General features: G+C 47.9%; 1 protein-coding gene across 1 annotated transcript; it reads left to right on the forward strand.

Moving 5' to 3' along the window:
* Nucleotides 1-19,337: 19,337 nt before the first annotated feature.
* Nucleotides 19,338-96,974, forward strand: GABRA3 (gamma-aminobutyric acid type A receptor subunit alpha3; the record flags this gene model as incomplete). Its single annotated transcript, XM_042807206.1, has 10 exons — nucleotides 19,338-19,537; nucleotides 28,943-29,071; nucleotides 33,451-33,572; nucleotides 58,614-58,681; nucleotides 62,513-62,733; nucleotides 72,015-72,097; nucleotides 75,763-75,906; nucleotides 77,696-77,848; nucleotides 80,458-80,669; nucleotides 88,412-96,974. Coding segments are annotated over 10 exons (1,662 nt in total), but the record flags the coding sequence as incomplete, so codon positions are not given.
* Between the last annotated feature and the right edge of the window lie 25,832 nt (nucleotides 96,975-122,806).

Here is a 122,806-nt window from a genome sequence, read left to right on the forward strand (position 1 = left end):
TAATTCTCTACCCCCTCCTGATGATTTATGAGGTGCAGAGACTGCCTGTGTCCATGGTTCTTGCTTACGGCAGCACTCTGCAGCATCTCAAACTTTCTGCCTCTAACCCAGGCCTGGAGAGGGGCTTCCATGGCTCTTGCTGCTCAGACTGGTGCGTGGAGCTCCCCTGAACCCCAGGCTGGCTGACCTTGATCCCAACCCTGCCTAGTGGGGAGGTTTAATAGCAGCAAAGGGAATGCTGAGAGTACCGAGGCAGGAATTGGGAGGGGATGTTGCTCTGTGACAGAGCAGCTGCTCAACAGCAAGGCTGAGGTACAAAGCCTTGACCACAACTCATCTAGGGCTGGGGTCTGAGCTGATGAGGCACCTGGATGAGACGGCGTTTGCTGCTATCAGGGGCTGCCTATGGATCTTACTGTGTGCCCCGGAGCTGTAACACATGCCAAGGCTCAGAGACCAGAGGGGCTTGGGTTGTGCTCACAGGCTGGATCTGATGTCCCAGGTTCACACTGAGGGCTGGGCTGGCCGAGCTTTTGTAAGTGATTGCCCCCTCAGCAGGTCTTCCTATTGCCTGAGGCGGGGGTGACACAGCACATGTGGGTGACATCTCACCAGCCACAAAGTGCTGAACTGATGCTGCATCATCTGCAGAATTAGTGCCGCTCTCCCTTCTGTAACACGTTCCTGGCAAGGTCACTACTGCAAAGTACCAAGAGTGATCTTCCCTGCCTCTGTCTTGTCCAGGCAATGTTTAATAGACTATAAAACAGGAATAAAGGTACCCATGGAGCTGAACTTGCCAATTTAAAAATCCAGCTAAACTTGTACAAATATGTGTGAACATTACTAGAGGAAGGCACTGTATGCACGAACTCCTAATATGAGTTAAGGCAACTGCATGGGTGACAGGGAAACAACTTTCTTTGGTTTATTCCACTATGAGGGTAGCATTTGTCCCTACAATGAAGACAGATGGCACTTATGGTGCATGTGCCCAAGGCAGATCAGAAACTGGTGCTCTGTCCCATCTGAACAGCTATTGCTGTTGCTGGAGCAATTATTAAGGACGCACTTTTTGCTGTAAAGGGGAAGAACAGGGCAGGTGATCTGTATTTTGTTTGTCTGATTGGATATGCATGATCTAAAAAAAGTAACTATCCATTTCTCTAAGGATACCTGATGAGCTTTAAAAATACAATTACAAGAATAATCAGGTCAGACTTCAAACAAATGCAGGGAAGCAGATCTGTTGAAGAAACAGGTACCCTGTTAGGTCACACTTTGTCTGAACAGTTCTTAAAAGCTAATGTTCCTCTTTTTGAGATCAAAACAAGGTTTTTCAACCTGCTTGCCCACAAGCTGTGAGTAGCAGAGAGTTCTAATGGGAAAGAAAAGCAAACCCCATTATTTTATGGGGCCTCTGCAGTTTACAGCAGTGTGTGGCAGGTGCAGGCTTTCAGAGAGGGTCTGTGCCTCTACTGCAGCTGGTGGGTGCAAAAACAGGGTTAAGACCACAGCGGGTTGGTAGTGGGACTACCCTGAGGGTACATGCTGATGTGTCTTCATGGGGCCTGCTGCCTGCTTGGCCGGGAGGGTTTGAAAGAGAGGCATGAGCCTGTTGCAGTGAGCCCACGTTATGTCTGCAGTAGTATAAACTAGCAAATGCTTAGTGCTCAGTTGCTGCCTGGGTGTGGTTGAGATCTGCAGGGATGAAGCTTGTTTGTGCTGAAGTTCTTTTTTCCAGCAGAGCCAGGGCTAGAGGTGCTGCCAACTGTCTGGAGGGTGTTAACACAGGTGTGGGGCAACTGAATTTCCCTATCCCTCAAACAAAGTGAGTGACTTCTCAGATGTTCAACTGGGACAGTTCTGTAAGCAGGGAACTTCTGCAGATCTGCAGCTGCTGGGTAGGGGTTTAGCCCCCTGGCTTTGCTGCTTACCTTGCTGGGTAGGTTTATAGGCTGGGGTCTGTATGGGGCAGTAGAGCTTGTAGCTCAAACCGTAACTCTACTGAAAAGCAATAACCTGAAGAAGGAACTATCCCTAGCTCAGTTTGTTAAAAAGGCCATATACACAAAAATACCATCCTAAAGTCACTTCACCTGCAGAGGGACACATTCATGCATCACTGGGATGCAAACTTCAGTTTAAAATGGAAATTCATCTGGGAAAGCAGGGGTCTCCTGTGGACATGCCCACTTACCAGAAATGCACCAGTTGACCTGAGTGGCTGTGGCACATATCTGCAGGTGACACTTAATGCTTTACTGCTTTCCTTAGCATGTGAGCCAAGCAAAGATACTCTGGGAACAGCGTGCTAAGGGCTGCTCGAAGTGCTGAGTAAAAGGGGGTGGGGGGGAAGAAGTGTCTCTGAGAAGACACGACTGTGTCCATCTAACTACAGAGCTTGGATTTTGCTGGAGTCCAGATAGTGGCTCTTGAATCAGCCTCTTTCCTTAGGAACCAGGTGCTAGTGTCATGCAGAAATTCCCAGGGAGTTCCCTGCCTGTTGTCTGATCACTTCTCCGCAGGAACAAATATGCGTAAACAAAACAAGCTGTATCCTTGTACGCCTAGATCACTGCTAGTTCTGCTCTGCAATGCTCATCTGGCAATCTGCTGTCACCCGTGGAGGTGCAGAGGTTTCTAACAGACGCTTTGGTCTGAAAAAAAAAAAAAAAAAAAAAAAAAAAGAGTGTTTTGCTGCGTGACTGAGGCGCGGCTGCAAGCTCTTGCAGGCTGGGCGGGGAGGGAGGGCGGAGGTCTGCCTGCGGGGGCCGTTCTTGTTTAACGGGGGGTTGGGGGGGGGGTGGGGTGTTGTACCTGCCTGGGTGGGCGCCCCGAGAGCCCCCCCCCCCGGCCCGGCCCGGCCCTGCCGCGGCGGCGGCGCTTCCCCCCGCGGCTGGCAGAGGGCGGCAGAGGCCGCGGAACCGGCGGCGGAGCCCGAGCGGGCCGGGCCGGGCCGGAGCGGAGCGGAGCCCCCCCCGGGCTCGGAGACGCTTTTTTTTCCCGGGCAAGGATGGCGGGAACTGCCCAGAGCCGCCGAGACGGGCAACGGCTGTTGCGGTTATCCCGGCCCGGTTGGTTGAGCTCCTCCGCTGGACCCACCCGGTGTCCCTCCAGGCTCCCCCCCGGGCAGCCCTGCAGGCAGGTGCTGGTGCTGCCAGCAGTACCTCTTGCCCTGCTCTCTGTGCCTGCCGAGGGGGCCTGGGCTACCTGCAGCGGGCCTTCTGCTGGCAGGTGGGCACGGAAAGCAGCAGGGGCTCAGCTGGAGCAAATACATTTGTGTCCCGTGTTAGGAGTCAGCCTCACAGCAGTGTCATTCCCCAGCAGAACTGCGGCCTGGCGGGCCCTTCAAGCGTCTCTGTTGCTGCCATGGCTCCTGACACAACTGCAATTTAGACAGGTTCCCTTGCACTACAAGGAATTTCCCCCTCCAGCCTTGTCTGGGAATTGGGAGGGGAGCTGGTTTTGGCAAAACAAACTTCCCAGATCCCGGTCAGCCTGTGCAGTGACGTCCGGGAGGTGTGCTGCTTTCTTGCGGGCAGCCCTGCAGCTTGCTGGCCACAGGCTGTGCTGGGACCGAGGCACAGCCTGAGAAAATAAAGAGGAAGTGCAGAAGGCAGGTAAGCAGGGAGGAAAACTCGATGCTGCAGTAAAGAGAAGCTCTTGGAAACCTGGTGCAAACCCTTGGGCTCCCCTTGGTGTGCTGCTCCCTCACCATAAGCTGGGTAGGGCCCTGGGACGCTGCCTCTTGGCTCCAGGGCAGCACAGAGAGGCTGGCCCACGCTTGGCTCTGGATGGAGATTTTTCTCCCCAGAGTAGTTCACTCCAGCCTCTCATTGATTTCTATTTGAGTCAGACACTTCTTAAAAGCCCCAGAGGGAGCTTGCACAGCATCTGTATCTCTGCAGTTTCCAGAGCAAGCATCCTGCCAAGTATCTTGGTGTGTCAATAGCTGAGGGAATCCTTCAGTAACCTCCTTTTTATGGATGCCTCTTTCCAGGTCTCCTGAAACAGGGTATTCTGGTGCTAGTCATTTCCAAAGGACAACAGTCCCTTTTGGAAAGAGGTCCTGGTCTGCATAGCCCAGTGCCACCCCAGATGTGGTTTTCCTTCCCTCAGCATTTTAGGAAAATGTGCAGCTGTTCTCCTGCAGGTTATAATCTCCCAGTATCTGAGTAACTTTCACAGGTGTTTAATCCCACTGTAAAACATCTCTTGTGCATTGTGGTGGTGTTCCTTGGTCCTGTCTTCAGGGCCAGGACCAAGTCTGGGTCTGTTCCTTGCAGTGCAGCAATCAATGCACCATACTGCCTGGCTCTGAGCTTTGTCTGTGCAGGGGTAAAGGCAGCTGGTTAGCATTTCACTTTACCATCACAGCACAGGGCTTTGTTTTGCCAGCTGGTTGATATTATCAGCCCAGGTTAAAAAAAGTACCTTTAGCAGCAAGTACTAAACACTTACACTTTTTTTTTTTTTTTAATGAATGTCTTAGCACAAGAGGTGAAGGTAGTTCAAATGGGTGGTTCCTTGGTGAGAAATATGGTCTTCTTTCTTTGAATTTTCTTACTCATTTTTGCCTGACAAAGCTTTTTTGTTCTGGTTTAATTTTTTATTTTCTAGTGGGAAGACTTATCAGGCCTTTCCACCTTCCTCAAAGTAATGGAAACCCCTCATTGCTTTTCTAGTTGGTAAAATAGGAGTGAAGAAAGGGACTAAGGTGGTAGTTACTTGCTTAAATATTCTGACATATTTGTCACTCAGGTGAAGATAGACGGATAAAAAGGAGAAAAGAACTGAAAGAGATTCTTCTGTTTCCTTTGAAAGATTCTTCTTACTGCTGTTCTGGCTGGTAGAGAGCTTAAAGTGGAAATATAAGACCTTGAAGAAAAATACAATTTTTCAAAAGTTTTATTTTACCTTTTTAAAATCAAAGTTGTTGTTTTTTCAAAAAAGTAGAAAATATCTTAAAATTTCAAAACTGCCAGCATCACATCCTTGTAACTCTGGTTCTTACTAGTAGGGCAGTGCCGAAGCCTGGTGCAGTGGATGTGCAGTGAGGTCTGGTTCTTGGCAGCAGCCCCTCGACACCTTTGCATCTTTGCACTGTGTCTCTTCCTTCCAACTGCCCTCTATCTCCTTCAGAGGGATTTGGAGCACCCTCACCCGCTGGCCTTGCCTGCATGCCCCAAAAGCAACAGGCGACCTGACCACGTGCTTCAGTGCCACGGAGGACCTTTGGAGAGGGGGTCAAGCCAAAATGAAAACTATCCCAAAAAGATCATCTAATCTTTGGTGTGGAAACTCAGTGTGTGGAGGGGGTCAGTTGTACCTTCCCTCATGCCAGACAGGAAAGAGGCCTCAGAAAATCCTATTTCTAAATGTGTTCACCAGTATCCTGAGTGCAAGCTTGAGTTCCCCCATGCTAATGGATAGCAGGAGAGACTGAGGCAAAGAGCTTTTGCTGGACACAGCTGTAGGTTGTGCTGCCCTTTTATAAATGTGAATGAGGACAATGTGTTGGTTTCCATGGGATGAACTTTATATGGGAGACAAAATACTGGAAAAGAAAGTGGAGTCATGGGCAAGATCCTCTGAAGCTGGGACATAATGTCAAAGAGCTTTGGCTTGCATCAAGCCAAACCACCTGACAAATGATTGGTATGGAAAGCAGTCTGACTCTGCCTGCAGGAGGCTCAGATGGGAAAGACTAAATTCAGTGAAGAAACCAAGAGCTGCAAGTGGACCAGTCTGTTGCAGTGGCTCAGGGCTCCCAAGGACAGAACTGCCATGTGCAGAGCGGAGGCCAACCAGACACCTACATAGGTGACCGCGTGTCTGTCTTACAGACACTTCCAATTAAAAACATCACATGGAAGGCAGTAAAGTAAATCCACATGAATCCTTTCTTGGTCAACAGCAGTTTGCCATCAGCAGCTGTTCCAGATGTATTTGCTGTGGGCTGGAGGCCAAGGACAGCTGGTTGCTGATCTGTGAGCTTCAAGCCACAGCAGCAAAATGCAAGCCAGGCAAAGGCATTAGACAGCTGAAAATTGCTCCCCAGAGTCTGTGGTGAGACCTCATGGGTGTTGCAATTGTAGAGTGGGTTAGCAGCACTTTCTGAGTGTGCTTTGCATGGCTTTTGGGATGCCTGGAGTCACTCTGATAGCCCTGCTTTCACATGTGTGCCTTCCCACCAAAATATACAACCCTTTCTACTTGACCACTTTTCCTTTCCCCTGACCTATATGTTCTACAAAGCTTTTCTTTTATAGCTATGTTTTTTAGAGTAAATAAAGTGCTGGCTCTTTGATTAGCCTTTTCAAGAAGTCATGCTTCCTTGTAAGCAGCTAAGGTTTTTTGGAAACCTGATATTGTCTACCTTGATTTCACTAGTCTTTTTGGCCCAAATTTTTCTTTTTTTTTTTTTTTTTTTTTTCTTTTCCTAGCTTCGTTGTTAATTTTCTGCTCTTTACCAAGCTTCTCTGTACTATGTATGCTGATGTTACTGAAATGTTCAGGCAGTGAAGCCTGATGTTCAGGAGTTGAGAGAGGAAAATTGAATCTGCCTTCTTTTACCTTACCCCACCCCATGCTGTGCATGTGCATCAATACAGCCCAATTACCTGACCCCCATGGATCTTCTCTGAAGCACCTCTGCCTCACTGAGCGCACAGGATACCCAGTGCTTGCATTCAATGTGGCTCTTAGGTTTCTTTTCTCTTGTCTATTGTAGGATCTGCTGCTTTGCTGCACGTTAGTACTCATCACTATTGTATCAGACTACTTCACCCATGGTAATGAATTTCACAGCACCACTACTGGAAGACAGGTTATTTTTATCCTCTCTTTAAATTTGTGAGAATTGATATGCAGAGCTTAAAGCAGAAAAGCAATGAATGCTTTTGGCTGTCAAGCTGAAGATATTTAGGGTCATGATTTTGGAATACTTAACCCCAGAGGGCTCTCTGCAGTGCAGCTGCTGCTGAGTAAAAGTAGTGGGTGCCTGGCACATCTGTAAGGCAGACCCAGGAGATCTCATATACCTCTGGAAACCAAAGTAAGTGGTTCCCTATGAAACTTATGTTTGAGTGGTTCTGTTGGCACTCTGTAGGAGGCAGAGGCAGCACCTGCTCCCACAGTGTGCCCTCACAAAATGAGCATCCTCTATCTTTCTGCAGCTTTGTGGCTATCTGCTATTTGTCCCTCATTATCTGCAACAGTTCTGTGTAAACAGGAACTGCTGCTACTTCATTGTGCTAATTCAGTCTGGGGTAGATGCATCTGGCTGGCTGAAAGAGCTGGAGGTCCTGTAGAGAAGTAATAGAAGAGCAGCAAATTATGGTAGTTTAATTATATAATCCTATTTGTATGTAAGGGCATCAGGGTTACTCTGAATTCTGGCACTCCTGATTTGAGTGCTTGACTACAACCTTGTGGGTATTGCTTCTGGAAAGGTTTCACAGACTGTTGGCAGCAGACACTTGTGGCCATAGCAGTGTTTATGGTCTTTGGTCCCCTCTCCACATGCTTTGGCAGCTGTTTATGGTCCAGGATCCTGTCTTCAGCTCAGCATTTGACCAATGTGGCTTTGGATCAGTTGTTGCTACCTCCCCAGCCAGTTCCGACATCCCTGACTTCAGAGGTAGACCTGTCAGCCACTAAACTCCCTCTTGTCCCTTTTAAACTGGAATTCCTACTGTGCAGGTTCAGTATGTGCTTATGCCCTTGCTTTTTGAAGGGCGTTCAGAAAGGTTGACTGGGGGCTGAGTGGAGTCCACCTCTCTGTAGCAGTATGGGAAAATACTTGTTTCTTTGTCCTTTGCATTTCTGCTTCTATTAATACTGATGTTGGTCAACACTGTCTGGGATGATAAGCAAGGCAAATATGGACTTCAAGCAATGCCATGTGATCATTTTCCTTGTGGATATATGCTTGGGTTGGCTCAGCAACACAGCTATAGAGCATGTCTGTGAGCAAGAAATGGGAGAGGAATTCAAGAGAAAAGGAAGCTAGCAATTCCTGCTGGAATATGTGACTAATTGCTGTGCTTTGAATTCAGGGGATTTAAGAAATGCCCAGGACAGGGGCTGATTAATTAGTGGTGATGTCATTCTGTTAGCAATTCCAGGGCAGGCCAGATGAAACATCACCTTTAGAAGTAGATATAATCTTCAACAAAGTAATCTGCACTAAAGAAGTTTACAAGGTATAGAAACTTTAAGACAGTCATAGCAAATCTGGAAATGCTGGCACTGTCAGGGCAGGGAAAGGGAATTTGCCCTTTTGTTTTGCAACTTGATAGAGGAGTGTGTGTCTGTGCCTCTGAGGGTAGTGACTTGGGCTCTCTGAGTATATGTCTGTCCTGGAGAGGTTGCAGCTTCATCAGTTATCCTGCTGCTCATCAAAACCTTTTCTGCAGCATGCCATTCCCTGGCTTCCTTGGTATCTGAAGACTGCTTCACTAAAAGCTTTTTGTAGGTTTTGAACTTCTCAAAGAAACCCACACAAAAAAACCCCAAAGCCCCACAGTTTCATCCCTAGGAAGGGGTGAAGTTTTGCACACATCTGGTGTTGGTCTGTGTGTAAGGCTGCGACACTGTGCTTTATTGACATGCCCTGCAGCAAGAGACTTGAATTTGGATGAATATTTGCAGGTTTCCAAAACAGCCCTTTGCTAAAAGTGGGCAAAGTTTCCTGGGGACAAAGCTTCCATCATTCCCTCCTAATAGTGCTGAAGTGAAAAACTGGAGGACTTGTTTTCCTACAGTGTTGTGCCAAAGCCCTTTCTTCCTGGGGCTGCTTTGGTTTTGTGGAAAAAGGCAGAGGTAAGCAAGGGACTTTCTGGGGCTATTGGGTCGAGGTAAGGTTGAACCTCTTCCTCTCCTTCCCCTCCTCCCCCCCCACCTTTAGTGTCTTTTCCTTTGCTGATGGGTTCTGCTTTCTTCTCGCCTGACTTTTTTTTCTTCCTCTTTATATGCTTTTTTCAATTTTATTGTCAGCTTCTCTGTTTCAGATCCTCTTCAAACTTAATTAATGTGCTGCTTATTCCCTCTTCCAGATCAGTAATTATTATATTTAATAAGACCAGATCTAGAACTGATCTGTGCATTACCTCCTGCTCTCAATACTTTTCAGTTTGCCATGATGTTACAGCTTACAGTACTGCAACAGAATATCAGTCCATGCAAAAAGGTCCCTACCAATCTGGTCAGAATGGCTTTCCTTTCAAGTAAAGAACAAAAATATATCAGCCCTAGGAAAAGAGACCTCTGTTTGTGCTGTTAAACAGAAGGTGGAAAGCGAAGCTGCTGTAGTGGTACTTTTCCTGCCGCAGCTCCTGGCACCTTGGATGGCTCCAGATCTGCAATCCACAGAGCAAGGTCTGCTCTGCTGCTCCTGGCAAAATGTGTGAGCCTGCTCCCTCTGTGAAAGCTGATTGTGGGCTCCTGGAATTTAGCAAAGCTCTTTCTTTCTGCCTTTCTAATTATCAACTCTGCATCTGCAAATTGTCAGGTTTTCATCAAAACCTTGGTGGTTTGTACGTGGAGAAATTTCCACTTATGAAAGAAATAATGTCCTATTGAAAACCTCTGGCTGGGGACCTTTAAGATTTGCTCCAGAATATGTGCCCTACTAAACACCACCTCCACAGCCTCCCTCCAGACAAGGGAAACTATCTGGGGATTGCATATCTAATGCCTAATGCTTCCCACTGATCACTTACCCTTTTGTATAAGAAATGTAACAAAGTAGCCTGATTAACTGGGATTGAAGGAATTAAGCCTGTGTTTGTGGAGATAACAATCAATGAGGTCTCTTTTAACACACTTGTTACTATGGGCTTCCTTTGATTGGCATATAAGCAGCTACACACCATAAATTACCTTGATGGATTCCCCTGTGCAACTGAATTTAAAAGAGATGAGACAGACGGTTATTTTAGTTAATATTTCAGTGTGTGATTTGCCAGGTGCTGTGCAGCTTCTGTCTTGACTCATAACCTCTGTTCTTTCACTTCTTAAGTCCTGTCCATGGAAATATCACTGCAGCTGTCCTTAAATCTGCCTCTGGGCTTTTCTGTAGCTCCCATATTCCTTGACCCAAGAGTCTCTTCTGCCTGGACCATTCCTTAAACAGTATATGCTCATGATACCTTGAGGAGGGAGCAAATGCTGCGAGACTGAGGCAGTTTAATTACTGACACAAACTCTTAGCAGGATCTAGAAGGTTCTCCCAGGTAACCAGCTGTGGCTGCTGGCATAGATCCTGGAGAGAATTAGCTAAAGAAGTGTTCCTGGGTGCATGTGGGTCCACAGCAGAAATTTTGGTGCTACCCCACTGCAGCCCATTAGCAGCGAAATGAGAGGCTGCCTTCCTCAGATTATAAAGCACTTGAGAATGTCATTTACTTAGGCAGATTTCCCAGCTGACTAGCATTCTTATTCCACTACTTACAAATTGAGAGGGTGGCATGTGCAGTGGCTCCCAGACAGGAGGAGCTCTCCTCCCTAATGGTAGGCTTGGCTGGACTGGGAAAAGCAGAATGGATCCTGCTAATTATTATCTTCTCTCCTCCTATCAGTTGGAACAAAGTAAAGCTTGCTCTGGTAAATCCTGTGAAGTTTGACTAAAGCACCCAAGTCCAGACCTGCAAGTGAAGTGTGTCAGCACTGGGGGTAACGCAGAGCCAGGACCCTGGCTCAGACTGGCTGCTGCTTTGGAGTCACCTGAACAGCCCAAGACCTGGGACTAGGGAGGCATATGAAGGAAATAGCTAACCTGAATCTTTGCTGAGTGTTTGACCAAGCCATTGTAGGACCATCTTGTTCTGGCTGTTTTCAGCTGGTGTGGGGGGGAGAAGACTTAAGAAAACTTGCTGTTTCGAATTTCCGAGTATTGAAGGCTGGTGTGCTTTGGGATGTGGGGCTGAGTGGAAGCAGTGATGCTCATCACAGCCCAACCAGCCTCAGAGCTTCCCTCCATGCAGGGCTGTTCTGGGTCATGTAACTTGGCCTGTGATGAGCATTGCTGCTTTGGGGACAGTTACAGAATCTCTTTTCTCATCTTGAGTGTCCTTTGAGTCCCTGGGCCTGTGTTTTCCTATTTGGCTGAGACTGACTGCCTTTCCAGAGGCTCCATGTCCCATTGCCAGACAGCTGATAGCAGCAGCAGAACATCTGTCTGTCTCTCTGCCCTGTGGCTCTTCCTCTGGTGCATAGCTGCTTTGCTCTGCCGTGTGCCTTCCTGTCATCTAATGCACAACTCCTCTTGCTGCTTGTCTCTGATCTGTTTACTCTAAAAAAAACCCTCCTGAAGCAGACAGGCCCTGGGAGAGCATTGACTATCAGTGGTACATTTGTAGGCACAACTATAGCTGGATTCTCCAAAGCACTGTGCCAGGAAGAAGTCCCAGCTGCCTGCCCCAGGACCTGTAGCCTAACGTCCGTCTGCCTCAGTGTTGGCCCAGTTCTGGCAGGCAACTGGTGTAGTAGTTTTCAATGCATGTGCCTGAAGGTGTTTCTGAGAGTGGGGTTCACCATCAATCCTAATGAAGTTAGGGATGGACAGGACCTGAATTGATGGATAAGCCAGTCCTCCAGGATGCTTCCACCCCTGGCACCAGCTGTGCAGATGGTATAGGCATGAGAAGATGTGAGTGACAGGGAGACAGCCTTTGGGCTTTGAACTGCCCCTTTTTTTGTGCTTCACCACATGCCAAGCAGGACAAGGCTAACACATGAACCATTCCTGAGCAGTTCCTCCTTTCATTAACTACTGAGCTTCTGGCTCAACCTCAGCTTCTCATGCAGACGCTTCCAGGAGTCAGCAGTTGGAATTTCCTGTCTCCTGCAGCCACCACTCACCTTAATATCATGAAGGCTCATATTACCTGGGTATCTCCTGTTTTGTTTGAGCTCATTAGAGCTGATGAGATCCACTCAGTGTTAGGCAGTCCCTCAGCTTCCTGTGATCCCTTGTAAAGTTTACCAAATATGGCAAGATATTAATCCTTTCAGGGACCATAGCACAGGCAATGGGGTGACATTTAGCACTCTTGTTGGAGTAGCAGGTTCAGCTGAAGTCTTTAGGAAACTTCTGCTCTCCAGCTGACAGGCTCTTATCTACAATCATATTGTGTGGCTAACTATCCTGCTTGATGGAGAGGATCCTGAAATAGCTGTTTCAGTGAAAGTACAGTCTCCAGATGTGGTAGGTTTCTGAGTGCACCAGAGCTCATACTTCCCTCAGGATTTATTCTCCTAATGGCCTTTGCACCTGAAGCTCAGCAACATCTTTGTGCCAGGAGGCTCACTATTGTTTGGTGTGCAGCTGTAAACTAAGCTCAGTTTATCAAGCTATGATGACATGAGGGTCTCCTTTGAGTTGACAGAGAAAGCTGAGGAAGGTATTTGGAAAGGAGGGAAGACCTGAAATAACATATTCCATGTAATACGAACATACGGCATTTTTCAAACACTTCAGCTACTGTTGTCAACTCCTGCAATTTTTGGTGTGAACCTCCTCCTATTTGGCCCTGTTTCAAGTTTCAGGTTTTGACTTCATGCTACTCTCCACTTACTCTTGAAACAAAAAATGAGTTCACAGCTTTGTGGGTGCAGAGACAAACTCAGAAGGACCCTGGATCAGAAAAGCAAGCAAGCAAGGCTCTTAAAGCCAGCCTTCCTAAGCAGTTGATTTAGATGAGCGTTAGGTACCTAAATTGCTTAAGCATATTTGGACTTGACAGGCATGCGCAATGTTAGAAATAGAAATGCTGAGGCACCTAAAACCTTATGACTCCACAGGGGGATTTTTGAACCAATGCTGCTATTGTAACTGCAGAAGAGAAAACTAAGAGTATGTGAACAGGTCTTTCTCTCCAGGTTTATTTTTGCTCTTGCCAAGGGACTGCAGGACAAATACAGTCTCAGGCCCATTAGCTTTTATGAATTTGTTCCACTGCCAGCATATAGTTCTTGAAATTCAAGACAGCTATCCCTGCTAAAAGAGCTCTGGTACTTCTCCATGTACTTGGACCTGGCTTCTGAAGATTTAGATGGACATGTTTTGTCATAGAAATAAGGCTCCAGTTCTTTGCTTTACCAGGATCTGCTGAGACACAGACCTCAAGCTCTGCAGTGTCCTGCAAGAAGGGGTTTTTAGCTCTTTGAGTTTTGTGGGTACACATGCTGAACATTTATGTAAAATGAAGATATATACCTATCCCAATGCCCACTTCTGGATTTCCTTCGGCTATGGGTAAAACACCAGATATACTGGAGCCCTTATCTAAAGCAGCAGGATTATGTAATCTTGTATAGAAACATCGTGTTGTGCCTCAGGCATCCCTTGGGATTATATATGTAGATCAGTACCTCTCAGGGAATGTGGAAAGGTGAGGAAAAATTATAATATTTTCCATTAGTGCACATTAAACCTGTCTGTTATGTCATGTATTGTGTCTGTGACCTCGGGTTAGCCATTTGATGACTCTGCCTTAGCCCATCACCTTCCTCTTCCCACAAGCACAGCCCTGCAACACCTCCAACAGCTGCTAAAGATGATGCTTCCTTTCTCATTTACTTTGCCTGGCTTCGATAGACTAAACTTCTGGTGGTGGTAGCCACCTTTGCATTTGTGTTGCCAAAATTTAGCCCCAACATTATCAGGTGCTTGAAGTGGCAAACTGCATAACATGTGGGATACAAAGAAAAAATTCTCTCCATTTTCTATGTCTAAGGTCTAGAGGTAGAGAGTTTCAGCAGCAAGAACACATCTTTTCTGTGTGAGAGGGTGAAAAGAGCAGCATGTCCCACAGGCCCTTTCCCAGTGCCCCAGGGAACAAGTGTGGAGGAAAGTCTTCTCTTGTGGGGACCCGCAGATTCTTATCAGTCACCTACTTTTAACTTGCCAGCACATGTGCAGTGGGTTTACTGGTAAGGTGGTGCCCAAAGGACAGTCTTGATGAAAGAACACTTTGAAAGGGAGCCTTTTCTTTGAACTGTGCTTGGGAAAGGGTTGCCTTTGAACTGTTTCTGGATAGCATTGCATTTTAAGTGGCTCTTTGTTGCCTCTTGGCAGGCTTTGAGGGCTTTACCATGGACAAGGAACAGAGGGGGCTGCCTTACCATGGAGGAAGGAAATGCTGCCTTTCTGTCCCAGCCCAGTGCTATGCCTGTTTTCTGGGGGCTGGCCCAGGGCTCTGCTCCCTGCCCAGAGAATGAAGAGCACCAGCTCATTGCTGGTTTGTATGGGTGGCTCCAGTTTGCCGGCAAACTGGGAAAACCACCAGCTTTTTGATACTGTTTCTTCGGATGACTATTAGGCTTTGATTGAGGGGTGAAAATGTGGTGCCACAGAGGGACACAGAGCTCTGCCATGCCTGCTGCCTTGCATGGGACAGCCCCCCCAGGCGGGCTGGGATGGTGACATAAAGGCTCCCAGCAGCATGCAGGATGAGCGGTGACCCCTGTCTCTGACCGGGGATGCAGGCTGGTGGCTGATTTATGGCCGAGGTGAGATAGGGGTCTCTCTGAGTTAAGCTGTAGGCGAGTTGCCATGGAGATGGGCTAATAAAACACCAGGCAGCAGCCGGCTCTGATGCTGCTATGGTTGCAAGGAGCAGGCAGGTGGGGAGAAGGGGCAGCTGGCCCAGTGGGGATGGAGAGTGAGAATGGGGCAGCGCCAGAAAGGCAGAGCAGGAGTTGGTTCTGTAGTGCTGTTGAGATGGTCCTGGGTGCTTTGAGAGAGGAAGGGGTGGTGGGAGAAGAGAGCTTCTTTCTCCCAGCTCTTTGAGAGGAGGTTGTTAGCATGGTGGTTCTTGGCAGTGAGTGGGACCAGCAACTTTCAGGGAAGGGGTTAGACCCCTATGCAGCCAGAGTATCTTTTGTTCTGGCCTCCTGCCTGCATCAACCAACCACCTGTCTGCTTAGTGACTTCAAGCTGGCTGCTTTCCCCACAGCATGAGAGGGCCTCAGTGCGGATGTCAGCTTGCAGAGGCCACTTCACACAGGACTGGTGCAAAGGACTCTGCTGTGCTCAGGGTTAGCTAATGTGTGGGGAAAACAGGACCTGCTCCATGCTGAAGAGGATGCCTGTGCACAAGGGGTCAGGACCTTTCTAACTGCAGTGCCCTCCCTGTGCTGATGAATCTTCAGCTTCGGAGCATGTCTGCAACACCCAGTGTCCCTGGGGAGCTGTGTGTTACCGGGACATGTCTCCCTCAGCACACCACCCTCCTGACTTTCAGCACTGAGGAAGGTCACCTGCTGCCTGGCTCGGTCCTTCATCCCAGCCATTGCAACATAGCTGCAGCCAGCTCCCTTGGATGCTGAGTGTGGGTGTTGGGTGGGATGAATGGCCATGTCATGGACTTGCCTCCAAAGATGTGAGTGTATTGGAGCTGTGCTGCACATCCCTAACCTCTTGCGCCAGCCTGTACCTTCATAATGGACTCTTCTGCTTTGCTATAGTAGGGGTTAAGTCTGCAGTCTCATTCACTTCAATGACACTGTAGCTTGGATCTAAAACTAGGCATACTTTTATTCTGGATAGGTGAGTAGGGTGACTGGAGGGAAAGGCTTAGCTAATTATTAGCAAGATACCCCCAGGCTGCTGTACTTCCATTTTGAGAGATTACTCTTTACTAGTATGGCAACACCAATATTTTAACCCTGATCACCTTAAGAAGGGTTTTGCCTCAAAGCCATCAGCTCCCGGAGTGTACCAGAGTCCAGGTAAGTGTTCCAGCAGGTAAAGGGGAGGGGGGGGGAAGGGAAGTTATATATTTTAAGAAGGAAATAAAAAGCCTTATGATGGAGTGATGCATTAAAAGATAATTACTTACAGATTTCACAAGATGTTTTTATGCCTTCTAAATTGATGGATGTATCCACAGAGACTGATGCTCTTAGTGGAGGGTTGCCTTTCCTTCTGAACAAAGCAGAGATCAAGACAATTCCAACTAGCTAATGCCAGCTATTGATAGCACTACACCTACCGCCCAAAGAAAAGGGTGTCTAAAGCTGGACTTCTTGAGCTAGCTACCACCTTCTTCCCTGGCCAAAGCCTCTCCCCCCTTCCCCTGACAGCATCCCCTGTTGTTCAAAACCATCCTGTGTTACTGCTGAATAGCCCTTGTGTCTTTAACTCGGTCATCATGCACTGTCCAGATGGTAGGAGTACTCTCCTCCCTTTTGGGTCAGTTGGCTTTCAGCACTGGCTGGGATGAAGGAGGACTTCCACTGTCTCCATCATTAACAGGACCTCCCCTGATGTCCCTGCAGGGCTAGCTGGCGGGGTGAGCCAGCCAGCCCTCACTGTTGCAGCCAAACCATAAGGGGCACAGATCATGAAAAGCTTTAGAGTCTGTTTGGTGCAGCCTCTATAATCCAGGAGGGATTTGACTGGTGGAGATTTTGATTGTTGCTGTGGTGCACAGGTGCCTGCTCTGCCAAAGATTTTCATGAGCTGATGTGGTGTGGATCAGCACATCTGGAGGGGTGGAAAGAGTTGCAATGTGCATGTCCACTGACCTCATTTAGGGGTACTTTTTAGGTGCTGTGTATCCTGCTCTGCTCTTAGCAACTCACTGTTCATGTGGCTACACCCTTGTAATTCCTTACCTTGTGCTTTCTTTTCTCTCTGACCCCAATTATGGCCACTTCCCCCAACTTTATAAGGAGAACTTGGCATGTGGTGTGGCTACAAAGGGAGAGATTTAATACAATTTTTAGATTCTAAGAACAACTTTTCCAACAAAGGGCATCATACCCAAGACTGTTTCAGGCTGCTGGCAGTGTCAGAGGAGACTTCTGAGTGGAGGAGTCAGTCTTTTTAGAAGACACCTCAGAGTGGAGTGAGATATGTTGCTCCTGGGGAAGTCTGTATGGCTGTTGCTCGTGGATGAACAGGCCTCAAGAGAACCATGGTTTCCATTGCCTGTGACTATTGTTAGCACTACTTAAATCTGTAAATCTTGGAATGTTCTTCAATATGAGCCATTTAAAATCCTGAGTCATTTCTGTCTCTGGATATGCTTGTCTCACTGATTCCGTTTCGTGCCTGTTTTCATATCCAAGGCAGTTCATGCCAGTAGCTGAGTCAGTTTGGAAAGGATGAAGAACAGTATTAGGGCCTCTTCTGCTCTAGGTCTCCAGGCAACCAATGTTCTTGAGGTACCCAGGTCTTGTGTCTGGTCCCACCTCTGGGTATGGTCATCTCGGTGATATTCTCCAACGGAACGTCACCCTGGGGCTTTTATCCAAGTGAATGGCTGTGCCTTGGGACTCCCTCTGAGCTCTTCACTGTTCCCTTGCCAATACTCTTGTGTTCACAAGCATATAAATTGGGAACAGAAGATGTGCCTTGGAGGGAACTTCAACATAAGCAGAAATTCAGTGTGAATAAGTATGGCCAAGTGTTGCTCACAGAGCTCTTCCTTAGCTGACAATGCTTTGAGTAGGAGGTTGGGCTAGATGATGTCCTGAAACCTATTCTGATGTGAATTTTCCTATGGTCTTATGATTTGCCCCAGTTGTGGAGACCAGCAAAAAAGCTCCTCTGCTGGCAAGCACACACAGCTGTCTTCCTGAGTGATGCTTTAGATTATGGCAGGAGGAATTCAATGCAGAAACAGACTTTTAAAAATGGGAACAGCCCCACACCATGTACGAGTTGCTGTCATTCATGTATGAGCAGACTAAGGACAATTAAAATGTTAGCTGTCCACACAATATCTCAAAAATAAGGTCCTTGCAGCTCAGGCAAAGTATCTTTCAGAGACCAGAAAATAACAACTTGAAGACGTGTTTGCTGATGCTTTAAACTTGTCCTGTGAGTATTTAATCTCCATCACCTGGGGCTGGATGTGGTATTGAGGGCTGAAGAACCTTGATTACATGAGGTTTGTGGTAGCCACAAAGTTCCTGTAAGAGCCAAGTGTTGCAGTAACACTAAGGACTCTTCCTCCTTTGGTCTAAGATAGGTCAGATTTAATTGTGGGGGCACTGTGTGACTAAGCTCAGTTTTTGCTCAAGATGTTGCTCTTCAGATCATGTGAGGCTCATCTGGTCTGGCCTATGGCCCCAATCCAGCAGAGAACAGTAGAACTCTACTGGCATGTGAACCACTGCCAACAGATGTAAGTCTGGATACCTGGATTAGTAAAGATCATGATCAGATCATAGGGAGATGAAAATTTGCTTTGAAAGAGAGCCTATGTTCTCTTTCTACTGTCCAGAAAAAGGTCATGATGAATGTTCCTATCTCACCAAAGTCAGGATGGCTGTGGTCTACAGGGATAAGGCAGAACAGTGATTGCCTCTAACTTTTTCCTAGAATGAAGAACTGGGTCATTTTCTGGTATCAAAATGCAGAGAACTGACAGTTAAACTGAATTTAATCACTCCTGCATCGAGGGGCCTTCCCCTGAAGTATGTTTGCATGTTATTTTAAGTATTCAAAACAAAGAGTATTTTAGAGGAATTGTGGGGTGGTCAGTAATGCCTGCAGTTATGATTCTTCATCTCATCCCGCATTCTCAATGATGGAGGAATGGTTATGTACCTTGGAGTCATAGCTGCAGCTGAGTTTTGCAGTGCGTGTTTAACAAGGAGAGCTCTGCAGGGACAATATATTTTGAGTGCGCCTTACTGTCAGCTTTTGCCTTCCCAGCTTCACTGTCGTGTGTCTCCGCAAAACCTCCGAAGCCCAGCCAGCTCTGTCCAGCGCATTTCGCGTCGCCCTTCCTCTGGGATTCCCGCACTGCCACGCTGAATCTGTCCTTGTTTTCACTGCCTACTTCTTGCTGCGTTTTAACCTCTCTTCCTCCTCCTCCCCCCCCCTTCCCCGCATTTGTTTTCCTCCGCATGCCGTTTTACTGAGATATAAACCTCAGCAATTCCAAGTTGCGAGGCCAAACTTCCCTGCCCCGCGGGCAGACCCGGGATTCGGCCCGGCCTTGCAGCGAGGAGCCAAGTTGGCAGGAGCTGAGGCGCAGTGCACTCCGTGGGGTGCTGGCCACCCCCTCGCAGAGCACCAGCGCCTTGGGGAGCTCCCCCCTTCAACAGGTAGACGTTGGGAGCAGCCAGCCTTGCTCTGCTCATCCTCCTGCGCGGAAAGGAGGGCGGGGGGGCTGCCGCGGTGCCGGGGTTTGGCAGAAGGCCCCGGGGCATCGCCCGGGGCGGTGGCCCCAACCCGGGAGCCAGGGGGAGCGGCAGCGACCCGTCCCCCCCGTCCGCGCTGCGGGGAGGGCAGCTCCGCACAAAGCGGGTGGGTAAACCCTCCTCCGGGGCGCGGGGAGGAGGAGGAAGGCGGGGGGATGCTGCTTCCCCTCCCTCTCTCCCTCCCCCCTCCCTCCCTCCCGCCCTCCCTCGCCGCGGCCGGAGGAGCGCGCAGGCGGCGGCTGGCAGCCCGGGCCGGGCGGCACGGCGGGCTCGGGGGCGCGCAGCCCCGCGGAGCGCTGCGGAGCGGGTCCGGTCCCGTCCCGTCCCCCCCCCACGCCCCCCCCTCGCGGGGGCAGCCGGCGCGGCGGTGAGTGCGTGCGGGGCGCGGCGGTGGATCGCGTCCCTGCTCCCCCGGGGCTCCCCACTCCGCTCCGCGCCCCGCCGGGGGCTGGGGCTGGGGGTGGGGGTGGGGGGGAGGCGCGGGGAGCAGTGCAGACCCCCCGGCCGGGGATGGGGCTCCCGGGTGCTGCGCCGCCCCCCGGCTATTGTCTACGGGCCGGTGAACAATAGGGGGAGCAGCGGCCCCGCGGGGAAAGGGGGGGGGCTCTGCTTTGCTCGCATCCTCCGGGCAGGGGGGCTCGGGAGGGCGGCCGCGGGGTCGGAGCATCTTCACTCCCGCAGAAACTCCGGAGCGTGTTGCTCCAGAATAAAGCGGACGCCCGAGCCGTGCCGGGGGTTCCCCCTCGCTGAGGACCCCCCGGGGCTCCAGCTCCCCCCGCCTGTCACTGCCGGCTGGAGAGTGGGGAGAGGTGTGAGTGGCTTCGATGGAAAAACGTCTGGACGAGGACAGTACTGAGCCCCGTTCCTAGAGCCGGCCAGTGAATGCAGGGAGAATGGTGTAGTCAGGCAAAGTCAAATTTCCCCCTGAATTCTGCAGCCAGGCCTAATGGGCACTGATACTGTGTCGGGGTGAGGAGGAAAAGGGGGAGTTTTGGGGGCTGCAGTCTCTTAGGTTAGTATGGGAGGAAAAGGAAAAGAGCTCCAGATCTTTCCTCCTCCCCCCAGAGTTACTAGGACTGAGATATGGATCATTAAAAAGGAGTAGCGTAATGCAATTAAGCATTAGACAGTCCCCACTGCAACACTTATCCATTGTTCCTCGCTCTGCCTTCTGCCAGAACAATTCTCGTCTGGACAAGAGAAGTATAATTGAACAAATAGTTCATTTCCCTGGCCAATTGCATCTGTAGTCTCTCCCCTGAATCTTCTGCTGACTGGCTGCAAACACAGCAGCATCTTCTGAGAGAAATGGGGAACTGGGACCCTCTGGTGAAGACTCCCGCTGTCGTGGGCTAGCTAGCAAGAGCATTTCTGAGTGTCTGCTCACCCGAGTTGTTCTGACAGCAGCAGCAGAGCGGGTTTGCTCCCTCATTTCTTGGTCCTCTTAGCTTCCATGTGCGGAGTGTGAAGAAGAAAAATAACAGGTGGTGAGGCAGGTCCAGCCTACAACTAGAAGATGCTATGTGTGGTTCAGGCAAGTCCTCTCCTGTAGTCTGTCTCTTAACTTTCTCTTAACCCTGGTGGATAAAGGATTTCAGGTGGGTTTGAGGTGATGCTGCCTTGGTGGAGTTTGTCAGCCTGCCCTTCAGCCTGTGCCCATGGTGGCTGGGTGCCCTGCAGCGCAGACGCACACACATGCACAGAGGCAGGAGAGCATGAGCCCAACACTCTTGTTCTTTTCTGAGAGCTGTGAGCAGCTGGAAGGGTTGTGGCTACACCTGGGCCCCTTGGTACAGGCTTGGCTGGAAGCTGCGTCCTTTCCCCTGGAACCTCCTCCCGGTTCGCAGCACGCAGCCGAGCTCGGTGCCTGGGGATGCACAGATGCATTGTCTGCACTGCTGTGAGACATGCTCAGCACTGGGAGGCTGCTGCTTTTCCTCAATTCTGGAGCTTCTTACAACAAGTCTGCATCATGCAGCTTTCCTCCTTCTGTTCTTTCTCCTTCCCTCTTTGTCTGTAGACTGCTGCCTGTCTCACTTCACTCTTAGCTTTCCCTTTGTCTTTTCCTGCTTAATCCATTCTTTCACCTCAGTTTCTTTTCTCTAAGTAGACCTTGTCCTCTTCAGCCTGCTTCTCTCAACATTGGAGAAGCAGCCCAACCCCTCATCTCAGTAGGAGTATTCCTGCCAACTGTTTACAAAAAGTAGCACAATACCCAGGCTGAACACTGACATAATTACATACTCAGCCAGCGAGTGTAGTAAATAATCCTGCCTTTCAAGCTTTTGCCCAGTGGTGAGTCTTTTGCCATCTCCTTTGCCCATGGGCTAAGTGTATTATACTTGGCTTGCATTTACTTATATTCTGGAAACACTAAGTCAGCGCAGTCAGTGCACAGACATACAGTATCAAAGTGGATGTACGCTGATGTCTTGCGCCAGATACACTTACTGTGCCTGTACGCGTTGTGTGTCTGAATGTGCATCATAGGGCTCTGCTCCTAGGTTCAGGCTTTGACAGTCATGCTTGGCAAGTGCAAGGGCTGTCATGGAAGGAACAATTGGATATTGTTCCATAGGTGAAGGAAAGATGGCTGTGGGGTGAAGGTCAAGAGTGCCAGCAAAAAGTGCAGAGCTTGGCTAGCCGTGTTTGCATTGGTTAGGGTGCTAGCCAGTTTTCCAAGGATTTGTATGTACATATGATTGCAGACTGTGAGTACTGTCAGCACGGTTGTAGTTCCAGTTGTGCTTGTGAGCCTGAGTCTGCAGTTGCTTTGATTGTGAGTCAGTCTGTCTGCAGTTGCAGTAGCTGTGAATCAGTGTCTGCCTGTAATTATGTGGGTGAATCAGTGTTGGCTTGTTGCACTTTGAGTGCAAACGGTTTCCCATAGTGGTTGTGGGTGTGAATCACTCTACAGTCCCTCTGGATGTGTTTTTGAGTAGAGAGATGCAATACTGGGATTAATTTTGTTTTGATGAGGAAAAACTGTCAAGCGGTTTCTTGTTTTGAAAAATTAAAGCTGGGTTGGGAGTTGGGCACAGAGCTTGTTTCTCCGTTACAAACATTCTACAGAAGAAACCCGCTTTAAGGCTTGCTCCCAAGATTTCCATGTTGATCTTAACCTTTAATTTCTTTGTCTTGTGCCTCTGGTTCTGAGTGTCCACTTCTGCTGGCATCTCTTGCAGAACTGTAGACAACACCTTTGGTAACCATCACGTGTGCCTCATACCTTATGTGCGTGGCAGATTCATGGGAAGGTTGTTTATGGCTTGTGCAGTGTGTGTGTTTGTGGGGACAAGCCAATGTGTGCCTCTCAGGTAGGTAAGCACAAAAATTTTAATGCTTGTGAGTCAAAGACTGTGTGGTTCCTCTGCCATGTTCCTCATGCTGTGAGCCGGTGCTGTTTCTCTAAGTAGATGGTAAACAGCAAGTTTGATTCAGGTAGGTGGAGGTACTGCTGCCTGTTTCTTGTTCTCCAGTTTCTATAAAATGCTGTAGTAGCTTCTGGCCTTCAGCACCATCTAAACAAAAGCAGCACTAAACTGAGAAGCAAGTCGGAGAAATCTGGGCTATTGCAGAAGATGGAAGCAGAGCATTCCTTTCAGTCCGAGTTAACAAACTGAGCCTTTCCCTGCGCTGGCTGGTGCAGGTAGAGTGCAATGCTGGCAGGGCTGGACTGCTTCCAGTACGCGCTGGCTTGGGTGTCTCTGCCTGCCTTGTGCAGTGTATGCATGCATCCCAGTTAGCTCCGTTCAGAACAAAGGGATGCGAACAACCAGTAGGACAAGGGTCTCGTGGAACACCATGGTATCTTATTCCACCATTTCCAGGCTTCCAGATGAACCGTGTCTGCTAATTGCTGCCCTTGTCCTCAAATCAAAATGTAATTTTATTCCAAGAGACCCTCCTTTTTAGCTAAAGTGGTTGAGAACTGAAGCAAAACCTCCCCAACAGGGACACAGGACAGCATGTGCATCACCTGCATGTATTGCTGCTGCTGCTGCTGCCCTGAGCACTTGCTGGCTCCCTGTCTCTGCAGACAGAGCTTGGAGCTTTACCTGAAGAAGTGCTAGAAAAGGCATAGCAGTGATCACCACAAGGCTGGTGTGATCACCACGAGGCTGGTGTGCTCACAGAGGACTGGGGATGGTTGAGCAGAGAACAGCCTGTGCAGTTTGGATGATTTTGGAATCCTTGAGAGGTGTTGGAGGACCTCTCCTGATGCCTGGGACCTGTTTTGCAGAGACTCCAGTGCAAGGAGGAAGGTCTTTCAGGAGCTTCTTGTGCTGTGCAAGTGCACCTGACTGCAGGATAAATATGCAGGTGTTGTGAGGTCACCTATAGTGATGTGCTTGGCTGTGCTACTGTGCAGGTGTGGTGGATGTGCTTGGCACCCACCGGGTCTACATCACCCTCTTCTCCCCGCATGGAAGTGTTTGTATCTGGGCTTTTGGACTTAAGGCTGCCTTGACTTCCCAGTCTGTTTTCCAGCTGGCTTCCCAGCACCAGCTCCTCATTGCACACTCCTCCCTGAGATACCTGATGTGGCAAAGATGAGGAGCAGCTGCAGGTCCTGGGGGCTGTGGGCTGAGTGGGAGCTGTAGGTGCTCAGCACCCCTTCTGCTGATGCCACTGGTGTAGGTGCATGGTGTGTGGGCGTGCTGACCTAATGACACTGCAGTCACACAGTATCTCTGGGTGCAGTGATGGGGCAAATATGTCCTTCAGGCTGCTTCATTAATGTCTCCTGCATGATGAGACTACGGCTAAGAGAATCAGACTGTTCCCTTGGCTGTGCATGCTCCAAGGAGGCAGTAATTTGGGAGAGATGCTGATATGACTATCACAAATGTATCCAGGTGGGTTTATGGGTCTCTTCTGTCTTTCCTTTCTGATGCTTGCAGTCTTCCCCTCTCTGGACTGTTCTCTCAGATTTATTTTTTTGCAAGCTTTACCTTTCCATCTCCACCTCCGGAGCTCTATCTGTCTTTCCTTTGTCAGCAGTAAGCCTGTGCTAATCACTCTTTCCTAAGAAGGCATTTCAGAATATTTAATGGCTTCTAGAATAAGGATTTCTGAAAAGATCAGGCTCGGTATGCGAAGTCAAGAGATACCTAATGTTAACATAGTTACTAGGGTGCCTTGCTGATCTGGAAGGTACCATCAGTTTTTTGGTTCCCAAACCCACCTCAGTAGGAGCAGGGACTGAAGCATGTTGCTATCTCAGGGAGAAGGAAGCTTTTCCAATTCCTTGTTTCAAAATTGCACATCCAACAGGAAGGCTGTATGCCTCAGGAGTGTTTTTATGCTGTGATGCTCTGGAGATTGGACAGACTGTGTGTGTTGGAGAGGAGTTGGTATGTTTATGATGCCTTTAGGTATGTGATTATAAAGAGACCTGCCAAAATCCAGAGTGCACAGAACTGTAAACTTTAAGTATTGCTGGATTCCAGCTGCAAAGTGTTAGCAGGGCTCCTTAGAAAATCTGCATTTGATTCAGCTGTGGAGGTTACCAGCAACTGCAGAATTAGTGATGAATGCATTTGCTAACTGTGCCATTAAGAAGTGAGCAATGGACAGATGGAGGAAGGAAGTGCAGAGCGGCTTTGAACACATACCATTCCTATAGGCTCCATCTTGCATAGCCACAGATGAGAACCAAAAGCTACAGGGTGATGTTCTTTAGCTTATGCGAAAGAGGAATCACTTTAAGGAGTCGTACCACTGTTCTGAGCTTAGGAACCTTTGTATTCTGCTTTTTTTCTTCATGGATACTATGCAGTTTCATTTCAGCGAGACCTAGTGAGAGATTTTGTGTTTTCTTCTTATTTGAGACTATTGCCATTCAATTAACATCCCTAAACCCTCACTCAGTTTCATGCAGTTAAACGCATGTTTTCTGCATCCTCCCTCCCTGCAGGTATTCAGATCAAGATGTTGACTCTTTCAGAGCCTTCATGAGTGGGAAGTGACAGCTGAATAGCGTTTTGTTTAAGCACCTTCTGCACGGACAGCACCAGTTTGGGCTGGAGGACCCCCAGTGTTACGTTTCCTGAGGCACACTCACGGGTGTTTCCATTCCTTTCCTCTGCTTGAGATGGTTTTGTGCCCCAAGGGACAACCCTTCCCACCCGCTCTGCCTTGAGCAATAACTGCTCCGGGGCAGGCAGTCCTCTCCAAGAGTCACTCTTTTGTGCTAAACTCTAAGGAGCTCAGTTACCAAGCTGTTGAAACTAGGACTGGTTTTACAAACCTGCCAGGCCAGAAGCACTTTCACCAACTGAGATTCTGTGTGTCTCTGTGGTTGGTGCTGGGCCTGGACTAGCAAGAGCCCCAGGGAAGGGGAGAGGTGATTCTGAGAGCTGTTGTGCCATGGGGACCACACTGGGCTCTGGCTATGGGCAGATCCCTTAAACTGTATGAAGGGTGAAAACTCCTCTGCAAAAGACCCCTTGCATCCTCGAGAGACATGTTTCCTGCTCAGTAACAGGGTGATGAGCACCAGTGATGGAAGGGGGTTGTTCCTTCTGCTGTTCCCCCTGGCACTGACTGCCCAGCCCTGGCTCAATGTCACAAGGCTCCCAGAATTCATCACCAATGGTTAAAGCCCCTGTGTTAATTGGGAACATCAGCCACAATCCTCAGGACCAGGTCTGCTTCTCAACACATCTCTTCAGTGTAAAGGAGCCAAGGAACAAAGAAAATGCTGTGCAGACTCTTCTATCCATCTCCTCAGGAAAAATACAATACAGGAACCAAAGGAAAGGGGTAGAAAACAGTGCCAAGCTATTTTCCATGCTGAGTTGTCCTTCCTGAGTCTGTAAGTGCAGCCATAGCAAACCAGCCATCCATGTACTCTGACACCCCATTTTGGGGGCATTCTCTGTGTCAGCAAACTGTGCCATGGCTGGCAAAGTAATCACTTAGGCAAGTAGTAAAAACAGATTTTTCTCCCAATGCAGGTATATGGAACTGGTTCTGATGCTTAAAATGAGACTTAAGCATGTATTTAACTTTACTCAAGGAGCCCTGTTATCCTTGGCTAGCACCTTCCTCAACAGAACTGTCCAAAGTAGAAAATGAGCCCTTAATCTCTGTATTGAATCTAATATTGAAGGAAAACTGTAAGAACAAGGCTTGGTGGAAATGTGGTTTTGTATAGCTTCTTGGCACAGTCAGGCATGTCTTATACATACCTACATGGTAGGTGTAAGTGCTTCTGGCTTTTGTCACTGTTCCTGACCCTATCTCTTTCTGAATTACCTTGCTGCCCAATTTTCTGGTCCTCTTCTTTAGCTGCTCTGTCCCACCTTTGGTGCATAATCTCTGCAGGCCATGGTCTTACTAAATCTAATAAAGATGGTCAGAAATGTTCTAGAGGAGTCAGAACAGTTCCTGCAGAGGCAGGAGGCACCTGCTGCAAAAACAGTGTCCTCGTTTGTGTGGATATCCCTGGTCAAAAACTGCTGGCAGTGCAAATTCTGCCAAAACAAACTATTTATTGAAATCAGCAGTTGAATGGAAAAACGTTGATTTCAATGAAATTTTTCAATGGTGGTGTGGGGAGGGGAGAGGGAAGCCAGCAACATTTTTTTTTCCTTTTTGGCTAGTGTTTGAAATTGCCTTAGGAAAAAAAATCAATTAAATCCTATTGTATAATTTGCAAGTTTAAGTGAAATGAAAAGGAAAAGTTGAAAGGAAATCTGTTGAGGAGCTGCTAATTGAAGGAGTTTTGAATTTGCCTTGTAAGAAACACCATTTTAGCTGTCCTTGTTTTGATTTGGAACGAGTCTCCCCTAACTGTTGGAATTTCCCACAGAACAGATGTTCAGCCTCTTAATTTGTGCTTCATCAGCAAATACTTGAATTTCCAAGACTGTGTGTCCCTTCTCAGCTGGAGGGTGGCAGGAGCCAGAGGAGCCATCCCAAATCAGGGCTTGTCTCACCGGAGGGGTAGGTGTGCCCTTGCCAGAAGGCTCCTGCAGCCTCTGTTAAGTGTGTGCTCCTTTGGTGTGAAGGCTGAGTTTCCCTTGGTAGCATCCTGATTAAATAAGGCCCAAGCACACTAGCAAACGCTCATGTGCACAAAATTAATCCATCCACTGATATTTGCAAGGATTTTGAGTGAGTGAACTCAAAAGAGTTCAAGACAGAAGTAATATGTCTGAAATATGCTCTATGCAATGCAATGCAATGCAATGCTAGGGCCCAACACTTCTTCCCCCCCTCCCCGGGACTGCCATTAGTGAATATCTTGCCGAAACAAAAGCTGAAGTGGGTGGGTAAGGACTTGTAGTGTCTGGCTCTTAACTTCTGCCTGTGTGGCAGCTCATGTCCTCCTAGAGCTGTACTGAGCTAAAAAGCAGGGATCAGGCACAGCGCCCAGGAAGATTTTAGGGCCAAAATGTTGTGGGGTGACCAGGGGTAGCTAAATGCAGAATTGTGGCATAACACGGAACGGAGCCTGGCCTTCTGCCCCTTCTCCTCTTCAGTCATCTGTGGCAGGGGTAGCCAGATACACATCACTGCACATAAATGATACACATGATCTCCAGGTGTTTCTGTTCTGCTTGGCTGAGCTCCCTGCTCTCTCTTCATGGGATTTCCATCTCCAATGTCTGTGAGCAGAAACTCCTGCTTCTTGGTAGCACTTGCATAGCTCCCCTGCCCCCCTTCACCCTGGGGCACCATCCACCAGCTGAGAAATGCCATTCAAGTGGTGGGCTTTGGCTTTCCAGCCAGCATCTCCTTCAGCACTGGAAGGAGCTGCCTGAGGCTCTGCAACGTTGGTTGCCTATTGAGTGGGGGAAATCCAGAGGTCAGATTTGGCTGGCAACAGCATATTGCCATGGTTTCTGCAGGCTGTGATTGAAGTGAACCTTCATTTACAGCTTTGAGGGCTCATACTGGCTGGTTGTGCCTGGCTGCCACAGTGCTGAGCCTCTGCTGGGCTAAATCCTGTGTGTACCAGGCATGAGGTGTTGTGCTGGGGAGACGTCACGACAAGCTGTATTTATACAGGCTGTTGCTTGGCAGTGCTGTTCCAAGGTGCATCAACATAATGAGATACATAAAAGGGGAAGGCAGTTAAATGTGCAATAACATCACAATAAAAGTAAAACTGAGCATTAATGAAAAATCTGAGCACACTAAGTGCAATACAGTCGAACACTCCCACTGCCTTGGGCCTCGGTGCCCAAACTTAATAATAATTCCTGGCAGTGTCATTACCAGAATTAAATGAGGGCCTAACTGTCCAGTAAAAGATGTATGGAAAAAATGGGTCTTGAGACTTTGCAAGTGGTTCTCCTGTGTGGGTGTCCCCGAGGCAGCACAGGTAGCAGGGATCTGGGACTGCTGCAAGGGGAGGGTGGTGACTGAGAGGGTGGGGTGAGGAGGGAGAGGTGATGGGTGGAAGAGGAACCAGTGAGGTCATTTTGGAAGATGGAGCTATGCACTTACTGCCAGGTGCTGAAGTACCTGGGGAGCTGCTGGATGTGCTGGATGGGGTGAGGGTTTGCATGTGTACGTACATACTTACCTCTGACCCCATGCTGAGACTTCCCGGGGGCCAGCAGTGCTGCAGGGGATGCTGCTCCCTTTGGTCACTGGGGGGGGGTCTCTGGAATTTCAAATACAGGACCCCAGAAATACTGACAGCTGGCTAACATGGATGAACTGCTGGGAAAACTGAACTAAGCAGATTGCTTTCTTCCTAGTAAATAAAATCTCTTTTCTCTTCTCTCCTTCCCCTCTGTGCCCACCCTGGCAGGTTTTGGAGGCTTGCTTGCCAGTCGCCACGTGCTGATGCCATGGCGCTGAGGCTCCCAGGAACGGGATCACTCTCTCTTGTTAGCCTTGGAGTCCTAGTCCTGGTTGTGGCTCTCCCTGCTGATGCCGGGTAAGGTGGTGAGTGCTGAGGCTGTTGGCCAAGGCTGCAGTCCTCTTGCTGTGCTTAAGTATCTCGGGGCCAGTACCTGTGTGAAGTAGTCTGGGGCAAAGCACTAAAAAGTGTCTCTGCTGTGTTTGACCCTCCCCTTGTCCATGTCCCTATGCCTTTCACTGGGGACTGTTCAGTCCCTCGTGGCTGAGCTGACTGATTACATTAGCATTATTTGAGGTGCTCTCACTAAGACAGTTGTCAGCATTTTTTGCCACAAAACCACTTTTCAGATTTGGCCTCTGCACAATTCACTCTGGACAAGGACTTGGCTTGGATAAGTTTTTAACGTGGAAGAGAGACTCTCCCCCCTCTTCAATTTGTTAATACTCTCTTAAGGAAAAGAAAATGCAACTGCTTCAGCTGTTTTACTGTTTATGGTATAACAACCCACAAGCAGCACACCTGATCTGCTGCAGCAAGGGGCAGGAGGCTCTGGCCAGCCCTGGCTGGGCATGCTGCTTGCCCTCTGCCTGGGTTGGTGTCCCTGGGTATGCAAGCTCCAGCTGTCCCGGCACAGAGTGCAATGCCAGCAGCCTTGCCTTCCCAGTCTCTGGGAGCTGTCAGGAGAAGATGAAAGCCTGTTAGTCTGTGACAGGCTCTGCAGCCCTTCTCTGCGTCCCATCAGAGCCTCTGCTGAGTCTTGGTGACCTCGGAGAGCCCTTCACGGACGGGAGGCAGAGACCCCCCCAGCACAGCCTGCCAGCTGCAGGGAGGGAGAAGCTCTGTGCAGAGGGAGAGAAATGCAAATAATACATGGCTTCTATAAAAAATTTAGAAAAGCCTTTAGAGTGCCAGGTATGGACACTGAAATGCTGTCTGCTGAGTTACAAGTCCAGCAGCAATCAAGGACTTGGAAGCATGAAAAAATGTCAGTGCTGCCACTCCTACTTCACTCACACACCCCTCTGTGCGCAGCCGTTTGCCCAGCTGCACGCTCCTACGCCGTCCTGTCCGTGCTGCTTCACCTGCTTGGATCTAACTTTGTATAAGCAAATGCATCCCGAGCATGCCTTGACATGCAGACACTGACCCTCGTATCGGTGTACGGCTGCCTGCTCCTGCCTGCCTGCATAGGCACGGGCAGCCCCGGCCACCGGCCTCTTGCTTTCCCCTCCAGCCTGCTGGGGCCGGGTCCCCATCCCCATGCCGGCTGCAGGGGGGTGTCAGCAGCCCCTGTGCCTGCAGCCCTGCCTCTGCCTTCCCCACCCCTGCCAGTTTGTTTCCCATCACGTATTTGCTGCTGCTGCTCCCTCGCTGTCTGCCACACAGCTATCGCTCTGGTCCGCGGGAGGATTTGTTTCCTAAATTGCATGCGAGGGGACCCTTGTTTGGAGGTTAGCGTGCCGATGTGGCAGCCAGCTCTCCAGAGACTATGTGCACAGGGACAGGTGGCGAGGTAATGACTTTTCCTCAAGCCTATCCTAATTAAATTTGCTGTAAACCTCTGTCTTCCCTGCCTAAAGGCTTTAATTATTTTAAAACCATGATACCTCTTTGCAGTTCCTTAGAGTTCTTCACTAGGGCTTTGAGAGAAATAAATGAGACCTGTTTTTACACTTTGCTAAAGGGCAGCTTTAGCTTTACGTTAAGGTTAGATGAGCCAGCCCAGACCTCAGCTGGACTGGGGAATTAGCCCAAATCAGGTTCCAGGCAGAAGTGCTGCTGGCTCTCCCCTGCCTGCACTTTTCTCTCGCCCTGCCTGCACCACTCTTTCCCTGGTGCCTCTTGAGTGAATCCCACGCTGCTCACACTGAAGTCGAAACCTCAAATGTCAGGCTGAGTAAAACGGCTTTGAAATTTGTAAACTAATTTTTCCCATCACCGCTGAGCCTCCGCCAGCAGTTCCTTCACAAAAGTCTGTCCTCTTGCTCTTTATATTATGGGTAATTTTTAAAGATAGCTTATAAAACATTAATGAATGAGCTTTCATGAGCATGCTAGCTATTCATAAGTTATAGATGGTTATATACCCATCAGCAGACACTGGTACATATTGCTTTTAACCATGACATCTATTGAAAGCTGGTACAATTGAAACCTCACTAATTACACTAGGCATTTGTTAAATTCCTCAAAATTCTACTTACCTGCAGGGAGTTCAGCTGTTTCAAATATTTCAAGTCCAGATGAAAAGCCAGAACCAGTGTTTTGATTTAAATGGGAAGTCTTGAAGGCTGTGATGCAGTTTGTAGTACCAGCTTGATGTTTTGGATCTGACAGGTTGCATTAGGGCTGGCACGAGTGTTTTCCCAACCATGCCTCACCCCTCATACCCTACGGGAACTGCAGTTTAAGCACTTCATTACCCTTGTTGGGCACTTGTAGGCTGAGCTTCCTGGCTTGACCCCTTCTCCCATGATAGCAGGTATTGGTTTGCTAAAAAACAGAGGCCAAGCAGCATTATGAGAGGTGGGATGCAATCCCTGGAGAAGCAAACCTCAAGCACTTGAAATGCAATTTCCCTGAGTGTGTTTGGTCATTGATGCCGACACAAATTAATGTCAAAATTGCCCAAAATGGAATATTTCAATTAGCTGCAGCACGCTGAATAGTATTGATTTAGCCTGACTCTAAAAATACCCATATCCTGCTTTCAGTTTTTTCTCTTTTGCTAGAAAATAGTTTTTCCTCTTTTTTTATCTTACAGAAGCTGGGTTTTCTGTTGTGAGAACATTTTTCATAGAAAACTCCAAGCCAGCTCTGCTACTTGTCACCTTACTGACCCTTCACAGGGTATTTACGAATGGGCCAGTAGTGTCAGTAGTAACTAGTCTAACCAGATGAGATGCATCAGGATTAAGCTCTGAACTCCTTAAATGATATTCCTCTTTCTGTTTTTCTTCCCCAATTACTTCTTGATGCACACTTAAACCAGTAGCTGCACACATCAACTGGAGCAAGAGAAAATGAGGCTGGGGAGGAGAAGGAAAGGGGCAAAAGTGTTAGAAAGCAACAATTTAGGGGCTTCTCTTCCCCCAGCTGTGGGGAGTGGGACCCTGCTTTGGAGGGTCACAGGTGCCCTCCATGGTAATTGCACCCATGTCTTGCACCACCAGTGTCTCTCCAGTTTGCAGTATTTGTGGTCTTTGTCAGGGCAGTGATCCCCAGTCGCTTATCTCCGGTGAGTGGCACGGGGCTGCCCCGCTCCCGAGGGGCTCCTGGTGCCGCTCCTGAGGATCCCTCTGCTCCATCAGCCTTTCCTCCCCCTGCCTGGCTGGGCTTCCTCAGCCATCCCACTGCCTGTCTGTGCCTCTTAATCTTTTTTTGGCCTCATTGGTGTCTCTTTTATTTCCTCTTCCATCTTCCTTGCAATCTCTGCATCTATAGATTTTTCTTTTGGTTTTCTGTTACTTAATCTTCTGCCTTTCCATTTGTTTTGGTTCTAACAGCTATTTCTGCTGGGGAAGGCTGTGCTTGGAGCCACAGCACCGATACTCTGTGTTGTCTGAAATCTCTTTTAGAGACAGCCAGTTTCAGAAGGATCCACAGGCTCCTTTTCTGTTGATTGAAAGGGAGACGCAAAATGCAAATTTGAGCCCCTTGGGCTTGCAAAACTGCATTGAAGATTTTGCTTGGTGAGATGAGCTTTGTTCGAGAAATTTACTACTTATTTTATTCCACCTGGGGCAGAAAATACCCTGAGGAAATCATCTTATTTGGGGGCTTCCAGGCTTCTTGCACTGAGCAGAGATAGGAACATGAAAACTCATTTGGTTTTATAAACAGCAAAAGTTCAACAAACCGCAGAAATGGTTCATGAAGAGTTTTAATGATGGACTCAGGCTTCAAGCCTGCTTTACTGAATTCCTGCTTTTCTGCCTCCCTTCCTTCTTCCCAGGAGCAGAGAACCTGGACATGGCTTGATATGGTAAATAACTGACATCACTTCTTCCATGCTGCCTATAAGGAGGTACTGGCGCTTGAGTAACTGAGGTTCCCACAGCCTCTGTTCATAAAATGTCCTTTCTTAGTGTCAGGAGAGGGATGCTGGGCAGGGGAAGGCTCCCTAAAAAAAACCCAGGGCTTCTAAACTGCTACCCATGGTTCTGCTGGCCCTGAGCACGGAGAGGTGGGGAGGGCGCAGCAGGGATGCCTCAGCTTCCACAGAGAGGGCTGTGGTGGCAGAGCTCAGAGGGGAGTTGATTCAAGATGCCCTGTGGGGAGTGGGGCAAGCACATCACGTATCCACAGGCGTGCCCCATCCTGCAGTTCAGGGCCCACAGCAGCACAGGCCGAAGCGTCAGCCAACGTCCCTTCATTTCCAGTAACTGTTCAGAGCATGTAAAGAGTAGGTTTCTCTTGTGATGTTTTTTCCTCTCTTTTCCCTCATGTGCCAGGCTTTCTCAGAAGCATGTTTCAGATGTCGTGGATGACAGCAAAGATAACATCACCATTTTCACCCGCATCCTGGACAGGCTGTTGGATGGATACGACAACCGCCTGAGACCGGGACTTGGAGGTCAGTTGGGTGGAGAGATGATATTTTCCACAGCTGTGTAGCTTTGGAAATGAGAGGCTGCACAGATGACTTTTTAATAAGTCTGGTACTGTCAAAAGGAGAGACTGGTTCAGTGCCAGAGTCAGCCTGTTGCTGGCTTCCCCATTTTGAGTCTGTGATATCTCGTTGTTTGATATTTGGTGAGATGAGAGGTGCAAGTCTTTGTCTGCTGTGGTCTTCTATGACAATACATTGATAGGCCTGTAGATGGAGCAAGTATGATTAAATTTATTTCTGCTACTTTTGTAGGCATTACTATTTCAGAAATTATGATACTACCAGTTTGCAAGACCTTCAACTTGTGTTGGCCTTGCTTTTTAGTCAGTGAGCATTGCTGCAGAACCTCTATCTCAACATCTTCTCTGTTATTTCCTATGTAGCTGTCACCTGGCAAGCTCTTCTCTGTGTGCTGGTCTGGGCACCAGGCAGTCAGCCAAGATGTGCTGGCTCCTGAGCTGCTTTTAACACAGCTGCCATTGTAGCTACTGCTGCTGAGTTTCTCTCCAAGCACCTACAGATGTTTAAGGTGCTTTAGAAAGCAAAACCATGGTAGTCACCTTCCCTCCTAATGCCTATGGCGTACTTTTAGCTTGATGTAAGGAGGCAGAAGCAATGAGGAGATGTGTAGGGAAGGCAGACGTGAGCGTTCTTGGTGAGATGAGGGAGATGCGGGCTTCTGTGGTTTCTTGGTGTGCTGTTGCCAAGGGGCATTGCTGTGGCAGAGAAGATGACCCCTCCCAGGTGCCAGTGACTATGTGCCATGGGGGCTGCTGAGGTGATGTCCCTGCACCGCTCTGAGCTCTCCTGCTCGGCTGCAAAGATGTGCTGCTGGACCACGATTCCCACCCAAACCTGGAGTCACTGTGTGCTCCCCCATTCCCCTGAAGGTCTCGCTGCCAAGAAAGGTTGGGAATGAGCTTTCCTGAGCTCTTGAATGCTTATGGAGCTCCAGCGACATAGTGCTAGCCTGGAATTGCACCCTCAGTTCCTCAAAGCAGCTTCATTGTCTCTTCCCAGCCCCATGTCCACCTCTGTGCCGTGGCCCTCTGCCCTGCCCCTGTCCAGGAGTACTTTGATCCCAGGCAGAGACCATGCAAAATTTGAGGAAGAATGGTTTCTCCAGTAAGCATCCTCACTTCTGATGGGCTGCCATGCTGCAGGACCCAGACAGGAGAGGGTTACTGTGTCTGCACAAGCCATTCATCAGTTTTATTGCTTTTGTTGCTTGTTTCTTTCCCCTAGAATTAACTGGCCCCACTAATAGCTTTGCTTCCTCAAGTCTCCCCGATGGCTGTATTGATTTAACTGAAATGAGTTCTGAAAGGGGACTGAGGGGGCATTTATGTTCACTGTAGGCTCAGTTGCAGACAACCCCATGCAAAGTATTAGCAAGAGGACTCCCAGGAGCCCCTTACTGGGGAAGCTAAAACCTTTCTTGGAACATCTCTGCTCTGTTGCTTTAGATCCTTTAATAACATACTTAACATAATAAATTGCCTTTGCCTGTACCAGACTTGCATGTTTAAAGACTGCTTTCACCTCTGATTTCTCCTCTTGAGCACTCTTGTGGACCCAGATGGGAGGTTATGACAAGGTCTACAGGTTTTGGAGGCTCTTGACTGGCAATGAGTTGTCCTCAGTGGTGTGTGTGTGTATAGGACAGCGTGGTGAACCGGGCGATCCTTACTTTTAGCTAGATCTGTTTTCCCCAAGTCTGGGCTTTTAGTCCTTGAAGGCCGGTCAGGGCCGCTATCGGGAAGAGCATTAGAGAGAAAGACCTTTCCCACTGCTGCTGGTGGCCAGAGAAGCAGAAATCGTCGTGCTACAGACTCCAGACTTCAGGGTTAATCAAATAGCCTGGGGTGATAGTCAACAAGAGATGGGCTCCTGCTGTCCAAAGTTATGTGAGATCTGTGAAAAGAATTGCATTCCTTCAAATTACCAGCTGTGCTGCTGAGTGATTCAGCGACTTACAAGGTACATTTGTTTTCCTGTGAGACAGCACTGGGCCGTCCCTGTAAACCCTGCACTGGGTCTCCTATTTCCCTTGGGAATATCTTCCACTTGCTTTTCTGAAGTCGCCAGGTGAGAGCATCCATTAGCACCATAGTCCTGCTTTGGTGTCTGTGGAAAGGGCAGACATGGTGGTGGTGTGCCCACGCACAGGCTAATGGAAAGATGGACTGGCCTAAATTGTGGGTAACCGGGAAGCAGGACACACAGGCTCCCTTCCTGGCCTTGGTTTCCCTGCTCTGTATGAGATGGCTCCCCCTGAGAACACTGGGTTGGGATACGAAGGGCTGAGTGGGGTGCCAGGGCTGCAGCACCTCTCAGGGCTGCACGGTGCTGCGTGTGCCCAGGTGTCTATCCCCCACGTTTGGCAGAGCTGTTTCCTTGTGTGCCGGGAACCGAGCAATGTTTGTTTAAGCTTTGAGAAAAGAGACTGTGTAAGCAACAGAGTGTTGATGTGGCGACTTCTCCCCTCAAGATAGCCTCTTTGTATTTATTTTCTTATCCCCTCTGTTTTCACCATCTGCTGCCACCCACTCTAATAGCTCCCATGCCAGAGCTCCTCTTCCTACCAGGATGCTGCAGACACAAACTGAAGCAAACCAGTGCTGCGAGGCTCGGGACTGCCTGGCGCTGCAGAGCCAGGCTCCAGGCGAGGGTGGTCCTGTGCCTTGCTGCTGCTCCTGTCCCCAGGAGGTGGCTCAGGACATCCTCTCCAGCAGTCTTGATGGCACATAGAGGTTTGTGAGCGTACTCCAGGCTATCTTAGGAGGGGAAAGGTGGGGGGGAAGGTGGCTGTCAGACCCTTCCTTCTGCAGGAACACCCTGTAGCACTGAGGACATGACCACTGGTGTCACAGAGAAGTCTCCCGTGACTTGTAGGAGGTTTCTTCCTTTCTCTGCCAGGTGAGCTGGGGCTGGCTTGCTCTTCAGGACAGAGCTGAGTCTTTTGTTTGGCCCCATGACCACTGAAATACAGTCTGGGCTTGGGGAAGGGGTAGCTGCATAAACAGATCATGTTATAAGACTCAGAGTGGGGGAGGAGAAAAAGGAACTGTCAGCAGATAACCTGTGTTTCCCCTGGGAAAACACAGGGCAGATTGGTTATTAAGTCAGAAGAGGACCCCAAGGGGATGGAGACATCTGTTGTCATGGCCAACCGTGTAGGAAAAGAAAATCTCCCACTGAGAGAGTTTCTATGGACAGTACTGGCCTCCTCTCCTGGTTTGGAGCTCTGCAATCACACAGATCCTCTGCGCAGCCCTGTGGGGGATGTGGTGAGGGGCATCTATTTATAGCTCTAAAATTCCCTTTGCTGGGGCTTCCTGCAGAGCTGGCACACAGAGAGGCATCAGCTTTGAACCTGGAGCTTGCCTTGATTGCAAGGTAAGAGAGAGGAGACATGGCCAGGAGAAAGAGGGAGAACTGGCTGACAAAGGGAGAGACATCATATACCCAAAAAGAAGAGATGCTTAAGGAGTGGGATGTGAGCAATGGGAACATGAGCAATCCTCCAAGAATGAGTGATGCACAAAAATACCTGTGTATCTTTGTGCTGCTTACTGTGAAGTGTGATTGAAGTTCTGCAATCCTTACATGGCCAGTGTGATGCCCAGCACAGTTACCATGAGAAGGGATGTGGTGGTCAGGTTATTTGAGGTTCAGTGGTGGTCCCTGTGCAACTGTACCTCCTGCAGCCTCATTTCTGAACTGATGAAGTTTGGGTCCATTGTGCTGCAACTGAAACACAGCCATCTTGTGAATGCTTGGGAAGGGGCAGGAGGGGAAGTTTCCAAATTTGCCTCAGCCTTTTCCTTCCTTACAGCCTTGAGAATCATTTTAATACTTTGGCAATACAAAGCTATTGCGGGGCACCTTACTGCTCAGGGAGGAGGCCCATGGGGCCCTTCTGTAGCTGTTTGCAAAACAGAGTAGGGATTTCTTGCAGCTCAGCCAGAGGCTGTCTGCTTCGCGGGGCCAGGAGTGTGTCCAGGGTGCTATTTGGTGTAAGGAGGGCATCTGGAGTAATGGTAGTCAGTCGATAGCGGGTGACTGGGGGAAGCCTGTGCTCCAGAAAACTGTTGGCCTTTTCCTGGGGATACAAAGGAGGAAAGGATTTTGCCCCAAGGAAGAGGAGGAGAGGGTAGGCTGTTCAGTTTTCTAAAAGATGGGCTGTAAGCTCTCTAGATAAGCCATTTTCTCCAATTGCAATTAAAAAGTAATTTGTACCATGCTAAGCATCTAGGCTAGGATCAATCGTTGTCAGTCCTCCTGGCTGCAGCATTGCTTACAAGGTAACTCACGGTATTTCCTTGAAGCTTCTACCACGTGTCTCTGGAGACCCTAAATATCTGCCTCGGCCCTGCTGAGGGAGCAGTGCCTGGAGAACATCCTGACAGTCTGTGTCTGTACAATGTGCTTCTGGACAGTTGAGGGTTAGGAGCCTACTGAAGTTTTCAGAGCATGGGGTTCACTGGGACTAGCAAACATAAGCAATTGGATTAAAGCAATGCAATTCCCTAGGCGGAACAAGGCACTTGGCCCTTTTGATTTCTTCTTCCTTGGGGACAGGACATGGCGCCCATTCCTTGTCCTCAGGGTTGGCAGCAAGTGGGTCCCATCCAGGCAGAGGGGAAGCCCCAGTTTATACCTTCACAAGTGGATATATCCGGAGAGTAGAAGCAACCCAAGCTTGTGGCTGCCTCCTCATCTCCAATAGATTGCTTTTTGAGGCTTGGTGTCAGCATTTCCCTGCCCACCCTGGGTTCAGCACAGATGCCCTTGGGCTCGAGCAGGTTTTGGTGCAGTCAGGCTCCGCTACTCACAATAGGACTCAAATCAGGGATGCCCGACATAGGCTTATGGTGCCTTTTATCTGGCCTTACTATGGCAGCTCTGCCCTGCTAATGGGTTTGATCTGTAGCCACCTGTTAATATGACATGTGAAGTGTACCTCAGTTGGAGTTTTTCTTGTCTCTTCCTTTCTGTGGTGCAGTGTTTCTTCATGCTTTTTTAATGATGGTGTAATTTGGCAGAATAGCTTCTGAGCAAGCGAGAAACATCCGTATCTCTGTCTTGCCATCTGTATTTCACTGATTCAAGTGCTGATGGCCAAGAGGTTTTGGACTTTGGTTCAGAGTGGCTCCCTTTAGGTTGAGACATTCCTGTGACATGCTTGGTGTGTTACATCTCAGTGCATCTGTCATTTTGTTCTGACATCCTGCAGGTAAGTGTTTGTCTGTTATTATGTGAGCATTAAGGCAGAGGGACTGAAATAGTCAGAATAATTAAATTATAGAACTTCCTTCTCTCAAAACTACAGTGCTTCTCAAGCTGAAACAGTGGGGGCTTATCTGCCTGACAGGATCCAAGAATAAATCTGTTTGCAGTGAGAGCAACCTGTGATAGAGGTAGAAATTGTTAAATTGTCCAGACTGAAGTTTAGATAACTTCTATTTCCTAAAATCTGGATGAAATGTTGAAATTGTCCTTTTCTTCTGGAGATAGGTTGCAAAGCCCTGGGAAAGGGACCCTTCTTTGGGTGCATGTAAAGTCATAGCGTGCAGAAGCGCAGCTTTTGGGTGCTCAGTGATGGGCAGAGGGGTAGAGGCTGGTCTGTTCTTGGTCCCTTGGCAGAAGCGTCAGGTGCTGCCTGTTGCTGTGGGGACACCTGGGTGGTGGTTGCAGAGTCCCACTGCAGTGCGTCCCACTCCCCGTTGCAGCAGAGCTGGGCTCTTGGCGTCCAGGGAGGCCAGACTCGGTCTGGCCTTGAGGTCTTCTGCAGTTTTTTCACCTGTGTGTCATGAAACTGCCTGCAGTTTTTCATAAACATTATCTAGATCTACTGTTTGTGCAAAAGAAACATTAGATGACAAACCCAGTGGTCCTTTGTGGTTTGTTATAATTTCCAGGGTTTCAGGACTGTGTTTAATCTGTTTTTCTGTCTTAATGTTTCACCTCTCCCAACTTCTCATCTCTTCTCTCTGATCTGACTTCATGCCTTGTATTGATTACTCCAGGGAGGAATTTGATCCTTAGAAAAAAATCCATGTCTTATGTCAGATTTTTGTCTTTGTCTGAGATTCCTTGATGAGTTTTAATTTGAAGCTGAGATGCCTGAATAACGTTTTCTTCTGTTTACTTTTCTGGGCAACAGAGACCCTGCTCTGTCTTGTCAAACTTCTGAAGTTAAGATCTATGGACAAATTAAAAAAAAAGGTTGTGTTCCCCTTGGGTGCAGCTCTCCAAAGGCAGCTTTGCCATGGAGCTGCACAGCCCTGATGCTCTCCTTTCTCATGAAGAAATCCCAGTTGTGCTGCTGTTTAAACCCATGGCATACAGAGAGAGGGATCTCTGTGTGAAGAGGCGTGCACACATCAGAAGGCAAGTGAGGAATATGGGCTTGACAGCAATGCCTAAGGGTGAAAGTCTTCTCTTAAATAAGTTATGAATTTGCTTAGGGCAACAAGCCTGTATCAGAGCTTCAGGGATATCACAGGTGCTCCACAGGGGGTCAGGAACCCATTGTGAAAAGAGATTCAGAGCTTTAGATGTGCAACAGCACCTGGGTTCCAGGTCAGCACCAGGTCCCTTGGGAGCATCTCGCAGCTGCCTGTACCCCTGCAGTGCCATGAGTGACCCATCACGGCCGGTCCCTGCCCGGGCACCCTCTCCGTGGGGCAGTTGTGTAGCCAAAGCTGATCACCAGCGACGAGGCTGTCCTTGAGCTGCGTGCTCCTGTGCTCTCCAGAGGGCCTGCGGTCAAGCTTTCAAGGTTGTAGAGGGGAAGGTGTTTCTCATGCTACTTTGGATGCCTTCTTTTAGGTGGTGCCTTCATTTGCGGTGTGTGGTTCCAATGAGGTGTCTGCCCCGGGCTGATAACCCCTCCATATATACACACGTGTAGGCAAGAAGTAAGATTTTTTTTCCAAAGGGTGAGAAATTTTTATAGGGAAGTGAATTGGAATATTTACCCCAGTAATTTGTACAGGAGTAACATCTCAGAGCATCAGTGCTAGATCAGACACCTGCGGTGAACCAGTGCGAATGTGCGGCAGCTGATCGCTGCCTGAGGGGAGGCTGGTGGGTGCATGCTGGAGACGGGATGATGCTGTTTGTTTATAATGACTTTGGAAGAGGGGAGCTGATGTTTAAGCATGTTGAACATGTGTTAGATGGTTTTAAGAACATTAGTAGATGATGGCTATAAACTGCTTGCAAGGATGTCTTTATTGATCTGTTGGAATATGGTAGCTACTCATTTATTGGAATTTCCATTCGCTTAGTCTCATGTAAAGGATTTATAATGTGTCTTTGATCTGGATTGTGAAGTAAGATTTTTTTTTTTTATTATGTGTTACAGAGTTTAAAAACAAATTTAATTGGTTTATTCTGGGAAGCTGGTGGTGAAACAACTGGTCAAATATTGAGGAAAGAGCAGTTATTTTATTCGTTGAACTGGAGGATAAAATGTTTGCAGCAGTTCATGTACCTATACAGAGGCACTGATTATGACTGATGAGGCAAAGTCATTGATCATTTTGGTGGTGAATTTCTGCCCTGTACCATCTGGAAGAAGCAATGAAATCACATCTACCTGGGCCCTCTGCGGTGGGGGGATTAATGCTGCTGATTCAGATGTGTTAGCTTGTTAATGCCATTTCATTTCTTTAAAGGTTATTGTTTGGTTAAATAAAAACATTGGAGTGTTCGTGAGGCTCTGGAAGATGCATGGGGCTTCAGGGAGTGAGTTGCTGTAACACTATTGAGACTAAACTGTGCAACGTCCCTTAACCAAATACTGTTAAAAGTCAGAGTGAAATTCTCACCCTGTTGCAGTAAATGGCAAAGCTCTCACTGAGTGTGGTGGGGCAGGAATTTTATGTAATGGTTTCTTTGTATATGTATACTAACCTGTAGCTTGCTTTAAAAATCTGCCTCTGAAGAACATACAGCTAATGTTTATTTAAAAAAAAAAAAAAAGTCTTTGTGGTGTACTGGTGATTGTAAGCATAGAGTATAGCCTAGAGAGAGTTTTCAATCTGCAATTTGCATTGTAAGAAAAGGACACCCTGTTCACTTTACCTTCTGGAAGAACACAATTCAAACTAAAGTGATGAGAACAACAAGGCATGGAAAAGGCATATGATTTATTTTTTTTTTTCCGCCAAAACCTGCTGGAAAATCCTATTGATGACAAAGTTCAGACTGAATCAGTGGATGGAATGATTCATGACTGGAGCAAAATAAATTCTGTCTGAAAATTCAAGACACTATTTCAACCTTGCAAAAGTAATTTCAGATTCCTCTTTTTTGGAAGGATCAGTTCTGATACAAGAAACTTTGTCAAGGAAAGGATCTGATGACCATAAAGAAAAAAAAATAACAACAGAGCTATTTGCAAAAGGGAATATGACAGTGGATGCATAGCAGGCTTACTGCACCCATTTGAATTCCTGTTGAGGAAGTTGCTTGTATCCATACAGGTCAGATAAAATTTTTGCAGTCCTGCATTCCTACTTAATCATCTGAAGACATGTCTTCTGGAGACCTGTGTATGTCACTTTAGCCAGTTAAGGCTACTGTCCTGTAAAAAATGAAGGTGCAAACTCTTCTTTCCACAGGTTGTGTTTTCTGTAAAGGGTCTATGCACTTGTGGGAACTGAATTACAGGCTCCTGTGCTTGAAAGATTAGAGCTCTTCCCTTTGGAGAGATACAACTGGTCTCACCTGAGAATTTGAAAAAGCCTTTTCTAGGAAAAGGCCCTATCTGCTTGCATAAGGAAGGGTTAATGAACAAAAGCATGAAATCTCTTTTCTTCTTTCCTGATCAATCAAGCCATCATTATGAGAGAAGCTTTCTGATAGCTTCTCTTTTTCATGTAACATTAATACCATTAAGTCCACTTTGGCAAGGAAAGCGACATATAATTAATTTGCAAATCAGGAAAGTGGATGTGATTTTTATACAAAAGAGAAGGTCTTTAACTGCAGAAGGCATTGTATGGGCATGGTTGTGCTGCAGATGGGACCTCTCCTCTCTGGCAGGGCAGGAGTCTCTCCTTGAGCATCCCCCTCCCAGCAGTGACGTTGGGACCCTGAGGTCACAGGCTGGGCTGGTTCCCCCATGCGCCCCGCTCTGTGCAGACACCTTCAGTGGGTCCCAGTTTGCTGCCAGCCAGAAAAGGGATTGAATCTAACAAATAAGAGGGGAACCAGATGGGGCAGGTGTGAAGTTAGGAGTATGCAAGCGTCTCCTAATAGCTGAGGAGCAAGTTGTTTGAGCCAGGTGAAAGTATCTATAAGCCTCTGCCTCCATCCACTGTCCTTTTTTTAAAGACTTAGCTCTATAAGAATTATTATTATTTTGATGCAGAATGCATTAAAAAAGGAAAAGGAAAAAAATAACAAACCCTATCCAGACTGACTTGTTCCCAGAAAGATGTTTAATTTTGTATGTATAATTGAAAGGGGCTAAATATAGCTGTATTAATATTTATGGGCCTTATGTTGGAGTCAATACAAGAGTTGCTGTTCAAGGCAATTAAGCTTTACCTTTTCACATCTAGGATTTCAGCATTTGGAGATGACATTAGTTGTGTGACCTGCATCCAAGAGAGAAAAAACTAAATGCATGCCATTATCTGTCGAATATGATACCCTATATTTAATGCTGTTTGCTGACAGGCAGTTCGTCTCCAACAAGGGTGATCTCTCAGAAGCAGGACTGCTATCTTAATAAGGGGGAAATCGGAGAAATCAGTAGGTTTAGAAGCTTGCAGGAGAACTTTCCCCATAGCCAATGCTGTGTTTTGGGAGGAACTGACTGACTAGACTATCTCATGGCATCAGAAAGTGGGCAGTGCCCACCTCTGCTGCATCAGTAGCTGCTGGGCATGAGGGAAAAATTATTATGGTGGCACTTCTTGGATTCCATTTGTGTCCATACCACCTCCACCCTGGAGCTGGGGCCACGGAGACGCGACCCTCAGTAGCGTGTGTGTGGGAGGGCACGAGGCAGGGAGGACTGTTTGCACCCTGTTCCTGGGCTCAGGCTATCTGTGCGTGTCTGCACAGCTAGTCGCAACCTTCATGTCATTAAAGCACGGGGAAAGCCTGCCCAGAGATCTGAGCTGCTGTAGGGACCGTGTGCACGGGGAATTAGGTCGAGGCTGTAATGATGAAAACAAGTCAGTTTGTGTTAATAACAAAAGCAGAATGATGATGCGCTTGATTTCTAAAGCACTGCCTTTCAAGAGAAGAGTATCACTAGGATAACACGACAAGAGTCCTGGCAGTGGTTGAATTGCCCTGCATTGCTGCTTTTTGGAAGCTGCAACTCCTCACTGCTCCAATTAACAAGGAAGCTGTTAGATGCTGCAAAATCTCTCACTGATAGGACTGTCTGAATCCTGCCTTTCTGCTAAATTTGATCAACGTCTCAGATTTTTTCTTTCTTCTGTCTGGACTCTAATAACTGCTTTTGAGAAGGAGGACTGCAGTAAGGAGCCTCCGTCACGGCTGCTCTGTAGCCTCTTCAGGGAGCAAGGGGTTAACCCGACCTCCCGAGAGCAGATGCTCACAGCCAGGGCTGAAGACGGAGGTTGTCCCGGTGAGGGTGGGCTTGGTGCTTATCCCTTCTCCTAGGACCCATGTGCCCCATAAATTTTGAAGCTTTGTGTGGGTGTGTTTTGGTTCTTGCACTGGTACGTTTTATATTTTGGCATCTTCAAAAAGCATCAGGGGAATGCGTTTTCTGATGGCTTTCATTAGCTTTTGCTGTTGGAGCGCAATAGCTGCTTAAACAGGGAGGGAAAGTGGAAATCAAATGGCACACCTGTGGAGGTAGAAATGGTGGCCATGCTCTTAGTGGTTAGAAATGAGTTTTCAACTCCGAATGGCCCTTCTGAATTCAGCCTTGGCTCTGGGGATTCACACCAGGTGACGCTGACCCCAGCAGACTGGTGTTTCCAATTACAGATGACAATATCCTTGCCAAAAGGTGTTGGCTTGATAGCAAAGGATCGTTCCTTGGTGTGCCTGAGGGTGAGCCAGCACAGGGCTGAGTCCCACCTCGTCTCTATTCCTGAACAAGGGCAAGCCAAACTATATATTAAGGAACAAGGAAATTGCACCAGTTAAAATTAAAAAACTCATTTAGCTAAAGCAGCACAAGCTCCTATGAATATTTATCTGATGTTATGGAAGCCTGTGGACTCCCACCTACTTTATTAAATTGATTTTCAATAAAAATGCCAGTGGAAGACGTTTGATTAATGGCTATTGGGACAGTACAATTAATGTGAAGTCTGGAGTCAGCAAGAAGTGTCCCCTGAGCCTGTGTGTCCCTGCTGGAGGCTGGGCTAAGAAAATGTTTCTGAACTTATCTGAGAAACAACTGTATGTTTATCCATACAGTTTCTGTGTTGGGGTGAATGGGAGCTGCTGTTTTGCTGCTGGTTGGCTGGTGCATGGTTTTGCTGAGGGCTGATGTCCTGACCTTGAAGCTGGTGTGTGGCTTTTGCGCCCAGTGCTTTGCCTGTTCCTCTGCTTTTCACACCCCCTCCGAGCAGGCTGCACCTGAGAATTAAGCACAGCAGAGAGCTTCAGGGATCATGTCGGGTTTGAGTGAGGCTCCCTGGGCCTTTGCATTTAAACATGCCAGGGATTAGCTTCATCACCCTCCAGATCCACTCAGCTCCTACCAAATTACCTGCTTGGATTTGTCTCCTGAAGGAAGGCAATTTGAAGCTGTAATGTTACAGCTCTATTAGAGAGCTCTAGTGCAGTTTTCCAGCGGGACCCCCTCCAGGGCTGGCACCACCCCTTTCCGATGAGCTGGTGGGAGATGCTGAGCGTGATGCAACTGAGGGTCACAGGCACTGTGGTACCCGGGGCCCTGCTGAGCCGGGGAACCTGGAAATCTCCGAGCCCCTGGAGGGCAGCAGGGCTGGGAGATGCCTGCACAGCCTGAAATAGAAACTCTCCCCAGGGGTCTTGCGAAAAATCTTTGGAAGCTGCTGTGGTTGGGGTGTTGCATCCCACTTTGTCTGCAGGGGTTTCTGAGCCAGAGGCGTGGGTATTTCGGGTGTGATGGTTAGGTGAGGACTGCGCGGGGGCGGGTGGTGTGTGGCAGGGCAGGCGGTGTGTTAGGCAGGGAGGTGGGTCTGTCTCAGCATCCCTCGGCTCCACACCCGTGGAGCCCAGAGAGGTACCTCAACGCTGTGAACCGCTGCAACGGGGGTGCCCGAGTGGCACCAGCTAACCAAGATCTGGGGCACAAATCCTTCCCCCAGCCAGTGTGGTAGACCCACGCACAGGCTCCTGCGCTGGGGAGCAGGATCAGGGCTCTGATGTTCTCACCCTTCCCAGAGGGCACGTGGTGCCCAGTGAGCTACGGCCAAAGGGCACAGGGAGAGCAGCCAGGGGCAGAAATGTTGCATATGCTCCTGATGCTGAATTCAAGGCTGAGAGACTCCTGCAGTGGTCTCTACTTTGCAGTATTTTGGGTTTTTCTCTGCATGCAAATGTACATTAAGGCCCATGATGGCTCTCTGCCTGCAGGAGAAGAGGGGGTCCCCAGGCAGCGCCTGTGCCAGCAGGCAGTGAATGGGTGCTGGTACTTTCAGCGTGTGCTGAATTGGTTGGGCATTCCCTTGCTGTTCTTGCATTACTGGGGAGCTGGGCCAAGACTGGGCATGGGGGAGAGTGATAGGAACAGAAAGGAATGAAAAAAAAAAAGAAGGGAGCAGGTGCTGGCTAATATGTTTGTGGCAGAAAAAGAGAGGAGAGTTCTGGTTGAAAACAGAAGCTGAGAAAAGGCGGACTGGCAGCCAGCATATTTCTGGAGACAGCTTTCTCCTCTGTAGGCTGCGAGTCGCCTAAGAAACGTGTCAATAAAGCACACTCGCAGGCACTGTCTCTAATAAATATATATTTAAGAGAGACATTTCTTCAAAACATCTGCTAGGGGATGTCTAATTCTGAAAGGATGGCATGAGAAATGACATCTCCAGTGGAAGCAGAGAGTTGCCATGGGAACTGGAACGCTTTGAACACACATCACTAAAACAAGAAAACATTCTCCCCAGCAAAGGAAATTAAAAATTGCATCTGGAGGCATCTACCCTCTGCTTGTCTCTCATGGGACTATCAGAGTATTATGCAGCATATCATAATTCATGTAGTGGGCAGCACTGAAAATTTGATATCTGTTGCTGAATTTTTGTGAGTAACTGTGATAAAAAGCCTTCCTGTCTGTGGGACGGACAATGCTGGTGTCTGAACAGTGCTCAGGGGGCAAGATTTAGAGCCAAAATGGAATTTCCTCTGAAAGAGTTTTGCTCACCTGAGGATAAAACAACAGCTCGAGTGCACAAATAGGCCCGCCTTGCCACGTGTAGATCACCGCACTGCTCCCAAGGTTTGCTGGCCCCATTTGCTGGCCAGGGACTTCCCAGGGGGGCACGGGGAAGCCAGACAAGAGGGCTGTGATGGAGGGGCACGGTGCGTGTCCCGGGATTCATCTTGCGCTTTGGAGACTCTCTGTTTATCCTTGCAAGTGTGGGACAGCAAACAGAGGAGGAGTTCCTTCTGCATGGCAGGGGTGGGCTGGCAGCCCGCGCTGGCTAATGCGCTTGGTGTGCTGGCAGCAGCGTGTGCAGGGGTAACGCAGGGAGGTGGGTGAGCCCAGGCGGTGAGGAGAGCTTGCTGTGCTGTACGACAGGACTCCAGCATCAGAGGAGGTATGCTAAATTGACCAGTGCAAGGAAATGCGAATTAAATAAGTTTGTTTATACAACGTACTGGCATTGTGGCACCCGTGCGTGACGGGAGAGACAGCTCAGTGGAGACCTTGGCTCTGCACACAGGCAAAGACCATGTTGGGGTGGGTAAGGAAAGGAAAGCATTTGTCTGCGTTGCCCTGGGTGTGGTGGTGAAGGATGCCAGAAGTGTCACCAGAGGCACACTGTCACAGCAGCTGATTAAGTTCTCCCTCAGAAGGAAATTCCAGCCAGGAGCTAACGGATAAGAGAACCAGAGTGCAAATTACTGTGTTGATTCCTGCTATGGTTTTCTTGTTTCTTTGTCTCAGTACCTGGCATTGGCCTCAGGGGACAGGCTTGAGAATTAAATGGACTCTTCCTCTCAGCTAGCCCCAGGAGCTACTTTCTTTTTTTCTTTTTTTTTTTTTTTTTTTGCACACTACAGACCATCATGTGGTCTGGCAATCCTCAGCCTGCAGAGCAACCTGGAATAAGATATAGCCAGAGGCATGGGAAGCCAGCGCTGAGGCTAAAAGGCAGATGAGGCAGTTCAGGCACAGCAGAACTGCATTGCATGCTCAGTGCCATCGCACAGATTAGCACCAGAGGTGGGGTTGGAGCTCAGAGCTCAGCCTGCAAACCTCACGCACTTGATTGAGACATCTTGTTTATTCCTTCCCCCTCTGCAATGACATAAAATTAATGCAGTGCAGTGTGTGTCTTGTTTGATTTTTCTTGCATTTCCCTGCTTGCTTTCTGGCTTGCCAATCTTTCCAGTTGTTTTCTATGTATCAATGATTATCAGGCTAGCAATAGCAGTTTTGTATTGCACCCTCATGCTTATCTTTTTCCAGTGGATCTGCCTTGAGCTCTGATGAATTACAGAGCTCAGCAATTGCTTTACAAATGCTAAGGATTTTACTGGCAGTGGTCTGAAGTTTTTGCAGCTCCTCTTCAAGCATGTGAGTGGTCTGTTAGGAGGTGATGATTTATGTTGACTGAGTTCTGTTAACTTGATGAGAATGAATTAACAAAAGATTCAGTGTTTTTAGGAAAGGCAGTAAGCAATAACCTGCCAGGGCCACTCTATAAGGTCCCTGATGGAGAAGCTTCAGAGATGCATGGTGTCCACACAGGTTCTGGTTAAGCCTGATCTAATGACCGAGTGTCCCAGCTAAGTTAGGCATGTGTGAAGGGATACAGCAGGGACAGCAGCCTGGTGGCTGCTTTTTTCTGGTGCCTTGTATCTCCTGAGTATGTGCAACTTCATCCACAGTACTGGGGCACAGGACCCGCTGCAGTCTTTCCCTGAGAGTGCTGTTCACCAAGATCCCTTGATGTGGTCAACAAGAACATTGTCATTGACCCCTAAAGAGGGAAATTAACTGAAGATGATGTCAGGAAGGCAGGCCCAAAATGAAACATGGGTGTTTTTCAGGTAACATGGGGAGGTTTGCCTAATGTTGAAATACCAGTCTGGCATTTTTGTCCTTATCTCATTGCTCCCTCCAGTGCGTGCAGCCATGCAGGCACCTTGCAGGATGATGGTCAAGAAAATTCTCCTGGCTTTGGTTTCATTAGGGCCACAGCTGTGTGTGCTAGCAGGAGACACAGCATTGTCTGAATGCTCTTCCCCTGTCCACTGGGACAGGCAGGGATTCCCTTCCCTGAGCTCCTCTGCCTTAGCCATCAAGGACAGACTTTAATACTGAATATGTTAAATTATGCATGCTAATTTATGTTCACACATTTTCTCATTGTATCTATAATATATAACAAACATGTTTATGTAGCATCTTCCTTCCATTACCACAGGGTCTCAAAACACTGTAGAACCTCTAAAAGCATGCTCATACATAGATATTCCTCCTCTGTCTTCGTAGCATCTGAGGGTGTCCTCAGTCCTTAAAATAGTAACTACAGTAGCTTTGTTCATTCCCTCTTTTCTGTCTGTAGCAAAAATAGCACAACTAATTTGTAGTCTCTGTTTGTAGTCTGTATGTGTGAGAATGAGAGGTGTGTGTAAAGCCTCCATGACTGCATATCCTCTAGCAGTTGCTGCTTCTGACTCTCTCTTCTATTCCACCTGGGCTTTATGTTTATCAGTAATTTGTACCACATCCTGATTCTAACCTCTGGATGTGTATTTTATGTCACTTAATGCAGTAATAAGAATACATGCATGTGCATGCCTGCATGGGGCAATGAGGGAAAGTTAAATTACGTTACGTGAGCCAACTGCATAGTTCTGTTGAGTCTTGAGGTAGTTTTTGCCTGGGCTCCTAATGCAGTAAGGCCTATCACATCTTTCTTGCTGCTTTTTGTCTTCTAAAAGCTTTTGAGCTTGTTGGCTGATCTGAACAAAACCTGACAGAAAGGTAGATATCTCAGAGATTTTAAGTCCCTGCAAGATTTGTGGAATTATGCAGCTAAGTGGAAAAAGACCCCAGGTAGAGGCAGGCAACTGGATGGGATCAACTGGCATTAGGCATCAGAAAAACAGGCAGGAAAAGGTGATCTGTAGGGAAGCAGGGTTTGTTGGCTCTGCTACTGGTAAACTAGCATCTGTCCTAGGTTGTTCTACCGGATAGAGCTCCAACCTGCATCCTCCACTCTTGCTGAATGTGAGAAAACACCTTTCTCCAGCATGGGAGGGTGTGAAATCCCTATAGCACCTTCTACTGCAACATGTGGACTTACCCATTGCACTAGGTATGCCTAGAGCTCCCTTATCCATTGCATGTTGAGACAAAGGGGCAGTGTAGCGTGCTCTGTACAGGGAGTTCAGACCAGAAAACTGGGGTACCCTGTGCTGTTAGTCACATGGAGGTGCTAGGGAGGGAGTGCAGTTTCTTACCCAAAAGGGACAAGCAGATGTCCAGTGTGCCTGTCAGTGCTGTGCTAGGTCACTGGCTCCCTGCTCACTTGGAAGCAGGGAGGAAAAAGTTGTGCCTGACTTCTCTGCTTTCAGCAGTGGTTATGCCTTGATCCAAACTCCCTAGCCAACATATTACATAGGTGTGGACAGAGCTCAGACCTGGGTCAGAGCCACAAGCACATGTACAGTGCATTTGGAGACTGCTTAGGGATTTCTCTTCCAAGAACTGAGCTGATCTTCCCTACATAACCCAAGAAGTTTTCTGCCCCAGGTGGCTTGTGCCCCAGGGATCACCTAGACATCCGTCTAGGCTTTACAGTGTGCCATAAATCCTAGACAAGCCGTGCTCAAGTGGTGACTGGGTCACTTCATGGTCCTGCATCTAGTTACTGCAGAGGACACTGGATGCAGTCGTGTTAGAAAGCTGTGTATGCGGCATGTGAGACAGAGAATAAATCTCGTTGCATCAGCTCTCCTCTTGCCCTGCTAAGAAAGAAAGCAGGCTGTCTCTCTGAGGGATTTGACAGGCATCATCTCACTTCATCTGGGCTGAAAAATTAAGCACATGTAATTGTAGACCATGCTGATCTCTCTCATCATGTGTGAGCGGTTTCATTGTTGGCTGTCTCTTGAGAGAGCCCCTGAAATTCTTTTGAACTTCTTGCTCCCCCTATGCTGAAATATCCGAGCTGGGGGGAGAAAGGAGAGTGAATACAGCTAGCAGTGATATCACAAGCGTATCTGTGTTTACAGATTTCATGACTTCTCTCTAGTCTGACTGAAGGACATGCAATTGTAGACACTGATGTGCCATCACACCAGAGAGAAGGTAGTGATTAATCACCGTGGCTGACAGAGCAGCAACTTGGGAACTGGCTGTACAGCAAACGCTGGCAGTCCCAGGGGATTTCAGCAGCAATGGAGGGTGATAAACCAACCCCTGTGAAAAGATGCCTCTGTGCCCCAAGATTGGAGGCACATGCTTGGTGCTTTCATGTAGAACAGCAGATAGCCTCGTTTCCTGTGTATATGTGATGCCTTTTTGATCGTAACTCTGCAGAAGTCATTGGGAGTGTAACTGAAGGGTTCGGATCTGTTACACAGACTGTTATTTCAGCTTTACGAGTGAGACAGGGTGACCACTTCTGGAAGCAAGCAAATAGCTGATCAAAACTGCATTAGACAAATAGTTCATGACACATAGGGAGAGCTAGATACAGATCTGATCCAAAGGTCTCATTGACAATCCCCTGCAGGCTTCTACTCACCTCTGCTTTTGCTGAGATAAGACATTTGTTTCAGACATTTATATTGTTTCTTTCCTTACTGCACAGTTTATTCTGTGGAGTGCAAATTTCCCAGTGCTCAGTCTTTGGCTGACATCACTTTGCAGTGGATGAGCATCCTGTCATCTGTAACCATGTTGTCCCAGGTGGGAGCATGAGGCTAAGGCCAGCCTTCATCCATGGGACCCTGGTCATCCTCATCTCTACACTCACTAGAGAGAGGCAAATGCCATCAGGTGGTCAGGTCTGGGTGGGCTGACCTACTCTGGGATTATTCTCCCCCCATAGACAAACTGGGTCTCTGTTGTATCTTCATGCCCCGTATTGGTGTTTTAGGTAGTTCAGGGAATTAAACCATTGTTAGCTCTGTCTGGCCTGCAAAGGACTGGGACAGCTGCCAGCCCTTCTGGTGACACTCTTGGCCGTGATTGCTGCCATTCAGTATTGACTTCTGTAGGCTGTGTGATGTGTTACTGAAAGTCTTTGGTTCTTACTAATTTCAACTGTTTCAATTTATATAATTCTATATATGGAGGCAGTTACAATTTATTCCTATGTAAGGAAGGATGCTGACAGGACCAAGATACCCTGTGTATGTTCTGGCTTATTCTTCTTCTGAGAAGAACATGGGCATGCTGCCGTCCACTTTTGGGAAAGATGCCCAGGCTGAACTTGTCAAACCTAGGTGAATGTCTGTGATATAAGACTTGGGTTTTGCTTCTGAACAAGTAATTTTGTATTTAAGGATGCTGAGGCGCTTAAACAGCCAAGCAACATCTGAAAATACTTATTCTTACTTTGGGACTGGGAGTTTGAAGAGGTTTACTATGACCTCCCTCTGTGTTGTCTAAGATCCCCAAGTCAAAAACAATTGAGGAGAAAGGAAGGGTGGTGCTGAGAGCTGCCCAGATCTCTCTGCACTCCAGCTCTGCTCTCCCTTTCTGGGATGCTGGAAGAAATGCCAGTACCTTCTTGGTTTTCTGCTGTCTCTGTTCCCAAGCCTTCCCCTCCTGGCTCATGCACAGCCTCCGCTCCCAGGATGTGAAAGCATCCCAGATGCAGTAGGGATATTTGTGGTCCTGACCTTAGTAGTAGCTCATGCTGCTTTCTGGCCTTTGGGTGGCAGGATCTCCATCAGTCTATGTCCTTGGAGTCAGCTTTATCCCCTGGCTGGGCTGGACAAGCCTAGGAGGCATTAACAGCACTGCAGTGATGTTCACTGAAATACTCTTTCAGTGCTTCTGTTCCTGAGCTCCCTAGCAAAAAAAAATGCAAGAAAAACATCTCTAATGTATGTGGGAGAGTCTTGCTAGCCCCGCCGCAGGAAAGCAGCAGTGAAGGCTACATCAGGGGTTTCATGTGTGTGGTTGATGATGTAGAAGATGTCGTGTCTCCATTTCTGCAGCTCTTGCAAGGGAGGGGAGACCGTGGGGAGAGGCAAGGTTACCCTCTCCCCTTTGGCACCTACCCCTCTGCTTATGCCTCCTTGTGCTCTCCCAGTACTGGCCTGGCAGTCCCAAGGGCAAAGTCAGAGAGAGGGGACCCCGTGCCACACCATCCAGAGATGTGCCCTTCCTTCTTCAGTGCCCCTCTGCTTACCGAGAGGAGATGCAACTCAGCTCTTCCCAAAACAAGGCACCACAGGTTGAAAGGCCATCTGGAAAACCAATGTGGGAACTGGCAAAGGAGCAGCCCTGGTGCAATGGGACTGAAGCTGTCAGAGCGAGAGGGTCCTGAGAGTGGAGTTCTGGCTGGGGGCTGCAGTGTGCTGCCTCCAAAGGCAAAGGCTGCCCGGGGTTGTGGTGTGGCTCACGTCTGGCGGGCTCATGAGACTTGTAGCAAACGTCATGGAAGCCTCTTTTGTTCCAGAGGCTAAAATTGGAAGGAAAATTAAATCCCCCTTTTAGGAGGCTGAGAAAACAAAGAATGAAACATCCAAAAAGCTTCTGTGTGCAGCTGCAAAATTTGCCTTTTTATTAATTAGCATGGCAAGGATTTGGGAGAAGGCATGAGATGAGAGTTTGTAATACAAATCAACTTCTTGAGTTTCCCTTCCCAGGGATGCTGGGTTAATTGTAAAGTATCATCCTGTTCAGTGTGCTCGCTTTGGGCTACGTGACATGGGAAAGAGCTGTGCAGCACCTCTTCTCTCTTCATTGTGATACTTCTTGCATCAGGCTGGTGGGAGTCCTTCCCAAACGATTTTGTGTATTTGAAGGACACTGGACAGGTCCTTGGAAGAGAATCACTGAATAAGGGGACCTCATCAAGCTGAAAAACTCTTGAGCTGAGGCTAAATGCAGTTGCAGTCTAGGAGGGAGTTAAGGGGCTGTGACGACAGTTGGAGGTGGGATATTGGGCTGGCTGGAGCCCAAAGCAGCTCGTAGGGAGCCCAGTGCAGAAACATATATCTCCAGGAGTGGGCCTGGTGCAGATTGAGGGTTTGTACCCCTGGGTGCAGAAAAGCCTGAACAGCACTGTCCTCCTTTCTAGTCTCAGCCATGCCATCATGCACAGAAATGCCAGTACAGACAGGCTGGTCACCTCTGAGCTCCCTTAGGTCCCGGCATAGCCGTGGGGCAGAGCTGGAGCACAGCCTCAAGGAGGTCCCCATCCCCTTGCTCATCCAGCTTGTCTACGAGATAAGGCTGTGCAGCCTCCCTGACGTCAGCGCGGCAGCCAGGAATCCCCTGCACAAAGCCGCAGTGGCTTCGCCCCTGCTTTAATAGTGTACATCGTTTGGGAGCCTCCAGCGCTTGGATGCAGGCACATCATTTCTGCTAGCTTGCGGCATAGCCCCTGGGAACCCCCGCCTGGGAAACGTGACTGTGTTCAGCACATCCGCAAACCTCAAGAGCTGAAACACAACCAGCCAAGTCGATTATATTATGGTTGAGATTCTTAAATAAACAGCACTTGATGAGTGCAGCGGGATGTTTAATAAGAGCCTCCTCAGCCCCCCGTGCCCCCCGCCTCCCATAATCACTTCTAGAGGCAGTCCTACAATCTGCAGCCGCGGAGGGGAGAAGCAGCGAGGCAGTGTAATTTGTATTCCAGCTCTGTTACTGCTCCTAGTGCTTCCAAGAAGCAAGTAAAAATAGCACTCCGTCATTTTGTAAATAATAGCTATCTTCTCACAGGCCCAGGGAGTCATGAGCACTTTAAAGGGAGATCATGGGAAGGGGGGCACGTCTGCCTTGAGCCAGGGCCAGGAAGATGGCACATGGGAACTTGGAGGGGGGGACAGGGGAGGCTGGGTGAAATGGGAACCGTGAAGCACCTCAGCAGCAACCACTGTTGTTTTACACCTTCTGCGTGCACAAGGAAAGCAAACCCTGCTGCTGTGGGGCTCAGGGTGGCAGGATCCAGCCCTCCACACATTGCTAATAGGGATGTTTATCACTTGCGCAAGCAGCTAGATCTGGTGTAGCAAATTCTTGGAGAAAGAGAGGGGTAGCTTTTAAAGAGCAGGCAGGTGTAGGGAGTGCCATGGTAACACTGTGGGAAGGGATGTTACAGCTTTTGTTTTACATTTGCATTGCAGATCTGCCCAGCTGTGGGGGATTTCTGCAGGCAGGAGCAAGGCAGCATTGCCTGGCAGGCAGGTACCGGCCTTTGTACCGTGTGAGAGAAGGGGCAGCTCTGATCGACCTGCAGCACCTTGTTCCTGCTCACACACTTGCTCCAGGTGGTTTTAGAAACACAGCTGTGCTGGAGCTTGGGAATAAGCTGAGCCTATAAATGGGAAAAGCCCCCAGACAAGGGAATCAGCCTCAAACAAATGGCTTGGGAACATGCCATGCCGTTCAGGTCTCTGAATTCTGCCCATGTTCAAACGTTGAACCTGAAAATCTCTTGCTCTTCTAGTTTTGTGACTGCTTCAAGGTCTTTTTTTGCATTCCTGGTCCCCAGGTAGCAGCAGCTTGGGGCATGATGAGGCTCAGCAGTGTGGCGGGAGGGTCCTTGTGCAGCCTGCCAAGAGCAATATTGAGCCCTGTGCTGGGCACAGTTCCCTAATGCAGCCGGAACCGGGCTCTGGTCCTTGCTCTGCTCCAGCTTCCTACCTGAACCAAGTCTCTTCTTTTTTGTTTCCCCAACTGTAAAACAGGACTGGCAGCATCTGCCTGCCACCCCAGCAGGCTTGAAGGCTCAACTCACTTGTACATGTAAAAAAACTGAGTCACAGAGAAGGACGATGCTAGGAGAGGAAAAATGCCATTTAATGTTCTGCAAAAGCTCTAGGGAAAGTGCCTAATGCTCTACAGTACAGTCCTGAATTATTAAATCTTCAGTGAGAACTGGGCAGGGCAGCCAAGGTGCAGTGTGAGTGTGTATGTGGATTGAGAAGGAGATAAGGATTTCCCTGCCATGTCTCTGAGCGGAGGCAGGAGATGCTCCTCTCTCAGCTTTCTCTTGCTGAAAAAGTAGATGTAATTTCTTCTTGTTCAGGATCAAGGTGGGTAGGTGTTGAGGGTATGGAGGGGGGAGGCTGGCTGCGTAGCTCCTGATTTCCCCGGAGAAGATCTCGCTATCACGGAGCCCATGAGCTCGGGCAGAGCTGTGAGCAGTGAGGATGCTCTTGGGCTGCAGGATCACAAGGGAAGTGAATCTCTGAGGCTGGATCTCACTTTGTTCTGCTGGTGTTTTACTTATCTCTGGATTTCTCAGCTCTGCTGAAATCCATGCCTGCGTAGCAATGATTTAATTTCAGAAATCCCTCCGGATCGCAGACAAATCCTGCCCTTAGGAGCACATATTAACAGGGAAAGTTCAGTCTGGGTTTTGCCATGAAAGGTGCAGGGAGCCCATTTTTCTAAGTGCTGAGGAGCATCAGTAAGTCAGCGACTGAGCCAGCCCCTCCAGCTTGTCCCTGCACTGGGTGCTGCCTTGCAGGTGCAAAGGCATCCCACCAAGTTTGGCAGTTTTGCATGGCCTGGTCCAGGGTGTACATCTGCAGTCTGGAAATGGGGGATCCTCTTCAGACCTGGGCTGTAATGAATGATTAATATTATCTAATTATTAATATTAAATTATTTGCATTTATTAATCCATTATCTTTGATTGGATTTGCCAGTAGATTGAAGGGGCGGGAAGGTGTCTCTGGAGTTCTGTGACAGCTAGGTTACGGCATGGTAAGGGTATAAAGGCTCATGTAAAGATAGCAGGATCATATTGAAAGCTGTCCAAAACTAATTCTGCCTTTTTACCTCCTCCTCACTTCCTGAACCCCTTCCCTCGTACTTGGGCCTTGAAGGTCACATTGCAAAGCAAAGGTTCTTTCATGGACTGCTGTCCCTCTGCCCCCTCAGGTGCAGGGGACAGCTCATTCTGCACCTCGCAAGGGCTGGCTTCACTGGCCATGGGCGCCATGGATCCTGATCTGATAACCATGGCTGTAAATTATTATCTTGGGCAAACTGAATGCCAAGAAGGGAGGAGAGGAGGGGAGAGAGAGTTTGTGTTTTCTCTAAAACATAATTAGCTTTCTCTCAACACATGTGTTAGCAGAAAGAGCCTTGCTTCACTAAATGTTCTCTGCTGTGTATCTCATCTGGGGACTTGTTTGGAGGGAGACACACAGAATAACCCTGGTGTTTAAGTCTTACAGAAGTAACTAATTTTGTTCAGGATGATGTCTTGTTGGCTTTTGGGTGTTTCAGAAAGTGTACCACATACATATTTCTCTTTAACCTTCTTTTTTATTGCATCAAGACGAGATCAAGGGTTACTCATATAGCACAATAATATCAGCCACAGGCTGCGTCAGAAGCTTTCCAACCATAATAACTAAAGACATGTATACGTATATTTTAGCCATTAAGGAGAAAACCCTGCCAGAATGCATTATCTTATTTTTGGATACAAAACTTTGAAGCATAAAACTAAGCTTCATAGCTCTGCAAAATAACTGTCAGGGGACAGAAGGATTTCCATAACTGAATTGAGCAATGGGCCATCCAGGCTACTTGAAAAGCTGCTGCAGTGTCCAAAAAAAAAAAAAGAAAAAAAAGTTGTTCTTTCATTGGGAAAGCGGTTCTGAACCAGCTAATCCCATACAAAAGGAGCACAATGGCATGATCTGTCCCTAAAGTGGTGAGGATTTATGGTAATGTAGTGCTAAACTCAAGGCACCTCATCCATCATTTTTTCAGTACAACCCAGTGGGCAGAGCGTAGGACCATGAATCTGGCAAATCACTGTGCCTTGATTTCCCTGCAAAGTGGGACAGCAGCAGAGATTTCAATTAGGAAACGCGCCAAAATCATAATGAATCAAGAATGAGAGCTGTATGTGCTGTTCGGCACATGTGCTGGTGGCTGTGTTCTGCAAAGCACTTCAATTTATTTTTACCTGAAGGCATGTGATTAAGATTGCGCCTGGGTTTTAGGGCTTTTGTCAGGAAATGGGTCTCTGTGGTTTCGCTGGGGCAGTGAGGCTGTTGTTCAGCACCCGTGAGGGCGGCGCAGCCTGGCATGCAGGGCAGCGTGTGATGCAGCAGCTTTGCAAGAGCGGCCGCTCGCCAGGAGCGAGCCACTTCAGGAGAGCAGCAAACACGGTGGCTGTAAAAGGCAATCGGAATATTGATTCTTTTTACATACAGATAAGCCTGAAGCGGTAACAAACCCAGGGTTTCTTAAAACTGGTGGAAGATTGCTAGGCTGTTTATCAGGCTGGGAGACACAAAGGGATTTCGGATTAAAAGGAATTTCAAAGCATCAGCGTTTACCTCTGTATTCGAAGCATGTGGATGTGTACCACGTTATGTATCGTGTAGCCGCATACATTTTGCAAATACACATTGTCTAGCTGTATGGGATGTATTCATCCTCAGTGTAAGCATGGAAAGCAGCAGAGCTACACCAGAGATGGATTTGCCCAATTAAGAATGATAAAATCAGCCATTGTTCAGGAATCTGCAGAGAGCACGATACTGGCTTGCTGAGGGCTTGCCAGGGAGGCACCTGGCAGGAAAAAGCACCACGTAACAAAACTCAAACCCTTCCCTGTACAAGAAAATTCAGTTCTCTAATTGTTTTTTTCCTTTTTTTTTTTTTTGTCCCAGACAGCGTAACTGAAGTCAAGACAGACATTTACGTGACGAGTTTCGGCCCTGTCTCGGACACAGATATGGTAGGTGCCACTGGCTGGTCGCCTCACAGGGAGGGATGGCTTCTCCTGCACCTGCAGCGGATGTGTCCCACCCTCATACCCCGACGATCTGGGAAAAAGTGGGATTTTCCTAGATTACAAGAACACAAGCAAGCATCCCAGCTACCTGCCCTGGCACGACTGTGCCTCATCATCTTCTCGCAGGCCAGGGGGAGCTCAGTATAGGTGGTAGACAGAGATTGTTTCTCAGGTGCTTTTAGAAACCAATTGATAATACAATCTTGAAGGGTCAATGCCTTTGCACCGCTCAAGCACACTGTAGGCTTTAGGGTCTTTTTTCTTTCCTTAAAGAGCAACCTAATGAAATGGGGAGGTCTGCCCATGGGACAAAGACCTGTACATAGCATTCTCCACCCATTTCATGCTTTGACAAACACCTTCACTGTAGCCGGGAGGGCGCTCCCTGGGAAGTGGGGAGGATGCCAGAATCTGGCCTGTTTTGGTGGCAGTGCCAGAAGAGAACAGTTCACCATCAAACTGTTCTTAGTGCTTGAACCAGAACAGAGGCAAAAGAGAAAAGAGTGAATTGATTGCAATATTTTGACATGTTCAGGGAAAATTATTAATGAAAAGGCCTGAGGTCTGAATTTAGGCTTGTATTCCCACAACAGTTTGTCTTCTAATTAAAACAGGACTGTGGAGCATAATTAATAGTGAGCTTTCTCAACTGAGTTTCTTGCAGCTTGTATTCCACACATGCCTAGGCACACAGAGGAGAGTTGGCTGTTGATGGTTACTGGACATTTCAAGGGTGCTACATGAGGACAGTCATGCGTTCAGGACTGAGACCCTTCTGTGCATCCAGTCCGAGAGGTGACCTGGTGCTGGCATAGCCCAAGACAGCAGTGGGCAGTCCTGGCCTTGGAGGGAGCCCACTTCGGGAGAGGGAGCAGGCATTGCTTTCACCAGCTGAGTCGGGGAGGAGCAATGTCCTGCTGCTCTCACGGCCCTTCCAGAGCTGGAAGGGTGTCATTTACTGTGCTGACATGACCATAAACATCTCTTCAGCTACCTCACTAAGAGTCTTGTGCTAGCAAGTGGAGAAGTTGGGGGAGAATAAAATCTCTGTGTTTCATTGAGGTGCTAGCCCCATTAAGCAACCCCATGTTGCTTTGGAAGGACCACTCCCTCCAAGGTTTGAAGTTAACTTGGTGTCATCATATCCAAGAGTATTAATCTCATCTGAGTTTCTCTCTCTATCTTGCTTGCTTTCCTACCGCAGCGGAGACCCGTAATATATTCAGCAATCTTAGCCTTTGGGGAGTATCTGATAATTACTTCCAAGGTGGAGCATATTTGATTAAGGGAGTGTGTATAATGAACTGTGAAGAAGAAATATGAGGTATTGAAAAGAAGAAGGTATTCTCTGCAATGTGATTTGACAAAATGAATTTAAAATTAAGAAGACAGTTAAAGAATAATAAATTATTTTCCATTTAGTTCCATGTACTTTACAGATGCATCGCAAATGTGTTTTAGCATGCTGTTCTGGTGCTAAATGCACTCAGACGTGTGAGAGAGAGAAACCCCATCTTCTCACGAAGCGTGGGGAGAGCCTGCTCTTCTGTGGTATTTCCTTTCATCTTGGGAGCGGGGAAGTCCCCCCTTCCCCACTCGCATCTGCCTGGTGATCTTGCTCCCATCCGTCCCACAGCCGTTACTCATTGCGATGGAAAGCCGCTCCTGCGCATCTTGATGCAGACAGAGACTGTAATTATGATGATGGAGAAGAGGCAGGTAAAGCTGCTGTGGAGAGCGGAGGAGAGCAGCTGGTTATGAAGCATGAAGGAGGATGTGTACACCTTTTCCCTGAGATGCTCCAAGGGACTTCTAATCTCTCTTTCAGTTTGGTTTGAAAAGTAGAGCCTGATAGGACCTGACATACACCCAGACCTTTGGTAGTGAGCTCTTGCAGCTTTGCCTCAGTCCCCACGAAACGGAGAAAAAAAAAAAAAATAGTTCAAGGCAGTTTTATGTTTTGGTGGATGGACTCTGGAGACAGACTCAGTCTTGATGGTTTTGATGACTTCTTTAAGGTGGAGAACAGCATAATGTAGAACTAAGTGTGCTTCTTGGAAGGGGTGACTTGGGAATGATGCTCTCCTGTAAAGAGGTATAGAAAAGAGGGGAAGAAGCTGAACATGATTTCTCTTTTCTTTGAGAACGATTCTTAGCATAAAAGGAGGAAAACAGGGCCTGGGATGTTATTATAAAAGTTTTGCTTGCTTTTTTTTTTTTTTTTTTAATAAAACCAGGGAGTTCTGAATAAGATATCTCTTCTCCTGATAAGGACTTTTCCCAAACCTACCTCCTGCAACTGCACACAGGCTTGTTCCTTTGTTTTTTTTCCCTTTACTAAGCTTAAAACCACAGAGTGAAGATCACTCCCATGAAGGGGCAGAATATCTTGTACAGAGCCTGTGGGAACACAGGATCTTCTCTTTCCTTCCCCCAGCCAGGCTCTAGAAACTTCACATTTGGGCAGGAGTGGCTCTGTGGCCAGGGGACACGGATGAATTTCTTACCAAGATACTTACATTCAGCTGCCATCTGCTGCAAAACCTGTAGAAATTTCTGTGACCTATAGGAAACTGATGTGCAGCAGTTTTTAAATGCTGCTGAGAAGAGCTGCAGGAAAGAAATCACTCACAATGGTAAGTTTAGTTGGTCCTGCAGCCTCCAGGAACCAGTAAATAAAGACTATGAGTCTGCAACGGCAGGAGAAGAACAGCTGGGTCAGATTTTTTGAAGTCCTCATCTCTCTGAAAGCCTTGTGAGATAATGAGATCCTTCATTAGCAAGAGGAGGTGTGTGTTGTAGAAGTGAGCAGCAGTGGAGCTCATGCTGACAGGCTGAAGACTTTCCCTCAAGTGACGTGACCCCTCAGAGGACACGGGGTGGCTCAGGTTACAGGGAACAGCAGTCCCTTATGCCAGGCACTCAGCAGATTGATTTTATTTTGCCTTGGGGTGGCTGTGGAGCCGTAGAACCTTTGCTGCTTGGTCAAGTGGTTTCTGAGGCTCCCCACACCGAGTGAGGAACTGGCCCTGGCTGCAGGGTTTCAAAGAGATGACTTTTAATTGACCCAACTGAAATTTGGCCTAGGAAATGGGTTTCTACACTTGCTGAAAAAATAAAAAAGAAGGTGGAGGAAAAAAAAAAAAAGATAAGAAAAACAGGGGAAAAAAATGGAAAAAGCAGAAAGAAGAAAAAGAAAACAAAGTCACAGGATCTTGTAAAGCAAGTTTGTGAGGTCCTTGATTGAATGCTTTTCTAGAGGTGGCCTGGGGAAAAAAATAACATTAAGACAGTGTCATGAAACTTTGTTTGTTTGTTTGTTTTTAATGAGCAGGGTTATAATTACCTATATCCTGGCCAAATTCCATCTCCAGGAACTTTATTTTTGCCTTTTTAAATTCCCATGTAGCTGCACACAATAATTCCCTCCTCTGAAACATCTGGATAAAGGTGGTGGTGTAACAGGGCTACCGCAGGACTGGCCACTGTAGGCTGTATTGCAGCTTGTCTGCAGTAGTCAGAAACATTGAAATGCAAATGTTGGCATCCTATGCAAGTCATTATACAAAACGTGGTAAATTCCCTCTATCCTCCACAGATTTCTCCACTGCCATTAATCCCTACATCTTGTTGCATCACGCTTCATGTCAACCAATGTGTGCCAAAACACAGTATGCTCAATGACCAAAGATATTTACCATTTCTTGAAGCAGCTTGTTTGCAATGAAGAGCTGAGTAAAACAAGACTTATTTTTCTCTCCCTTCTCCACAAAGGAATACACGATTGATGTCTTTTTCCGGCAATCCTGGAGAGATGAAAGGCTGAAGTTTGATGGTCCCATGAAAATACTTCCTCTGAACAACCTGCTGGCCAGTAAGATCTGGACTCCTGATACCTTCTTCCACAATGGGAAGAAATCTGTCGCCCATAACATGACAACGCCCAACAAGCTGCTGCGCCTGGTGGACAACGGCACCCTCCTGTACACCATGAGGTAAGTTTGTGTCTCCTGTTCCAGGGTCTTCCAGGTCCCCATACACATGAGGGCAAGGGTGGAACCTCAGGGTACATTACAGCAGGGTTTGTGCAGACTTCCACTGACTGTCTTAGCACACTCGAGTCGTACCCTGCTGCTTTCCCTGCTATCCTTGTTTCCTACCTATGTAGCATCGCTGATCCTCAGCTTAAGCACATTTTTACAGGTAGCTTTTTTCTCATCATTCATGTTAATATTTTTCTTTTATGTGATGAAATAGAAGTGTTGGAATCTATGGTTTGTGGAGTTGGTAGACCACCTGACTTATTTTTGTTCCGGACCTCTGATGGGATATGAAGTCAGGTTTCTGGTATAGGTAGGGGAACATTAGGATGGGAAAATTTGTTGTTCTCCAGCAGCTTGAGAACAGATCTAAATTTGTTCCGCTTCTTATATTGGAGCCATTTGAAGCATCTAATGAGCCCAAGCTTGCTTTTGAGAATGATGTGGGGGTTTTGCCCTACTTCATGGAATCAAAAATCCAAATATGTGTAATCAATGCACATCATTAGTAAAAAAATTTATCTGCTTATTAAAAACTGTGCTTTGGAGGTGTCAGGTGTGGAAAGGCCATTGGAAGTTCTTCTTTTAACCCAGCCCATGTCCCCAGCTAAGCTCTTAGTGGGAGCTGATCATGAGGTAGTCCTGCAGCATGAGACCCCAGGCAGTAATACAGCTTGTGCAACCCCACTGTGAGCTCCAGCAACTGGGACCTTCCTTCTAAAAGATGAGTTGCTGTTGGGGAACCATGCTTGGGCAGTCATCTTCTCTGAATTTCTCGAGAACAGCCCTGGTGTATACATTTATCACTAAGCCACAACAGGTGGAGAGCATGAAGGGAAATGCCTTTGGATTAATTGTATATTTGTTCCGGAACTATTCAGATATTTCTGTATGCTTATAAGCTATTCACCCACATAAATAATGTTTGCCACCTGGGGTTGATGTACTAATTTGCCTTCTGAGGTAAATGGGCTTATAAATGAAACAACAAGCTACTCATAGATGCGCAAGGAAGGTACTGAGTCAGTTTTGGAACAGCATAAATCTTTGTTTTAAAAAATTATTTTCTCTGCCTCCATCTTCAAGCCGATCCTAACTAATAACAGGCTTCACTGTGGTTTTGTGTGCTTAGATGCTGCACTTTCACCTCTGTTTTTTGAGGACCAGATGGAATTTCATCTCTTCATAGTTAAGCTGGCTGTGAATCTACATAGTGTCAGCAAGTTTTACAACCTACATTGATAAACAGTGGTCTGCTTTTGTGCAGCAGTTCCCAAATATGAGCTAATCCTGCCAGTGCCCTGGGGGTTTAGGTCTCCACACATCAGTGATCTCACGTTACTGAGGCAGATGGGGTAAATGAAGGGAGAAGCCCAACTTGAGTTAAGGGCTGGGTTCTGCTCCTGGCTCTCTGACCTGCATGTGGATGACTAACACTCCCCCTGTTTGTATCATTTTCTGACTATAAAGTATTAGAGGAGCTACTGGTATAAGACAGCAAATAAAAGACTCAATTTCAGGGCTTTTATATCATTTCACTTCTTTATTCAGCAAACAGCCATTAGCTTCAGCAAGTTTTGTGTAACTGAGAAAGTATTGGATTTACTTTTCCATTTAGGGCTGGGCAGGTGCCAGGAAGGCAGCATTGCGAGGCTCTTGGGAATGAGTTTCTTGAAGAAAAGGGAGTCATGGGATCTTTTAAATAAATTCAATACATCCTTCAGTTTAGCTCTCTCCCATAAAAGGAGGGAATGAAGGAGAGTCCGGACCTCCCTTTGCGTGTGCTCCTGCCCCCCTTAAATGTACCTTTAAGGCTCTATAAGAGGTGAAGAGCCCACTCAGAGGTACCCAGAGGTTGAGGGTTGGATATGAGGCTTTTTGTCATGTGTTGTATTGCACGGTACCAGGACTTACAGTGCATGGAGATCTTTTCCTTATGCAGCACAGATTGCCGCTGTGCAGATATGTGTGAATCTCTCCTGGTGCAGGGCAATATTGGACCAGCCTGATGCTGGAGATGTGGTTAGAGCTAAGCCAGATGGCCACCTGGAAAGCACTGCCCACTGCACAGGACAGTTTCACACAGCTGACATCCAGCAAAGTGGACATCCCAAAGAGGCACACTCTATCCTGCTGACTATGGAGCAAGTTTGGACCTCCACCAAATTTCCCCTGGACTAACTGGACTGCCCAGGTGATCCCTTGCAGGCTTTGTCTAGACTGAGCCTGGTACATTGCCATGCAGTTTGACTCCTGTGACATATCCTACTCCTTTACCTTGTACCAGCCAATATCCTTGAGGGATCAGTTCTGCTGATGTGCAATTAGAGGCATGTCTCTTGCTATTTATCCTGCTGTGAAAGCCAACTTCTCTTAGTCAAGGCTTACATTTATAGATGAAGTTGCTCTGGTGGAACAGCAACTCTGACACATGCATCCAGCAAAATTACACCTGTGTGACAGTATTTATAGCTCCTGGAGAGAGCCTCTTTATCACTGACCTGAGCTTCAAGGAGTCACACACCAGCTGTAGCTGAGCATCCAGAGATTTCCTTTAGTCACGCCACAGTCTCCTCACGGATTGGTGCAACGTCACGGTGCAAACATCTGATCACTGACTCAGGCCTTGGCACCTGGGTGACAAGATGGCATTTGCAACCGCAGCACAAAATTACATTCCACCTCCTTCTGGCTGCTGAGGAAGGGACAGGATTACTGATGCCTTCGCTTCTGCCCTGTTACTCCAGCTGCCTTAGAGGCCAGGGGGAACACAGTTTTATTATGTAGAACTGCCTCTGCTGTCTTGTTTGTGGAGCTCCTACAAGATCCAAGTAGTTCACAAAAGCCGAGTTAGGGCCTCAAAGCTCTGGTGTCAGACCCAAGTACAACAAACTGGGAATTGTGCGTGGATTTGAATAAAGTACAGACAAAAACTCAGCTGCTGTAGCAATCTCTGGATGTACTCTCTGGCTTGAGTTGTGTGGGGCACACAGATAATGTTCTGGTTCTTCCTGGCCACAGAAGCATATGAAAATAGTGAAAGCTTAATGCTGTGCCGATGGGATTCAACTTTGTGAATCCAGGCGTTAAAGAGCTCTCATGCACTTCACAGGCACTGTCAGAGTGGCATGTTGAGGCTTTGTCGTTATTGTTAGAGTGGTTCTCAGACAATATGTGCTCAAGTTATGCACTTAAAGGATGTTTTCTTTAACTGCCAGGCTGACACATTCAGCTGCATGCCCAAAGACTTTGCCTCAAGAACCCGTATTGCTCAAGACAACGTGAAGTCCTTAGTGGCAGTGCACAAGCGGTTAGGAAGGAGGGTTGGTGAACCCCTGGGTGAGGCAGAGGTAGAACGGGAGGGAAAGCTGAGTGCAAAGGCACCCAGGACATGTGCAGTACTACCAGGGCTGCAGAACCCAAGATAGCGAGTCCTGTACCACCTGCGGCATGCTCAGGGGATTGAGGTTCCCAGCCTGCTTTTTGAAATCATGCAGCTTCTTAGTGTCTCCCAGCAAAGGCTTTGGGTTGTCTACTGCCTGTTTTTTTAACCCCCAGGCAACTTGTGAGAGCTGTAGGCTGGAGCTCACAGAACCCTTCCAGACTATGGAGGTGCAACTATCATTCTCCTTTCTGCAAGAGAAGCAGCTGGGACATCCCAGCACCAGCTCCTCTGGGTAGTACGGACTGGCAGCTATTTGGCTGCATCCCACATCAGGGCTGATCCTAGACAACAGCATAAATGGACCCGAGCAGACCAAAACTAGATTGCTAAACATGCAAGCAGACAAATAGACAAGATGAGATTTGCATAGTCTGCTTTTCCCTGCCTTACAGATTCCAGGGGCAGAAATTATCTGTTTTGCAGGCTTGGTTTTATTCAGGCAGACTTTTGTAAGGAAGGTGTCCCAGGAGGGAGAAATCTTCAGAGATCACCTTATCACACTGCATTTCTGCCATCATGGGCTGAAATCTCCAGGGGCTGGGGGAGGATGCAAAGTGAATTCAGTGCTTTCAGATCCAGCACAAGGATCTTAAAGGCAATTTGGCTTTCAATCTCAAATCCCAGCAATTAAACCTAACCTAGATTCTCACACAGCCTAAACCGTAAACACTGTTTGGCCTGACTGTGGTTATTAATGAATCTTCTAGAGGAGAAATCAGGACAAAACTCAAGCAATGTCCCTGGCATAAACAAAGTCAGTTCTGCTGTGCAGGATGCTGTCGTGTTTTTGTACCACACATACACCAAGGGATTATTACATTTGTGTCCCAGAAATTGGATGGAGACTCTCGCTCATCCTGCAGCACGACGCAGGTAACGACAGGGGCTCTAATGACACATCAAAGGCTTTGCTAAGCTCCTGGTAACCATGAGAACGAAGCTGAAGTGGTTTGTTGTACTGTCAGCCCTGGGAGAGGTATGTTTAGCCTGATTCACACTCCTTGCTATTGTGCTGAGCAGTTCAAAGGACTTCCCGTGACTTTAAAGAGGAAAACATGGTTACTTTCCTGGATGTTCCACTCTTGGTGCCATTGTGCCAGCAAAGTGAAGAGAAAACACGAGGAGTTTGGGGGTTGATTTCAAGACAGTTCTACGTAAGTTATTGATAGCACCTGGGACAGATGAGCTAAAGGATACAACAGCTGGATTATGTGATTGCTGGCAGCTTGGCTGTTTTTCACATGCTGTTTAGGCTTTGTAATGACATTGCAGGGCTCGTGTGTCTGGACCTGAACAGGGCATCGGAGCAATGAAGCAAACTGCTGTGGCTATCTGGCCATAAGCTCCCTTGCAAAGGTTAAGGGGCAAAGATGAGAATTTCTGCAACATGCTCTTTTACCCAAATGCTGCACAGGCAGTGGTAATTGCCTGGGAAGCGAGATACATTCCTCTTAGTTTGACATTTTGACGTTTCATTAGGCAAAGCATATGGTGCTGAGGAGTCCTTCACCAGCAACAGGTGGTGGAGGGGGAGCAGAAGGGGAATGTGGGCACTCTCCTGAGCGGTGATTGATTCCACAGCTCACCTACATACCTCTGCTAATTAGCCTTCTGAAAGATGAGTGTGTGCAAGAGAGGCTGCAGGAGGCAGGTGAAAGATGGATGAGGGATTCAGAGGGCGGGGGGTGAGCAGGAGCGAGCAGCAGTGCATGCACTCTGGTCATGGGGAGAGCATCTCAGGGAGCCGGCACATCCCAGCGTGCGCGGGGGCGAAGCAGAGGTTTTGGGCAAGGGAGAACACCTGGGTGGGGGAATGCCTGTATTGCTTCCCTCTTCAGCAGGGAAACCGACTCCCTTCGTGTGTTATCTGTGAACGTGATGACTTTTGGCTGGCTGAAGTTACTGAACCAGATTAATCTTGCTGGAATGATGTGGCATTTTCTTTTTTATTTAATTTCAGGAGACTTAAAAGGTCCTTAAGTTGTAGGTGGAGAAGTGGAAGATTAGGTTGCTTTTTCAGTGGTTTGTTGATGGATTTATTGTGTTGTTTACTGGATCAGCTAATAAAACACACTTTAGATTTAAAATGTGACTGCTGCATTCCCACATACCTACAGAGTCATCCAGCATCCATATAAAGTTGCCTTCTTCTCTTGACAATACTCACTCTTGTTGGCCATGGCCTGGAGAGGGTAGGAGGGTATGGCCAAGACCAGTTTTTGCCCAGCTGGTCTCTGCTGCCATCCTGGCACCCTCTGAGGCTCTTTCTGGCTTCTCTAAATGGCACTCAACCACTGGACCCACAATCTGCAGTCCTTTGAGTCGTTCAGCCTTATTCATAGTGGCTGTTGATCACAGCCAAAACTTGCACACAGTACAGTGGATGAAAAAGGCCTGTTTTTTGGGAGGAGTTCAGGCTACATCAGAAGGAACACACAGAACAGAGGAGAGGTCCTTTGGAGAAGCCGACTTTGGGAACACCCGGCTAAGAGCCTTTTGTAGTAATAAAGTAATTAATGAAGTCATCAAAGGAATAGGAAGGTAAAAAAGAAAAGTCTTGGGTGGCCTGCTGAGGGAGGCAGGGGAAAAGCATCGGCATTTCCTCTACACAAGTGTCAGTAATAAATATTAGAAGCAAAAAGCCCATTGCAGTTGGAAAGGACACAGAAAGAATTGAAGGGTAAGATTTGTGAGGACATGCTTGACAAACTTGCCAGCCATGGAGCTCCCCAAGTAAATTTTGAGCTGATAGAAGAAAACATCATAAAAGAAATAGAACAGGAGGAGCAAGGCTGTTGAGTCCACACCTTGCTGTCAGGTTTTCTTGAAATCCTAATCTTTATCCAGATTATGAGAGGCAAAGGAGCAGTTTGTTCATGGTGGCCTTTGAGTGTCCAGAAGATCATTCCAACAATGTGCTTGTAGGCTTATCAAAATCACTGTCAGTCTTTCCATTGACTTCAATGAGTCTGGGTTGAAGTCATAAAGATCTGGTCTTCTTCTCTATCATGTAAAATGAGTACATTCAGTCCAGAGGTGAAGGAGAGATGAGCAAGTCAGAAAGAGTGATTTGTTTCCAAGGAAGTTACACTGGCCACACCGTGGTTCTTGGGTTGGCTGAAAAAGCCAAGCTGGGACCAGGCATAATGCCAGTGGGACAGTCATCATCACCTCTTTGTCAGTAGAATGATTACTACAGGACAGAGTGGTCACTACCCATGTACGTGGATTCAGAAAGGATTGGCAGACTCAGAGTAGAAAAGGTCCTTGGTCTCTGGTGCAGTCAATCGCCTGCATAGCACCTTGGAATCATGGAAGCTGTAAGCCACCAGCTGCCAGGAGACAACAGCAAGGTGTGGTTTGCTCTGAATTTACCCATGTTTCGTACTTCTCTGTAAGTATTCACTGGTCTCCTCCACTGGAGGTGGAGTCAGCCTTCATAGACCCAATAAATCCACTGTGATTAACCTGGCCAGAGCACGGAGCATTGCATCAGCCGTGGCTAGGCTGTGAGCCCTTGGGACCCAACAGTGAATGGTGACTCTGCTGCCAGCCCATCAGGGCTTCAGTGCAAGTAGTCCTCATGGGGTGTACGAGGACAACGTCCTGCTTATGCTGAATAGCTAAGAGCTGGTTTTGTGGGACTTGCTTTTATAGTTTTTTTTTCCTCCTGTGAGGTAGCTTCTGGGGCACAGTGGGGTGGATGTGCCCAGTGGAGACAGGAGTGGTACCTGTCACTGAAAAACTGCAGAAATGAATGTGAGCTGCTGTTGCATTAAGGAGCAGAGAGGTACCACTGAAACACTGTGGGGCTGCGTTCAGAACATCTGCAGGAAACTCACTGCTTTCCTTTGCTAGCTGGTACACAAATAAGGCGTAGACTTCCCCATGGTGCAATCTGCTCTGCGGCACTGCAACCCAAGTGACCATTGCCACCTCCCAGACATTCCCAAAGGCTGGTTAAACTGGGATTTAAACCTCTGCTGTGGGTGCTGAGGGGGCTCTGGGTCATGCAGGAGGGTTTTGGCCACCCAGCCCTGCCCCATCAAAGTCACATCTCTGCTCCTCCACTTCTTGATTTAATGCTTCTGCCTGTCTCTTGCAGGATGCCAGTTTTCCTAGACCCTCTAAAAGAAGCAGATGAGGCTGGATGTGGGTCTGAAATCGCAAGGTCCATTTCCTCATCTGTCAGAGCAAAATTCACAGCCAGCAGTTTCCAGTGCAGCCTGGGCTGCCCTTGCAGCCGACACGGAGCAGTTTTGTGGAAATTTGCTGCTGCTCCATCCCTCATTTGTGCTGGTGTCTGCCTGCCACAGCACCATCTGTTGCCGGCAGCCACCATCACTGCAGCCTCAGAGATCCTCTGCCACCTCCAAGCCACAATGCTTCTGCTTTGTTTCCCCCACAGAGGTTTTTAGAGAGTGAAGTGCTTGGTTTTGTCCACCAAATATTTTATGCCAAGTTTTAAAAACAGTCCTCTTTTTTTTTTTTTTTTTTTTTTGTAGAATCATATAAGGTGTGTCCACCTGAAAGAAATAACCGTTATTTTAATTTTCTTTCCTTTCCTTATTTTTTTTTCTTGTTTGCTAAAAGCAAAGAAAATCTGAACCCTTTATTTTTCTCAAGGTTTGTTTTGCATTTGACTAAGCCTCAATATTTTCTGTGAAAAATAACTTACCTAAGCATTTTTCCAGCTGAAGGAAAATATTTCAATAGAAGCTTTCCACTGTGCTCCTTGACCTGAGTTTTCCACAAGCCACCTTCAGCCTTAGGTCTGTGCACTTGCCCTTTGCATCCATCCACCTGTTGCTTCTGTCATGGTTTATTTGTTATTTTGCCAAGCTATCAGAAATGGGTCATTTTTTCTACAAATGGTTCCCTCCGAGAAGATTGTATTAGATGTCTCCAGGGAAGCTGTCTGTCCTGGCTCCCCCTCCTGGGCTGCAGGCTTCGCAATACTTCAGGAAGGAACACGAGCTTGGAGCTACCTTTTTTAGGTTTTTATAATGGATCCTTTTATGCCTGGTCCCATGTTCTGCAGCACACTGCTTTTATGGTTGTGCCTCCCTCACAAAACAGCTTTCTGACAAAGTATCCTACTGGGATTTGGTGGATGCATAAAGCTCACAAGTTGTCTTGCACCCCCCCCCCCCCCCACACACAGCCCCAGGACATGCAGTTCTGTGTCTGTGCACAGCATCCTCTGCAGTGCCACCAGCGAGGGAAGAGCTGGGGGAGGTGGGGCGAGGTCTCTTACATGCAGAGGGTTGTGTTGTATGCTGGTGCAACACCTGCGACTTCATGGTTCTGACTGACTTTGTTCAGCAAGCCCAGTAGTGCTGTGGCCTCCTGACTGAACAACCTGCCAGCCCTTGGATCCTTCCAGATCGCCAGGAAGAACAGACCATGTTCCCTGGAAGCTATTTCCTTCTGCTTTCCAGCATGGTCTGTGAGATGTCCCCTGGCGCCAGGCATTAACAAGCTCTTTGTGCACAGTGCATAAGCAAACAGAAACATTGGGCTTTGACAGATTTTCTGATTGCACTGAGTGGATAAAGATGAACTCAGTCAATAGGGTTGAGTTTATACAATGGGAAAGGTTGCCAGACCTGTGTGCCTGCTGTTCTCTCCACAGTTGATGGCCTTCTGCCCAGAGACCCAGAGGTTAGTGACCACATTGAGGCCTTTGTTGCCTTTGATGGATGCAGGGCAAAGATGCTGTGGCAGAAGGGCCAGGTGGGAGCCTCCACAGCCATATGTTTCTGATCATGCCCTGTGTTTTGTCTTGTAGGCTAACGATTCATGCAGAGTGCCCCATGCACCTGGAGGACTTCCCAATGGATGTGCACGCCTGCCCACTGAAATTTGGGAGCTGTAAGTACCCTGGTCATCCTCTGCAAGGAGGTGGGTACAGAGCTAAAGAACAGTCCTTTGTGTGGCTGGTGTTTTCCAGGATTTTATTAACAGTGTTATTAATTACTGCTAATGATAATGTGGCCAAAAATCTGTTTCTGGTGTCTCATACATGCAATTCCTACCATCATCAGAAATGGGCAGCAAGCCAGTCTGTGGTCAATTCAGGCTCACAGCATGAGCCTATGGTTTTGCTGTAAGTTTATTAGGGAAGTGGGAAGTGCACCTTCTCATTGCCTTCTCTGACTTCAGTGGGCAGTGCTGCCCCTTCAGCACTGCCTCAGCAGGACCAGCATTGGTGGAAAACCCAAAGATGTTTTGCTTCATCACAAGGTGATCCTGTGGGGATTTGGGAAGATAGCAGTGGTGTCTGCTGCTGTGTGTCTTGTTCAGCTTCTCTACATCATTCCTGCTAACCTGGGGAGAGCCTGAAACCTCTGGTTGCTCTGGCTCCATGCTCTAGTGGAGCTTTCAAACCCCTTGCTCCTCTTCAATCTGTCAGGCAGGCTGCTCTCAAGTAAAAGTCTTGGAAACTCTTGGAATCATGGTCCCAACGCCAGAAGGTCCGGGTTTAGGGAAGATCTGCAGGCTGCTGGTGAGTTGAAAGCTGCTCCCAGCTTCCCAGGCTTGCAGCTGCTCATCTGCCTGGGCTTCCCATATCCTGCCTAGAAATAAATTACCTCTTCTCTCCTATACGTAAGTTAAATTTCCTTGTGTTTTGTTCCTAAAGTGAGTGGGAACCAAATTTCAAGCCACTGGTTCACCATAATGTGGAAATAAATTCCCTAGTCCTGCTCTGTCTGGAGTCTCCTCCAGGACCAATGAACTGAGCACCACACTCAGTCTATATTTGCATTTGATGGAAGAATTACCCACCTCCAACAAAAGAATGAGCCCCCACTAGTAATCTCCCTTTTGGACTCTAAGAAAATGGAGAAAACACAACCTTTCTAAACTGATACTTCCTTCCTGTAGCCATTTGGGAGATAACTAAGGAGAAAGTTGAAAAGTTTGATTGACACCAGAAGAATTCATGTTTATCACATGCATCTGCTCCTTTGCCTCATGACAAAATGCATCCATGAAAATGGATTACTCAAAACTACTAAAATAAAGTTATTTCTTAGGCAGCACCTAATTAAATGTAGAACTCATTGCCACAAGACATAACTAAGGCCAGTAAAATAGCAAGCCTTAGAGAAGGGTAAATTATTAATGTTAATTGACCTTGTAAGGAAGGATATAAAATCTCATACCTCAGGCCTAAACTCTGGGATTATTACAAGACTTGAAGGAAGGCAGATTACTCCACATCTAATTGCTTATTATGTTTCTTGGTGAAGAAAAGAAATTAATGTGCTGGAATTATTTCTGCTGGAACACCCTTTGGGGTTCTTCTGGGTATTTTTACTGATCTGGACTCTCAGTGATGGGAGTTTTGATACAAGCAGCTCAGAGAGCTGTCCCTGATAAACGTTACTATGGCTCTTTCTAAAGCACCCATCCACATAGCATCTTGTGTTGGAGTAGGATTAAACTAATGTTTGCACCAAATAGCTGTTGACAGCTGGAAGCTGCTCATTTGCAAGAAGCTTAGAGTGGAACAGATTTGTAAGTAGAAGGACAATTCCAAGGCCAGACATGTGCTGTTCAAAGGATAGGCAAATCTGCCTCAGTGACCACCTTCCAGCGATGCCCACATCCTGAATGGCTCATCAGCGGTCTCCTGTCCTGTGCCACCATGGCAGCCACCCAAAGAGGGAAGGCAAAGTGCTTGCAGGAGAAGTAAAGGCATCATGCATTTCAGATAGCTTCAGCTGCCCACCTGCATCATTCCTTGGACCAAGTGCAGTGAAGGTGATGGCTTTACCTATCACTGTGCTCTCTAGAAGATGGTTGTACGCATCAGGGAACAACTGTTTCTAAGCCAGTCATAGGACATTTGTACAGCAGCTGTCTGAGACTAGGCTAGCAGAAGATGTTGCTGAAGTTACCAGCTCCACTAAGTGTCCATGTTTGAGTTGGACTAGACTGCATTGCAAATGAGGTATTGAGCAGAACCAAAACAGCTTCATGACATTAAATATATTCCAAGCATCCATGCCATGCTTATGTGACACCAGATACACTTCTGTCCCAGACCAGTTATGTAGACAACTGCGTCTCCAGGGATGATGACAATGAAACTGGGGGCAAGTTTGCTTTGTAGACTGAGAATGGCAGTGGGTGAACCATGGCTGCTAGAGCAGAAGCTGCTGACCAGCAAGGTGGAAGAGCATTGGCAGAGCTGTACAAACCTAAGTCTGGAGGATGGAGGTCTCCAGAAGCTTGTTGAGAGCTGGAAGGAAGGGTTGGAAAAACAGTGGTGCACATCAAATGAGAGAAGTGCCAGCTTGCATCAGAAGTGCTTAGGCAGCACGCTGGTATGCTAAGAAACATTGGCTGATCATCAAAACCACTCCCCACACTTTGCATAGTGCCTGCTTAGTATTTAGCAGGTTTGCCAAAACCTACAGTGCAGGGATAAGAGTGGTTGTTTTAAAAAGATCAGAGAAATTCGGTTGTCCCAGGACACAGTCTTCCACAGAGCAGGAGCTGAGACATTTCTGTAGTAGACCTGACCCTAGCCAAATAATTCTTTAATGTCTTAATTGGAGAAGCTAGAGGTAAAAATTAATTAAAAACTTGTTCTAGTGAACTAAAAAATTGGTGCAGAGTGGGTATGGACAGGGTATGGGGAGAAGTAGCTCCTAGTAGTCTGGAGAGACTCAATTTCTGGATACCATAGGACTGGCAAAACCAAGAGCATGCAGGCCCTGTTGAGAAAGGGAGTGGCTCTGAGGACAAGCAGGGGCTTGGTGACAAAGACTTGTGAAGGTGATGGTGACTCTTTGTTAGAGAGAGGTGTTTGCATATGGGGAGTTGGGCAGGTGGGATAAAGAGGGGAGCTTTCAAGCTCCTGGAAGGATGCCCTGGCCCTGAGCCTGGCACTACCCCACGCAGCAGCCCAGTGGCACTGGGCTGTTTCTCTTGCCATGTGCAGGCAGGCTCTTCTCAGCACTGCCCTCCTTTGCTGCCTGGCAGGTTGGCCTCGAGGCTAGCAAACACAGGGTCATGCAGGGGAGAAAGCATCTTGGTGGGAGGGCACACCACCTCCGAAGCTGAGAGGGTTGCTCCTAAGTGAGGGTAAAGATTTTTCACTTTTTCTCCTTAGCCTAAAATTCAACCCCATTTGCATTTAGCCTTTCTCAGCAGCTGCTGCCAGCATGACTCTTCTGGTCCCTGGCATGGCGGGGCTGTGGCTGTCCCGCTGCCCCATCTGGCTGCCTTCCTACTGTGTCTCTGCTTGGAGTCAGCCCTTGCGGAGTCAGCACATCAAGGGGACAGCATGTCTCTCAATGACAGTGCTCTGCCCACTCTTCCAGCTCCCTCCCGAAAACCCCAGTTCCTTTTTGCTCATTTGATTTAACAGTTGCTGAACTGCCTTGGTCTCTGGCCGTGCTTGACTGTGCTTAGTGATGTGGCTCTGAGGAATGCACAGCAAGGATTAATTTGGCTACAGGCTAATTCTGGTATATTTTAGGTCAGGCGGAAGCACAAACCTCATTTTTCTTTCTCCTCTACAGATGCCTACACAAAGACAGAGGTGATCTACACCTGGACACTGGGGAAGGATAAATCAGTGGAAGTAGCGAAGGGTGGATCTCGCCTGAACCAGTATGACCTTCTGGGCCATGTTGTTGGGACCGAGATGGTTCGATCCAGCACAGGTACTCGTGAGACCACGATGCGATGCATGGACTGAGCACACTGTCAGATGAGATGGACCCATGGGCTCTGAATGCCATGATCTGGCATAATTATAGAGGCAGTACCTGTGGTCAGTGAGCACCACAGGACTTCCCAAGCCATGTGCTGTTGGAAAATATGGCTGGGGACATCTGGAGCAGTCACCAAGAGGCAGTGAAGGTTTTAACTTTCAGTGGTTTCCACTGAAAGAGCCTTATCACACATACCCTCTAGAAAACTGATTTCTAGCATCTAAAAATGATCTGTTGTGTGGAAAATTTGCCCCACCTTGCCCAGCTGGTTCTTGGTACTGCCGATTCATTTGTCTTGGATCCCTTTCCAGTCCCGCAGGGAGAGCACTGCGGGCAGGGGAGGTGAATGGAACATAATGTTCAGTTTGATTTTCACTGCATCTTCTTATACAAATATTATCACAGCTAATAGAAGATTATCCCAAACAAATGTTTCCTCTGATTAATGACCAATATTAATCATCTTTCTCTCCCATCTGCTGGTCCTCCCTTCCCCTCTGAATCCAGGTACTGATAGTTTCTGTTATCTCATGTGCATGTCTCATCCTTCTTTTTTTCTTTTCTTTGTGGTTTTTTTTTTTGGTTGTGGTTTGGTTTTGTTTTTTTGTGTTTTTTTTTTTTGTTGTTTTGTTTTGTTTTGTTTGTTTGTTTGTTTGTTTTTGTTTGGGTTTTTTTTGTTTGTTTGTTTTTGTTTTTTCCCTTCTGTGTGCACCAGTAGTTCTCTCATTTGAGGATATTTCCTCTCTGGTGCACTTGATTTTAATAGTGTCTGTCTGTTACAACTCTTAGCACCTCCCTTGGGGAAATGTGGGGAGTCCAGGGAACTAAATGTCATAATATCTGGCCCATCTCTCTACTTAAGTTCTAGTAAAATATACAGATGAATACCTGAAGTGGCAAGAAAGCTGCTAAAGGCTCCTGTGTGCAGTGATTTAGCAAAGCCATGCTCACAACAAAAAGGCATGATAATCCAACAAAATATCCAAAGCTTTGAGTGGAGGAATAGGGTATTGAAGGAAAATAGGGACAACTGCTTATTTGGTTTACAGCCCAGACCTTTAACAACAGAACTTGCCCTGAGTTTTGACATGGTTACAGAGAGGAAAGGTGGAATGTTTTCAGGATCATCAGAGAAAATAAAATCCTTTGTCCTGAAATCCTACTGAAACACTGTTAGAGTCCCTCTAGGCTTAAAGGATCTTATCCACAACATGTCTTCCTGGGCTGGAGCAGAAAAGAGATGGGAGCTGGGTCAGGAGACACCCCCAGAGATGTCTGGTACCTGGGGTGAAACAGGAAAAGCTTATTGCCCTGTTGTTTATTGGCATTGATTTGTCTTTGTCCCACAGCTGTTTTCTAGTGAACTAATGAAGTCTCCAGAGAAGTGTTTTAAAAGGACGGATGCTATGTGGAAGTCACCCAGGGTACACTGGGGCACGTGCCTGGCGTGGCACAGTAGTGGGGCGTGTGTGTGCAGGACGTGCAAAGTCAGTGCCGACGGTGTGCTGCAGCACGCATCCCTCCTTCGCACGGCTGCTAGGGTGGCCTGCAGTACTGTAAGGTACCAGGGCATGCCAGCCGGTAGCAATAGGACACACACACTGCAATTCCATCTAAGAACGTGAAGATTTGTTCAGGACAGATAGATCTTCAGTGTTTTAGAGATGGATTGGTGGTCAGTTGGCCCCATCCTGGAAAGCACTGGCAGCTCAGTGTCTCTAACCGGCTGTCTCTTCAGGGGAGTATGTCGTCATGACCACACACTTCCACCTCAAGAGGAAGATCGGGTACTTTGTGATCCAGACCTACCTACCCTGCATTATGACGGTCATCCTGTCCCAGGTCTCCTTCTGGCTTAACAGGGAGTCTGTTCCTGCCCGAACGGTTTTTGGTGAGTCTGGGAGCACAGGGGCATCTTTCTCAGGTTGGGGGACAAAGGCACCACAAATGGCAGGAAATAGACTGAGCATCAGAGCTGGTCTTCTCCAGATCTTGACCAGTGCCAGTGAAGCTGCTGGCCCTTTCCCAGAATAGCTCTCAGTGTCTTCCCAGTGCCCCTGCTTCCACTGAATCACTGAAAAAATACTTCTGTCCATGTTTCTGCTACCAGCCAAGCCATAAATATTAACAGTAATCAAGGTATTGATCATCTAATTATATGCATTTGGCTGTGTCTGCTTATCTATATTGGCTTTTGAGTTAAGGAGAGGATAAGTACATGGGGAAGCATTTAAAGCTCTTCGTTTGAAATTGCTGATGTGCCCCTGGTCAGAGCTCCACATAACTAGTTCCTGGGCTGAGGCAGTATAACGGCATGATAAACATACTGTTATTATTTTCTTCAGCTGGTTTCAGATCTTGTTTCAAAGGCAAAGTGTCAGGCTGGCATTGCACATATATTAATAGCTTTTACAAACATTTAATAACAGAATTGCTTTGTGCTTTCCTACCAAGACCTTTAGTTCAGGATCTACATACACGTGTTCACAGACAAGGTGTGATGCTGCAGGATTGTATTTCCTGGAAATAACAATGCCCAGCAGATACCACTTAACAGAGAGTATATTGGACAAAAGACACCAAGCAGAGAGGGGATACATGGTACTACCTACGCGTGGTTTTGAGTAAGACAGAAAGTGGTGTGGTTTCAAAGATCATGAAGTATTTTCTCTGTAGGAAGAGTTGTGATAGAAATACTCCCACAAACCCATGAAGGCTGATATCCTCCTTTCCGGAACTTCTCTTCAGGCCTGGACCTTGTTCCCATGCTGTGGACTAGAATGGGATGCAGGGAGGGTCACAGGTGGTTCTGCACCATCCTAAATGAACTAGAAAGGAATCATGGTTTTTGTGTTCACTGGGGCTTGTGAAATGTAGGTCATGAACAAGCTTTAAAATTTACAGTTGACCCCAGCTTCTCCCTGTTAGCATCAGGTTGCCTTCCCTGGTGAGGCAAATCCTACGGCGATCCCCAAGGTGGAGTGCAGCTGTGAGGAGCTGAGCAGATAGTATGACCAAACTGGTTTGCCCGATCCAGACTGCATGAGCAGCATCGAACAGTGATAACAGTGACAAAGAGGGGGTACAGCCCCTTAACACCCACTTTTTGATGTTTTCATCCAAGAGAATGGAAAAGAGGGGGGTTCAGACAGAAATCACGTGGAAAATAGGACCATATAGGACCAGGCATATAGAGAGTCATCAGTGAACTTTCCTCACTCATCTGTCTGTGACTCATTTGCAACTAAACCCCACAGAGTCCACGGCTGGACCCCATGTCTGCCCATGCCCCACGTGGGCTCTTACATCTGCACTGGTTCTGGAGTGCCTCTGCATTCCTGACAATGGGGGTGAGCCCTTCTCTGAGGATATTTGATTCCCTCCTGTTATCCTGAGATTTGCAATTAGATGTGTTTCCTCGAGTAGCAGCTCAGATCGAGGAGGAAAGAGCTGACTGAAAAATTAAAAGCTACCTTTGTGAAAAATGTCTTTGCTCCCAAATTGCCTTGCTTTCCTATTAAGAAAATAATGAGAACTCCAATTGTTTATTCCTTTTTTTTGCCCCTCAGAAAGTATTGTCAACAGTATTATTGAAACTCTTCAATTACCAGGAGTATGGCTTAAGGGAAGTGAAAATTAGTCAATATTTTTATAATGTTTTTAATCCATTTTTAATTGAAAAGCACATTATTGGGGTAAATGGATAGCAATGGTTGCTTGCCTTAATGAAAAAAGCTTTAAAAAGCGTTTTGCAACAGATCATTTTTAAAAGATAAATCATTGTGACACTCATTCTAGCAGCTTGAGCCACTGGCGGGTGCCTGGCCATGCCAGCAGGACCCAGGATCCCAGGTTTCCGTCCAGACGCTATTTCCAAAATGTTGAGAGAACCACACTGGATGAGTGGCAAGTTTCTGGTCCTCCATGGAGTTCCCAACCATCTAGCTGACCTTCTTACTGTTATTTTGTTATTTTTATTTTATTGCAAAAGCAACCAAAGGCTTCTCCATGGCATTTTCTACATGAGAGAGCTGGGTCTAGCATCATACAACTTACCCTACTAGCAGATGAGGAATTAAATGCGGGTGCCTACCTGTAAGCTAGGACTCTTTTATATTGAGCAGAGATCTAGTCAATGGAGTTTGGGGAAGATTAATCTCATCCTAATGCAGCTGTTTGCCACTGATTATATGAATTGAAGATACACAAAACTGAACCAGAGAAGGCCCTGACCAACCTGAAGTTGGCCCTTATTCGAGCAGGGGTTGGACAAGCTGATTTCCCTTCCAACCTGGACTGTTAAGTTATTCTATGAATTGCACCACAGACCTTGTGCTGGGTAAGGCTCCCTTAATTATAGTGGGAATGTGGGCCACATGGCTTAGAGAATGGCTCCTAAATTTACATGATGGAAATGCCAATTGTGTGGTTTGAGGAGAAGCTGAGTGGGTACGAGTGTGTGGTCTCACACCATCATTGTCTCCTGCTGTGTTTCCACAGGTGTCACCACCGTCCTCACCATGACAACACTAAGCATCAGCGCAAGAAACTCGTTACCTAAAGTGGCGTACGCGACGGCCATGGACTGGTTCATAGCCGTCTGTTACGCCTTTGTGTTTTCTGCGCTGATCGAATTTGCCACCGTCAACTACTTTACCAAGCGCAGCTGGGCTTGGGATGGCAAGAAGGTGCTGGAGGCCCAAGAGATGAAGGTCAGCTCTGTGGCCAAGGCCGGGGAGGAGGGGGTGGTGAAGAAACGCTGCACAAGAGACCTGCGCCGGGGCCAGGAGTGGGTAACATGCAGCCCTGCAGCACTCCGGGTGGCTGGATGCTACTTACTGGGGTCCCCAGCTCAGGTCTCGACTGGAGCGGTTCTTGAGGGCCAAGGGAGGACAAGCTTGGAGGGCTGGTTGCTGTGCTTAGCTGGAGAACACCCAGGCATGACTGCTCACTTTTTCCTCTGTTTTTCTGCACGACCATTTGCCGGTGGAAATGTGAATGCGTGCATGTTTTGGTCTTGCTCTGCCAGTGGTCTCCTCCCTCCTTTCTTCCCCCTCCAACTCATAAATGCCCTGCTCCATGTTCCTAGCATGCCACACAAACCCAAATATGCCACGCCAATGAAGACGGTCCCGCTCCACTGTGTCCCCTGTGGCTAGTATCCCCTGGCATGGGCAAGCATGGTGCAGCCATGGGGACATCTAACGCTCGTGCTGTTGCCCACAGCTGCTGGCAGCTGCTGCTTTGTAAGCTTGGGCAAGGAGAGTGGGTGGGAAGCAAGCAATCAGAAATGGCAACTGGCAGTAAATTAGGGCCTGGCATCACACACAGTTTCCCTTCTCACTCGGGATCAGCCTCTCTGGCAGCTTTCTTCCTGACAGCCACCGCTACCCCTGCTCATGTCCCCTCCCTCCTAACTGATTTAATCTCGTCTGCGCAGAAAAATCGCTTACTGTAGCACGCTGCTCCTTGTTTATATTTATTGAATCAATTTGAAAATCAGCTTTGTCCTTGTTCTTGGTTCTGGAGCCTTTATATTTTTCTCCTTTGCATTTTAATGTGTTGTTTAAAATTGTTGTGATGCTGTGTGTAAATACGTGGCAGAATTGCAGTAACTTTTGGGAAGACAACAGCCAGTCATCTCTCTGGTATGGAGGTCAAAGCAGGAGAACAGAGGCCTTATGGAGAATCACAGCCATCACTGGGTGTTGAATGCCTCCCTCATGTGTTTCTTGGACTCTCTCTATCTGCTTTTGCAGCTGTGGTCTGAGCAACAGACTCAGGGCAGAAAGGCTCCAGAGGAGGCCAGTTGATGGTCTTCCACTTCCATCATGAACAATAACTCTAATCTCGCCTCTAGAGATGAGAGAAGCCTTCCCTGGGTCATTGGCATGAGGAAAGGATCAGAACAGGTCCTCAAAGCAACCATGTCCCTTTCAGGGTTGGGAAAATCAGCACAAAGTCAGGATTCACACAGCCTTGGGCAATTACGTGAACTGGGTGCAGCCAGAAAACCAGCAAAGGCTCAAGAGCTTCAGTCTGTCATGGAAGAAGCATGCTCCTCAATTTATTCATTGATCCAGCACTGCAAGACTAACAGTGCTGAAACAATAGGGTAAGAGCATGCACAATGTTTGTGTACATGGTAATCGAACAAGAAAACAAAGCAGGACCAGAAATGTTTCAGAGAGAGTGCTTTATGTGAGTTTGCTGCAATTGATATCAGGCTGGAGAATCAGGAAGGACTCCGAATTCGTGGATGTTTTTTCAAGCTAACACTGATTTTTATTAGAAGGCTAACCCACTCCCAGCCTCTGGAGCTCAGAGAGTTCCCTGAAGAGTGGTGGGCTTTCAGGGAGCTTGGGAATACGATGTGTCACTGTATTTGTTTTTCATCTTTATTCCATTTAATATTTCCAAGCAGTGAATTTGCTACACAATGAAGGTGCCTCATTGGCTCAGTTTCAGCCTTTAATCAGCTCTTCTTGAAACAATTGACAAGCCAGGTTGTTGAAACCGCAAAAGAAAGAGGAGGCAGAAGAGTAACTATTGGCATTTTAAGTGCTTGTACCAGGAGTAAAACTACCAGTGACAAGCCCAGCCTGAGCCCTGGTCTCTGGAGAGCCTTCTCCCCAGCCAAAAAGAATGCTTTTTATTGATGTGATGGCAAAGATCTTCACTCCAGCTTTGATTGTTTCCTTGCATGAACATGAAAAAAAAAAATCAATAAGCATCAGCCCTTCCCTCACCTCAAATGTAGACAGCAGCAATGCTTCCAATCCCATTTGAAAGAAATCACTATCTTGCAAAAGTTGGTGGTTGCTGACAGACATTCCCAGTGTGTTCACTCTCTTGGGGCTGGTTCCATTCATTCTTTCTCCCCTTCAGCCAGTCCATCAGTTTAGATGGGAAGAGAGCATATTAAAGGTAGAATCTAACATGATGGGCTGATCTCAGTGAATCGCTGATCTCTGCATCATAAATGATCATGGTGTTCTGGCTATAGCCACAGATGGGTTCTGGTTCTAGCTGGGAGTTACTCTGCACAGTCTCTGCAGTTCTCCTCTAATGAAAGGTAGGCAGATTTCACCATGGATATCACCAAAAACTCCCTTTAGCGCACACTCTGATAAGATTTGACTAATGCTTCTTGGACCCAAAGATTTTCGAAGCCCTTCCTGCCTGCCACCAGTAGTCTTTAATTCTGGATGAAGGGTATCCTCTCCTCTTGTATGGCAGAGTGGCTGCAACCAGCCTAGAGGTGCAGATCAAATTGGAGAGAGGTATCTGGATCCAATGTGGAAAACTTGTTAGTAAAGATTATTTTTAAAATACATCATCAGGTAAAAGTTGGGAGATGGCAGTAATTTGAGCTAGCAAAGCTCCCTATCTCCAGAATCCTCAAAATATCTTGTTAAAAAGATATACTTCAGGACAGAAGGTCTGTGTCTGGACAGAGTGATATCCATCCATCCATCCATCCATCCATCCATCCATCCATCCATCCATCCATCCATCCATCCATCCATCCATCCCATCCCATCCCATCCATTCTTCCCAACCATTGGAATGGCCATCTCTGGAGCCAACAAGGTCACTTCCTGAGCAGCTGTTACGAGGATCTGGAGAGACAACCAATAATGGTGACTTCATCACTAGGAAACACATGAAGTCTGCAAGGTTGACATTTACCGGGGGTTCCCTGCAAAATAGTATTGTCTGTTCCTCAGGATAGAAGATGTTTTGGATCTTTGGAAGACAATCTCACTTGTGCCTGCAACACTTTGTCTATGCATAAAATCTGATTTAGCTCTGTGTCTGTGCTTGTATGACATTGTCCTGAAATCCTGGGTGGCAAGAAGCAACAAAAACAAGTAGCTGCACTCAGACACATGAAAACAAAGAACACACTTTGCATGGAAGAATAGTCCTGGATCTTTATCCTTCTCATCCTTAAGACAACAATCCTGTAGTGCATGGTGAAAAGCTCCAGGCTTTTTATGTACTTTTCACGTCTTTTCACAAAGAGGAGGTCATGAAAAAGCATCTTCCAAGTCTCTCTGTTCATATGATAATGATGATTTTCTTTCTTGTATTTTAGAAATGACAGGCATGTTTGCCTTTTGCACTGTCTAAGGAAAGCCTAGCTTTTTGTCCAACCCACTCTTCAGCAATCCTGAAGTTTGCCCTTTGATCCAGGTCACTTCTTTCTCCTTTGTATCTTTCCATTTGTGACATCTTTGTTTCAATACCCTCCTTGCCAACAGAGAGGAACTAGAACCAACCTTAACAGCCCACCAATTTCAACCAGTTTGAAGTCTTACAGACTCATGGGGTGGTTCAAACCCATCTCTTTTTTTTCTGTCTCACTATGATAAATATGTTTTTGATGGGACTTTCCCTTGCTGACCATGCTCTGCAGCCCATGTGTCCTTTGTCATACTGCACTTGGAATCACCTCTCCATAGCACTGCAAGTGATTTGTGTTCTCAGCATCTTGAATGAACTAGAGTCCATGTATCATTCTTCAACATTTCACCCTCTTTGTCTTAACACTATCTGCATGGTGTGTTGAGCAGTTTATTAACTCCATCCAACCTGAGTCTTTCTTTGGTGATCTAGGGAGCATAAGATCATTGATCTCAGTCCCACATAATCTGACTGAAGAGATGGGAGGGATGAGTAATGCCAAAGGTTACTCCAGCAGCTGATAGTAACCTGGCATTGATGTAGCCTGCTTGATAATGCAAGATTGCATGGTTCGGAGTGTTTGGCTCTGCTCAGGGTACAGGCATCTCAGTGTAAAACACTTTGCTGCTATTCCCTGATAGGATCAAGTCTCTGGCACACTGTAGAGGGGAACTTTGCCTGGCATGAGGAAGGAGCGACATGTTTGCTGGAACAGAAATTGCAGTTGCTGGGATTTGAATTATAGAATACAAGTATGTTGGAGACTAGAGCTGCTTGGAGGTCATTAAAGTGACATTTCTGTAGACTGGCAAGTGGCAGATATCTTGCATTTCTCAAGTACTACAGATATTAGTGGTGGTGACCTTCAGAGTGGCCTGTCAGAGGGATAGTGTTTCCAACCCAAATTTCTAGACAATGAGTGGGTGCAGAGAACTAAATCTCCAGCAGATCATAGGCAGAACCAGTAGTTCACATAATTTAGAGGTTCAGCTGTTAGGTCCTCAACAGAGAGGCCTGAAGACAAGAATATTTAATAAAAATGCTATTATTTTCCAGTATGTGTGTTGTGGAAGAACTTGCCAGACTGCAATATGCATAGTTATCTCTAGACCAGTTTTCACAGCTTTTCCCTCAGGAGAGCAGTGCAGGGACAGCTTTGTGCAGTGGTTCAATCTCCCTATGCCCAAACTGGGCCATAAACACAGGAATTGCTTTGCAACATAGACGTTTTAAATAGGACAAGTTTTCAAAGCAAATGTAGGGTTTCCTCCTGTTTTTCCACTCTCTTTCCTTCTGTTTCAGTAGGATGTGTAACTCCTCACAGATAAAGGTGCAGGCGGAAGTCTGAGGGCTACTTTGCAGCTGACAGCAGTAAGCACATTTTGCTTTGTTTGATTGTCAAAATCTTGCCTGAAACACTTATTTGTAAAGCACAGCCCAGTAAACTTCAGGGTGAACCATTTTTTGTGATGTCAGGAGCAGAGCGCATCCAGAGCACACACATGTGCCTTGATGGAGGCTGGGTGGGCTGTGGGTGCTTCCCAAAGGCTACCCAGGCCCCCGGCTCTGACCAGAGCAGAGGACTCCATTGGCAGCTGGAAAAGGCCGTGGCTGTAGGCTCCCAAGCCTCTGCACTACCTGAACAGCCTGATCTGAGGTCCAGAGAAGCCCAAGTTGATGCCTGGGGGCTCTGGGTCACACTAGTAGGAGCAGTAGCTCGCTACCACCACCCACAGTATTCATATTTGCCTGACTTTATTCCATTTCAGCCTGCTGTTTTCAGATGCCTTTGGCCAGGCAAGACAAATCCTCTTTCTAAGGTCTGGGGCAGAAAAGCTAGCCAGGTTGAAAATGTCATGTCACCTGTAGTCATCTTATTCCTGTAACAGATAGTGTAGCTGATTAATACTAAAATAATCACAGTGTACTTCAAATTACATTCTGTGAACAACAATCTGTTTTTCAGTTCATCACTGATTATTAATTATTTTATTACCTCCTGTAGCTGCGTTAATAAGTAATCATACTTAAGCATATTTAAATGTTTTAGAAGGTGAAACATATTTAGTCCATTACTCGCTTCTTGTCAGCTCTTTAGCAGGAAAAGTTCACCTGCTGTGCAGGGGATACAAGTTAACATGGCTCTAATGATTGCAGAAATCAGTCGCTCAGTTAATCATTAAAGTTCATAACACCCTCTCCCATAAAAGACTTATGAATATGGTCTGAGCAGTGGTTTAGTCTGATCTGGAGTCTGAAGACATTTAGACCTCCTTCTAACAGCAAGTTAATTTCTATAATTGATGGCATTATTACAAGGCTGCAGGCCTGGCTATGATGTTGTTGGAAAGGAGTTTAAAGATTGCACAGAAGTCTGCTTTTACTGTCTCTCTGAAAATCACTGTGGAAAATTCATTTCCTAAGGTAACCAGAAATATCCGTGGTGATTGTGGACACATTTAAAATGGAAGAACAGCATGAAAGCTAAAGCCTTTGGAATATCTCTGCAGAGCAGACTGGACAATCTGGCCTTTCCAGTTCCCAGTGCTACCCATCAATGCTGCTGTTACCAATTCCCAGGCTAGGCTGGGGAGATGACCAGGTCCTGCTGGCTGCACACCCTCCCCTTCTCCTGATGATCACTTTGTACGTAGTTCCCTCACACGTACATGCAAGACTGTGCCAAGCACCCCTGGGAAATGCCTGGATGAGCCTTACCTTGTGTTTCAGTTGCTTTTTAATAGAAAATTAGATCCTAAGTCACACCTTGTTCTGAGTTTAGATACTAGATTCCCACTATGAGTCGTTGCTGTGTCTAATGCTGGTTCGTGGTGTAATTACAGTGGACGCCGCATGGAGTACATGAGTTCTGGGATGTGCAGAGTGCCTGGTGTCTTCATATGAATAGATTTCATTCAGTGGGCTTCTCCTGGTAGACCTGGATTGCTTTATACAATATGTTCTATGGTGTAGCTGGTCTCAGGTCCCTGACAGCAGCGGGAAGATCCTCAGAGTGGGGACAACACCTATCATTACTTCCTAGCTCTGTCTTCGTGTCCACTCATCTTCATTAACATCTGAACTGTCTGTCTTCAGCACCTTCCATCATCCTTCAGTACATCATGTCTGACACGTAAGTGCCTCTTTTGCCATTTGCTATGCCAGCTCTTCTCCCTTCAGCGTGGACAGCATGACCATCCCTGGAGCCTTGTGGGAGGAATGCATTTAATCTCTCTTGATTTGCAGCAACCCTGAGATATGATGGCAAGATGAAAGGCTTCCCTCTGCCCTACAGTGCTGTGTTGAGCAATCCTGAAATCCAGGGCTAGTGCAAATGCCCTCCATCTGTTCTGTAGCTTACCTGAGTAGGTCATGAGGTGCTCTAAAGGGTCCCAGAGGCATTTTGGAGGACATCATGATGTTAAATTGTGACGTATTTGTGGCACTGAGGTAGTGTATGATACAGCCTTGTAATAAGGTGCAAAAATGTTGCAGTGCTGTCACCCGCATTCTTAAAGCCACTGTCTTTCTGCTACAAAAAAACCCTATAATCCTTTATGATGTGTCCTCCTCTCACCACACCCAGGAAGCAGGCCAGCAAAGCAGAAAATCAAGTTCTTCCCCTAGGATGACCACACAGGGTGTCATTCTTTTCTAAAGACTACATTCCTACATCATCTCCCCATGGCTGAACCTTACATGCAGCAGAACACACTGCCCAGTTGAGAGAGAGAACAAGGAGTCTGTATAGTTTGAGCCTGCATTCACTTACACTGACCTGGCAATACACAACATAAATCTGGCAGCACTCAGCCCATCAAGGAGTCACCCGTCTGAGGCAGCTACTGCCCAAGTGCAGCTGCGCACATTTTTTTATACTACTACTCTGATCTAAGGGGCTGCAAGGAGGCTAAAAATCTAGCTATGTTCATTCAGTTATTTGACTTGCAGCAGGACATAGCTGCCAGGCCAGGACCTCATTCTGCTATGTGCTGCATGCCAGGCTTACATGGAGTAGCTGGGTCCACCCTAGTCCAGCACATTCTTATGTGCCAGGAGCCCTCAAGTGGCAGATGCCATGGGTTCTGGCCATCTTCTCGCCACATCTTCCTTCCCTTCCACAAGGCCGCCTTCTTGATCTTTTGCTCCTTGCACCCTTTTACATCTTCTCATCCAGGCAAAGCAGGTAAACTCAGAGGACAAAATGTTCTCCATGCAATTCCACAGTCACTTCATCTCTGTTTTTTTCTTCCACCTTCCCTAGAAAAAAGAGCCAGTGGCACTCGCGAAGAAAACCAACAACACCTACAACATTGTTGGCACCACATATGCCCTCAACATCGCCAAGGACCCCGGCCTGCCCACCATCTCCAAGAGCGCTGCTGCCACTGCTACTGCCACCAACGTAGCCCCCAAGATCCCTCGCATAGAGGAAAAGCTCCCAGAGAGTAAGAAGACATACAACAGCGTCAGCAAGGTAGACAAGATGTCCCGCATCGTCTTTCCAGTCCTCTTTGCTATTTTCAATTTAGTCTACTGGGCCACATACGTAAACCGGGAGTCAGCTATCAAGGGAATGATCCCCAAACAATAAAACCGGTCACACAAACCTTCCATCAGTGAGCACCATCCAGGCAGGAATTCCCCAGGGCTTTCTTCTTTCCTGTTTTGTTTAATTATTATTGTTCATTTGATATTATTATTACTACTAGATCATTCTTTTATAATGTAAACAAAACTGTGATTTTAATTTAATCCTGTATACTTCGGTTTTATTTTACTTTGTCTCCGATGATGAAAGGGATAAAAAAAAAAAAAGTTCATAACAAGTTGTGCCTCTAACATTGTGAGTCTGATATCCCCCATCTGTCCAAGTCACCCTGTGCTTCCATCTCGCCTCCTTCACCTCCTGCCGTTCCCACGGTCTGCATACCACTGCCATTCCACGCTCCACTCTGCTGGGGGCTGCTGCTGTGGTCCACCCTGCTCCTCCTCTTCTGCAATGGACTGCCCTAGCATGGTGGATGCTTCTGGTGGCCTGGGCTCAAGGATGTGGAGGCCTCCAGAGTCAATCAGTCAACCAGGCTGCTCTGCAGTGCCTGGTGCTTTGTGCTAGCTGGTACTCCCTGGGCTGTGGTTGCAGAAGTGAGCTGGGCCATTGAGGGAGCAGTGCGGCGTGGGCCAGCTTGTAGCCCAGTGCCTGTTCGGGGTGAGCCCACCACTGCTGTGGTCGGTGGAGCCATGCAGAGGTGGAACATCTTGTAGGTATCTACAGGGCTTCTTCCTCTCTGTCTTCACCAAACCCAGCTGCTGGTTTCTTCTGCGTCTCTCCCCAGACAAGAACAGGTGAGAAAGGTCTTGTCTGTCTGCCATCCTGCACTCTTGGGGCAACTCATGTTAGAGGGTGGGGTGGTTCCTACCAGAGAAATAATTTTTCTCTGGGTCAGTCAGGAAGTCAAGAGAGGAGCTTTATAATTCCTTAGAGGAAAGAGCAGCTGTGAGGCCTCATGCATTCAGCATCAGGACCGAAAGCCATAGAGTTCATGTTCAGATGGAGTGGCTTATCACTTTCTCTTGGCCCATCCACATACCCTCCTTGGCATCTCCTCTCTGTGCCAGCATCTTCTTCCAGGTCCCCATTCATCTTCCTTTGGCTACCCAGCAGCCCTCAGTAGTATCTTACTGTTCACGGGTGGATTTAGGAAGAGAAGCCCCTACATTTTGGATAAGCCACACTGACTGGGAGGAGCACAGCCGAGGGAAGTCCAGCTCATGGTGCATCCCTACTCCAGTGCACCAGAGCAGCAGTGATGCTGGTTCAGGCCAACTCAGGTGCAGGCTGTTTCCTGTGGGACACACCAGGGGCCACTCTGCCACCTGTGAGTCAGAGGACAGTCAATACCCAAGAACCTGCCTTCCCCTGGTGAACAGATGCAGCTGAGCATCCTCATCACCATGGCAGAACAGAAGGGGCTCTTTGAAACAGCAGGGTGATTCTGCTGTCCCAGAGAGCCATGTGAGCCAGGTGCCATCCCACAAAGCCATTGAGATAAGACCAAACTCTAACACCTGCACACTCTTCTAAGGAAAGCCTGCTGGTGCCTTGGAAAGAAGTTTTTTTCCTCCCTTCTCGGCCACCACAGTCAAGGACCCAAACCAGTGGTTGTCCCCTTCCCAGCAGCAGCACAACATGGTGGCATCCAAGCCATCTGTCCCCCCTCCCTGGTGCCTGGACCCATGGACACACTGTTCTGCTACAAGAAAGGATGTCCTGTGCCTGGTGAGTTCTTGTCCACAGCACTGATCCTGCCAGCAGCCCTGCTCCCAGGGTGGGATGCACCTTCTCTTTCCTGGGCCTCCCTCTGACCCTCCAGCTGCACCCCCTGAGCTGCTTCTGGCATGTTTTGGGTGCATGCAGCCAGGCCAAGCCCCAGCATTCCCAAGGTGATGTCTTCAGCATTGCTTTGAGCCACTGTGCCAAGCTCAGTTTTCCCCTGTCCATGCAGGAATGGGGCTAAGCACAAGGCACAGGATTCGCCCCACCTGGAATATCCATGGGGGATGGCAGGACAGAGGTGGGAAGGCAAGGGCACTTTGTCCTTCAGCATGGGTGGCATTGGTGCATGTCCTGCCCATCCCTTACCAATCTTGCTGGCTCAACAGCAGTGCAGTCGCTCCCCCTGCCTACAGCTGTGGCGAGCAGAGGAGCGAGGAGACATTTAGCTCAGCCCCCAGTGCATTCAGTCCACGACCGCATCAACACCAGCAGGCAGCATCTGGCAGGAGATGGCAAATCCCCTCAAGCCGATGCTAAGGACACCAGCTCTTTCCCCATCCCACCCCACAGCATCCACACCCCAAACCGCCCATGACGTTTCTACAGTGCTTGTCATCCCTGAGGGCTTCCCGCTGGGTGGCGAGGAAGGGAAAGCTGGGAGCTCTCCCCCTTTGCACCCAGCGTTGGGTTGGAGGAGCAGAGGGAGGGCACACCGTTCCCAGCCCTTCTGCCGGGCAGGGCGGACATCCCGTCTGCGTTTGCACCTACGGGCCTGGTTTTTCCTGGCACTGGCCTCCTGGTGCTGCTGCAGCCACTCTGCTCTGACAGCCCGGCTGCCCCAGCACTGCCCTGCTGCAGCCCCATACCCTTTGCCACCCAGGTCCCCTGTGCTCCCTCCACACCAGCACCATCTCTTCCAGCAGTGAGTGCCATTGCTGCTGTCCTGTTCCTTGGGCTTTCTGGCGGGAAGTGCCATGCTAACTGGCCAGGAGGCTATTTGTTTTGGAAACTACTTGGATGTCATTTTCTTAAATAAGCTAGATGAAGTGTATCTTATAAAATATTCATGTCACTATAATACTCAGGCCTAAGTGAATGGAATAGAAACCCTATAAAAAGCAAAACAAACACAATAAAATTGTAACAAAGAGTATATTGTGTTTACTAACAGAATTACATCAAAGGCAAGTTTAAATATGGGATCCAGTGACTTAGCTGACTTGAGCTGGCCCCAGAACAGAGGTGGTTTCCACTGCTAGCCTGGGCATTCCCCAAAATCCCCTCTACCCCAAGGGCCACCTCCTACCACACATCGCCTTGCTACACGTTCCCGTGTCTGTTGGTCCCTGCTTCGTAGAGCTCTCCATAAATTGTCAGCTCTTACCATCAGCTTCTCAGCAGCCCAAGCACCTGCAGGCACTGCCTTTGCTGCCCACCCAGGGCCACCCAGGCTCAGTGTGGGGGGGTGATGCTCAGAGTGCCGGGGCCGGACCTCTCTGTGGTGCTGGGCACAGCATCGGGGCAGCACCTGCGCTGCCTCCTTTCCTGCAGGTGATCTGATCTGTCTCAACTATCTGTCAGTGTGAATCTCCTGCCTGTCTCTTTCCCAAGCCCTTCCCTCCCTGTGACACCAAGACTCTTGTCCCTCCCCAGGACACAGCCCACCCATCTGGCTTGCCGGTGACACCCGTCTGCTGGCTCATCTTTGCTCCTCCTGAGTCAAAAAACTTTGCCCAATAAAAGCCTGCCTTCCTGAATCTGTGTGAGCACGCCTTGAAAGCCAAGTCTATTCCCACCAAAGCCTGGCACTGGCTCTGAGTCTTTTTGCCAGCTGGAAGCAGAAATACCGGCATCCTTTGGTTAAAGACAACAAACCAAACAGGATTTGTAGTTTGGCTTCCAAGCAGGGAAGCATTTCGGGAAGATAGTTATAAATAAGTGGTTTAACATCTCCTGCCAGCAGACATCACAGAAAAGATAATGTTCTTTTTTTTTAAAAAATCTGCCAGCAGCTCAAATTGGGACATTTCCTTCCCAGCTAACACAAGGCTGCTGACGGGGGCTTCTTCTAAGGGCTCACTGAGCCAGAGCTAACCTAGCATCAGGTACTGGGGTTTTCTGCTTGCTGTGATAGTATCTAAGGGCTCCATTTTTATAATTGGTCCTATATAGGAATAGATCTGTACATGGCCATAGATAGTCTAATCCACACTTGTGCACAGAGTGGGCACTTCATTTCACTGTGAACCTCAATACTCCAATATTTCTTTTGTTCTCGCAAGGCCCAAAACTTCCCTGACTTGATGAGAGTCTCCCAGGCAGAAATAATAAGTCTTTGAAGATGATAAAAATTATCTGTTCAGTCTGCACTCCTGTTTTGTATCTTGCACCACCTGGGACACATACAGTGCAGTCCAAGCCTGCAGTTGTATTCCTCCTGAAAATGTCAGAAGGACATTTTGGTGCTGGCGGCTTGCTTCTCCCCTCCTCTGAAACCGCACATGGGCAAAAGCAGTGCGGCTTTCAGGAGCTTTGCGCCCCAGGGAGGCAGGGGACAGTTTGGCTGAGGTGCTCCATTCGTGCAGGGGAGGTAGCATGTGGTGGCTTCAAGCACCGTGTTAGTGCTCTGACATTTCTGCAGGGTGATAGGAGAGGGTTGGGGGAGGAAGTGGTCCCTCGGTGCCATCCTTTCTTCTAAAAGGCTGATGGAGTTACCCCCATACAATGTCTCGAAAGCTTCTTGAACATCACTGAGCAGGACTGTGACACCTGAGACAGAGCTTCCCAGTTCTCTGAGCACAGAGCTCAACACAAGCAAAGCTGGCTTTGTCACTCCTTAGGTTTTACAGACAAGTGCTGTGGCCAGCACAGCTCACCTCCATCTTGATCCTCACCAGCTCAGTGGCACTGGCAGGGTCCTAGTTCATTTGCTGTAGGACATCCCCTGTGCAAGCAGACCCAATGTTTGCTGTTCCCAGACAGAAGCCATGCATGCAAACAAGGTCACGACCAGCCTGTTTCTGTGAGCCTAACCCTATGGACACAAGGTGCATTCATTTCTTATTCACTGCCTTGATTTCTTCTGACCATATCTTGGATTCATTTCAGCCATCCCTTGGGGAGGATTATAGGGCTTCATCACATACCAGGAAAGGGTTTCTCTTGCTCCATATCACCTCACATAGGAAGACCCACTGTTTTGCTAAGAACCTCCCTGAGACCTTCAGAAACCTGGAGCTGTTGCCTCCCTGGAGGGTACTGCAAAAATAGCCTTTTTGCAGTGGTCTTTAGAGCTGTTGGAGGAACAGAGCAGTTAATCACACGCTGTTGTTAAAGGAAGGATCATGGTCAAAGGCAAGTGGCTATTGAGTACAGGTACTGCACTCTCCCAGCTTGCCAGGGCATGCCATGAGCAGGAGAGGACCAGGCAGCTCCCAATGGGCTCACTTGGGGAATGGTGTGAAAGGGACTTGCTAGTGACCCCCCTCCAGGTGCTTGGTCCCGGGGGTGGTGGAGAGCCGGCGTGAGGCCATGGGTCTGGACCGTCATGGCATGCAGCATCAGGCCAACCCTCACTCCAGGACCTCTTCCCCAAATTTTGTGCCTCTCTGCGGACATACTTTAACCCACCCGATCAAATATCTGTGTGGATTTTGCAGAATGGAGAGAAGCAATATTTCCCTGACTACTTGGTGGCTGTTGGGGGTGGTGAGGGCTCAGCCAGGGTGAGAGGCACGTTCATGAAAACATAAATGCTCTATTAATGTCAATGCAGGGAGAAAAAACCCCAAACAATTCACCAATCCTCTTTCCATATCAAACTAAAGTACTCCTGAAGGCATTTTTGGCAAGAGGCCACAGCACATGTGAGATTGATGGCTTCCAGGTATAAATATTTACTGTTTGACCTTGTTATTGTTCAGTCAGCCAAATGTTTTTATGTATATATAAATATATATATATGCATGTGTGTGTGTGTATCTTTATGCTCACAAACTCTTTATATCTGAAAGTCAAACCTCTTTCTCTTTGAAAGAGAAAATGGTCACTTTAAATTTTTTTACTTCCCTCTTGTTCTGTTTGCTAAATCTTCTGGAAGGAGGTGCATCCCTCTCCACTGGTCTTCAGATGGCTTTGGGAGGCACAGGGAACAAAGGGAGCAAGGGAGAAGAGCCTCTCCATGCTGGGGTCTTGGTGCAGGCTTTCTGCCTGGACAGAGGACACTGCTGTCAGTGCTGCTCAGCACCTTTCAGGAAAACCTTAGTCCCAGATGTCACGACTTCTCCAACACAGCCCTTGTCCTGCCCCAGACACTAGGATGTTCCCAGGAAGGCAGCATGGCCTTTCAACAGCTGAATGCCATAAGCAGTTAGCCCTCACCCCACAGCACAAACAGGGAACGTGTAGCTGAGCGTTGCAAAGGGGTGTGAGGTTTCCACCCTTAGACTGCTTTAGGAGGGAGCACAAAACCTGATGGGATCCATTCCAGCTGTCCCTAGCCAGAGGAACACTGCAGGTAGCGGATGCACTTCAGCTTGGGCTGTTCTGTAAAGCAAAGGGAAGTGCTGGCAGTTGGCCACTGCTTTCTGCTCATCCAGGTGGGGCATGCTGATATGTGACTACATGCTAATTGTGGGATGGGTCAGCAAAAGCATAGGCCTTCACTGCTGCTGTGTCCTGGACCCACATGTGATCTCAGTTCAGCACAATCAGGACCAAAGGGAGATGCTGGGCAGCCCATGAGCAGTGGGGCCATGGTAATGGAGCGGTGTGCAGCTCCTCACAGTGGTACCCAGCCTCAGCTCCCTTAATGTCACCCCTTCGTATCCCTCTGTCTTAGGAGAAACATCTAGGCAGTGATCCTGCAACTGCACTGATAGCTCCTATATGCCCTCTTCTGCTGCTGGAGAAAGGTTCTCGCAGTCAGTGGCGATTGTCGATCTGTGCCTTGTGGTGTCCCAGCCACGAGAATGAAGGATGTCATCTCCCATAAGCAAGCAAAGCCAGTTCTCTTTCTAGGTCTATGCCTGCCTCCCACTACAGGAATCTGTGCTGCTTGAAACAGCAGAGAATCTTAGGCTTGGATTAGTCCTAACGTTTGATCTGTCATAATTCATTACAAGCAGCTGGGGTTTGCTCATGAAGCTCTAGGACAAAATACGATGTTCTAACTATTCTTTCCTATTCCCCACTGTCCCAGTGCCCACCAGTGCAGATATCTTCTGTACACAGCTTTCATGATCCCATCTGCCTAGAAAGGGAAGCCTGGTCCCAGGTTTGCTACGTGAGCCAGGATGCTCCCACAGTCTTCAAAGGCTCTTGGTTCTTTTCACTGCTCCTTGAAGGTTCTGTCAACTGGGTAAGTCCATTGGCTCATGTTACACTGCCAGCAGCACCGTTTCCCCTGAGAAGTCTGACAATTCCTCCTGTCTTTTTGCAGGGCATCCAGCAAGCGTAATGGCAATTATACATTGAGCAATTTGATTTTTGCAACCACAAATAAGTAGGGGCAGAGTTGGGAAACCTGTCATTGCCACATTGCCTTTGCTAGACTGTATTTAGAGTTGAAGGGCTCATCTTGGTTGTCACAAAAGAGTTTCCCAGCCCACCAAATCTAGTCAAGTGACCACAAGTATCCCTTCGTGAACTACATTTTCACTGTTGACTGACCTAGGGATAGCCACAGGCTAATGTCCTATCCAAAGGTGAGGACACCCGCTGCTTCTTTAGTTGCAGCCCTGGTGCTCAGGGTAGGGAACGTTGCATTAGCATCACGCTAGAGCAGTCCATCATGGGAAAGAGCACACTGCAAAAAATCGCCAGAGAATACGCTTATTTTCACTGCCTCAGGTTCAGTCTGTGCCCCAGTATGTCTTCTGCATTTTATTCCATCTTGTGAGACTCTCTTTACTCCACTATGAGAAAGAATCTAGCCAGCAGCAGTTTAATGCATGACAATCCTGTTATTACAGCTGTAAATAATTAAAAATTAGAAAAAATGCATTTTTTTTTAATTTTTTGTTGACTTTATTTTCTCTATTGACTAACTGGTAGCCACTTTCTTAAGGGATTTCTCATGGAAACTGTGACCTTTCTTCTCCTTATTTAGCTCTCTTTCTTTCTCTTTCTGAGATTTGTGTTTCAAATGCTTTTTGGTGCAATGTTCAATGCCTGTTTGTATTTTTGAATCGTATTTTTCAACCTTTGCTGGAAAAGAAATTTTGCCCATTCTAATTGGCAGGATTTTGAGTCCTGCAATTTTTTTCAGCTTTTAGCTTTTTCAGTAAGTTAAAGAAACAGAAAAATGTCTCAAAGAATTACAGTGAAGTTCTGAAGAGAGATTAGAAAACATCAGAAACAAGAACTACATCAGTAAGATCAGCAAGCTGAGTGGAGGAGGAGGACTCTTCTGACCACCTGCTAACCTTGTGATCTAACACCCAAGGCGGGACTAGACCTCTTCACTGAATTAAATCACTCTGCTTTTCCACTCTACCCACTCTCTCGAACTCCAATCTAAACAAATAAAAACTCATATTTTAAAAAAAAATCTGTGTCATTTTTTTTTCCATGGTCTGTTTCTCAAAGCTAAATGATGTTGACATGCAGAGGGATGGGGAACCTGGGGAGCCAGTCCTCTGGGCTTCAGGCTACCGGCACATCTGAGCAGTTTGTCCCAGTGATGAGCAGACAAGCTACCCATGAAAAAATAAATATTCCAAGGGAAAAGAAAAAAGCTAGAAAATACCCCATGGTTTCCATTGTGTTATGTTTAAAATTCTTTTCCTTCCAATGGCAGGGGAGTGAAGGGCACAAGGTACCTTCAGGGAAGATTGGCTGGAGAGTTTGGGAACCAACTCAAAGATGGGATGGTGGTGGTGTGATGGGTGGGCAAGAAGGAGACCCTGAGGTGTGCTCTTCCCCCGCAGTGTGTGACCCATGGTTAGACTTTGCTGTTCCAGTAGAGCATTTTGACATTTCTCTGTGTACAACATGAATTGAGCTTTCTGCTGCTCTAGGGGCAACCAAAAGAGTCCTTGGCTGAGACACTGGTTTATCCAACTCACCACATAGATTTCTCCAGCTGAATCGTGTCTTAAAGAGACCTTGGTGGGGAGAAGGACATGGGGGCCCTCAGACCAGATATCTTTGGCCATGTGGTAAATCGAATGTGTGCCAAGGAAAGGTTGTGGGCAGCTCAACCCACCATGCTGTGCTGTTACAATGACCTCCACTGTCACTTTGGTCCACCCAAACAGCTTCCAAGCATGACTTGGGATTTACCATGGTACAGAGGCCTTTGCTGCAGCGATTTTTGATTGTGGCTACCCTGGTTTGGGAGATTTAATAGCACATAGCTGGCCATGCCATGTCACTTGGACAGTGTGATGCGTGCAGGTGACTGTGGTCTGTTGGCAAGGAAGGTCAAGGTGTAGGGGCCTCATTTGGACACTTCATTGCATCTTCTTGGATGCACAAGAGGTTATATTTAGCAACTAACAGAAAGAATGATTTTTCTCACTGGATAGGAAGATCTGAAATGAAGTGAATCTCTTCAACTGCAAGAACAGAACAAAAATCACCTGCAAGAAATGCTGAAGTTCATCCTATTGCACTAAGTTTGAATCATCCTATGTTCGCCTGTGATTTTTTCTACATTTTTGGCTACTTTTTAGTTAAAAATATTGATGATTTACCCAAATTCCACATATTTGGTGAGGACTTTTTCCCTACTCTCAATTACTGCTGGGAAATAACCAAAGAAGCAAATAACTCCAGTGACATCGTCAGTTGTTTTCCACGCCTGAAGAAGGAATGAAATACCCTCCCCCTTTCCCCAGATTCCCTGAGCACCAGCTGGCTGCTGCACCAGGGACTTTCTGGCAGGACAATATCTCCAAACATATTGCAAACTTGAACAAAAAAGTTACACATTTGAATTTGCTGCGTTCAGCTGAATCCTCCTTCTTGCTCAGAGATTCGGATGACAGAAGAGGCTTGGGAGTGCCGGTGCTCACAGATGCTGTGGCAGATGGATAGTTTACCATGGGTCTTAGCAGTACAGACTGCATACTTATGTCTTCCTGATGAAGGAGCATAGCTTGTGACCTCAGCAAAAGCCAGCAAGGAAGGACTCCGCCACTGTTATAAACCATAAAATCTGGAACCTGAAGTTTTCACCCCTTTCCCCATCACCCCCCCCCCGCCCGAGTCCTTCCCCAATCAAAACCGCACAGGGTTGGTCCCAGCCTGAAAAGATCTTCCTGACTCAGAAGACAAAAATAAACAGCGATGTGAAAAGCTTCCCTGCATTATCACTTCTCTATTTGAACCTGGAACAAGGGCCCTGAAGAGGAACAGAGTGTAATTGCAGTGTCCACAGAAAAGAAATACTAATGAAAACAGGCAGAGCCAGGAGAATTGGCGGAGAAGAGGCATAGCTGAGCAAGTATTTATTACCCCAGCACTTAGTGCTCGGGCTGACAGGTGGCTTAGGAACACAATAGCCGGGTTTTATTATTAGGTGCTTATACTACAGCAGTGCTCAGGGAGGGGAACTGTTGATGTGTGGCTCCCGAGGTGCCAGATGTTGGGGAGCAGATAAATGTGTCTCCTATGCCAGGCTGTAATATGGCTGGCAGGGATGGCTCAGGCCCACAGCCCTGTGAAGGAAAGGGTCCCCTGGGGCACAGTGGTCATCTTTTGCCTTCAAAGGGTGGCTGTTCCAGAAACCTCTTCTGCAAACCACCTCCTCATGAGGTGGGATGAGTGCCCCAAAGCCAGCCCTCAGCTAGCTTTCATGCATTTGGGTGTTATGATCAGAAACCCCAGCATCAAGGTAGAGTTCCCTCGGTGGAAGGAACTCCTTTCTCTGTCTTCTTCACCATGTAAGATGAGTAGGTCCAATGCTTCATGATTCCTGTTTGCAGGGCTCTTCTGAGGACCATCACCGTGCTGGCTGCCTCGTAAGCAAACAATGATTTCTTCTGCAAAGCACAATTCCTCCTGACTGAACTCATCCATCAGCAGCTTGTCAGCAGGAACATGGTTTGAGACTTTGCGGTCACCCCACTCCACAGAAAACACCCTCGCTTGGCAGATTTGTGGCTTGCTGGGATTCATCCTCCCTTATACTTTCACATGTTGGCAGGATACAGGCTGCAGGGGCCTCATAGGGGATCACAGGCTTCACTGCCACAAGCATGCACTCACTGCAATTGAAGGTGGGGAAAAGTGGCTGTGATTTTCCTCCTGTCCCCACCAATTTTCCTTTTCATGCTTGGCAGGTGGATGATGTGTTAATAGCAGCCAGGGCAGCAAGTGGGGCTGCTTCCCAGCACAGACATACTCAGCTCCTTCCATGGATCCTCAGTGTCCTTCATGGAGATGAAAATGTCCTTTTCTCCTCCACTCCTAAGCAGGCAGCAGGTGATGGGCTGTGGAGGGGACTGAGTGATGTGCCTGGAGCAGTGGGTATGCGTGTCAACCACAGCAAAGCTCCTTCACCCCACAGCAGCAAGGAATGCCTCCCTGAGCCCCCTGGTCAGGGGAAGCAGGAGAAGGAGCCTGCTCCAGCCCTGGTCTGACCCCAGGGCAGGGGACACATTTCCAGTGTGGGAACTGCAGGTCTCCTTGGGTCTCATTCTTGGACAAGCCTGCAGTCTCACCAACAAAGCAGGTATCTACCCCACATACTGCTGTGATCCGTGGTCCCTGCTCCAGGGGAGGAGTACTGCAGGTGGGATTCGGGTCTCCTGTTACACCCCACTCTGGGGCTACGATGGGTGTTTTGCAGTGGGGGCTGTGGAAGACACAGCCAAGGGCACTCAGGTGGGACAGGGGGGTCAGCAGGCCAGGGTATGGCAGAGACCCTGGGCTGAACCCCCATCCCCACAGCCACCCTTTTGGCTAACAGAGAGAAAATGTCTCCAAAACCGAGTGCCGGGTGATTTTCTTCAGAAGGGGAGAGGTGTAAGAGCTAGCTGAGCATTGGGCATTTTATAAAAGCACTTTGGGATCCCTGATAAATAGCAATCTAGGAATTGACAGCAGTGGTTTGCGGCCGTGATAGTCTAAGGACATAAGTGAGGCAAGGGTGGTAGGAAAAAAGCTATATTTTTTTATTACACAGTATATCTGGGGAAAAGAAGCCAAGCTTTCAAGCCTACAAACTGTCCTTCAGATGTGGTGCCATAAACTTCAGGCTTAGGCCTGGGAAGGACTGGTCTGGTCTAGCTTCATTAAAGAGGCAATCAGAAAGCAAAGGCTCCTAGCTCCTGCGCAGACTGGCAAGTTGCTTATACAGGGAAAGATACTTCTTGGGCTTTTGTGAAGAATAAAGGAGAATAAGAGACAAAATAGTATTGCTGAGTTTATTCAGAGAAAGAAAGAAAAGCATTTAGTGATCTGGATTTAAAAACAAAAAAATAATAAAAATGCGTATAATAGAGAAAGAAACCATCTCTAAATTTAATGCACAATTTTTTTCAGCAAATTCAAGTTTTACACTTGCTCAAGAAGCCTGGGAGCAGTAAGTCTCCAGTCTGACCCCAGTTCAGCTATACATCAGCCCAGACTGGTGCTGGAAATGACCATAACTCCTCAGCCCATCTCCTGGCATTCGAGTCAAGCTGGTTAGGCTCCGCTCACAATTTCTCTTTGCTATTGTGAATCTTTAAATATGTGTGCTAGACTGCAATCCCCAGTTTGACTGTAAAACTAGCCTTTGCCTTCATCTTGCCTTATTACACCCATCTTAAATTATGAGGGGTAGCAAGACAGGGTTGATAAGGAGGATTTATTATGCTTGAATGACCATCCATAGCAACTCATTGCCGAGTGACTTCATCTCTCTCCTCTGGAGAATAGCTGCTGCTGGAATACACTCATTTTCAAGTGTGAACCCTCGATCAACTAGGATCAGAGGACCCCACTCACACCCTCACTGGGAAGGGATGATTGGGTTCACCTGACCATAGTTATAAAGGGAAGCATCTCTAAGCATCTCACTTGTGAGGGCCCTGGCTCAGAGGAGATGTAGAGCTTCAGCGGCGGGGGGGGGGGGGCCCTGAAGTGGGGGTCTGTCATTGCATGGTGGTGTTGTAATGTCCTGGGTAAGGAGCAGAGCTGGGCAGAGTTCTTTACCTTGAGGTAAGGATGCTCCAGGTGCTGGGGGGAAGGAGCCCTGGGAGCATCATGCGATGACCATGGGGAGCTCAAGGTGGTGAGAAGCGTCATTTTACCAGAAGTAGCAATTCCTCTCCCTCTTTGGGTTTCCATGTAGGCAGTATAAAACAAACCAGCTTTCAGGGAGTGTGCTGGGACTCAGCATCCCCGCTGAAAATACTAGTGGTTGTCTGCTGGGATGTGCAGGCAATTGTGCCACCTCCCAGTGTGGAAATCAAGTCCAATGTGCAACAGGGCAGAGCTGGTCTACTTCTGTTAGACCTGCAGGGGTACTGGGAAGAGGTCAGCCTTTTTGGTATGTTTTCTAAATTATTGCTGGGGAATCGGGTGACATTTTCCTTCCTTTGCTAAGTTTAGAGTGTAGTTGTTATGTTGCTTGTTTGGGCTTTATGCGGTCCTACTGTCTGGGGATCTCATTTGTGTAATTTTGTTGGGCCCTGGCTAATAATGACGTCACGTGAAAACAATTCATTCTGCTGGACTGAGAGTGGGCTTTGTTGTCATGGTAACCTTTGATTTGGAGACTTGTGGGAAGGAAACAGGTAAGTGGTTGAAATTGCCATATTTCAGCATGGTTTCAAATGCCTCAGAAATCTGAGGCCCGTTTTCCATAAATGAAATTTCAAGTCTTGTTGAAGTACTTTGTAAACAAAATTCATTTATTGCCTGAAGGAAATGGAGTGGAATTTAGTTGAAGAAAATGCTTCTAGAAGAACTAAGGTTTCGTGAAGCACTCTACAAAATAATGTGAGTTAAACACAATTAGGATGTGCTAATCCTGTTTTGTTCCCCAAAATTCAGCCCTGGATAAAAGAGATCCTTTCTCTACAAGGGGACATAGTCCAATGGCCCTCAGGGCTGGCCCAGTAAAGAGACCTACGTGTTGTGGGGGGCTACAAAGAGGGGCAGAAGCAGTTCTGAGGGGAGCAAGCTTTAATTTCAAATGCTTTTCCCACAAGTGTGCTGGGTTTTACCCAGTCTGAATCAATGAGCCTCTCTTCCCAAAATTTGGGTCAGTGTGTACTACATTAGTCAAAATACTCTGGAAGCCAAGATATTCACTCAGAGCTAGATATCTACATGCTTATTCGGAGATCTAATTATGAATGCTTGTGGCTTCTCTGAAAATCAAACTGGGATGATGTTAGCCCCTCTGGATATGAGCTAGTCTGAACTGGGGTTGTATGAGACATTTCCAGCTGGAAAGCCCTGGGCTTCTGAAGAGACATTCCCAGTTTGGAGACACTGTGTAAAATCAGCAAAAGCTGTATAGTGTTGAATTCCTTTCAAAGTGGAAATCAGCCTGAATCCAAAGGTATGCCACAAAAAGCAAAAATCAACATTTGGCATCCGGATCCAGCCAATGCTTTGGTCAGGAATCTTTGATTCTGTAGTCCCCTAAATATTCTCACAAAGGGGACATCCAAGAATCTGTGAGCCAAGTTGTTTGTCCAGACCGTAGTGTGAAAGGAGAATCTGGTGCATTGCTGTTACCAAGATGTGGGTTGCAGCATTTATCCAAGCCCTCTTCAGCATAACTTATACCCACCCTGTGGAATGCTGTGTCTGTTCCTTTCCCTGGGATAGGGTGGCAACTTGGGGGAACTTTCCTCCAAAGCTAAAAGAATCCCTTGACACTTAAACTCTTGGACAGAAAATGTCATTTTCTTCAAGGCATGTGGGAAAGGAAGCTGTTTCTGTTCAACTCCAACTGCTGGCCTGGGGAGGGAGGGTGATAATGAGATAAAACCCAGATGGGCCTCTAGAAATCAACTGCCCAGTGCCAGCTTGTTGAGCCCGACAACTGCTGCAGGAAGCAGAGGCACCATTTGGAGATTATTTAGGACATGGCTCAAGCAAAGGGGTCTCTGGAGCCTGAGATGCAGGCTGGAGAGGGCTGCAGCTGGTGCCGGGACTGTGGCAGAGCTGGAACTGTCTCATTGTCTGTTCAGGGTCCTGCTCCAGCCTGACAGATGTTCAAAGCAGCTCCTGTGATTTGTACCAGCCCTGACAGGGTGCAAGCAGGTTCCTGTGGCAGGATGGAGCACTGGTGGTGAGGGAGGGAGGGAGTTCTGGGGGAATGTAGCCCTAGGGGAGAGCAGCAAATTGGGTCTGTGCTTCTTGAGCCTGCAAGGACCCTATCCCTGGTGTGCATGGGAAGTACCTGAAATAGAAGCATTTTAGAAATAGCAAAAAAGGAGTATTTCCAAAGGACTCCAACCCTTATCCATGCGATTTTCTCAACCTTTCAGAGCGTTTGTTGCTTTTTTTTGCTGGTGGAAACTATTCAGGGAACTTGACCTGAATTTTTGCATCACTTTGGATGCCTAGAAATTGCATTTATTTAAAGCAAATAAGTCATTTACTGAAAAAATATTGACCAACTATGTGCAAGAGAAAAGGTAGGTATTCCTGAAATTAATCCAACATTAGTGCAAGTGTTCGCCTGGCTCACAGTCTGCAGATACAGAAGAGTTGCTATCCTGGGAGAGCCCAAAGCCTTGTCTAAAGAATGTCCGATTTCTGATAGCAGTCAAACAGCAGATGTTTGGCTCTCCTATGATCTTAGGCTCTCTTACACTCTTATGCATACTGCAGAGCTTCACCAGCCTCTCCCAGCCTCCAGCAATCTGTGGCTCACGGACTTGCCTGTAAAAGCCACATCCTTATGTTTAATTATGCTATGTTATCCTTATGTTAAGGAGGCTGAGGAGGAGTGACATCATTGCTCTCTACAGCTTCCTGAGGACGGGAACTAGAAAGGGAGTTGCTGATCTCTTTTCCCTCATACCCAGTAATAAGACACATGGGAGTGGTTCAGAGATGCACCAGGAGAGGTTTAGAATAGACATTAGGAAGCATTTCTTAACCCAGAGGGGTGGTCAAACCTGCAACAGGCTTCCTAGAGAGGTGGTTGATGCTCCAAGCCTGTCAGTGTTTAGGAAGCATTTAGACAAGGCCCTTGATTTCCTTTAACTTTTGGTCAGCCCTGAAGCGGTCAGGTGGTTGGACTAGATGATCATTTTAGGTCCATTTCAACAGAAACTATTTGATTCTAATATCCCCTGATGGATTGTTGTTTTTCTGAGAGTTGGTTCAGCTGCTTCCTTGAATCCATATCAACTGCATCCATGCCATCTTGTAGAAAGGAGTTTCCTGGTTTAATTGTGGTATAAAGAACCACTTCATTTAGGTTTGGGGGCTATGATTTGCCCCTTCCACGTGATGTTTCTTTGTGTGATTGAATTAGAAAGAAGGCAAGCCCTTAATCCCTGTCCATCTTCTACCTGCCTCACACAATTATACACTTGAACTTTATGCACTATATCCCATCTTAAGTATCTCAGTCATGGCTCTGGGGGCTGAGGGAGCCAAGGGGTCTGCACAGCCAGTAATCTGGCTGGGACAAGCTGTGCTGACCGTGGTGCGTGAAGGCACAGTGTGTGTCCTTCTGTCTGTGCCTCTGAGTACAGCAGCTCCTGAGCAAAAGCTGAGTGCTGGGAAGCTGCAGCACAGCGTACGAGCGGCCAGTTCCCAAAGAGGCAGGGTTAATGTGATACCAGTCCAGGGCTATTCAGCGGTGCGTGTGCTGCTTGGGGCCTGACTCGGGGGTTTTGGAGTGATGCTTCCTCCAAGCAGAGCCCTCGAGTTCCTGTGCCAGGATCTCCACATGGCTAGTGGGATGTGCAGTGCTCCTGTGGCAGTACACCAGAGGATGGTTTCTAGGACAGCGTTTCAAAAAATGGGTTCACATCAGCATGGGAAATCCCAGAACGTGCTAGGACTTCTCGTGTGGCATACAGGCTTGGTCTCCTTGTTCTAGTGCTTTCTCACTGCCAGAAAGGGCTGCAGCTCTCTAATAGTCTTGACCAGGTTGTGGTAGTTACACTGGTTGTGCAAAGTGGCTTCCCAGTCAAAATTTCAGCATCAGGAGTTGACTGTAGCCCTCCCCTCTAGGGATTGATCACCTCTTCCCCTGGTTTTGCAGGCTGCAGTCACAGCCTGTTGGAAGGAGCTATGGAAGAGCAGAGCCTGTTTTGCAAAGTGCTGCATTTTGCAGGAGCTGATCGAATGAGTATTGTCACGCTGCAGTTGGTTCTTCTTTGCAGCATTTGAGGTAAATGAGGCTTATGTAAATGGGGGACAGATGAGAGCTATGTGGGGGCAGTGGCAGTGTGTGGAGGTGCTGTCTCCAAGTGTCCCTCTGCCCTGACCCCAGCTTCCCTGCTATTCTGGCCCAGGCTGCTAATGATGCTGTCGCAGTTCTGACAGGGCACCTCCGTCCCCCATCAGTACCCCCTAGCTATTCCGACCTTCTCTGTGCCCTTGCTCTGCTCAGCAGGGGCACTCCAGGCTCAGGCTGAAGGGCTTCTGCAGTTTGGCTCCTGGCTGCTGACTGTCAGTCATGCCCAACAATAGCATGGAGTTTTAATGATGTAGATAAATATTTCTTGAGAGCACAGAGTTCACTTTATTAGTGATCAGGACAGCTTTTCAGGGACAAAACATGGATTTAAAGCTTAATCCCTGGCTCCTGCTGTGTTGCAAGTACTCTCTAAAACCTTTGTGGACACCAAGGCCATTTTGGAGTTTCAAAGTTAAACAATCCCTCTCTCCCCCTCCTTGTAAACACCAGGAGGACTGGAGATTCAAAGCCTCACTTGTGAATATTTTCTCGTTCTTGAGTGTCTCCCTCTTTTGAATTTGCTTGTGTGGCAAGACTCCAGATCTTCCTAGCTTATTACCTGTGCTCAGGGCTAGACCTGGTCAGAGACGTTTAAAACAATCACATGAACAGGTATGTTGCAAACAAAAGGGACAGTGAGTTTTAGCATAAATAGATATTAATTTGTGTTTTTTGAAACTTTTCATTTATTTGCCATCTGTGATTATTCTGATTAAAAAAAATATCATCCCATCATCCAATCAAAGACAGGAAAGGACTAGGTGGGGCTTTGTTGGCTGACCTTGTGGCACAGAGATCACCTTGCAGACAGATGAACCCAACAGTTAATCTGTGCCTGACAGGCTGAAAATGGGTCATCAGAACTACTGGGCAAAGAGTTAAAAATTTGCTAGGGTGAATTCAGTTGATGCAGTCAGACTCCAGTGCAGCATTAATGTCCCCTTTAGAAGTGGGGGTTCAGATCAGTGAGGTCCTTGCTTTGAATTACACTTTCCTGGCCAACCCTAAACTTCTGGAAATACCCTCCAAATGTCATAATAAGATGCTTGGGAAGAGAGAGGGGAAACACAAAAGGTAACCAATAAAGTAATCTGCAAGCTAAAAAAAAAAAAATCAGTGGACAAAAGGCTTTGCTCTGCCAGCAGTCAAACCATTCAGCCAGCCACAATAGCGTGCTCCCTTCCCATTCTTTGCACCCAGCCTTGTGCATTTGTGGTTATTATCTCGCCTGGACCAGAATGGTGTTGACAAACAAAATTCCAGGTAGCTTTGATTTTCCTTGTGTGCATAGTCAAAGAGAAAGTGTCATCTGCCCTTCAGTGTTAGATTTTTCATTGTCCTCACTCTGCTTTATTCCCTCTGCATCATGGTATGGAACAGACTTGAATTATGGCAGAAGATGAATGAAGTCTTTGAAAAACTACTAGAACAACTAGGCACCGAGGCATGGTGCAGTGGGAGAGCAAAGGGGTCGCCACTTTGAGGGCTTGAGTGCTCTGAATTTTGGGAAGGTTTGGGGTGGCTGTGGAGCTGGTCCTCCGGAGAGAAAGCAAAAAGAGAAATGCAGAGAAAAGCCAGGAGTGGTGGCAGCTGCTGCCATCAACTGTCCTATGACTGGCTACCTAGATAAGGTAGCCTGACAGCAAAGTCTCTTTTGGCTCTGCTTCTCCATCCTGAGCTTGTGTGGGAAGCAATTCCCAGCCCTGCCACAGGAGAGGGGGGATCAAGAGTCTGGGAAAGCAAGGAGACAACAGGACAGTGGCAACGCATGAGAGCTGACTGGCTGAAACATGGAGGGTCCTCCTAAAAAGGGAGGCACTGTCTGTATACCTGCCCCTTTCCTTAGCATCTCTTCTGGACAGCCACTGGGAGATGGGACAAGAGGCACAGTGAGGACTTGGCTTTACCTACTGTGGCATCTTCTAAAATGTGCTATTACTGTGAAGACCTTCTTCCATATGTACTTGGAAAGAAAATTTCTAACAAGGACAGTGGTTGATTATAGCAGTATAGTGTTCCTTGGTGATAAGGGCACATGTTAAAGATAAGAATTATTTCTTCCATTACACAGCTGGGGAGCTGAGCACTCTGCAGGCTCCGACCAAGACAGCTTTAGAGCTGCAGACAGCCCTAGGCCATGATATTTTTCAATGGATGATGCTTCTTCGCGTGACTGGAGGAGGGTCTGGCAATCTCTAGGGCACTTAGATGGTGAACAATAGCAGTGTGGGTGGGGGAGTGTTGTAGTCTGAGCCCAGAGGGCAACTGAGCACCATGTAGCTGCTCACTCACCCCTTCCCCCTCAGGAATGGAAAGGAGAAAATAAAGCAAAAGGCTCAGGAATTGAGGTAAGGACTGTGAGGGATGACTTGCCCATTACTATCATGGGTAAAAGACTCATTCGGGGAAGAAAAAGTACATCAATTTAATTCAAGCACTAACACCACCACCACCTAACAGAGTAGAACAGTGAGAAGTATAACCACATCTTAAAAACACCTTCCCGCACCTCTCCCTTCTTCCTGGGCTCAGCTTTGCTCCCAGTTTCTCTACCTCTTCCCCACCAGTGGCACAGAGGGTCAGGGAACTGGGAGTGCGGTCAGTCCTGCTGCTCCTTCCTCCTCAGGGGAGGACTCCTCACACTCTTCCCCTGCTCCAGCATGGGGTCCCTCTCATGGGAGACAGCCCTCCATGAACTTTCTCTGACGTGTCCTTCCCATGGGCTGCAGTGTTTTCCGAGCTGCTCTGGTGTGAATCCTTCCTGTGTCTTGTAATCCTCCCAGCACCAAACTACAACCATGCGGGCTTCTTCCTACAGAGTCCCAGCCCTCTTCATGCACAGGCACCTGCTCTGGTGTGGGATCCTCCACATGCTGCAGGTGGGTATCTGTTCCACTGGTGACTTCCGTGGGCTGCAGGGCACAGCTGCCCTCTCACCAGGGGCTGCAGGGGGGTCTCTGCTCCAGCATACACCCGCCCCGCTCTTCCTTCTTTCTTCCACTGACCTCAGTGCTCACAGAGGTGTCTTCCTCCACTCCAACTCCTCTCAGGTTCCCCTTCTTAAATACATTCTCACAGAGGTGCAGCCACTGTTGCTAATTGCCTTGGCCAGAGGTGGGTCTGACTTCGAGCCTGGGGAGCTTCAAGAAGCTTCTCACAGGGGGTCACTGCTGTAGCCCCCTGCCTTGCTACCAAAAACCCCACTACATGCACAAACCCAACACAGGGAGCAGTAACAAAGACCCACAGAGTCAAAATGAAGCTGATGAAAGGATAGAAAAGGGAATAATCCTAGCATAGCACTGCCATTAATGTTCATTCGATGTGATGGGAGGTTGGGTGGTGTATATGTTTCCCTTCTGTGATACTGTCTGCAGAGCACTCCCTTTATCCTTTAGTCCAGGCTTGGAGAAAAGTGTTTACACACCCTCCCAAAATTAGACTTTGTGGCAATGGAAAATGAGATCACGACTCTTGCTGGCAGAGTGGTGTGAAACAATGGTGCTGCGAAAAAATAGTAATCTCTTTAGAAGGCCTGGTCTCTTTTGGCAGATGTTATTTTTTTTCTAGCAGAGGGAGCAAGAAACTGCAGCTGGAATCTTTGGTTGGCTTCCCAAGGTACTACTGTGACATTTTAATGATCTAATTCCCCCAAAAGGTGGCATTTTCACTTGTTTCCCTGACCTATTGCTGTACATTCACTGTGAAACAAACTCTCTGCTATCAGCCCTGACATCTCAGGCTCAGAGAAAAAAAAAAAAAAGGCTGTGATTCTAATGCAATGAATGGACTCTTCGCCCTATTAATCCTTATGAGGATGCCTCTGGCTGCCTTCCCCACATGCTCTAGGGCCATGAGCTCTCCAGGAGCACCTCAGCGTAATGCCATTCACCTTTGCAGCTCCCACTGGCAGAAGCTATGACTCAGGGTGCACTTGTGTGATGTTTCCTGGCCTATTTATACACTCTTCCTGCCCAGCTAAAGGTGATATTCATGCTGGCGAGACCCTTTTCTCACCTGTTTGGAGGAGTTGCACCAGGATGAAGCGTTGTTTGTGATAGGCATGTATTGGACAAGATGACCTGTAGAGAATGTGGCTTGCAGGATGCCCTGCCCCACAGTCAGGCTCTGGTTTCCATTCTCTGGAGATAAACTAGTTCACGCTGGTGTAAAATGTGTGTAATGAATAACACAACTACAGCAAAATAGTTTATGTAAAGCACTGATGTGGGAGAAGTTTCATAAGAGGTTTCATACCTCAAAAAGGCCTCTTGTCAAAAATAGAAGCATTTTCTCTATGAAAAAAAAAAATCAAGTTTCTTGCACAGTCTTACTGTCATGCTAGTGGTGTTCCTAGCTGCCATGGAGACCCTCTTTTCTCCCATAGTGAGAGACGCTGTTATGGTCCTTTTCTGAGCAGGACAGAAAGCAGAAGCAGCTCTGTCAGGACTGACTGGGCTGGCGACACTGGCTGTCACCCACTGGGGCAACTGGCCCTACAGCAAATCCCATTGGGGGCTGAGAGGTTTTGAGGGGACAGGCTGGTTAGGGGGCACAAACAGGGGCTTCCAAGCAAGTCGATCTGGTAGAAAACAGAGTTGAGGGACGGGTGAGCTGCTGAGGTGACCTGAGGGGGAGCAGAGATGGGAAAGCTGGTCAGGAAACGGTTTGTGGGGAAACATCCACCTCTACCTTGAGACTGGGTCAAGCAAAAGCAGCTCAGTGCATGTGCTGCTAAACCTGCAGGTAAACACTGGTGTCCAGTGCCAATATTCTGTTTTCTTCCTCTGGGAAGGAAACAGGGATACAGCAGAAACCCAAATAGGCAAAACACTGATGCTCCTGCTCCAAAGGGGCAGGGCAGCTACAGGGATGGGGAGAATTCAGGCAGAGAAACCAGGCCATGGAAATCAATGCAAATGACTTTGATCGCAGAGTTTCAAGCCCATTTGCTCTGTAGGAAGCACGGCTGTCAGCAAGGATAGGCAGTGAGAGGGGTGGAATCTCACAGCTTGCAAGTTGAAACGGAGAATGTAGCAGATGCCTTTTTTTTTTTTTCCTAGCTTCAGAGAGCCCTTAGCAAGAAGCCCTTTGCATCGCTTTAATGGACCAAAGGGTGATGATTCCAAGCTCAAGCCCCACACCCCTACATTTCTGTTGGTGTAAGTGGCAGCACGATGGGCAGCGTTGGTACTGCACTTGCACGGTGGTGGGACCGGTGAGTGATGGACACCAGCTAGGACTGGTGATGGGGAGGCAGTAAGGGCCCATCAAAGCACCTCTCCCTGGGGCATGGGAAGGCTTGGTGCACCAGAGACCCGTGGGGATGGCCTCGGAGCCACCCGACGAAGCAGCAGAGACCCTCCACGAGCAACAGCCGGCAGCGTGGGAAGGGAGACTGCTACCTACAAGCGGGCTGTGCGCCCTGTGAACCGCCCCGGGGAGCGCTCGTGTGGGGAGAAGATCCAGTTGTGTCAGTCATCATTTCTAGGCACTTTTAAAAAGAAAATCCTTTGGGGCAGGAGCTCTGTTTTCATTCAGAGCTGCATGTGATGGGACATGTGCCTCTGCTCTAGTTTCTGAGTGCCACTGCTGTTGTAGGTTAATTATCATTAGTAATTAATCATCACCACTCACAGAAAGGATTTTCCCTGCTGGTCAGAAGTCGCACAGAGCATTAACAGCTTTTTTTTTCCCCTGTAAACACAGCTCCAGTTTGGCCCAGGGACTCCTCTGGCCCTGGCAGCTGCCCCAGAGCCTGGCAGACGCTTGGAAAGTGGTTGGGGGGAGTCTGGATTGACCTGACTGGTGGCTTTTTTTTTTTTTTTAATATATTTTAAATACAGCTAGCTAAAATCTCTCCATCCTCATGTGAAGCTTTGCACAGGGCCTCCTACACTAAGTCTTGCTGACTTTTTCCTTCTTTTAATAAGTTTCTGATGCTGTGAGGCAGCTGGAACAAATCTGGTGATACGTCCTGTGGTAACACATCAGTTTTCAAAGATCTAGCTGAAAAGAAAATAATAACTGTAGTCATTCCTTTCACTATATTTTAAAAATAAAAGAGAAGGAAGGTGACCAGGATTTTTCTGCTAGGGTCACCCCAAGGAAGGAGAGACCCCGGGAGACCTGCTGCCCTCGGGGTCACAGAGATGTGGGCATGGCCGTGAGCTGTCTCTCCTGGCAGGAGCCACTTCCAACATTGGCCTCTCCACAGAACTTTGGGGTTGCTTTTTTTTTTTTTTCTCAAAGATCCAGCCGCCAGATCCTAAAACGGGTCAGGCATATGGAATCACGGCATGAGCAAATTTGGCTGGCGCAAGTTCAAGTTTATAAGGAACTCAGTTGCCTTTTTATCTTTTTTTCAACTCAAACCAAATCCCAAACATAAATTATGGGAACCAGGCTCTTCCTGGTGCCTGCAGCTGCTCAGCAAAATTGACTTTTCCGTCAGCGCTGCTGCTCATAGCGCAAACCTGGCAGCTGAGAGACGGACCCAGTTGGAGCCCTGCTTTTCGATTCAACAAAAGTTCAGCCAACTTGGAGCATTTCAGACTCAGCGAATTATTTTCTGACAAAAATGTTGGTTTATTGGGAAATTTCCGGCTGGCTCTAATTGGGACAGCTGTTAAGGCGGCAGTTTTCACCAGAACTAAAAGTCGCTTTCAGATGAGTACAGCTCTTAAAACGGCTGCTGCTTTGATAGCTGCTCGTTGCCTTTCTTGTCTGATTATTGAGCTTAGTATCTCCCTGCAAGCTTAAAAAAATTTCTAATTTGCTTGTATCATCTTTCTCTTCTCTTTGCCAAACACTATCTTCTGCCCCTCCTCCTTCTCCAAGGAGACACTTGTCAGTTCAAATTTGACCCTAAATTTTAGCTCTGCAAAAATTAATGTGTATAGCATTTCAGATTAAGAGACTTTCTCTCTCTCTTCCCCCCGCCCCAAGCTTCCCAGGGTTCACAAACACAAAAGTCAAAGCGAACATTCGCCTTGTTGCTTTAACATGGGAGATCCTGCCAAGAAAATTAACGGGGCCTATCTGCACAAAGTGAACAAGCTCATCTAATTCTGATGGTGGTACTGAGAGATGTGCAGCTTGCTAGCTGCCTGTAATGACTTGCTTTTTCATTTAATTGTTTTTTCTTTCTAATCCCACATACATTTTTGCCACCAAAAAAAAGGAATTTGAATAAAGCATATGAAGGTTCCTAAATAGCTCATACAGTCCCAGAGTCTGTGAGCTGGAAATTTTATATCCTTAGGGAGCTGAGATCTGTAAGGACTTGATGAAAGCCCTTGATAAAACAGTATTGTGAGCCTTACTCTGATCTGCTGGGAATTCTCACCAAACCCACCTTGGTCCCCATGTGGCAATTGGAAGACCTGGAGCTCCAGAAGCCCCTGGCACATCCTGACTTTGTAGTTCTTGCAGGAAGGATGGGAGCAGAGATGTGGCATATCTGGCTAGAGCCCAACAGCCCGGGGTGGTGGCAGCCACTCTTGCTTGGGGACAGCACAGCGTCCCTGTCTCAGCCGGGGATGTGCTGCTGCTGGGATGCACACGGGAGCGGGGCCAGGCTGCCCGCTCCCCCTGCCTCGCTGCTTAGGGGTCCTAATTTCTGCTGGAGTTTTACCACCAGTGGTCACTTTTTCTCACAATGCTGGCCCCATTCTGGCTACATGATTGCTGCTGAGTTGCTTGAACAAAACTGCCCATGTGTTGCTTGAACCTCCCCTTTGTGCCAGTTCTGGCTGTGCACGCCGAGAGTGCACACGGGGCTGGGGCTGCAGTGAGAGCGGCTCTCCAGGGAATACACATTGCAGATATGGAAATTGCTCTCGAGCAGAGTGAGGAATGGATTAAATTTGGTTCAGATTGAATCAAAACATATGTATATATATATTCTTTTTTTTTTTTTTAATATGGCTTTCCAGTGAAACGGGAAAAAATGAAAAAAATTCATCTTGTCATCTCAGTATGTTGTTCAAACCAAAACAGTGGTTCTTTTTGTACCCTTTTTATTTAAAGGAAGTCAAGTTTTAAATGAACAATGGTGTGCTGAAGTGGAAAAACTTGGAGCACTTAATTTAGAAAATGGATCGATGAAACATTTTGGCATTCTTAAGCAAAATATTTTATTTCAAAACAGATTGAAAAAAGTGCTTTGATTGCAGTTGTTTTTTTCTTGGACTGTGGTTTTGTTTGTTTTTCTTCTTGCTTAAACTAATTGCCAAATTCTGCCTAAATTTGCCAATTGTTTAGATGCCTCCGGACTCTGTTGTGCAACAGGTTTGTGATTAATTTAAAATTAAAAATCTTTGACTGCCAATCACACATATACAAAGAGCTAATGGGAGACCCCTGACTTTAGGGTCCTGATGTGCATTTTCTGCAGCTTGTGTCAGGAATGGGTACCTGACACCAGTGCATCCCATAACTACCTTATAGGCAATGCCCTGTGGAGTGCAGTTTTCCTCCTGTTCATGAATAGGCTGCTAGAAAACTATGCGATGCCAGCACTGGCCCTCTGGGCTCTGTGCTAGTGCCTCTGCTGCTGCACAGCTCGTTCTCACGGGAAAAGAGCCCAGCAGCCTCCCTGGGGTCTTGGGGCCCTTCTGCAGGACTCTGGGACCTACAGAATATATACAGTGTTTTGCACTCCCCTGTCAACCACAGTCCTACCCCTGGGTGGCAGAGGGAAGGAATTTAAATAAAGAGAAGCGAAGTTTATATTTAAAGCCGGAGGATGCTCCTTCATCAGATTACACCAGTTTTAAGTAGGTCAGGCAGGAGACCCAAGATATCCGAGTCCCCTTCAAAGGCATCCGTCCGTCACTTATTATTCCAGGCATTTCCCTTTTGCTCTGCCTTCCTTTCACAGCCCCAGCCCTTTGACGTTGCTTCTGGGCTGCACTGGCTCTCGCTGTGCTTCCCAACACTTGCTCCTTTCATTGCCTTTCCCAGCCCTCATACCCCCCGGCTTCCACACAGTAGTGGGGACAGCAGCGGCCTCAGCCACGTCGTTAAGCCAGGGGGTGCTCAAGGCCACCAATGTGGGGTGCAGCCCAGAAACTGGAGGCCAGAGGGCAAGCTGCACGCGTGGGGTGCTTCTCACAGCACTGTTTTCCCCCCAGATCTGGGTTTTTAACTTGAACACAAATGGGTTTAGGTGAAAGCAAGCAATTATAGTAATGAAAACATCCAAAACACAAAAGAATTCCCCAAGCCTACCTGTTTAACCCTGTTACGCTGGGAAAATAATTGTCTGCCTTGCTCAGCCTGAGACCGCCTGCCTGCTCTCCGCATCCCGGCATCCTTTCCAGCCAGTTTCCCCCATAATCAATCCTAATAAAGGCTCTGGACGTGTACAGGACCCTTCCTGTGTGCTCCCAGGCTTCCATGCAAACAATTGCACTGCAAAGAGGAGAACAGCTTACGGGGTCTCGTCACAGAGCTCCAAAATGCAACCCTGTCACCTTCATTAATCAGAAAGACTTAAATCTCCTCTCCTTCGGCATGGGCAGGTCTGACACAGCCAAGGGGATCGGCACGGAGCAGACTATCAAGGCTGATCCTCCAACAAAGCACTTTAGTGTGCACTAAGTCTTTTTTTCCCAGCTGACTGGGGTTATTTCAGTGCTTGTGATGACGGGCTTTGCAGGGTCACGGCAGGGATCTCATACCTGGGAGGAGAGGGGCTGAGGGGCAGGAGCCTGCAGGCAGGCTGGGCAGGTCAGCAGCGCTTTGAGCTGCCTCCAGGCGGGCGCTTGTGCCGGCCCCGGAGCGGGTCTGGTGCAGGCTGTGCTAGGGCCAGGGATGCTCCAGACCCTTCTGTCGGCCGCGCTGACACCTTCCTGCACCAAAATCACCAGCAAGTAATACCCGCTTGTTTTTATCGAGCCATTTTCCTCACTCGCTCTCAGCCTATTACATTTTCCAACTCTCAGTGGAATTTTTATTTTTTTTAAACTCAAGACCTCCTTCGAGCTGATCACAAGGGAACGCTGAGTGCTTGTTTTTTAATATTCTGACAGGTGCTATTTTGCTATTTGCTTGTGATGATTCAGGACATTTGCATCTCTTTGTCCTTAATTAAAAAGCACTTCACCCTTGCTGCAGGGGTATGGCAGATTTCTCTTGATCTATTCATTTTGGGGGACTTTTAATCAACATATCCACTCTATCGGTGCGGGTGCATTTCTGACAGGGGGGTGAAGCTTAGCGCAGTGTGGAGAGCTGTGTGGGTGTAATTATGGCTTGCTCTTTTTTTTTTTTTTGGGTGAATTTGACTGCTGTTGAAAGGCATTTTCTAACAGCCTCCTAAAAGACAGGGGTCCCCTGTCCACCAAATACATGGGCAATGACAAAGGCAAAATTTGCTGCAAAGCCTGAAGCTGGCAGAGCTGCCTGGGGAGTCGGTGTTTTGCCTCCCTGCTGTAGGCTCTATCTGAGAACCTCCAGACAGTTTTCCTCCACTTTGAGGGACCGCCATTAGATCCCAGCCTGATTGCACAGACACCATCTGCTTCAGCTTATCTACATCTTTGCACCATGACCCTTTCTGCAAACACCCCAGGGCTGGACATGTCCCTCTGCAGTCTGCGGAACAAAGGTGTGCGTGCTTGGTGTTGCTGTGTTGGGGTGCATTTGGAGTATGCCAGGAATGATCCCTGGTCTCTTACACACACACACACACACACACAGACACTTTTTGCAAGGTGAAAGGGCAGTATCCCTCATAGCAGGGCCTTATTTAATGGCAACACGTGTTGCCTTGGGCTGTCAGGGAGTCTAAAAGTACCTGTGAGCTGAGGAAGGGATTCAGCAGCAGCTCAGTGGGAAGTGGCAAGTATATGATCTGGAAGTGGGTTCCACTGCCCAAAGTCCCCCAGGTCTCAAGGGAGGATACAGGGAGAGGGGACACCCCTCCATGTGTGTCCCTTGTGCAAGGCTGAGAGGGTGCTGGCACAGGGCTGTCTGCAGGGATGCCCCAAGGCAATGGGATGCAGGAGGGGTGAGGCAGCCCCAGGCAGGGTGGTGGGAGACCAGAACTGTGCTGCCCTGGCTCCTTGCTCTGAGAGCCCGGGTTGATGGGCAGCAAACACTCCTCCTGGACGTAGGCAGAGGCCGTCTGCCAGAGGCGAATCCTTCCATCCCCCTGGAACAGGCTGTTTCTTTCCAGCCCTCTCCAGCTGGCTGGATCCCACTCGCAGGGTGGGGCAGTGGGAAGGGACTGCTGACCCGTGCTGGGGGATCTCACCCAGGGAAAAGCAGCCAGCCCCTCATGTGCAGCTGCTCCATCTCATCCCCAGCCCAGTGGGGAAACGGGAACTGGGCTTTGCCTCGGGGACCTGAGCCTGCCAGGCAGCAGTGACCCCAGGGACAGGGTCCCAAGGGTCAGGCCCTGGGTGCTGAGAACCTATAACTGATTTCTGCTATTCCAGCCTTAACTCTTCTGTCTCCTGCCACAAAATGCCAAACTAAAAAACAACTTCAGCAAGGCTCCAACTGCTGTTCTCAGTGTTTATCTGTTCTGTTTTTCCAGGCCAGTGCATGCAGGCTCGTGGGAACCTTTGAAGATTATTTCTCTTCAGTTTTCTGAAGAGACTTCAGCCTCCTCTTGAATCTTTTTATTTTACCTCCTTTCAACGCATCGGCGTGATTTCTCTGAGACTTAACAGCGACAAACAAGATTAAGATTGGAGTTTAGTGAGTATTAGGAGAAGATCTCTCATTCCTGACGTGCTGGCAATTACCAGATCCTAGTGCCAGCATCTCTCTTTTTGAGAGGCTCTGTGTGTGCAAGCATTTCTGCTCCGATGACTTTGGGAGTGCAGAAGCTGGAGGGCACTGAGTGCAAAAGCCGCAGCTCACAGTGTCGGCTTCTTTGCACTTCAGCAGCCACTGATTGCTTTCGGCAACCGGAGGGGCTGGGATTGAGGGGGAGAGAACCAAGGGGGAGGGGGACAGTGGATGCTGGGCACTGTGGCACCAGCTGCATGGCTGGCCAGGGTCTGGATCTTCACCTGATGAGGTATGAGGACAATTCAGTTGGAAAGTAAAATCCTAAAGAGGGGGGATATCTCTGGGGTATCTCAGTGGGGCTCACCGTGGCCCAGCAGCCACAGCAGCACAGCCTGAGCTCATGCATGGTGCAGGGTTAATCTAGGTCAGTGTTTCACAGGAGAAGCTGAAGAAGAGAGCAGTGACAGCATTTCTCCATGTACTCTTGCGGGCACAGGCTGAGGAGCAACGCAGGTGCTCACAAGGGTGTGGAGGTGAAAAGGGTGCGAGGGGCAGTGCCCGCACCAAAGGGGAGCTGGCGGCTGGACTAGGAGAACGGCCCTGCTCTGCCATGGGCTCAGGGAACCCTGGTGGCATGACTACATGGGGCTCCCAGAGCTGCCGTGGGGGCCAACTGCCCTGCTGTGTCCCACCTGGGCCAAGAGAAGATGGGAGGGGAAGTGGTCCCATTGCTTCCCCCCATCTGGGAGTGGGTAATAGCATCACAGAGTATGCTCCCTTCCTCGTGAATGAATGATGCTTCGGGCCAGGGGTGGGAGAAGGGCTGCCAAGTTGCTCCAGAGGAGGAGCAGGCGCTGCCCCTGCCCTGAGCAGGCTTGTGCTGGAGAGCCCACACGCCAGATGGACAAAGTGCATCAAGATGTGCCAGGTCTGTTCTCAGCTGGTCACCTCCCCCGTGAGCTCTTCCTCAATGCAGCCCTGTTGGCATGGCACAGTGGACTGCAGCACCACAGTCCCAAGCGCTGCCTCCCTAAAACACAACAAAAAACAGCCCCTCCAAAACGTGTCCCTTGAGTTCAGGCACTTGAGTGAGAAGGGCATTTCCCTTTTGCTGGGGGAGACACCAGAGCTTCACAGGGGAGGAAAATAAAAAGGCCTGAAAATGCCTAGTAGCTCCCAAGAAGGAAAGGGGTATGGAAATGGGCTCAATTCAGGCATCTGCCCTGGGGATTCAGAGTCAGTTCCATAACAGACAGCAAAACAACACAGCTCCATGACCCCAGATCTGCCACAGTACCTGCCCCAGGAGGGACTGTGCTCTGCCTCGGCTCTGGGATGAAAGCCGCTTTCACCGGTTTCTTCGCTTGCCAGCCACCCTGTGCTACCCTCGGGCTGACAAAATGTCAAACTGCCAGGCAAGCCACAGAGCCGGGGCAAGAGGGAAAGCAGAATGCAGGACCCAGACCAGCTGCTGGAAACGGTTGTAATTGCAACAGCTAAACTCGGCCAAAGATGAGCAGTTAACATTATGTACTGGTGTATAAACATTCCCGAGCCAGTGTAAAAAGAAGTCATTGAAATCCCGGCATCTCTGGACAGAAATGCCTAAGGGTATTAACAATAAAAAGCAACCATGCCTCCCTTTCTCACTCTCTTAAATCCTGCCAGGGAGACCAGTGAGTAATGATGTGCCTTCAGCTGTGCCTTCAGAGCTGCAGTACAGAAAGGGCCGGGCAGGGGTACTGCTGGCCAGGTCCATCCACCAGGTTTTGGTTGTGAGGACCATCTTCTGCAGGTGTAGGCTCTGCTCTCAATCCCGGCGTGACTTCTGGAGACCCCCAAGCTCAGGTTTATCACAGCAATTGAGCAACCCTGGGAGGAATCACTGTGTGAAATACAGTTTGCATCCCAGTGACAGATGTTGCTTCCATGACCTTTCTGCTCCTTTTCCCCTACCTTAAACTATTGTGGCATGGGTTGACAAGCAGCTAACGTGTCTCCACTCACAGGCAATCACATTTCTATGGTGAAGAGAAGCAGCTGCTCCTGTTCCTGCAGCTTCATGTCCCCAAAATTTGTATCAGCAGTTGCACAGTATTTAAAATATGGATATACTGCCTGGGAGTTATTCTGGGGGGGACACGCCAAACTACCAGCTCATGGACATACGACATCAGATGTATGGATGGCATAGCTGTGAATTCCATTTGAAAAAGTACTGAAACACTTGGTGCTCAATTTGCTGAGATTTTTCCATTTTCTGTCAAATGCTGCCAATTCTCTTTCCCTCCCCACCCTTTCCCATGTATGTTTTCTCTTTTCACATATTGATCCTTAGGAGGAATGTAACATGTTAAGCCCTGAGCTCGGGAGAGCGCCAGAAGAGCAGAACTGTAAAAGCCCAGGAAATGGCATCTTTCCCATCCCCGGGATGACAACAAGAACCATTCTGACACCCAGGATCAGTTCACCTATCAGTTTGGTGATGTATTCCCACTAAGCAGCTAATTTTGAAGAGGGACTGTCCACAGTGGAAGGGATGTGGAGACTCCTTCAGGCCTGGCCTGACGTAGCAGCAGTGGATGAAAGTAAAGTTCTCGTTCTCATCAACACTCTTGTCACCCTCTGGGACAGCTTGCACCAGCTCTTGCTACGGCCTGGGCTGTCCTCCCACACCCTTCATTCTCCTTGGAAAATGTTCACGTCACATTTGTTCAGGATCCAAACACATTTTTTTTATCTGTCAGCACTACAAGTTCACTCCAGCACCTAAAAACCAAACTGTGTCCTGTCTGCTTCATATATCATTACTGTCCATAATGGTGGGAAGCCAGAGCCCAGCTGGAGTGGTTATTGATGTCATGTGAGCCCAGATGCAGCATCTGCTGCTGTGCTTGGTCTGCCTGGTGATCCTGAAAAAGACAAAACCTCAGCTATGTTGAACAAATGCCCTGGTAGAGTAAACAAATGTTTCTACCGTGCCGGACGTGCCCCATCTCGGAGAAAAGGATTGAGGCTCATACAGGATTTTTCAAAGGGACCCTGTAACCAGCTTTTCCTTGGATGTCCTTCACCGCTCTCATCCCAGGCGTGTCAGCATACTCAGCCTCGCAGATGCTGCTGTAGAAGACTCACAGCCTGACCAGCCTCTGCCTTCTGCCAGAGCCCACAGCTCCAGGCACTGGGAGGAGATCCATGGGATCCTTAGTGTGGGAACCTGCGTTGCTCCTGGAGGATGCGCTGGCTAAGTAACAGCACAAGCCCCGGTTTGTTACCAGGAGGAGAGTGAGTATCAAGGACAGTGGCTCTAACTGTGCTCTGTTCTCAGACAGATGACGTGGAGAGGTGACGGGAGGAGGGGAAAGAAAATTCACCTCCCTGCAGCCCTTCAGAGCTGTCTGCTGCACGGCTGTGGCAGTGGCTGCCTGCGGATACCCTGGTGGCTGCCTGCCTTGGTGTCCCCAGCTCTGCCAGCAGCTCTCTCAAGCCTGGCCTGTTCCTGCAGAGCCCTGTGGGACCAGGCTCTGCCCAGGGTCCTCCAGTCCTGCTGTGGGCTGCTTTGCTCCTCCACCCTTGACAGATATCTGCCTGAGCAGGACTCTGCAAATGCCAAAAAATGGAGTTTTCTCAGAAATGAGCTCCTTGGGTTAATGATTTTCTCCACTTGTATCTATTTTCCCTCAGTACAGCACTCCTGACAGAGCCCAGAAGAGGAGCAGTCTCCTTGGAGAAAGACACTCCTTGTCTTTGGCATTGCCTGAGGTGAGGAGTGACCAGCCTCTTGCACAAGGAAGAGGGCAAAGCATTGCCTCCTGCCTTCACCTGCTGCTCCAGCCCACAGTCATAAACACCAACCACCAAGGCAGGAGCAGGCAGCACAGATTTTATGACTGACACTGCAAAGGAGCATTTGAGAGAGCATAGTGGGATTCAGAAAGGGTTGCAGATGTGCCCAGACTCGTACAGGACTCTCTGGCTATGGGACGGCTCCCTCTGAAAGCATGGCCAAACTTGCAAGGTTTGGGATCCTGGACCAAGGCTGGAATTATCTGCTTGTCTTCCAGGGCTAAATCCTGCAGTGAGGAGTGCACAATCAAACTCTGATTTTCTGTGGTAGCTTGGCCCCCCAGGTTCTGTGCTCATGAGGACTCTGTAAATAATAGGTTTTATTAGTTTGCTGGTTAAACTGAAATACCAGAAGGGACAGAAAGCATCTTGAATAAAACATTTCATCTCCTCTTTAAGTTTGGAAAATCCCTTGACAGTAGACCTCAAAACAAATGTCTCCTAGGAGTGGAAAATAGGGGCTGTTTCCTCCCAAAACACTGGTGCAGGACATCTTGTCCTTCTCAGCATTTGGACTGAGGGTGTTTTTTTTCTGGTCAGAATCATTCACCGTGAATTTGAAATGGGTTTCTCCCAGGCTGAGCCTGTGCTGTTAATAAATAAGGTGTTTGCTTGAAAAGCAGTACTCTCCCCTTGCACTCCTACACCATCAACACACTTCATTCCCATCCTTGGTCCAAGTAAAAGTCTCAGCACCAGTTACGACAAGAAAGCACTGTAGATGGAGAAGACTGGGGAAGACAGCTACTCCCAGTGCATACAAGTGCCTGGAATGTGTCCCCAAAACAACATCATAAATGGATGTTGTGATTCCCTAGCACTGCTCAGACCATCTCCAGTTCTCCAAGCACCAGTCTTCCCCAGATCTCTCAATTCTCAAGTAGCAGAAGGGTTGGCCAAAAGAAATCAGTCCCGTGAATTTCCCCACATACCACTTCACATCCTGCGTCTTGAGGGGGAGCTGAGAGCACACATATGAACCCCTGGATTTTCTGTGATCTGTTCATGACCAGAATCCACAACATCCACATCCTCCCTGTGGCTGCTCTTGCACCTTTCCCAACGTGGGCTTCCTCTGAATCTATGAAGAACTTCTGGGGCAATGCAGTGGCTTCCTTTGAAGCTTATAGGGTTCTTTTCACCTTCACTGCTGCTTTGATATTCATTATTTACTCTTTTGACATGTGCTTCCCGTAAACTCTGCCATCCCCAGAGCTGGCTTCTTTGCATGCAGTAAAGGAAACATAATCTGCAGCTGCTTCGTTACAGGGAAATGCCACCTCAGAGCTGCGATGCCTGCAGCTGGCTCCTAGGGCTTTGGGGCTGCTCAGATCTCATGCTTGAGGGCTTGAGGTGATCATTGCAAGAATCAGCAAGGGAGAGCCTGTGTAGGAAGAGCCTTGAAAAATCACCCA

This window comes from Tyto alba, unplaced genomic scaffold (assembly GCF_018691265.1).
Source record: "Tyto alba isolate M040663 unplaced genomic scaffold, T.alba_DEE_v4.0 Super-Scaffold_5, whole genome shotgun sequence".
Lineage (NCBI taxonomy): Eukaryota > Metazoa > Chordata > Aves > Strigiformes > Tytonidae > Tyto > Tyto alba.